Source organism: Gossypium raimondii, chromosome 8, assembly GCF_025698545.1.
Source record: "Gossypium raimondii isolate GPD5lz chromosome 8, ASM2569854v1, whole genome shotgun sequence".
Lineage (NCBI taxonomy): Eukaryota > Viridiplantae > Streptophyta > Magnoliopsida > Malvales > Malvaceae > Gossypium > Gossypium raimondii.
The window spans coordinates 5735318-5879496 of record NC_068572.1 but is presented as its reverse complement, the minus strand read 5'-3'; the positions used below and the strand labels follow the sequence as shown (position 1 = coordinate 5879496).

General features: G+C 32.9%; 10 protein-coding genes, 2 long non-coding RNA genes, 1 other non-coding gene and 2 pseudogenes across 16 annotated transcripts in view; 10 read left to right on the top strand and 5 right to left on the bottom strand.

Moving 5' to 3' along the window:
• The window catches only part of LOC105790512 (flowering time control protein FPA), a 7793-nt gene extending 7086 nt beyond the window's left edge, over window positions 1–707 (top strand). Inside the window, exon 4 of the mRNA XM_012618151.2 lies at window positions 1–707. This exon is cut by the window's left edge and continues 812 nt beyond it. Within this exon, the coding sequence (XP_012473605.1) occupies window positions 1–398 (398 nt within the window). The 3' untranslated portion in view covers window positions 399–707.
• A 711-nt stretch (window positions 708–1418) lies between these two features.
• Window positions 1419–8895, bottom strand: LOC105790513 (uncharacterized). Its single transcript, XM_012618152.2, has 7 exons — window positions 8399–8895; window positions 7145–7244; window positions 6247–6309; window positions 4928–5045; window positions 4550–4632; window positions 4091–4152; window positions 1419–2184 (listed from the first exon to the last, which is right to left on the bottom strand). Exons 1-7 carry the CDS (start codon window positions 8638–8640, stop codon window positions 2073–2075), a joined length of 780 nt encoding a protein of 259 aa, XP_012473606.1. The 5' UTR covers window positions 8641–8895; the 3' UTR covers window positions 1419–2072.
• Window positions 8896–41978: 33083 nt separating this feature from the next.
• Window positions 41979–45629, top strand: LOC105790511 (60S ribosomal protein L5). The gene is made up of 9 exons (XM_012618150.2): window positions 41979–42158; window positions 43026–43095; window positions 43184–43275; window positions 43556–43682; window positions 43773–43852; window positions 43957–44073; window positions 44700–44834; window positions 44965–45134; window positions 45284–45629. The coding sequence occupies exons 1-9, from the start codon at window positions 42156–42158 to the stop codon at window positions 45393–45395; spliced, it is 906 nt and encodes a 301-aa protein (XP_012473604.1). The 5' UTR covers window positions 41979–42155; the 3' UTR covers window positions 45396–45629.
• A 485-nt stretch (window positions 45630–46114) lies between these two features.
• Window positions 46115–50040, top strand: LOC105793090 (mediator of RNA polymerase II transcription subunit 19a-like; annotated as a pseudogene).
• Window positions 50041–52023: 1983 nt separating this feature from the next.
• Window positions 52024–55224, top strand: LOC105790510 (rhodanese-like domain-containing protein 4A, chloroplastic). 2 transcript variants are annotated; one of them, XM_012618149.2, is made up of 5 exons: window positions 52024–52740; window positions 52830–52932; window positions 53689–53892; window positions 54219–54282; window positions 54833–55224. In XM_012618149.2, the coding sequence occupies exons 1-4, from the start codon at window positions 52025–52027 to the stop codon at window positions 54264–54266; spliced, it is 1071 nt and encodes a 356-aa protein (XP_012473603.2). In that variant the 5' UTR covers window position 52024; the 3' UTR covers window positions 54267–54282; window positions 54833–55224. The 2 variants fall into 2 exon arrangements, with proteins under 2 accessions (XP_012473603.2, XP_012473601.1); XM_012618147.2 differs by having other exon boundaries at window positions 52026–52740; window positions 53689–53925.
• A 588-nt stretch (window positions 55225–55812) lies between these two features.
• On the top strand, window positions 55813–63677 carry LOC105790506 (linoleate 9S-lipoxygenase 5). Of its 2 annotated transcripts, none has more exons than XM_052635361.1 (9): window positions 55813–56249; window positions 60244–60569; window positions 60673–60916; window positions 61019–61519; window positions 61624–61709; window positions 61795–61869; window positions 61977–62269; window positions 62359–62622; window positions 62718–63677. In XM_052635361.1, exons 1-9 carry the CDS (start codon window positions 56075–56077, stop codon window positions 63607–63609), a joined length of 2856 nt encoding a protein of 951 aa, XP_052491321.1. In that variant the 5' UTR covers window positions 55813–56074; the 3' UTR covers window positions 63610–63677. The 2 variants fall into 2 exon arrangements, with proteins under 2 accessions (XP_052491321.1, XP_052491320.1); XM_052635360.1 differs by having other exon boundaries at window positions 61016–61519.
• Window positions 63678–67043: 3366 nt separating this feature from the next.
• Window positions 67044–86970, top strand: LOC128043129 (linoleate 9S-lipoxygenase A-like; annotated as a pseudogene).
• Window positions 69229–73754, top strand: LOC128043130 (linoleate 9S-lipoxygenase 5-like). Its single transcript, XM_052635364.1, has 11 exons — window positions 69229–69494; window positions 69724–70040; window positions 70151–70394; window positions 70491–70991; window positions 71144–71235; window positions 71330–71413; window positions 71645–71686; window positions 71895–71933; window positions 72019–72293; window positions 72383–72646; window positions 72742–73754. The coding sequence occupies exons 1-11, from the start codon at window positions 69323–69325 to the stop codon at window positions 73625–73627; spliced, it is 2916 nt and encodes a 971-aa protein (XP_052491324.1). The 5' UTR covers window positions 69229–69322; the 3' UTR covers window positions 73628–73754.
• LOC105790507 (probable sodium/metabolite cotransporter BASS3, chloroplastic) lies at window positions 79795–96257 on the top strand. 2 transcript variants are annotated; one of them, XM_052635363.1, is made up of 5 exons: window positions 79795–80274; window positions 94804–94899; window positions 95011–95317; window positions 95412–95659; window positions 95777–96257. In XM_052635363.1, exons 1-5 carry the CDS (start codon window positions 79925–79927, stop codon window positions 96021–96023), a joined length of 1248 nt encoding a protein of 415 aa, XP_052491323.1. In that variant the 5' UTR covers window positions 79795–79924; the 3' UTR covers window positions 96024–96257. The 2 variants fall into 2 exon arrangements, with proteins under 2 accessions (XP_052491323.1, XP_012473597.1); XM_012618143.2 differs by lacking the exon at window positions 79795–80274 and adding an exon at window positions 92962–93436.
• A 6251-nt stretch (window positions 96258–102508) lies between these two features.
• On the bottom strand, window positions 102509–103769 carry LOC128042985 (uncharacterized). The gene is made up of 2 exons (XM_052634761.1): window positions 103383–103769; window positions 102509–102622 (listed from the first exon to the last, which is right to left on the bottom strand). The coding sequence occupies exons 1-2, from the start codon at window positions 103767–103769 to the stop codon at window positions 102509–102511; spliced, it is 501 nt and encodes a 166-aa protein (XP_052490721.1).
• Window positions 103770–114326: 10557 nt separating this feature from the next.
• Window positions 114327–119225, top strand: LOC105790509 (linoleate 9S-lipoxygenase 5). Its single transcript, XM_052635362.1, has 12 exons — window positions 114327–114734; window positions 114973–115298; window positions 115410–115653; window positions 115755–116255; window positions 116411–116502; window positions 116598–116681; window positions 116916–116960; window positions 117167–117211; window positions 117409–117459; window positions 117543–117817; window positions 117901–118164; window positions 118260–119225. The coding sequence occupies exons 4-12, from the start codon at window positions 115817–115819 to the stop codon at window positions 119152–119154; spliced, it is 2190 nt and encodes a 729-aa protein (XP_052491322.1). The 5' UTR covers window positions 114327–114734; window positions 114973–115298; window positions 115410–115653; window positions 115755–115816; the 3' UTR covers window positions 119155–119225.
• A 4585-nt stretch (window positions 119226–123810) lies between these two features.
• On the bottom strand, window positions 123811–126148 carry LOC128043131 (uncharacterized). The gene is made up of 3 exons (XR_008198913.1): window positions 126078–126148; window positions 125524–125608; window positions 123811–124018 (listed from the first exon to the last, which is right to left on the bottom strand). It is a non-coding gene; the product is annotated as an uncharacterized LOC128043131 (long non-coding RNA).
• Window positions 126149–128508: 2360 nt separating this feature from the next.
• On the top strand, window positions 128509–131727 carry LOC105790508 (probable sodium/metabolite cotransporter BASS3, chloroplastic). The gene is made up of 5 exons (XM_012618145.2): window positions 128509–128991; window positions 130286–130369; window positions 130481–130787; window positions 130882–131129; window positions 131247–131727. The coding sequence occupies exons 1-5, from the start codon at window positions 128642–128644 to the stop codon at window positions 131491–131493; spliced, it is 1236 nt and encodes a 411-aa protein (XP_012473599.1). The 5' UTR covers window positions 128509–128641; the 3' UTR covers window positions 131494–131727.
• Window positions 131728–135567: 3840 nt separating this feature from the next.
• Window positions 135568–135640, bottom strand: TRNAK-UUU (transfer RNA lysine (anticodon UUU)). Its single transcript has one exon. It is a non-coding gene; the product is annotated as a tRNA-Lys (tRNA).
• A 7305-nt stretch (window positions 135641–142945) lies between these two features.
• LOC128042944 (uncharacterized) overlaps window positions 142946–144179 on the bottom strand; it is a 1993-nt gene continuing 759 nt past the window's right edge. The window contains exons 2-3 of the long non-coding RNA XR_008198562.1: window positions 143804–143890; window positions 142946–143012 (exon numbers count right to left, since the gene is read on the bottom strand). This is a non-coding gene — a long non-coding RNA (uncharacterized LOC128042944). The remainder of the gene's footprint in view (window positions 143013–143803; window positions 143891–144179) is intronic.

Sequence of the window (144179 nt, the reverse complement as noted above, 5' to 3'; positions counted from 1 at the left end):
CCCTTCAACCGGAACAATTAGCACAACTAGCATCATCTCTTATTGGGCAACAAGGACAGGTTGGGAATGCTCCAAATGCATCAATGGGGGAGAGTTTTCGACATGCAAACACAATGGACCACTCCGACATGATGAGACAATCACAGGGATACGGTTTACAGAATAACCAGCCTGTTCCGGAGCTTTCAACATCTCAGTATTCTCAACTGCAACAGTTACAACAGCAGCAGACATCAAATTCAGCTGCAGCAATCTCTCAAGCACCTCAAAGAAGTCAGCAACTGCAAGGTACCGGCCTACCGGAAGAAGGTGATGGCGATCCGCAGAAACGCTTGCAAGCAACATTACAATTGGCAGCAGCTCTTCTTCAACAAATTCAACAAGGGAAAGGGACTTGAACTGCTGTGGGATTCAACTTCGATACGTTGGGTAAAATTTATTACTTTTAACAACTAGCTTCATGAAATTTCACCTTGTTTTGTATTCTATGGTTCGATTCACAGTCTTCCGAAGGATTCAGCTGATCATCTCAGTTTTTAGCACTGTGCTTAAGGGATTTCATTCTCAGATACTTGAATTGCTATACGTTCTTAGAAATGTTAGTGATGAAGCCTACTTAAATATGTATTCCTGTTTTACTTGAGTAACAACTTGTAATCCTGCCATGTTGATAGCTACCTTCAATCCGCTAAATAACTGATTTTTTTTTTTTAATTATTACTTTTGAACAGGGGTATAATTGAGATAGTTATGCTCTCAAGTTATTCAAGTTTAGCTTAAAAAGAAAAATGAATTCAATTTAATCGTTATTGAGTTGAGCTCGAACAGCTTGAGCTCATTCATCCGAGTTAGAATCTCTTTGCACTTCACTAACATGTAGGCCTAATTATTGTTTGCTTTCCGTTAAAATCTTTTATTTATAATTAAAATTAAAAAAAAAAACCTCACTTTGAGCTTATGCCGAAGCATAGAAATTGAGCTTGATTAAATGAGTTTAATAGGGTCCGGTTAAAAAATTCGATTTCGATTAGAAATATTGAACTTCACAGGCAGGCATTTGTTTATATCAAAAATGGAAATAAATTTCAAAATAGACTGAAACCCGAAAAAAGAGAGAAACTATTACATATGGAATTTACAATAATTATATCACCCTCCATCCAGTGCTAAAGTCCAAATTTCACATTGGGTCAGCCCAATTCTCAAATTTCCTGGGTCTATTAGTCTGTTAAGAGTATATTTTATTTTATTTACTCAAAAAAAAATAGATAAATTAGTATAAATCAAGTAATTGATCTTATTAAAAGTTCTATCCATTTTTACTATTAATGACTAGCCCCTAGACATTGACATAATGTCCACGTACACATAACACATCATATGAAACTATCTAGTTATTTCGTCAACAACGCATTAAATAAATAAAAATTAACATAGCAATTCATGCCAGTCTTGTATTCAAATTTTTATTACATCGAAACTTGAGAATACTTGGTAGGGAAGGAATGTTACATTTTGGTAATTCCTCTAAACATTTCTGTGATATCAACCATTCCAAACTTTCCAGCTACACAAGGTTTACAAGGTTTAACGTATTGTGTATTTGGTACATTGGATGTATGTTCGGATATGCATGCGAAACACAAATCTTTTAAATGTATGAAAAAAAATTCTTAATAAAGAATTGAGTTTACCTGCGTCGACACATAACAGGTGTCCGGCACTCAACTCTAAGCCTGGGTGAGTGACTAATATAAGCAATGATGATAGTACAGAAAGGGATTTCGTTCTACACACCTACATATATATTCACAAGCTACGCTGACTAACAATAGTTCCTAAAATTAATCAAAAGTTGAAGCAAAGTTATAAATCATGGGGTGAAAAATGGAACTTTTGCATTCTAATCTATCAGAAATAACACACATGGAAAACCATTTTAATTTTGATAAAATGATAAGGGGGCCAGATTATTCTTTTCTTTTTTCTTTCTTTTTTACCTTGTCTTTCGGATTTTACTTGAGTATTCCGAGCCCTGAGACAAATGGTCAGAAATCAGTAAGAGCCCCGAATCATGATTTCATCTGATGCGATGCATGACCGAGGATGTTGTTGGCTAGTTCTTCATTCACCTTAACCGGAAGCGGAGGCATCTGTTTCATTACCTCTGGCAGATCATTCAAACTGGTAAAAAATGAAAAAAAATCGTTGAATTACTGCAGATAATATATATAAGACAATAAATAATGCATTCATGAGGGATGGAACTTTCTCATCATTCCCCTCTATCAAAACAGGAAGCTACACAACACGATCATCTCTGTCCGACTTTCCACTAAATATAGGGAGATTGAGAGAGGAAGAGATGAAGATCCATGGTCCTTACTCACAAGGTTCATCATCCTTGTTCCAAAAACTAATCATCTATGCAGCTCCAGAGCCAGTCGGGGGTAAATCAAAATAGAAATAAAGGATCAGGCTTAGCTGGGGGTCAGCCCCCATGCGTTTGCATAATTTATATAATTCAGTCAAAACCTAAACCATGAAGAGGATGTGTATGAATTCTATAACAATATATATACACACAGCAGGAAATGTCTTAACCTTTTCACTTCCTCGACCCTTACGACTTACAACCTTAGCTTAATGAATTCTGTACAAACCAAATGTCAAATGAAACTAGTGCCAATTTCTTTAACAAAATAGCTTGCAACAATAATAGGTGAACGCATCAACATGGAGGACAAAATGTGTTGAGGGGAGGTCAGTCTTGGACCCTCAAATAGTTGAGGTATTGCTCGGAAACAATACATCCACTGTTTGAGGGTCCAAGACTGACCCCCCCTCAGCAAAATGTTATTTCAAAATTGTTCTCTACCAGATGGCAGAACAGAGCCTATTTACATGCTCCAAGGAGCTTTGCTTACGCCATTTTCCACTCTAATTCAGCTATTGGGAGAAAAAACTGATCACCCAAATGGCTTCTGGTGGAGGTGCTCATGGGCCGGGCTTGGAGCCTGGAAAATTTTCAAATCTCTTACCCAAGCTCATTCGGGCTGCACCCAGACAAGCCCGAATAACTCATTTTGCTATATTTTAGATTAAGATTCATATTTATAAATAAATTTAAATAAAAATATCCGTATTATCATTAAAGTTTTAAATAAAAACACCTTGTCCTAGCCCAACTAAGGACGACCAAACCTATCGGTCGGACGTGTAGCCCTGCCCTTGGATGGGTCTAGCTATTGCTCATGCAATTTGATTTTGAATCCCGCAAGTTGTTCCAAGTTCTTGACTTTGGGTAGACAATAAACCCAATATATTAATGACAATGACATAGGCATCTAGACATCAAGGTAGGAAGGCTAAAAATTTGACTTGCTGCTCAATTTTGGTTTCAGAATCTTTACATAATGATAAATATGAATTATCTTTGTACATCAGTGGCTGTTAACTTTGCTCGGCAAAAACATAACAAACTTAAGTGTGGCTTGATAATTAGACCAACAAGCCAAACCTATCTTGCATCAGCATCAGGTGATATATAACTTTTAACATCTCACATGGTGAAAAATAGCTAGTCCTTTAATGATAGGTAAAACTTTATGAATGTTTAGTAGCATGCACAGGAAAGTAAAATAGCTACCAAAAAGAAGCTGAGAAGCCAAAACAACCAACCATACTCTCAACAGAAAATTTTACGGCTATTGCCTCAGATTGACAAGTACTAGGATCATTTTCTCATTTTCATTACTAAGAAATTAGTTTTAGTTTGCTATTAGAACATGAGAAATGCCCTCCCCTATAATACCATAAAAACAGTGCTTCCAGCCTAGACTGCTTTTTCATGTTCATCATTTCCTATGAAGGAAACTAAATAAATTAATAGAATGGTACTGTTGACAAGAAAAAGAGTCCATGATTGCCATAAAAATACCATTTCACATCACATGGAAATGAATGTTTATAGACTTGCACTCGTGCAATAAAAATGCAATTACGATGAAGTCCTATTAGCATAAAACAAATATTAAAGAAATCTCTAATTTGGACAAAACAGAAAAATCAAATCATAGAGGTAACATACTCATTCATGATTGTGAGGATATTGTCCCGGGCTTTGCATAAGAGATTTATATTATCATGTACCTGGATGGAAAATAAATGGTAATAATATCAATCAATAAAGTAGCCATTAGCTATTAGGGGATTAAGTACATGAAGTTGATTTCCCCCCCTTTCATTCCATTATTTTACCCTGTTGCCACTTTCAATCAAAATCAACAATGACCACATATAAGCAAGGGATTAAAAAAAATATTAAGTTTTAGAGGAATATAATATAAAGATTTCAACTCCAACGAAATATGATTTATTTGTCAAGATAAAAACCAACAGAGAGAGAGGGAGATCTCAACCACATAAAATGAAATGAAGCAACAGCAGCACTAATGAATGCAAAATTAGAACATATTTGCTCAGAAGAATAGCAGGTCTCTGTAGCACATAATTATGGAGAAAATTCTATTGAAACTACATGCATCACCTGGAAAGCTGCAAAATTTGCAGAAATCTGATTAAACATTTGAGCGTTTTGTTCAAACAGTTCTCCCGTCACACCACCAATGGCTGAAAAGACAATTCAAATTCTTAATTTTTTTAGAAAAAAGTGTAAAGAAAGCAAATTGATTGTACACTTTTCTGTTGGTAAATTTTAAACTCAATGTAATGTTTATGCTCTACGTGCCCAGTGACTCTTGTCAGCTCCAAAGAATTACCGTGCATCCTAATTAATAATTTTTAAAATAAAAACATGGCTATTTTATTTCCGCTGATTGAGCATTTCAGCTCAAAGTTTCTGCCCAGCTGTAATTTTTATATTGGAAAACAGTGAGGTCCTCTCTAATATATGTTTTAACCAAACCTTCACATAGGATGCCATCATCGTTGTCCATAGGGATCATTGGTAGAGCATATGAAGGACCATTAGGTCTAGTTGTTAAATGAGGTGTAGGCTTCGCCGAAGTGTCCGTACCCTTCTCCTGTGAAACAATGTCGCTATCAAACTTGAGGTTACAAAAACAAAAGTAGCCTACTAAGAAAAGAACTGAGATGCAAATAGATGAATGCATAAACAAGAGGACTGACTAGAGGTGTAAATGAGACACGGGTGTTCGCAAGCTATTCAAATTTGACTAAAAAAAAAAACTCAAATTCAATTTGGTGATTATTGAGCCAAACTCAAGCTCAAGCAGCTTGAGCTATACAATAGTCTATTTGAACAGCTCACAATGCTAATCCAACTATGAATGAACTTAATCGAGCTTGAGCTTGAGTAGCTCAATTATGTCACAAGCCAAGCTCGAGCTTAGAAATTGATGTTCAATCGACCCCGAGCTGAGTATCAATCCCCGAATTTCAAGTCGAGCTTGAGCTTGCCACTTTTTGGGTTCAGCTCGGCTCAATTACACACGTAGGGCTGAGGAAACTTTTAATGGGAAGGAGTAGCAGTTCCACTCCCATCACCAACTGAGCTTAACAATGATAAGCTAGAGCATTGACAAAAACTCCTAATACCATAAAGAAATTTCTTTGAAAAAAAAACAAAAGAAAGAATTAGTGTGGAATATCATGCAAAAGATCTATCTGGGTTGAACACGCTATGGAGTAGACCTTCTCTGCACAAGTTTCAACTTTCAACCATATCTAGTTATGCCCAAGATTTTAAGCTTTATTTATCAGATAGTCAATTAAACATGCACCTAAGGCACAGTGGAAATTACATAATTGTGTTACATATACCAGCTACTTATGTAACCTTAATTTGTTATCTGGTTGCCTCCTGCTTGAATCATTTCAGGCACACCTTTATTTCAAGAACTTCAATATGCATGTGTAATGAAGGATGATGAGTGTATAACAATCACAGGAGTAGTGAGTGATATATATATTTGAAGCAACTGTCATGTCAAGAAAGCCCAAACGGGCTTTAGAATTCATAGAGAAACAGATTCAGAAACTAAAAACTAAGTGACCATAGGAAACAGATTTAGAATTCATAGAGAGAATAAGAAACTACAAAAGTTACCAAACGGGCTAGGTAATTTCATTCAGGAAACGATCACAGGGAAAGAACTTTCTTCCGAAGACATACTTTAAGGAACAATTGTGAAATATAAAGCAGTGTATAAGTACATTGAACATATAAATTGTACTAGCATGAAGATTCTGAAAAAAAAATACCCTTCGGTCTTTATTTTTCCTTGCTGAATGATCCTCCTTCCTTCGTTTGCCATTTTCCTTTTTCTGCAAGCATATTCAACTAGGTGATTTTTTGGCACACAAATACAATGCATATATATATATATGCATATTTACTACAAATACAAACAAAATGATTATGACACATTCTATAGACATTATGCCATACAAAATTACAGAATAGAACAATTTTTTTAAAGAGGAATGCTAGCAGCCAAACTAGCTATAGACCTTTTTTCCAATGAGCTATAGAACTTTTCCAGATGACAAACGAATTAGAAAAATAAGGCATCCATCAAGAAGTAGCAGGAGAAAAACATAAGAATTAGTTGAAAACCTATCTCATACAGTAGTTTTCAGAAGGCAGATAATCAGCTAAACAAGGAATCAAGAAAAGTCAGTCATAAACACAATCAGTAGCTAATTGTTTTATCCATGAATAATGATCCACGATTATTATCATGCCATTGAAGAATGTTAGACATCTTTCTTTCTGCTATAATACACTGAACTTTAATTAGAATCTTATAGCTCTAGATAAGTAGAATTTTTAATATGATATGAAACATAATCTAAAATTCATTTCTTAAAAAAGCCTAGGACATTAAAGCTGGAATTGAGCTTAATGTCATTGCAATTTAATGCATTTTAGAAATATAAATTAGGCATCAATAAGCTTATAGTAAGTCCCACCTCATTATTAGTAGTCCTGTCTCTACCCTATGGTAAGGACTACATGTCAAAAATACCAGATTTTGGGTTCTCCCTCCAATAAAATCAGCACAAATACATCCCTTTACACGAGCTCTAAAGAGAAACTCTTGACATTCACATTAAATGAAACATTTGATTTAAAATAATCAAGTTGTAACCAACTTACAGTCATCCATCTACAACGCAGTGCCACCTCCCGAACTGTTTTGTCTTTCAACTGCATTGCGATCTTAGCATAGCGAACTATGGTTGAATCGGAGGTATACCTGCAAACAGAGATATTGATCAAGCCTTCAGTAATCAAAATCAAGTGAAGAAATATACAAGGAAAACAATATGGGACCCAAAAAATAAACAGGGAAAAAAGCAAATATGCCCAAAACTCAACCAAGAGAAAACACATTAGTAATTTTTGGCAGAGTAAATTACCAAAACAAGTAACATATATAACAGAAGCTATTATATAAGCCAGCATCACAATTAAGCATACTTTAGATTTCTGACGGGACAGTTATATGAGGAGTTTAGATGGACGACCACCAGATCAACTATAGACTAAATAAGAAACAGGCCACTTTAACTGGAACCAGCACGCTAATAGTTATGCCTTGGAAATATTACTCGTTCTAGAATATCACAACAACATAAATGCAAGTAACAAGTGAAATAGCTTTTATTGAACTAAACATCAAGATGGTGAAAAAGAAGCCACACCACAAATTTATGTGGTCACAATGCCACGAATTATTGGATAGTGTTAGACAGCAAGCTCCTCGTAATGAATTGGAACTGGCAAACGATAGTATTCTAATTCATAGCAACTCAAGCAACACTATTGTACTCACCAACCATCTTTCAACCCAAGACTGAAGAATATTATGGAACAATATTTTATTGGTTTGTCTCAAACCACATCACTTAAACGGAGAGTCCATGATACTGTATCTAGCATAAAGTTTGACCAAGGAAGAAAAACAAGGTAATATGGAAGCATGTTTTACCAAAACGAAGACATGTCCAATTAGGAGTTAGCCAAATGTCTTTTGTGCAAAGAACTCCTTGGTTTTAAAGTACGAAACAATGCAAGTTCATCAAGGGGAAAAAAGGAATAAAGGAAGAACAAAAGTATCTCTTCAATTCCCTCAAGCCTACAAAATCATAATTGAGCAACAAACAATAGTCGCTAAAACTGAAAAGCTCGCACATCAAAAAAGACAAGTACATCTTTGAATCATGTATAAAATTTGAAAATTAATAATAAATGTGTAAATGATATTTCCAGTTCCCAATGATTTTTTTAAGCTTATTAAATTAAAGAGTGAGTAACAAGTTCCACACAAGTAAAAGCAAACGAAAGGAACAAAACGATAAAAGAGGTACAAAATGAAGTGTTAAAGACGGAGAGGGAACTTAAGCTTACTTGACGAGCAAATCTTCGAGCATCGTTTGTTCTTCAGGAGTCCAGTCGAGGGAGATGCCAGGGTTGTGCCTCAACGCGGACTGCGTGTCAGCCGAGACGGCGGCGGCGGCGGTCGATGTATTGCCCCCACTATTGTTCGAATTGACGGCAACACCATTGGCAGTTGGAGGAGGAGAAGGCGTTACGTTCTGGTTCGACGAACCTTCCTGATGATTCCCCGTCGGATTCGCACTCGCAGCCATTAATCATATATAACAAAAAGCTAAAATCCTTTCTGGTTCTCTCGAATTCTAACGATGTGAGCTAATGAATTGGAAATTTATCTATTATTTGGAATAATTGTGATGTTAAATGTCTGCTGGGACAATTGTAATTAATCAGAGAACAAAAGGGAGAAGGAAAGCGTGGCTTCTTGCAAAGGGATAGAAATGGAGGAGAGTTGTTCTTCAATTGCCAACCTAAAAATGCGAATCTTTTTTTTTTTCACTTTTTTCCCGAGAAAGTGACAGATTTTTCTCTTTTTAGCATGCTTTAAGATGCTCTTTTTTTTTTTCCCCTTTTTAATTCTTTGAAATTTAATCCGCTTGCCCTTTTATTACCGAGCTGTAATAATAAATTGCAAGAAATAAAGAGATATATATTTACGTAGCCCTCCCCTCACAAAATATCTGAAGTAACTTTTTCATTTTTATATTTCTGATAGATTTTTTATTCTTTTTTATTTATGCATTAGAGACAAAGAAAATATTATACGGACAAATGGGTGCCAATAATTATGAGGTTTGGTTGAAATCATCTCTCCCACTAAACTTGTCCCATTTTAATTGTTAGAATTAAACTTTAAAGAAATTATATAATTAGTCACTCAATTATTAGTGTATTTTTATTTTAATCATCTAATTATAAAAATTTTCCATTTAACTACTAATATTTTCGATGTTTCTATTTTAATCATGCTCCATTAAATCAAATGATATATGACCTTTTAAATTGGTATAATCCCATTTGGTTCTCAATTCTAACACATTTTATAAATTTAATTCTAATTCTAAATAATTCAACAAATTAAACCTTCCATTTTACAAATCTTATCAATTTAATCCTTAATCATATCTTCCTAAATCAATTTTAAATGTTGTCATTTCCTTTCCCTAAATCAATTTTCCTAAACTCAGAAAACAAGCTATCCTCCATTTTCAATTCTCGCATGCAAACTGCTACTTAAATTATTAAAAATATGTTTTTCATTTAGATCAAACACCAGCAACCACCAAATACAAACCCATTTAACGCAACTACCACTAGTTATTACTATAACTGATTATGGGTGAGTTTGGATATGCGGTGCGTTTATCTGCTGTTAGTGTAAAAATAGCGGTGGCGGTGAGATTAGATACTGTAGTGATACTGTAGCGTGAGACAAAAAGTAAGCTAAACGCACTGCACCACACCCAATCGTCCATCTAAACTCACCCTATGTCATATTGACCCGTTCAAAAAGTAAGATTTTAAGTAAAATTATAACTTCGAGGAATGGGTTTGAAAAAAAAAATTAAATAGATTGGGTCTTTGAGTAATAATTTTTTTGTCTGAGCTTGACCCAACTCAAATTTAACTAAAAAAAAGTTCTCTGTTTTTTTTTTCTTTTGTTTTGCTATTATATTATTATATTTTGTTATTGTTGTTTGGATATTGTATAACTTTTATTTTATTGTTAATTTTGCTATTATTTTAGAGGTATTTGCTTGCTAAGTTGCAATTATTTTAATGTTATTTTAAGTGTAATTTTTTGTATATTTTAATTTATTGATAAATATTTATTTTAATATTTTAATATATTTGATGTATTGTTTTTTTAAAATTTTGTTTTATATAAAAAATATAGATGGATCAAATTGAGCTCGAATTTAATATTTTTATCTAGACTAGATTTGGACAATGTTTTAAGTGAAATATCTTTAGAAGAAAACAAAAAAAATCAAATTCCTATACCTTCTTTTCAAGTCCTTCAATAACCAAGTTGATGTTCCCAAGCCTTAATTCCATTTCATAAGACTAAATTTAAGTCCAATATTCATATCATCCCATTCTTTTCTATTAGCTTCCTACAGTCAGTTTTAACCATTGTTATGTGAAAATTATCCTTGAATTTATTTTGTCATCATCTTGTTGCCTATAATAGATTTTGACTAATAGATGTATTTGAAGAGCAAATTGATAAAACTATGGAGTACTAAATTTATTGAATTATTTAAAATTAGGATTAAAATTATAGAATATTTAAGTGTTGAAAACTAAATATGTTATTATACCAATGTAAAAGGGTCATGTCATTTTTTTCATTGATAATTCAACGAAGGATGACCGAACAAAAGTGATTGAAGACGTTAATGACAAAATTGAAATTTTCGTAATTAAGTGACTAATTATGTAATTTATTCTAAATTTTAACTTTGTTTTTTTTAGTTTTAATATTCAATGATGTAAGAACAATTCAATAGAATAGTTTTTTAAAAAATTCGTGAAATTTAATTAATTAAAATATTTAAAATAAGTTATGTTAAAGTTAAAAAGTTTAACTCCATAGTTTTAAATTGTGACATTTTATGACAATAAAGGAGTATAATTCATCATACTTGTTAGTTAAAAAACAAATAGTTTTTAAGCAAGGGTTGTAGTTGTAAACTAAAGGGTAAATACACTTTTAGAATCTAAATTTGGCTTTAATGTTTAAATTAGTACTTAATTTTTTTTCCAAACAAATATTCAATTTTATAATTATTTTAAATATTTTATGATATAAAGTAAAACTTTTATATTTAAATTAGATGTTATTGTAAGTATGATAAGCATTAATGACATGAATACACAGATATCTTTTGTAATTTCGAGGATAAAGAGAAATAGTCAAACCTTGTTGTTTTTAATGTTGCAATAAATTGTTATTGTCACAAAGTATCATTGATCCAAGTTTTGATGACAGTAATACCTACTTGTTGGTGTGGATGTTACTTTATATTCTTTTATTGGTATTATAGGTTGAAAATGGTATCTTAACGAGGACAAGTCATTACTTTAACTTATTTGTCAAAAAGGAGTGATAATGTTGTGTTTTCTAGTGTTGATGGTTTCTTATATTATGGGTTTAGTTTATGTTAGTAATTATTATACGTTTGAGAAAATTATTACTAAAAAGTTAATCGCTATTAGTGATGATGATGACCAGATAGAAGAGGTTGTCATTGTTACTTTAAAAGAGTTGAAAACCTCAATTGTTTTGCAATAAAACTTTGACGATATTAATTGCTTGATGAGATGGTTGAAGTTAATTTCGTTGGCAAATAATAACCAGAGGTTGTTTCTCATGTTAGAGAGTCTACTAAAGACATCGATGTAGTAATAGAACAAGAATAACATAATGTTAATGTTGAAGTTGAAGAAACAATCACAATTGCGAAATAGGCAAAAGTTATTGCACCTCCAGCTGTAATAAAAAAAGCAACAAGTGAATCTATTATAAACCCTATCAAACCATACTAGTGAGTTCGATGATGTTGTACCATTAACGACTATTGCTTCTAGAATGATCGAGAAAATAATGAACATGACAATAATGTTTGAACATCTTAAGTCTTAGTTGAAGTTCCTCAATAATTAGCTCAACTTGTTTAATAGAGAGAGGATTAAAGTTCTTTGATACAAAATTAATTTAAAGGTTGCTAATAAATAAAATTTTTCTCCCTTTGTTATTTTACAAAAGGGGGGAGAAATGTTGAGTAAGTGGGAGTTAGTGGATGGAAGCCTATCGTTATGTCTTGTGAAAAAATAGAACGGCAATATATTGCAAAGAAAATAAAGAAAAATAGAATACTAAGAATTTTACGTGGACGTCCTTTCGGGAAAAACCACAGGTAGAGAAGAAAAAAATTCACTATGTCGAATTCGAATGATACAAGAGGTGCCTATTTATAGGTTTAAAACCTTATTTTAATCAAAATCAAATAGAAGTAGTGTAATAAGTTAAAAAAACTTATTCTAATCAACATCAAATAGAGGAAGTAAACTTCGACCTTCGCACTCGTAGATTCCCCTATCTTGCCACTTGTAATTATTTTAGTAAAAATTTGGGTCACACAACTTCTAACATGTCTTAACAATTTTCTATTTGGTTTCTTGTAATTGTTTTGAATAGACTTATTCTTGCTTTCTTAAAATGCATGGTAATTTTGTGGATGTATTGTGACAGAAGTAATATGTTTCGATTCAACATGTCCAGTTTCCTATACTTTTAATTTGTATTGGGAGTGTAACACCCTAACCCGTATCCGTCACCAGATTAGGGTTACGAGGCATTACCGAACAAGACACAATTCAGCACAATCATTTATCTCATTTCATACACCAAAGAATAACGATACATTTATAACATTATCAAACTTGAATATCCTCAATTTACTTATTTTAAATTCAAATATATAAAATGACAATTACAATTCAAATCAATCATACCTTACTAAACATGTATCACAAATAAACACATTTCAAAATTCAAACTAATTCAATTTAAACATACATCAAAGCTCAATCGAACATATTCTATAATTAACAAATTCAACCAAACTTGTATACATCGAGTCATGTTAAATTATATAATACTTTTAATATTTGATTTCCTAAATCCATCATATTAATGACATTTTCATAATTAAATCATATTCAAGCATATATCTTCACTTTTCATATATATAAAATATGTCAAGACATAATTTCACTATCTAAATATCAAACATTGCATTTCATAACTTCAGATATGTACATAATGAAACCAATATGTATACAACTTAATATCCAATCACATTTACAACATTAGTAACATTATATTATGGTCGTACATACCTTTGATGTCATTATATTATACACATATGACCATTTCAATGAAATCATTCAATCATAAACTATATACACTCAATACAAATCAACTTATCCTTTAATCGACTAATCCAATAAATTTATAAAAGCTAAATTCAAACTTGTATTACTCACTTAACTATCATTACCCAATTTGTATGTCTTATTCATAAATTTTAAACCTACCTTAAAATCATTTATATATATCATTTAAAAGACCAAAACATGCATATTTATCTATTACAAGTTTATGCATATGAATACACCATTTTAGCCATATCAAAAAAATCCATACAATTCATATCATTTTACAAATATAAAATCGAATATTAAGTCCACTTGCATGAGCAAATCATACCTTTATTAAATACTCCACATTTCTAATTTATTTCATAACAAATTGACATCCATAAATAACCTCATAAATTGTACAAGATTTAGCCATTAAATCATAAGTCAAAATATGCCATTTCCGAGTTCACTTAATTACTAAATTACATAACAATACCTTAACAAAGCATATCAAACAAGATTCACATATATTTACTTATAAATAAACCATAGCTGAAACACTACGACTAAAACCAAACATATCACACATATCATATATATATATAACACATAACCAAGATTAATTAAGCTTGAATATCATTTACCTCATTACCAAGCACATGACTAAAACACCATAATATATACATATATACCATGGCCAATTCAGATATTAACATATTATACCAAACTCACTTCACTTATATGCTTTAACTAAGCTCACCTATGCCAATTATTTACCACCTTCTTAACAAAACATATCAAACATAATTCACATAAATAAATATGCCATAGTGAAATACCAAAATCAACATATCTATCACTTGATCAAAAGTATAAAACCATGCTTAACAAAATAAATAAGCCATTTTTTTTGCATGGCTCATATTTACATACCCAAAAATCAAACATATTAATTAGACTATACATGCCATAAGTTTAAATTCAGACTTAGTAAAATACCGAAAATAGTCGATAGTGTGATAGACTTCTCTGACGATTCCCGTGCTCTTAACCAACTTCCAAATCTATAAAATTGAAAGCGATTACACACAGTAAGCTATTAAAGCTTAGTAAGCCATAAGCAAATAAACATTTAATTATTTACATAAATTAAGCTAGACAATTAGTAATAAATCATTATAATTTCACATATAATTCAATTTATCAACTTATATATCAAAACTTATATAATTTGTAATAACTTCCCTCTTTACCGAATAATCAATTGAACATTAATATAATCAATCATCACTTTCCTCAATGCACATATACATCAAAGGCCGAATACATATATATTCAAATATGCAATCACATAATTCATATTTCACATAACTTCATATCATCAATTCAAGTATACAACTTACCTTATTTTCAAATAGGTAATCAACTATCACATACCTGGTCACTTAGCCTGATTTATACATTCGTACACAACTTATCTTTGCCCGTTGAACCATTCGGAATTAAAAAGGATACTTAGATAGTCGAAAGACTCGTACAATGCCAACGTCCCAGACGTGGTCTTACATGTAATCACATATTGATGCCACTGTCCCAGACAGGGTCTTACACGAATCAAATACGATGCCAATGTCCCAGACAATACATGTCAAAAATTGTCAACCATAAATAACATTAAATTGACATAACTTCTTGAAACGTTAGTTGCAACTTACGTTGCAACAAGGTCTGACGATAATTGATTGCACTAAAAATATTCTCATTTGTGATATTTACGTAACATTACAACAAAACAACACACTCCCTGTAACAGCCTGATTTTGACCCTAATCGGAACAGTGGTTTTGGAACCACAAATTCGAGTCTAAAAAATATTTTAATATTATTTTCTGTGTTAATTATGTGTGAATTTACATATGTGAAAGTTTCGTGAATTAATTTTATTGTTTGTGTGCTTAATTTGAAAGAAAAGGCTTAATCGCGTAAAATGAAAATTTGATGATTAATTAAGAAAGTGCCTAATTGTTGTTGTCTTTATAAGTTGAGGCCTTATGTTGTAAGTGGATGGCATAATGATGATATGGGATTTATATATATATAAATAAAAGGTAAAATAATAATAATATAATAATATATGTTTTTTTTAAATTATTTGGATTAGACATGGAAATAAAACACAATTGTCCATATTGGGCTAGACCCAATAATTAAATCCTAAAAACAAGAAAACGGCCTTACATTAGTTTAGCCCAAAAACAAACAAAATTAAAAAATCAAAAATCAAAACTCCAAATTAAGCGGTCAATAGCTGCATTAATCATGTTGTCTTTTCCTCTGTCCAAGGCCACCGAAAAGTAAAAGCAAATCCTTCAAATCTTTTGTTTCTCGATTACTTTTACTAACCGACATTTCTTCTTTCATCTCAAACGTCTTTCACCCTTTCTAAAACTTATCTCCTTTCCTTTGTTCAAATAAACCAATGAGTTGGGTCCCGCTCTTCATAGAATACTCTTAAAGTCTCTCCTTCCGTATTGTTCCTCTCCTTCGTAAGCGTTTCTTTTGCTAATCTATGTGCTTCGATATTTCCAGTTCTTGGTATGAAGAAGAACACGATATTTTGAAAAAACCTTGTAAAGCTTGAATATCATTGATGATTGCTCCTATTTACGAATCATCACGATTCTCCTTTGACATTTTGATATAACCGCTTTTGAATCTCCAAGAATGTCTAAAGTAAGAAATCCCAATTAAATCCCTAACATTATTGCTTAGTACCCTGCATATGCCTCTGCTGCGAATGGTGAAGCAACATTTTCATGGAGGAACGACTTTGCAACCACGATTCTTCCTTCCTCCCTTAACAACTAGGCTCGACGCAGATCTGTTATTCGAAGTCAAAAGTCGCATCGAAGAAGATGGCCTTGTTCGCTTTTGTAGCCTCGACTAGACCTTATAATGGTTACTAAGGTGAGTTCCGTTCTTTAATACCATCTAGCTCTAAAATATAACTTTTGATTTTCTTGGATAAGTCCCAACTGGTAATCGATTTTACCTTCATAAAGAAATTTATTTCTACTTGTCCAGATTATCCATAGCCCACAGCAGAAACTTCGACATTTGTTCATTTGTTCCTTCACCGAAAACCTGTGTAAGCCACTCCATAGATCTAAATGACTATTATTAAGTATCCATAAAAATTCAACCGACTCCATACTTCTTCCACAATAGGGCACCTTTGAAAGACATGTTCGCTATCTTGACTTCCCGTCCGCACTTGGACATCGATCTTCGTCATTATTCTTCTTAGCTTTAAGTTGGAGAAAGTTGGAATGTAATTCCATGCGATTTTCCACACTGTTATCTTGATTTTTGAAGGCAAATTTAGATTCCATAGTTTCCTAAAAAAAAATTTTATATGGGTCTGTAAATAAGCATTAGGATTTGTAGTAGACTCTTGTAATAGTTTATAGGCGCTTCTTACTGAGAAGATTCCGGTTGCCTCCCCTTTCCATACCTGAAAGTTTGCTTGGCTTGATTTTGAAAGCGGAATCTGCATTATCTTCTTCGCAATATCCATACTAAAGGTATTGACAATCAAATCTCTGTTCCATGTTTTACTTCCTTCGTTGATTAAGTCGACACTAATCTTATTCCATCATTTCTTTGTTGTTCGTAAATTGTCTTCATAACTCCCGGTATCCAATGGTCATTCCATATCGAAATACTATTCCATGTTCCAACTCTCCAACATAAGCCGTCCAACAAAAGCTTTTTTGATGCCCAAATACTCCTCCAGGTGAGTGAAGGTAGGTTACCCAAAGAAGCATTTAAGAAATTTATTTTTGGGAAATATTTGGCTTTTAAAACTCGGGCTAACAAAGAACTCAGATAGTTGAAAAGACGCCAACCCTGTTTGGCTAATAATGCCACGTTAAACTTATTAAAACTTCTAAAACCTAAACCACCCGACTCTTTTTGTAAACAAATGTCTTTCCATACGCACCAATGTATCCCTTTTTTCCTTTTATTTTTTTGCCACCAATACTTTGCAATAATTCCCTCTAACTCATTGCATAAAGACTTGGGAAGTAAAAAACAAGACATTGCGTATGTTGGTATGGATTGTAAAACTGCTTTGATAAAAATCTCCTTACCTCCTTGTGAAAGATACTTGATGCTCCAATTTTCAATTCGTTGTTTGAACTTGTCTTTCAAAATCTGGAACGCCTCCTTTTTCCTTCTCCCCACCAAATTAGGTAACCCTAGATATCTTTCCATATCATCAGACCTTCGCACTCCAAGAACTCGAGTAATTGTTCGTCTTTCCTCTTCTTAGGAATTGCTGCTGAAGAAAATCGTGGATTTTGAAAAGTTTACTTTTTATCCTGAGCAAACTTCATAATTATGCAGAATCTGTTTTAAATAAATTGAACTCCTCTCTGTAGCTTCCCCGAACAACAAACAATCATCTGCAAAAAGTAAATGTGAAACCGGTGGCCCACTTCTGCTTGCCTTAACTCCTCTTACCCTATTCTCCATCATACCCAGCTTCATAAGACTAGAAAGACCTTCTCCACAAAATAAAAATAAAAACGAACTCAATGAGTCCCCCTGTCGGAGTCCTCTAGTTGGATAGAGAGATTCTCCAATGTGATTGTTAATAACCACTGAATAAGAAACTGAAGTAACGCATCTTAACAGTATAGTCACCCACTCTGAGTCAAAACACATTTTCTTCATTACCTCCTCTACAAAACTCCATTCTACCCTATCGTATGCCTTGCTCATATCCAGTTTGACCGCCATAAATCCTTTCTTCCCTGCTCACTTCTGTTTTAGCGTATGGAGAAGTTCATAGGCCAGCAACACATTATCCGAAATCAATCTTCCCGGCACAAAAGCACTTTGTGCAGGGTTAATGCATTTGTCCAGGACTTTCCTAAGTCGATTCGCAATAACTTTAGCCATTAATTTGTATATAACATTGCACAAACTAATGGGTCTGAAATGAGAAATATCCACCGGATTTGAGATTTTTGGGATTAAAACGATATTTGTTTTGTTGATTTGATCTATTCCCATTCGTCCATTCAGATGATTGAGACAAAAAGTAGTTACTTCTTCTCCAATAATTGCCCAACATTTCTGGTAAAATACTGCTAGAAATCCGTCTTCCCCGGGTGCCTTAGTGGGCCCTAATTCTGACAAGGCCTGTTGAATTTCTTCCTTCGTATAACTCTCTTTAAGCATCAAATTATCTTCTCCCGATATGCATTGAGAAACTCCCGATAAAACATGCTCATAATTAGCCCTTCTGCCTGCGGTGAAAAGTTGTTGGAAATACATTCTGGCGATCATTGCCATTTCTTTTAATTCGTTCGTTTCTCTTCCATTTTCATCCTGCATTTTACGAATCAAGTTCCTTTGTCTCTTTTGTGTTGCTTGTTTATGAAAGAATGTTGTGTTTTTATCCCCTAATTTTAGCCAGCTAACCCTTGCTCTTTGTTCCCAATACCGTTCATCTTTTTCTATCTCCAAATTCAATTGGATTTTTGTATCGATCAGATCTACCAAATTTTCGTCATCTCTTTCGTTTTCAAGTAATATGGCCAATTTTGAGTGTAACGACTTTTTCCTTCCTTCTCTTGAACTTCGAATTTGTCTAGACCAGCGCTCCAGCCCTCTTTTCATACTATTTAGCTTGTATAAGAAATCACCCTCAGATTGTTCCCAGATGGTTTTGACCTCAGCAAAAAATGACTCCTCTAATACCCACCATTCTTCAAACTTGAAATTTTTTTGTGTTCTCTCTCCACTTTCCTTTTTGGTGTTAACCAGTAAAGGACAATGATCAGAAAACGTGTGCGAGATATGCTGAATCTGGAATTCAGGAAAAATTTGTAACCATTCTTCTGTTGCCACTGCTCTATCTAACCGTTCTTGAATATTAGTTTCAGGTAAATTCCCCCGTTCCCATGTGAACTAGTTTCCAACATTCCTCCAATGTCTTTCGAAAAACTTCCATTCTTCCTTCTTCACGTGGTATACCTCCTTTTTTTCGAAGCTGTACAGAATTTCATTGAAATCACCACATACCATCCACGGCAGCTCCCCAATCGTACCTAAGTGCCGTAATAAATTCCATGCCTCAATTCTTTCTTGTGGATATGGAGACCCATAAAAACCTGTAAACCGCCATTTATGCCCTTCGTCTTCTTCATCAATGATCACATCAATATGCCTTTTTGAGTAGCTTTGAAGCTGAACCTTTTTATCATTTCGCCATGCCAAACACAATCCACCTCTAGTACCTTCTGAACTAACATCAATACCATTAAAAAACCCATAGCTTCTTCTCCATCTGTCTGCTGTTAATTTTTGTCTCCATAAAAAAGATAATTTGGGGATTATATAACTTCAGCATATACCGAAGTCTACGAACTGTCCGTGGACTCCCCAATCTACGGATATTCTAACTTAGGATTTTCATTGTGCTCGGTCGGCTTGCCATTTGGCAGCCGCTGATGATTGATGATTAACCGCCACTACTCTCCTGCTCCTTTCTGCCAAAGCGTTAATCTCCTCTTTGGCCAAAACGTCCTCCATTTCCCTTCTATTTCTCTTTTTTCCCTCCTCACCAACGATCACTTCATCTTCAAGATCATGTTCCATTAAGCTATTCTCCATATTTCCCCTCCAGTTCCTACTACCTTCTCCTGTATGATGTCTCCTCCCTACTAGATTTATTCCCAGTACTGGATCTAAGGTAATCCTACTATTATTCTCTATCGGCCTACTTGACATATTCCCCTAATTTTGCTTTTCCCCATTATTTTGCCTCTCTTGTCCCTCACATTCTTCTCTCAACCATACACTAGTCATCATCTGAGTTCGATGAGACTGCGCTCGTATTGACAAGTCCCACCCCATCTCTGTAGTTTTCGCTCCTACCTCCATCCTTATTTCGCAAAAATAATCACTATGGCCTAACCGACCACAATAGAAACAAAACAGTGATAATCTCTCGTATTTGAATTGAACATATGAGCATTTTCCATAACACATTATTTATTTTTTTCGTTTTAAAGAGCGCCGTATATCAATTTTGACTCTCATTCTCATAAAATTTCTGCTTCCCAGGCTTGAACCATCATACTCCATGAATTCTCCTATAAAATTCCCCAATTGAATTTCCAGATTTTCCGAGGTAAAACCGGTTGGGACATCATATACTTGGACCCACAAAGGTGTGTAGATTAAAGAGATCCTCAACGGATTCTCCCCCCTTTTCAACTTATGAAGGATTAATAAGTGATTATTAAAAGTCCAAGGTGAGCATTTTATAACCCTTTCAAGATCCATTAAATGAAAAAATTGGAATAAATACCTTTTTTCCCCCAGATCTGTAATTTGAACTCCCCGTACTGGATGCCACAAGTTCGCCATTGTACTTCTCATTGCTGGAAAGTGGACTATACTTGCTGTTAAAAAACATCCCACCAGTTGCAAAATCTTCGTATCTCCTTTCGTTCCCCCATCAGTTTGAATCTGAAGTATTTCATCTTCTTCCTCCTCCAACGTTAATCCTGCTAGATCTGGCTCCATGTTACCTCAAAATCGTAATAGAGAAATAAAAGAATAACTTGAAAATTGGAGGGTGTCTTCACTTTAATCAAACAGCAAAAACAAAAAAAGAAAAACCTAAAACTGCTAGAGGGAGCAGACAGAGACGTGCTAACCTAGCAGACCATTGATACTTTTTTTATTATAATAATATATGTTATAATAAAACAAAACATTAAAAGCCACCACCATTAAGATATGGGTTTTGAAGTATTCAAAGCAACGATCTCAAAAACGTAAAAATTATCAAAAACCGAACAAAAACCAACATTGAATTAAGCTTCAAAATGGCCGAATGTTTCAAGCTTTCAAACCTTGTTTTTCTTTTCTACATTCGGTGAAGAAAGATGAAAATAAAATGGTGGCTTTTAATGTTTTGTTTTATTATAACATATATTATTATATTATTATTATTTTAACTTTTATATATATATATATAAATCCCATATCATCATTATGCCATCCACTAACTATTATTATTGGCTAAATTACAACATAACGCCTCCAACTTATAAAGACAACAACAATTAGGCACTTTCTTAATTAACCATCAAATTTTCATTTTACGCGATTAAGCTCATTTTTTCAAATTAAGCACACAAACAATAAAATTAATTCACGAAACTTTCACATATGTAAATTCACACATAATTAACACAAAAAATAATATTAAAATATTTTTAGACTTGAATTTGTGGTTCCAAAACCACTGTTCCGATTATGGTCAAAATCGGGCTGTTACAGGGAGTGTGTTGTTTTGTTGTAATGTTACGTAAATATCACAAATGAGAATATTGTTAGTGCAATCAATTATCGTCAGACCTTGTTGCAACGTAAGTTGCAACTAACGTTTCAATAAGTTATGTCAATTTAATGTTATTTATGGTTGACAATTTTTGACATGTATTATATTATGTAAATTTTAATAAAAATAAGATAATATATTTGTTAAAGAAAGTTATAATATATCAGGTTCAAGGCACTAAGGAGTTTTCTTTATTCCTTATTTAAGGAGTTTTGAAATCAAAGGTTTGTTTGGTTTTCTTACTTGGTGTGAGAATTTGTTTCAAGTAGAGATGTTCATGAGTTGTATTATCCGTCTAAATCCAAAGACTTATATTCGAAATATGAGAGAATTTGAAATAAATATTAAGCTCAAATTTGAGCTTGAACAAAATTTTGAACCAATTTTTTTATTTAGGCCAGGTTGTGGACAAACTTTTCGGCTCAACATGATTTGATATTTATTTATTATATTATAAATATAATATATAATCTATATACCCATATATAAACTTTATTTATGAGTGTTATTTTTTGTTTCCCTTATATAAAAATGGTAAAATTTTAATTTAAGTCCCTATGTTACCCATACCTATATATAATGGGTCTTTTGTCCCTCTCTTTTTTCTTATATTTTTGCATTATTTAGAAGTATGATAAATTTTAATTTTTGCCTTATGTTACCCTCAATTTTAAAATTATTTATGTAATACCCAATTTTGGCCCGGGCTTGTAAAAAAATTTAAAAGTCCAAAAACAATTCAGTTTTTTTTTTACAAACCCAATAGCAGGCCTAATACCCAAACTCGAATAACCTAACACCAAACCCAAATCCTAGCCCAACTCGAACTGGCCCATTTGCTTGAAGCATCCAAAAACCCCTAGGGGTTTCTGGTACAATTTGCGCTGCAGTCAAGCCAGGCTCCTCTCTGCGCACGCATCGGCCTCCCCCGCGTGCGTCTCGCCTCCAACTGGCTCCTGTAACAAACAACAGCAGCAGAAACAACCACGCAACAAGAAAGATATAGAAAAATAATAGGAATATACGGGGGAATAACGAAAAAGATATAGATTTGATTTTGATTGTTTTTCTCTCTTATTTTCGGCTATATAAGGTCGATTTAAATTTGTAAATGGTGGAAAGAAATGAATTCGAAAGAAAAATTTTGAGAGAAGGTTTTTTTTTTCTCTCTTTTCCTTTTGTTTTTCTCTGAATGTTCTTTTCTGTTTTTATTTTTATTTTATTAATCGTAAAAAAGGAAAAGAGAAAAGGGGGGAGGAAGAGTTAAAAGATAGAAATTACCTGGTGTTATTGAGTCTACCGGCTTCGTCGCGATCGGGGTTCTGGCGAGATTCAAAAGGCCTTAGAATGGCCTGATTTCTGAGCAGTGTTTTGGGAGGCGGCTTTTTTTTAAAGTTTGTTTTAAAACTGATAAGTGGTTGCTGATTTAGGGTTTCAAAATGGGTTATATATGGTGTAAGAAACGACGTCGTTTAGGGCCCGCCTGCTGGCCTCAAACGACGCCACAGGCCATGGACCGATGACCACCACCGGTCCTAGATCCGCGTGTGTTATAGCACATGGGGAATTTGCGCAAATGGTCCCCTGCATTTATGACGCATTCAAATTAATCCTTTAACGGCTTTTTAAATTTTGCCTGATATTTTATTTTTGTCTCATTTCGATCCATACCAAAACGCAGCGTTTTGAGGGAAGGGAATATATCCCATTTGGCCCTCATGTTATTCACGCATTATGCACTTTCCCTTCATTTTGTTTTTTTCGTTTTTTCCCTTTAATTCTGTTTTGAGTTCAATTTAATCCCTATTAATCTAATGTGCTTGATCTTCTTTAAATTTTATTCCCTTATTTTTAATGTATTTAATTTTAAAATTAATATTATTTTAATGATTAAGCTTAATATTATTTTAAATTTATTATTAACATTGTTTAAATTTATTGTATTGCCATTTTAATTTTATATGTATTATTTTTCTAAGCTTTTTATACATGTTACTATATATACTATTATATGAAGTTTTTCATTCCGTATATATTATTTCTTTAAATTAATATACGATATTATTTTATGTATTTTGATTTTCTTCTTAGATAATATTTATTTTAAAATTTATTTAGATACTATTATTTTACGTAGTATTTATTTTTAACTATATTTTTTTCAAATTCTCATATGTATATATTTTTCTTTTAAATTTATTTTAACACATGGTTTACCGATTGTAATTTCCTTTCTTTCATGCTATTCGTTTTTAGTTATTTTAAAACTTGTACAATTTCATGTGTGTTAATTTGCTTGGTGCCTTGATCGACTTTTAATTCATTAACCTGTGTATGTTGGCATAGTATATGATGTGAGACTATTGCTATATATATGTAATTTGTTCTTTTGTATTTACATTGTTATTTATATTATTGCTATGTATTATTATGCCATGCATACAATTACACTCGTATTTCTCGCTATCGTATCGTGAGCCAAATTCAAATGTATGTGATCATTTTTATCCCTATATGTCAAGCTAATTAACAAATTACGTTTTGAGTCTGCTTTATAACGCGTTTCGAAGTTTCGAGAAATCGTACCCTAACTTACGGGGTCTCGGTTTTCTTGTTAACTCGAAATGACCTTTTTTATTTTCAAGAACATATGTTTTTAATAAAATTAAGAGCAAACTTCATGTCGTCTTCGGAACTTCGAGGGATCGTACTCTAACTTACGGGATTTTGATTTTCTCGTCGAACTAAAACGGCTAAACATTTCTTATTTTTCAAAATCGCTAAATTTCAATAAAGTTTTTGAAGGTTAGCTTATTCTTGGGAATTCAAATGTTGCATCCTAACTTACGGGGTACAACATTTTATTGTCTCGAGGCGAGAAAGCCTTTTACACTCGTTCAATTTTATCCAAACATTTTTTTCCTTAAAAAATATACAGTATTAATAAAGGGGGAGTTATTTTTTTAAATCTTGGATTTTTAACATTCGACTATAAGATATTAATTAATCAATTAGGTACCAATTTTGGGCGCACGAGGTGCTAACCTTCCCGTGCACGTGAATCGACTCAAATCATTTTTCTGAAACTCGTAGACCAAAAGCGTTTTCAAGGTGATCCGATCACACCTCAATAAAATATCGATGGCGATTCTATTTTCGTTTTTCAAAGTCGACTCTCGTTTTTAAAAACAAATAAAAAAAGGTTTCGACAGCTTGGCGACTCCATTGGGGAATGGTCAGAGAGTCGAGCCATAAATTGATTAATTTTTATCTTTTGGTCGAGAAGTCAAAATTTGTTTTAAAATCACGATTCCTCCTTATGCATTATTTTCATGATTTTGATCATAATATGTTTGTTTGGTTGGTCCAAATATGTTAATGTGTATTTGCATTTTGGCATTGTATAGGTTTGTCAATTTTACCCCTCTAAGTGGGAGTGAGAAACTAGTCCTTCGTGAGGTTTTCACCTCCGTGCAGGATAGTAGATCGCTTTTAGGTTACATCCGTACCTATGTCTTCATGAGATTTTCATCTCTGTGCAGCCATAGGGAAATGTATTCCCCTGAACTGAACTCGATCCATATGAGCCTATAATGGCTGAGGATCGAGGAATCTGCTGGTTCGGGTACCTTTTCCTTAGAAGCCGAACCTCATATAGTGAACCTTAGGAACTTGCTTTAGGTAGAACTACACCAAACCCTTAGTAGCTACCCGAATAGGTATTTGATTATGTTCTGTTTGTTTTTATACCTGATACTGATTGGTTGTGTTTTGTTGTGTTTGCATGGCATTTTGATTACATTGTATTTTCATCATAAAAATAGGTGTTGATTCAAGTTTGATTACTAAATTAGAGGGCTTGTCATGGAAAACGAATTTCTTGATAAAGTGGAAGATAATATGGCTGCCCGAATATATTTCAAAAAACATAACAAAAAAAGTGTGATAAAGGAGTACCTGACGTTACTTGGTGGCCCGATGATTCAAGCAGATTATTCAAGAGCCACTAACATTCCAACTTCCTTAAAGGAGCTGATGAGAATTGCGAGGATGGGCAAATGATGGATCGTGACCAGGATCAAGAAAAAGGAGCTAGCAGTGGCATCCATTGGAAATTTGCGAGATTTATTTTAAACATACGAATAAAGAAAGAGATCGATGTTTCTTGGAGTATAAGGGTGAGGCCGTACATGCATCCGTTTTGTGTAAGGAAGTTTGTTTTCTAGTAAAGTCTTCTAAATGGTATTGAATCAAAATCAACGTCTCTTTATGCATTCGTTTCATGCATTTGCATTACATGACATCATATGCATTAAAATACATTGAAAGAGCCTAATTGAGTAAAATTATTTCAATTAATTTAGAAAACCAACACCCTTATGGTACCCAAGCAAAGACTAAAGGAATGGACCAAAGGTTGGAGAGACTAGAGCAGATGCAAATACAAATGCTAGAGCAACTGACCAAATTTCAATAGGATATGAAAGACCAGATGATAGAGTTTCAAAGAAATATGATAAACCAGTTAACCTAGTTATTGGCTAGAGAGTTAGAAAAAGGGAAAGACACAGTGGGGCACTTTGGGGTTGATAATGAGGATCTTGCCTATCCCTAGATTTTACCCCGATAAGTGTCCAGGTTTAGCCAGATGCACGTCCACAAGGGGCACTCTTTACTATCAGCCCCAACAATATCAGACTGGTACATCGACGTCGACGAATTACTCGACAGGCCCAGGTTCTAATCTAAGAGGCAATCTTCTAACCAATCCTGTTGCCCTTTATGATCCAGCAGAAACAAAACATGCGAGAATAGAGCACCCAGATACTGTAAAAGCCCCAAGGAAGAAGGGGAATAAGATGGATAATGTAAGTAGGTACAACAGGGGCTACTCAAAACCAATCACTGTGGGGTAGCCAAAGACAAAAACCACCAGCCATCAGGGCCCTTTAAAGCAAAAACCTTACATGAGGACAAATATAGGAAGGCTTCAGTTCACGCCTATACCGATGTCATATAGAGAGCTATATCAGGGCTTATTTGATGCACATGTGGTATCTCCTTTCTACTTGAAACCCATGCAGCCCCCATTTCCTAAAGGATACGATGCAAACACCTAGTGCAAATATCATGCAGGAATCATGGGGCATTCAATAGAAAACTGCACCACTTTCAAAAAGTTAGTTGAAAGGCTCATCAATAGGGGTATCATCAAGTTCGATGACTCATCTAATCTGCTACCCAATCATGTTGATAATGGGGTAAACGTGAGGGCAAGAAGGGAATTAGTTATTTCTGATTCAGGAGGAAACCATGGAAAGACAATGAACCACTGTGAGTTCCATCACGAGAAGAGGCACGAGACCCAAGAGGGCGTGGAATTCAGGACCTTGGTTCAGGGCAGGATGGACGACAAAGAGATGGAGTTCTGTGAGGAAATTAAAGAAGAGAAAAATATACATACAATGTTAGGAAATGTTCACATCAATGCCAAATATGAAGACACACTTGAAAAGGGACCTTGTTAGATATCCACCCTTATAAACTTGGGAGTGTTCTAAATAATCGGATTGTAGAAGAAATCTCTGTAGCATCTAGAGCTTACTTAGAGTAATGTTCAGAACACACTTGTTGCTTTTAGCCTAGAGGCAATAAGAATTCCTTTATGAAATAGGCTCATGTCTGAACGTCGTTATTCTAATAAAATACATTTTTGCATTTATTTTTGAGCCAATATTCTTTCATTCTTTTCGACTAATTTTTCTTTTATTCTTTTGGATTTTCTTCCATTTCATTCTTTTATTCATTTATAATCATATTGTACAAATAATTATTCATAAATTCATACATTCTTTTGTATATTCTTTGGTACTTACTATAGGTCCCCAGATATCAATAACATGAGTGACGCTACTACAGACTCAGAATTTCCTTTTGAGCGAGGCATGTGTTTAGAGGGATCTCATGACTTTAAAAATGACATAAATTGTAGCCTATCTCCGGACTTGTTGAGGATGGTAGAGCAGGAAGAAAATTTTACCTCCTGAGGAGACAATAGAGATTGTGACCTTAAGGAAACGTGCATAACCAGAGAAACAAAACAAGACCTTGTTGAGTTACCTTAAGAGTTCAAAGATGTCTTCACATGGGCATACCAGGATATGCCCAGGTTAAGCACTCGCATTGTAATCTGAACGAAAGCACAATATCAGAAATTTACAGTATGTCCAAGATTAACATCATGAATGATGCAGTGAAAATTCTTTGTCGGGGCAATGCCTTCTCTTTGACTTATCATAGCTTTGCCCATTGAAGTCGAGTTGCCATCTCTTTGCATTTTTGTTGTATCTTATCCTAATTGAAGAAAAAGATCCAAAGATTTTCTTCATAGTTAAATTTCGCTCCAAAAGTGTAATACCCCGAAAATTACTACAGTAAGAAAGTAAGATAATATTTCTCATATAGTAAAATAAGGAAATAAAGTGATAAAAAGGGTAATTTTGAGTTATTTCAGCATTAAGAAGTAAATTATGACATACTAATTCAAGAAAGGATTAAATCGTAAAAGTGATAAAAGTTTTGTTGCCCAAGGGTAAATACTCAAAATTTGAGAGGTTAAAGTGCAAATAAGAAAAAGTTGAAAGACTAATAGTGCAAATATTTTAAGGTTGGAATAATCTAGAAACTAAGGAAAATGGATGAATTAGGACCAAATTGAATAGGTGAAGAATTATGAGGGACTAAATCGTAATTTTACCAAATTAAGTAATGACTCAATGATGGAATTTTAAAAGATCATAAAGGGCAAAATAGTCATTTAGAAGAGAGAGAAATCTAGAAGACAATGATGATGTTGGAGATATTTTAGATTAATTAAATAAATAAATATTAGTTTATTAATATTTTAATTTGATTTTTAAATGATATTTTATTATTTTATTATTTAGTATATATAATTGGAAAAAAAGATGAAAAGGAACCAACCCACCATCTTTTCCTTGCAATTCACGTTAGAAGAGAAGAGAAGAAAGAAAGTTTTGCTTTCTTTACAATTTGGTCCTTCCACCAAAAAATTCACCATTTTCAATTAGAAATCAAAAGAATTTCCATAGCCATCAAGAGAGAAAGATAACAAGGAGACTATGGGGAGCTAGAATATCAAGTTGGATTCAAGAAATTGAAGCTGGAGGAGAGAGAAAATCAAGTTAAAGGTTGAAATCAATAGGACAAGGTAAGAACATTGAGATTTCAATATATTTTTAAGTTTGATATTATTGAAATAGCATGGAAAAGATGTTATAGTAGAGCTTTCTTATATAAATTCATATGTTCTTGATATATTAGTGAATAGAAATAAGTGAAAGTGATGGGAAATATTATAGAGAAAGGAATAAGGAAGTTATAAACTTAGTAATTAACATTTTGCAATAAAACAGTTTTGGACAGCAGCACTAGGTTAAATTTAAAAAAATCACCATAAATTGTGGAAATAAAATTAGAGGATGAAAAAAATATGGAATTAAAGCTTACTGAGTCTAGTTTCTCATAGAAGAAATGATGTAACTAATGGAATTGTAAATCATGAGACAAGGTCAGAATGATTTTGGGTTCCCCTGTTCTGACTTTGGAAAATCATCAAAAATTGTAAAAAAATAATTATGGGTTATAATTTATATTTTTAAAATTTTTAAAGAGTCTATTTTCAATAGAAACAAATGGGGATATCATCATAATTCTGTACAAGTAGATAATTAAGTTTTAGTGAAGAAGGGTCAGAACTATCGACAATGAGTAATGTAGGTGACTTTAAAGAATAAATTGTATTTATTGGCTAAACCAAAAGTTCTGAAAATTTTATGGTAATAATATATGTGAGTCTAGTTTCAGGGAAAATTAGTGGATCCTAATTTTGAATTCTGTATCTCAAGATAAAAAATAATTTAGTGGTTATGACTAAAATAGACAGCTTTTGAATAAAATTACAAGTAAATAGTAAAATCATAGATAATGGTACTTATAAGCATATTATATAAATTAAGGATGTGGAATGGAGAGGAGGAAGAGGAAAATATATATATGAATATTCAGCTAGCATGGATAATTTGCACGCTTTTAGGCTCGGGGACTAAATTGAATAAAAGTAAAACTTTAAGGGTAAATTTGTAAAATGTCAAAAAGTGACCAAATTGCATGAAATTAATTGTTTTATTATTTAAATTATTAAATTGAATGAAATATTAATTTAGATCAAAATTGGGTGGAAATTTGAGAAAAATAGAAAATTTCCAAAATGTCCCTGAATTTTGGTATTTCTGCAATTTAGCCTGGTAAGTTCGTATGAACTATATTCTGTATAATTTTAATTGAAGTGAATGCTATTTGGTAATGAATATTATATATATGTGTGTGTGTTTTATTATTGGAATTGAATTATTATTGGTAATATGTATAATTATTTGATGCATTGAAATGATTATCGGAAGCTCGATTGAGTTGGAAGCTTGTTAGAGATATATCACATTATCCATTGCTTCTATCGATAATTTTGGATGATTTGATTCTGGTTATAATGGCATGTACAAGTGAAATTGGTTAACGTTAGCTCATTAATATTTTGATTTTGATTGGTTATAAATATGAATGCTTGATGAAAAGAAAAGTCTGAAAATTAATTAGTAAACTCTGGTAATGCTCTATAACCCTATTCTGGCGATAGATACGGGTTAGGGGTGTTACAAGAAGGCTCTGTGAGGAAAACCTAATACCAAAGAAGATCTTTTGCATACAAGATGAAAGTGGAAGATCTTATTTAGAAAAATATTGATTTTGATCGAAAGGGATAACAAGGACTTGCCTAATCCTATGAGTTTCAAAAAAGAAAAAAAATCAAAAAATCAAAATCCAAAAAAGAAAATGAAAAAAATAAAAAAGAAAGAAAGAAAAAGAACAGAAAAAGGAGAGGCCAAGGCGAAAACCCGCAAAGAGCGCTTTGTGACCAAAGGTGGATTTGAGTTGAAAACCCAAAAAGGGCGACTCAAATTTTGAGCAAAATGGGGCATGGACGTCAATATCACCGAAGGCTTCTAATGGGCATCGCCCAATTTTTGAGGTTATCAATTCCTTCATCAAACGGGTAGAGGTTGTTTCATACGCCAATGCCATCATGTGCCGATATAAAATTTCAGAGAATATGATATCGAAAAACGCGTTGAACTTGAATGATAGCACGATAGCTGAGGTCTATAATCAATTCAAAATTAGACACCGTGATTCATCACTGTATCGCCCAGAAATGGATATCAAGAAGATTACGAAAAATGACTGAGACTTACAAGGATTGGCATGAGAAATTACCATTTGCCCTTCTTGCTTGTCGAACATCTATCAAGACTTCCACCGGGGCAGCATCTTTATTTTTGGTTTGTGGGATGGAGGTAATTTTACCCATTGAAATAGAAATCCCTTCTCTCCGATTATTATTTGAGCTAAATATGGATGAAGCAGAATAGTTGAACCTAATAAAAGGAAAAAGGCTAAGTGATATTCATCAGGGTCAGATGTACCAGAAACAAATGATGTGAGCCTATAACAAACAAGTTCGTCCCAAAGAATTCCATGAGGGAGGCCTAGTATTGAAAAAGATCCTTCTTATACAAAATGATTTCAGAGGAGAATAGATGCCAAATTTGGAGGATCCTTACGTCGTAAAGAAGGCCTTTTCCAAGGGAGCTTTAATCTTGAGTAAGATAGATGGTAAAAACTTGTCAAACCTTGTACACTCAGATTCAGTCAAGAAGCACCTAAAAGGAGAAAAGATCAAGGTGAAAATCTGCAAAGGGCGCTTTGAGTCCAAAAAAAAAGGAAAAAAGAAAAGAAGACCAAGGTGAAAACCTGTAAAGGGCGCCTTGAGTCCAAAAAAATAAATAAAGAAAAAAAGAAAAAGAAAATGAAGAGGCCAAGGTGAAAACTCGTAAAGGGTGCTTTGAGACCAAAGGGGATTTGAGTTGAAAACACGAAAAGGGCGACTCAAATATTTATCAGAATAGGGCATAAGATGGTCAGGGCAGATCAAATATTGATCAGAATGGGGCATGCAGTGGTCCTGCTATACTTGAATCTGCAGATCTTTTAAACACATGTCAAACTCAGAATGATCTTCAGAAAGTTTGTACAGAGAAGTTCAAGCTGCGATATCTGGGGCACCTAGTCTTCATACTATTTATATTGAATTTTTTTGGAATATTTCATTCTTTTCCAAGATATGTGTTCCCAACTAATTTCTTTGTTATCTTTCTTTACTATATTTGATAATTTCGGAGCCATGCTCTAAATTAATTCTATTCTTACCCATTGTTATGATCTCTTGCAAGCATGTTGCATTGGAATAATGATTAATGGACTAATAAAACTTTCACAAGAGAAGTTTTGCATATTGCTCTAAAAGTTTCTAAATAATATGGGAATCTGAAACAGGACTATTGTTTAGAACGCACCAAGCTTAAAGGTTGGAAATCTAATAAGGAAGAGTCTAAATTAAGACTTTCTCTTTAGATTTTGTTGTCAAAAATATTGATTGAACAAAATGGCAAGATGTCAGGTTGGTGACAAAGTTTAAATGAACAAGCAAGCAATGATCACCAAGCAATAAGAAGAGGTTGCCTTGGAGAAGAAAATTCTTCATTTGTGCATAAGCATTTGGTATAACACCCTGAGAATGGTGTAAAAGACCAAAGAGTTTCACATTCTGTATCCTTGAATTGTGATAGCAGAGGATTGAGAAAATGCCAGATCTTTTTACCCTTGGGTTACAAAGGGAGAAATATGGTACAAATTTTGCATCCCAGTGGATCGAACTTTGAGGTTTACAGTGGGGGCAATCTAATCAAGTGTTTTTTGGAGATGCCAGCCGAGTAAGAAAGCGTTGTAGCACGTCAGTGATAAAACCTTAATAAACTTTGAGCAACAACAACCTAAGCGATAAATAAAGATCATTCTCGAAAAATGACATTTTGCATTCATACAAACATCATTCATACGCGTCTAGTTAGGAGCATTTGATTCATTTTGATCATGACATCCTAATCACTAGGCATAATTAGGTTCATAAAATGAATTATACAGGTCATGTTCCAAAAAGAATAGATCGGTGAAACCACAATGCCTTATCTCCCTGAGCAGCAGTGGAGTAGGTTGAAGATAGCAGATCTTGTCTTCCTGTATTGGCAGCGAAGTAGATCGAAGTTAGCAGATCTTGTCTTCCTGTATTGGCAACGAAGTAGATCGAAGATAACAAATCTTGTCTTCCTGTATTGGCAGCGAAGTAGATTGAAGTCACAAGCCTTGTCTCCTTGAGCAGCAGTGGAGTAGATTGAAAATAGCAGATCTTGTCTTCCTGTATTAGCAGTGAAGTAGATCGAAGACCCCAGGCTTATCTCTCTAGGCAGCAGTGGAGTAGGTTGGAAATAACAGATCTTGTATTCCTGTATTGGCAGTGAAGTAGATCGAAGATAGCAAGCCTTGCCTCCCTGAGTTTGCAGTGGAGTAGACTAAAAACATCAGATCTTGTCTTTTTGTACTAGCAGTAAAGTAGATCGAAACCACTAATCCTATTTCCCTGAGTAGTAGTGGAGTAGGTTGAAGATTTTAGGTCCTGTCTCCCTAAGCAGTAGTGGAGCAGATCAAATACAATGAATCTTATCTTCTCAAGGTAGTAGGGAAGCAGGTTTAAGCCACCAGTCCTGTCTCCCTGAGCAGCTGTGGAGTAGGTTGAAGATTGTAGATCCTGTCTCCCTAAGCAGTAGTGGAGTAGATCAAAGATGGTGAATCTCATCTTCCCAAGGTAGTAGGGAAGCATATTTAAGCCACCATTCATGTCTCCTTGAGCAGCAGTGGAGTAGGTTGAAGATTGTAGATCCTGTCTCCCTAAGCAGTAGTGGAGCAGATCAAGACGGTGAATCTTATCTTCCCAAGGTAGTAGGGAAGCAGATTTAAGCCACCAATCCTATCTCCTTGAGCAACAGTGGAGTAGGTTGAAGAATGTAGATTCCGTCTCCCTAAACAATAATGGACCAGATTAAAGACGGTGAATCTTATCTTCCCAAGGTAGTAGGGAAGTAGATTTAAACCACAAATCCTATCTCCTTGAGCAGTAGTGGAGTAGGTTGAAGATTTTATATCATGTCTCCCTAAGCAGTAGTGGAGCAGATCGAAGGCAGCGGATCTCTTCTCCCTAGCGTTAAAATTAAAAAAAGCAAGTCTTATCCCCTGAAGTTGCAGTGGGGCAGACTAAAGATGGTGGATCTTATCTCTCTAAAGTTGTAGTAGAGCGGATCACATCAAGTCTTATTTCCCTAAAGTTGCAGTGGAGCAGACTAAAAATAGAAAATGTTGTTCGCTTGAAAGGTTACGAGTTACAAATCCTATCTCCCCGACATTGCAGTGGAGTGGATCGAAACACCGATTCCTATACCTCCGAAGATGCAGTAGGATGGAATGAGGCTACTTGAAGAAGAGGAACACTAAGGTCCAGTATGACCGGGAAAAATTGGTCATTTTTAGTTCTTTGCTGCATTCATGTTACACGATAACGAGCAAAGAAGGGCAGCTGTAATACCCAATTTTTGCCCGGGCCTGTAAAAAAATTAAAAGTCCAAAAGCAATTTAGTTTTTTTTTACAAACCCAATAGCAGGCCTAATACCCAGACCCGAATAACCCAACACCAGACCCAAACCCTAGCCCAACTCGAAGTGGCCCATTTGTTTGAAGCATCCAAAAACCCCTAGTAGAGCTTTGATATTTATTTATTATATTATAAGTGTAATAGCCCGATTTTAGGCCTAGTCGGAACAGTGGTTTCGGGACCACAAATCCGACGAGAAAAAAAAATATAATGGCCTGAATTTTTAGGGGTGTCGGAACGGTGATTCGAGATCACTAAATTTGAAAAATGGGTAGAAAATATTATTAATTTAGTAAGTATAAGTTAAATGTGAAGTTAGGAAAATTTTTGAAATAGTGAATAGTGCACTAGAAATAAATATTAAAATAATTAGAATCGAAATGAGGTATCAAGACCTCGGGGATTTTAAACCGAGCCATAAATATTTTTATAAATATTTATGGAGTGTTAAAAAGTTAGTATTAAAGTTTCGTTAAGAAATTTTAAAGTTCCGATAATTAATTGAACAAAAAGGACTAAATTGTAACAAATGCAAAATTTTGGGAAATGATTAAATAGCTTAAATGATAAAAGGAAGAGGGCTTAAAAGGCAAATAGACCCAAGGTCTATTTGGCTGGACGGCAAAGGCATGAAATCAGCAAGAAAGTGAGAAGAATTAAGGGCAAAATTGGAATATTGCAAAATTTGCTTAATAAAGTTAGGACCAAAGAGGAATTATCTAGATTTCTCTTCATTTTTCTGAATTCTCATCAGCTAAAACACCATGGAAGGGCTTATTCAAGCTGGTTCTTCATATTTTTATTACAAGTAAGTTCAATTCTTGACTATTTCTTGAAATTTTTGTATTTTTATGACTTTTACAACTAGGCCCACTTGTTAAATTCATTAGTTTTTGATTTTATGAAAGAAGTTGAAAGTTGATATGAATATGTGCTGGAATTATATGATGATTTATCATGAAATTAGAGCTTTAAATTGTTCATATGCTGATTTTACTGAAAGAATTGAATAGAAAGTAAATGTTTGGGACCTAATAGTAAAAGAGTTTGAAGATAGAGTTATATGTGGAAATTCTGAATTTCAATAGTTGAGTAACAACTTATAATGTCTAGGTAAAGTAGTAATTGAGAAAATTAGATTAATTGAGGGGTTAATTGAGAAAGGACTGAATTGTATAAACTGTGAAATTTGGGGCAAAATGGAAATCAACATTTTGCACTAAAGCAGTTTTGGACAGCAACAGTAGTGTAACTTTGAAAAATCACCAAAAATTGTAGAGATTGAATTAGAGGATGAATAAAATATGAAACTAAAGCTTATTGAGTCTAGTTTCTTATAAAAGAAATGATGTGAGCAATGGAATTGTAAATCATGAGATATACTAGATTTTGTGAGACAAGGTCAGAATGAATTCGGGTTCCCCTGTTCTGACTTTGGAAAATCATTAAAAATCGTAAAAAAATGATTATGAGTTATAATTTATATGGTTAGAATCCTTAATGAGTCTATTTTTATAAGAAACAAACTAAAATATCATCTGAATTCTGTACAATGAGATAATTAATTTTTAGTGAAGAGTGGTCGGAACTGTCAGACAGCGAAACAGGGGAAACTTTAAAGAATAAACTGTACTATTTGGCTGAACCAAAAATTCTGAAAATTTTATGGTATGAAGATATGTGAGTCTAGTTTCAGGGAAAATTAACGGATCTTAATTTGGAGCTCTGTAGCTCCGGATAAAAATAATTTAGTAACTCTGACTCGGATAAACAGCTTTGAATATACATGTGAGTGAATAGTGAAATTATAGCTAATGTTGTTTAAGTGTGTTATACACATTAAGGATGTGGAATGGAGAGGAGGAGGAGGAGGAAAATTGGGAAATATATGAATGATTTGTGTATAATTGGTCATATGCTTGATTTTAATTGATAAACGATGAAATATGAATCATACTTATATTTGTGCATTATTGGTCATGGTTTAAACTCATGTGTGAAAATAAAGTTTCATAGTATGTGTGTATGGTATATTCAATATACGATGTGGCATGAAATAATGTCATGAATGGTTTATGAATTAACACATGTTGGTAAGCCTGATATATGAATAAATGATCAAATTGAGCGGAACGCCGGATTTGAGTACTTCTGATCAAGTGATAAAGTGATAAGTGGTAGCATTAGCTACACTTATCTGATCAAGTGAGAAAGTGATAAGTGGTAGCATTAGCTACACTTATCTGATCAAGTGAAAAAGTGATAAGTGCTACACTTATCTGATCAAGAGACAAAGTGATAAGTGTTAGCCTTAGCTACACTTATCTGATCAAGTGAGAAAGTGATAAGTGGTAGCCTTAGCTACTCTTATCTGATCAAGTGAGAAAGTGATAAGTGGTAGCCTTAGCTACTCTTATCTGATCAAGTGACAAAGTGATAAGTGGTAGCCTAGCTACACTTATCTGATCAGGGACAAGTGATAAGTGATCATACGTAAGACCATAGTTATACTATGGCAAAGTGAAAGTGAAGTACTCAATTTTCCGTAACCGTTCCCTAATTTGATTAAGGATGGTAAGTGACAAATGGGCCCAAAAGAATTAAAGTAAATGGATAAGTGGTAGTGTATTTATATCAGGACGATGTTGTTATTCAAGCTAAAATGATATTTTCATTGCAAAATTGAGAATTTCATAAATGTGTTATTGAATGGTATAATCAATAAACATTGAGTTAAATGGTAAATACGTATTAATGTTGAACTTGATGTCATTGAATTGTACGTGAATTAAATGGAAATTGCTAGTGATATGATCTAAATCGTAAGCATGAGAAATTGCGAATTGAAGGAAATGGAAATGAAGTATTGAATTGCATGAGTATGTATCGGGTCTCGTAAGCCCTAATTATTATGATTATAACATTTTGAGGATATATTGTGAAAAGTTATAGAAGCATGTTAATTATTTTGAAAGTTTTAATTTTAAATGAAATTTTATAACTCGGTTAAATACGTTTACAAGTGCATGTGTTTTGGTAATGCCTCGTACCCTATTCCAGTATTGAATACGGGTAAGGGTGTTACAATAAGTATAATATATAATCTATATACTGTATATAAACTTTATTTATGAGTGTTATTTTTGTTTCCTTATATAAAATGGTAAAATTTTAATTTAAATCCTATGTTACCCATACCTATATATAATGAGTCACTTTCTCCTCTTTTTTTCCTTATATTTTTGCATTATTTAGAAGTATGATAAATTTTTAATTATTTCCTTATGTTACCCTCAATTTTAAAATTATTTATGTAATACCCAATTTTGGCCCCTACTTGTAAAAAAAATTAAAAGTCTAAAAATAATTCAGTTTTTTTTACAAACCCAATAGCAGGCCTAATACCCAAACCCGAATAACCCAACACCAGACCCAAACCCTAGCCCAACTCGAACTGGCCCATTTGCTTGAAGCATCCAGAAACCCCTTTTCTGGAACAATTTGTGCCGCAATCAAGCCAGGCTCCTCTCCGCGCACGCATCGGCCTCCCCCGCATGCGTCTCGCCTCCAACTGGCTCCTGTAACAAACAACAGCAGCAGAAACAACCACGCAACAAGAAAGATATAGAAAAATAATAGGAAAATACGGGGGAATAACGGAAAAGATATAGATTTGATTTTGATTGTTCTTCTCTCTTATTTTCGGCTATATAAGGTCGATTTAAATTTGTAAATGGTGGAACAAAATGAATTCGAAAGAAAAATTTTGAGAGAAGGTTTTTTTTTCTCTCTTTTTCTTCTATTTTTCTCTGAGTGTTCTTTTCTATTTTTTTATTTTATTAATAGTAAAAAAGGAAGAGAGAAAGGGGGAGGAAGAAAAGTTAAAAGATAGAAATTACTTAGTGTTATTGAGTCTGCCGGCTCCGTCACGATCGGGGTTCTGGCGAGATTCGAAAGGCCTTAGAATGGCCTGATTTCTGAGCAACGTTTTCGGAGGCGGCATTTTTTTTAAAGTTTGTTTTAAAACTGATAAATGGTTGCTGATTTAGGGTTTCAAAATGGGTTATATACAGTGTAAGAAATGACGTCGTTTAGAGCCTGCTTTAGTGGCCTCAAAACAACGCCATTTGGTGGCCATGGACCCGATGACCCGACCCGCTGGTCCCAGATCCGCGTGTGTTATAGCACATGGGGAATTTGCGCAAATGGTCCCCTGCGTTTATGACGCATTCAAATTAATCCTTTCACGGCTTTTTAAATTTTGCCTGACATTTTATTTTTGTCTCATTTCGGTCCTTACCAAAACACAACGTTTTGAGGGAAGGGAATATATCCCATTTGGCCCTCATGTTATTCGCGCATTATGCACTTTCCCTTCATTTTTTTTTCGTTTTTTCCCTTTAATTCTATTTTGAGTTCAATTTAATCCCTATTAATCTAATGTGCTTGATTTCCTTTAAATTTTATTCCCTTATTTTTAATGTATTTAATTTTAAAATTAATATTATTTTAATGATTAAGCTTAATATTATTTTAAATTTATTATTAACATTGTTTAAATTTATTGTATTACCATTTTAATTTTATATGTATTATTTTTCTAAGCTTTTTATACATGTTACTATATAGACTATTATATGAAGTTTTTCATTCCGTATATATTATTTATTTAAATTAATATGCGTATATTATTTTATGTATTTTAATTTTCTTCTTATATAATATTTATTTTAAAATTTATTTAGATACTATTATTTTACGTAGTATTTATTTTTAACTATATTTTTTTCAAATTCTCATATGTATATATTATTTGTTTTAAATTTATTTTAACACATGGTTTACCGATTGTAATTTCCTTTCTTTCAAGCTATTTGTTTTAGTTATTTTAAAACTTGTACAATTTCATGTGTGTTAATTTGCTTGGTGCCTTGATCGACTTTTAATTCATTAACCTGTGTATGTTGGCATAGTATATGATGTGAGACTATTGCTATATATATATGTAATTTGTTCTTTTGTATTTACATTGTTATTTATATTATTGCTATGTATTATTATGCCATGCATACAATTACACTCGTATTTCTCGCTATCGTATCGTGAGCCAAATTCAAATGTATGTGATCATTTTTGTCCTTATATGTCAAGCTAATTAACGAATTACGTTTTGAGTCGGCTTTATAACGCGTTTCGAAGTTTCGAGAAATCGTACCCTAACTTACGGGGTCTCGATTTTCTTGTTAACTCGAAATGACCTTTTTTATTTTCAAGAACATATGTTTTTAATAAAATTAAGAGCAAACTTCATGTCGCCTTTGGAACTTCGAGGGATCGTACTCTAACTTACAGGATTTTGATTTTCTCGTCGAACTAAAACGGCTAAACATTTCTTATTTTTCAAAATCGATAAATTTCAATAAAGTTTTTGAAGTTAGCTTATTCTTGGAAATTCAAATGTTGCATCCTAACTTACGGGGTACGATATTTTGTTGCCTCGAGGCGAGAAAGCCTTTTACACTCGTTCAATTTTATCCAAACATTTTTTTCTTTAAAAAATATACAGTATTAATAAAAGGGGGAGTCATTTTTTTAAATCTTGGATTTTTATCATTCGGCTATAAGATATTAATTAATCAATTAGGTACCAATTTTGGGCGTTACGAGGGTGCTAACCCTTCCTCGTACGTAACTGACTCCCAAACTCATTTTTTTGGAACTCGTAGACCAAAAGCGTTTTCAAGGTGATCCGATCACACCTCAATAAAAGATTAGTGGTGACTCCATTTTCGTTTTCCAAAGTCGACTCTCGTTTTTAAAAACAAATAAAAAATGGTTTCGACAATTTAACAATGGTCAAATTTTTATTTTAGTCTTTGTACTACACTCAAATTTAAGATCTAATCTTCATACTTCAACTTTTTTATATAAGTAGGTACCTCAACTTTTGTAATGTCATTTGATTATCCCAGATACTTTATTTGATTAAAATATTAATGTAACTTTTAAGAGTTGTAAACACTATTAAAATCATTTGTTAAATTCAAGTCCATTCCAATGTTTTTTTGTTACATGGCTATAAGTGAGTATCTTTTTTAATTTCAAAATATCACACAAATGAATTGAATAAAAGATTTTAATAATGTTAATAATTAAATTTAAATTTTAAAACTGAAAAATAGAGAGAGTAATTTCCTGAAAATAAAAGTTCAAAGACTACATAGATATGAAGTATATTTTAATATTTTAATATTTGCTTTATAATTTAACCTAAAAGGATTCATTCTAATATGGTATATAAAAGGAAGCTCCATCTTCTTCATGCTAACACTTGGCGTACACTCACCATACTTTTGTTTTTTATAAAATGATTTATTTTTACTTTTGGTCCTTCTAATATGCTTAACTTTGAGTTTTAATCCTTTTATTTGAATTTCTAACATAATTTGGTTTCTATATATTTTAATGTTAATTAATTGATTTGAATAATTAATATATTTAACTTTTCAATTAAAATGTTACGTGAATAAGTATAAAATTTGAAAGTGGATTTTTAAATCCAAAAAGTAGAATCATTGAATTCTTGAAAATAAAAGTAGGAGGGCTAAATTAAAATATATGAAGTGTAGATACTTAGAGTCATGGTTGTTTGAATCGGACTGGTCAGTCAAACCAGGAACCAATTGAGGTATCGATCCAAAGAAAGACATCAGGTTGGTTGATTCATGAACCAATATAGACCAATTAAACCTGGTTAAAAAGAGATTGAATTGATTTTTTTAAAATATATATTCTGTTATTTTTATGATTTTTTAATTATTTCTTTATTCTAATCGTACAAACCAATGGCCTAACAAGTTTAGTCACCAATCCAGTTTTGAAAACTTTGCTTAGAGTATATTTTGATTTTCAAATTTTTACTCTATAAATTGATACAAACAAATAATCAATCCAACGTGTAGCATGAGTATCCTTCACCTTTAAAAAGATATTTTAGCAAATAACCAAATATAACACTTGCGTTAAGAGTCAAGTTGGTAATTTCTTTTATATCTTCCCCTCTCGACACCCAAGTATTATATATGCCCCCAAAATAAAGAGACTTGAACATTAGAAGAAAGCACCTATACCGAACAAAATTAAGTGAATACGCAAAATTGTGACCACTTTATTTCTATCTTTCCATATATAACCTAAAAAAAAAGAATTTTAGAGAGTTTCTGATTCCAAAAGTGCTAGACCATACTAATTCTAAATTATAAATCAATTACTTAAACCCGGAACCATCCCTAAAAGCTTAACCCATTTTCAAATATATTTTAAATTTATAATTTTAAATTTTATAAAAATATATAAATAATAAATTAATATGTTTTTATTAAAATTTTAATATAAAAAATTAAATATATTTTTTAATGTTACATTATAATATTACATATTTATTATAAATCTAATTTCTATGTGATATAAAATATAATAATAAATTACATAATTAAGAAATAGTCAGCCTCCAAATATCTGACGAGATTCCGGGTTTGGATAGCTAACTCGGCCTTCTAACAGGCCTAGAGTGCACCACCAACCCTAGAGAAATCAAGCATCTAAATGAAACCACTCGTCCGTCACCGTTGATTTTTTACTATAAAAGACTCCATTAGGGTTTAGTGATAGATCTTTATTCTCTTTACACTCTCTCAAAGCTCGGCTGCTAACCCCTGTGCTCAAAGCTATGGTAAATCTCAATCTCCTCACAATACTTTATTATCTTTATATATATTTCTAATTTACTCTTTTTTTTTTGTTAATTTAGCTTCTCTTAAAACTGTTTTGTACCCTTTTTAATGTCAGATTCCTGTTTGTTCTTCGTTTTTTATTTATTAAAATTCATGAAAACATGAAATACTGGATGCATTTTCTTTACGACGTTACAATTTTGTTCGAGAAAAGAATCAATAGAATGAGCTAATCTCTTGTTTTCCTGTAATATATTTAACTTCAGTCTAAGCAGTGTCTTCGAGGTGTTTTTTATTTTTTTGTCATTTTCCTTTTTTCGTGAATTCTTTAGTAGAATTGACCCGAATCGAAGCAAGCATCAAGAAATTAAAGCTGTTTATTATTATTTTTCATTGGAAAGATTTAGGAAATGTTAGGTTGTTTGTTTTGCAATTTCGTTTTTTACTTCCAGAAGAGAAATGAAAATAAACGTGTTTATAGAAGATAACATTGTTTATTGATTGTTAATATTATCTCTTAAAGCTGAAAAATTATGGTGGTAAGTATTGATGTAATGTAAAATATTTGTAATTGTGAAAAGCATGGGACTTGAGTACTTAACTTATGCTTATATTTCTTTGACTAGCTATCTTTCTTTTGATTACCTACGTTTGATCTATATTTGGACATAGAATTAGGAAATAAATCCGCCAAGATCCCCAAAAACATGGAAAAACTTGAAAAAAATGTTGAACATGCTCTCTATGACATTTATATTCGAGTCTAAATAATATAGTACTTAACAGTTTTATAGGTTTAATTGTGTTTGAAATGGTTATCATAGATGCTTCCTCATTTTGCTGAGTTGGTTTGTTTTGTCACCTAGCCTTTCGTGAAAGCTCAAAAGTCAAAGGCATACTTCAAAAGATATCAAGTTAAGTTCAAGAGAAGACGAGGTATGATACTGATGCCTGTACCTTAAATAGTAATATGCAGATCTGTCCTTGCTTTCTTTGATGTTTTAATACATTTTTAATCTTGTAGAGGGCAAGACTGACTACCGGGCTAGGAACCGTCTTATCAATCAGGATAAGAACAAGTACAATACCCCAAAATATCGTTTGGTTGCAAGATTTGTATCCTAATATTTGACTGACTGTCTTCCCCCCCACCCCCACTACCTCACTTTCATTTGGTTTATGATGTGGGTAGCAACTAGCAAGCAGCCATTTTTTATACCAACTTCTGTGAGTAATTTGTTCCGACAGCCTGATAATTTGTTTGAGGCTACCAAGATTTTCTATATGCAATTATATGTGCTAAACTATATTGATTATTCTTTCATTTTTTACATTATTCTTCGTATAAACATTTTTGGGCTGCTGGTTAACATTCCAACCTTAACACATTTATTAGACCAATAAGGATATAGTTGCACAAATTATACATGCTAGTATTTCTGGTGATATAGTTCTTGCAGCAGCTTATGCTCATGAACTTCCCCGCTATGGACTTGAAGTGGGCCTTACCAATTATGCTGCAGGTGTGTCATTTTCTTCTGTATGAATGTTCAAATGGTCTTTTTACTCCCTGGTTGAGGGTGGTATCTTACTTGATGATGCTTCAAACACAGCTTATTGTGTTGGACTCCTCTTGGCTCGCCGAACACTGAAGCAACTGGAGATGGATGCTGAGTATGAGGGAAATGTTGAGGTATGCATGTGCCATTGTTTTTAAGGTTTGAAGAATTATGGGTTGTTTACATCTTTCGTTTAGATGTATGATAAGTTTGTAAATCATGTGTCATTTGCTTGCAGGCAACTGGGGAGGACTTCACTGTTGAACCAGCAGAGACAAGGAGGCCATTCCGTGCGCTTCTTGATGTTGGTCTTATCAGAACTACTACTGGTAACCGTGTTTTTGGTGTTCTCAAGGTAAGTGGAACCCTTTCCTATTTATGGGTCCTGATTCAGGTTGTGCTCATTGGTTTTCTTTGTCCAAGTCTTATCAAAGTTGTGGATTCTTTTGATCATACCTAGACTAGGCAAATTTTCTAACTTGATACAAGAAAAATATAAAATACCTAAGCCATGTTTATGATACAAGAAAAATATACAAACATAACACAAATATATGAATTTCCCAGTGCATTGATATTTCTCATCTGTATACCTCAACATTTCTTTCAGTGCATGTACTATTGTTGAGGTTGAGGTGTTAATCTGGAAGTGAAAGAAATAGTTTGGCATGTATTTGGAACCCTAAACCCTAATAGTTTGGTATGCATTTGAAACCCTAAACCCTAAACCCTATTTGTTGAGGTTAAATTTCTGGAAGTGAAAGAGAAGAGTTTTGTGTGTATCGGAACAATTGTTTTGATATGGTAAAATTTTGTGCAATGAGTATTTAAGCTTTTCTGTTTATATTAGCAGCTAGGCCATGCTTTCATGCCATTTATTGCTGAACAAAATTATTCTTGAATATTATCTTTTAGCTCAACAATCTTCCACTTGCATTTTCTATTCATTCAGTTTTAATGTGTAGTCCTGTTTCATTTTAGGGTGCTCTGGATGGGGGAATTGATATTCCTCACAGTGACAAGAGGTTTGCTGGATTTAACAAGGACGGTAAGCAACTTGATCCTGAAGTTCACCGCAAATACATTTACGGTGGCCATGTTGCTGCATACATGAGGGTAAGGTTTAAAGTTTATGAAGTGGTGGTTAGAGGGGAGTGATGATGGTGTTGAAGTTCTCTCTCTTGTCTTAATTTGGAAACAGTTTCATATCTTGTTGTCTGCAAGTCTCACTTTGTCAAGTTGACAGAATTTAATGGAAGATGAGCCAGAGAAGTACCAGTCTCACTTCAGTGAGTACATTAAGAGAAGCATTGAGCCTGACACCATAGAGGGAATGTACAAGAAGGTTCATGCCGCCATTCGTGCAAGTCCAGAAGCAAAGAAATCCGAGAAGGCTCCTCCCAAGGAACACAAGAGGTATAAGCTTCTTTCTCTTTCTTCTTGCAATTTACTTTTTACGTAGTTCAGATAGCCTATTAAATCAGGCATGACTGACCCCAAACTAGTTAGTTATATAATCTCGAAAGAAAACTTGATTTTATTCCATACGTGGTTCTGCTTGATAGGTACAACCTGAAGAAGCTGTCTTACGAGGAAAGAAAGGCGAAGTTGATTGATAGGTTGAAGGCGTTGAATTCAGCTGCCGGAGTTGATAATGATTCTGATGCGGATGATTGATCAAGCCGCTGAAGTTGATGCTACGGTTGAGGAAAACACTGGGTGAATTCAGCATCGGAATTTTTGTTTTTGTTTTTTTTCTAAAATTTCATCCTTTTGCTGCTAGAATTTTAAAAAAAAGGACTGAAGGCTGTGCTTCTTTATTAGGTATATGAGGAACTGGCATTTTTGCCTGCTGCTTCCGTTATTTGATAGTTTAATTATATAAGTACTATTCTATTCGTGGCTTCTAAATCTTCACTCCCGGCAGATTCAAGATTAGAGCTGTTGAGACGGGTTAATCGTTTCCAGTAACTTATTCGAAGATAATCAGTAAAAACCTTGGATTCGAGTGATTTTTACCGATAGTAACAAATATCCTATTGAAGATATTAATCTAATAATATAAATGAAGGTTAAAGTATGTGTTTATATTAAAAATTGAATTACATTTTATCTTAAAAAAGTAAAAATTGGATTGTATTTTATTTCTTAAACAAAATTGTGAGCATATTCATAATTTTATTAAAATTTATTTGTTATTTGATTATTTTGCCTGTTATGTGGATAAAAATTTTAAAAATAAAATAAAATATTTAAAATATTAATTAATTTTTTAATTTAACGTATAAAAAAAAGAAGTAAATAGCAGCCTTCATAGAAATTTCGGCAAGCCAGCGTGACTTATTTAATTATTTGAAATTATTTTTATTCTAAAATAATTAAATAAGTGAATCCAAAGAAAATTGGAATTGGCAAAAGAGGAGGAATCACCCCACGCTCTTCGACAGCAAATAAAACACACCGACGGACCCCCAGAAAAGCTGCGGACCCGAAGCCTGAGCCGAGAGGTATAATTTACAAACAAAAAGTGGTCGTTAATCTTACTGCAAAACCCTGAAAAAGTACAGCTTTCGTTGCCTCCAACGTTCTTTGATCAACTGTTTCTAACCCTTCCATTCCAACCTTTTGGGCTCCCTTCATTTCATTCCTCAATTCTCAATCCTTTTCTCCTGCTTGAAATTTACTCCGTTTTGATTTTTGTTCGAATTGTTGTTGCACTCTTTTCCCTTTTTACTGGTACTGAGGCGTGAAGACTGCTGAACAGAAGAAGAGGAACGTGCTTTGCTTTCTCGTGATATGTAAAAGCATCTCAGCAACTTTGCTCCAAGTCCGTGGTAGTCTTGATTTCTTTCTACGTTTCTCGTGTTTCTCAGTTGATTTTTTTTTTTTATGTTTCTCATTCTCCTCTTATTTCTTCTTTGTTCATAGAATTAGTTATAGTTTAGCTTTATTTTTCTTGGAAATTTATGAAACGAAGAAGATTCCAGGGGTAAATTTATTCATAGAATTAGTTATAGTTCCACAACCATTTGGCCTTTTGTTTTGAACTGAACTGGTTATCATGTAAACGATCTGGCCTTTATCAGTTTTACTTCACAGTTGACATATTTAATTCACAACTGTGAATTGTGTCAATCATTAAATTATTGAAGTATGAGAAGAGCTTCAGAGGGGCTGGATCTCATTCTTGTTCATTCAAACGACAGTAGTTGTTTGGTAAGTAAAAGGTTTCCTAGTTTTGCCCAACCTGTGTCCAAAATCGGCCTTCTGAAGACATTCTTGGCCAACTCCACCTTGAAGCGGTCCGTTTGGAGATTCCTTTTACTTAGCAGGTCTATCCTACACAGCTACCCTTAGACATGCACAACACCCTTACACTGACCCATCTTTATCTTGCAATCTTTATACAAATTTACACATTTGAGAACGAAGATTTGGCTGCCTCTGTGCCCTCTTCCATGGATTTCCTTCCCCATCAGATCTGCATCAGTTGAAGATAATGATGGTTGGGAATGGCATATATGCTGTGGCAAAAGTTTTCAGCTTTTGGTACTAATGATACATTTGTTCCGAGTACAAATGAAATTAAGGAAGATGATGATAGAGGAATTAATTGCTACGTTAGAGAAATCTATTTGAGGTGAAATTTAGCTATAGAACCTAACAGTTGCAAGATGCTACTTTTGCACACATGTGAGAGAAGGGGAACAAATTAAAAAATAAATGTACTTACCAGACATGTATGCATTTGAATTCTAAAATGGTAGAATAGCATTGTTGTGCTATAGTATAGGCTTTTACGTTAATCAAGATCTCCTTAAATCTTGTTTACCTCTATGGTTATCTTTTACTTGATATTCATGGATGCTTCCCCTGACTTTGGCTACAAAATTACAGCTATGATGTTAAATGTTTCATGAATCATTAACTCATGGATTCGGAAGGCCAGAAATGTGGAAGAGGTACCATATCTTTAGCATGTGGTTTATAGTTTTACTCTGTTATTCACGTTGCATTTTTTGGTTGATGCTGGGTTTGCTATTAGGTTCTTACCTATTATTGTACTCTTCAGTCTTCACTGTCAGAGTTTGTGGACTATATGTTTTTTTTTTCCATAAGACAATAATGGTTAATGATATTTCCTTGATATCAGTCAGGATTATTATGATACGTCACCATCATTCCCTATTTTATATTGCATCCGTGTAAAATATCTGAAATTCATGCATGATGGTTATTTTGCTTGGTTATATTTTTTCATCAGTCATATATTGTATACATGTAGCACATGTTTCTTGTAAATATTTTTTTAACTCGAAAACTATCCTCAAGAGAATATCAAAGTATTTAATTAATAAAATTGTTGCATTTATATGACTTGCTTGTCAGTTATTAAATAATTACCTAATGTAAGCACGTGGCAATCCACTGTCTATTACTTGCTAACTAAGTTACTCAAATGATGCGAAAATCACCCATGATGTATGTTGCTTATAGTATTACTCACAGAAAAGTTTAGATTCCTTGACACTATTCTGGTTCAGTATAACATGAAAATTTTGGATTGATGATTTGAGGGTTAGTTGACTATAATTTCATGTAAAGTTAATTGGTATTGGATTTTATTATTATTATTTTTATTGTTAACTGACATGATAGTTTAGGGCCAAGGGAGCTTAGTGGTCTTGTTGATCTTGTAAGTCGGTATAACTTGCTGGTTCACCATGACTTCTTCTGCAAGAAACATCTTCCGATGTCCATCTTAGATACTCACTATCTTCATACTGTGGTGGGAGGTACTGAAATTAGAAAAGGAGAAGGAATGCTGTTGGGCCAACTTATTCAGAATACATCGTATAACAGAGAAACTAATGTCCGCTTGCAGCCATTTGACCTGGATATTCTTACGGATGCTTTCGACCTGAGAGAAACCACTCCTGTTGAATTGCCTGAGGTAAGAAATTTTCTTCTTTGTGATTAGCTTTATTTAAGTTTCCCATTGATTATTGAGTCAGTAAAAAATTCATGCTCATACATGTTCTCGTATTGACAAAAATTTTCTTTGTTAGTCATGACTTCATTTGAAGTTCTTAACCAGTTTGTTCTTTTGGTAGATTGAAAAAGGGGTTCCTACAATTTTTGGGAAATCAAAGGTTGAAGCCAAAGACAAAGAAAAAGAGAAGAAGCATAAAAAGCGCAAAGATAGAGATAAGGATAAGAATAAAGAGAATAAGAAGCTCAAGCACCGTCATAAAGATAAAGATAAGGAAACAAAGAAGGATAGAAGTAGGCATCATGATTCACTCAAAAAAGCACCATGAAAAAAAGGGTTGGAAGTTTGTTACCTTTTTTGAAGCTATTGCTTGATCAGGTCATTTGGCCTCAAGTATTGTGGAAGGATTGTTAAGCTCATGGATATAAAAGTCTATGATGCTGTGCAAGGACACAAAATCAGTCAGCTAATTTATCAGTTATTTGTTCAAGAATGACATTGTTTCTTTGAAGTTATGCATGAAGCATTTGCTTTCGACCTTTAAAAATAAAATTTTCTGTTGCCAGGAATAAAACTGGTATCTAATGTTTCCCTGCACAAGTTTGCCAACTGATTTGTCATCATGAATGTCAAGAAATAATCCATCTTTCTAAAATTAAGTTAATTTCAGAAAAGGAGGCATGATGGAGATGAAGATCTTAATGATGTCCACAAACACAAAAAAGAAGGTATTGCATATTATTCCGATTTGCTCTATTTTTGTTGCATTATGTGGATCATCTTTTAGTGGATCATCTTTTATACTTGTGATATTTTGGTATTAACATTATATACTTCATTCTTCTCTCTCACTCAGGCAAATCAAGGTACAATGAAGAAATAACTGTGATCACTCAATATTTTCGTGTAAATGGTGCGTTAGAACTAGACTGTTTACTGCATTAGGTTTTTAGTAAACGTTTTTAAAAATGTCTAAAAGTATAACTTCCAAGGTAATTCTATTTGAAGCAGAGAAACTGGCTTCCATTGAATATTTGTTTTCTACCTTTCAGTCAAACCTGTGTCATAAGGGAAGCAATATTCTGGATCTGCTAAATTAGTATTTTCGAGATGATACCAGACGACCTTGTGGCTGAAAAGGTTGTGGAATGGTGTTCTTTTGACTTCTCATAGGGTTTGTGCATAGTTAATAAATTGCATACTTCAAGTATTCACAATTTCTAGTTTTGGGGACTATGATTCCACAGAGTAGGAGAAAGACTGTTGTATTATCAAAACAAATGTTTTCTCTTAGTCTTGAATTGGTATGAACAGTGACTATTTTGAATTTTGATCCTCTTTTGACTATTCATTATGTGATCTGTTATGGGGTTGGGGTAGGGTTGAGAAGGGTGATTACATGGCTGTTAGGTCTCAAGGGTGTGTGTGTGCATACATATATTACGGGCCTAGAACTTTAGTCTGGTAATTTGTGCGGCCTTAGGCAATTCTTTTGCTTTAAATCCGCCTAAGTCAGCTTATCTCTCGAAAATTAAAATTCTTCAAGGGAAATTCTCTAAGGCACTAGAATGAAGCAAAAGCAAACTCAAAAGACAAATGAACTCGAATTGAACCAAATTGAGCTCTCTCAGATCTAATGATACAATTTAAATTACATTGACGGTTAAGACTTGTATATCTACAAGATTAGAGTCTTAAGAAATTTAAACTCCATACAATCTTATTTCTTTGGATTTACAATATTTACCATAATAACTCTAGTTTTACTGGAGTGCTCCATAAGGCCATCAAGGCTTCAAGTAGATGAGCTTCTTCATTTGTTTCACGAATCGGGGCAATCCAAGTTGGTTAAATGAGTCGGACATTCTAAGGATGTCCTTGTTGCATCCTTGGAATGACACTGATCCAACTCGTCTCGAAATTGCCACGACACCTCAATTGATTCCCAGCCATTCTCTTTGTTGGTAGTTTTGCCCTTCGAAACAAACCTTGAGCATTGTTGCTAACTTTGGTTTGTAAACCCTTCGACTTACCCACTTCAGAATTCTGAAAGGGCCTATGCGTCTTTGTTAAGCCAATGAGTCATAATGTAAAACCCTAGGAAAGTGTTTGAGATGTACCTTACTCGTAGCATTTAATCGATTTAATTGCCCAGTTTGCATCACTGTTTTTCTCACAAGGTTCGATTTACAACTCACCTCACTCATAGGTGGTAGCCCTATCGATAACTCAACATGCTTCACATTGGTTTGCCACACCTCTAGCATTTTCAAGCCTCTCTCATATGTGGTAGCCTCACCGATAAATCAACATGCTTCACATTGGTTTGCCACACCTCTGGCATTTTCAAGGGAGTCTTTGTAGCACTTCGATCTATTAAGTCAATGTTCTTTCTACAGTGAACATCTTTAGGTAGTTGGATTACTGTTGATACCTTGGTTCTATCTTTTTCATCACAACTCATTGGTATAACGTATTGTCATCGATGAGTATCCAAGATACATTTGCAATAGGCAAAAGGAACGCAAGTCAAGGTTTTTTTTTTCTCTTCATCAGGGTAATCTCAATAATTTTTTTTCTCCCTTCTCGTTTTATTAAAACCAAAACCAATGTGCAACCACGACAGGTATATAAAGCCTATTGGTGTCGGTAAAAAAAAAGTCGGGGCCAAAATTTTTTTAAACACAAGTGTCGGCATAAGGATGCCTGGCACCAAATTTTTTTTTGACAAATCCTCAGGTGCCAACATGGGGAAGGTCGACAACAAAAAAAATAAATTTTTTACCCAGGTCCTGGCCACGAGAAACACGGGACCAAATTTTTTTCTGGCACGGGTGCCGGCCACCACAGTGCCGACACAAAAAATTACCAATTACTTTTTTCAATTTTCATAGATAGTGCCAGGCTGCTAGCCAAGTGGACGTTGGCACTTAATAAAAAATATTTTTTAACCGAAAAATAATCGTATCTTTTAAAAGGTATACAAAAATATACATACGAGTGTCGACCATTGCAAAGTCGGCACCAAAAAAATTTATTTTGAAACCCCGATCCAATCAGCAGGTAATGATTACAGGTTGATTGAGTTGGGTGCTGGCACCGCTTGACACTGTAGCTTTTAGATTATTTCCGTCATAATTTTTCAGGTTGGGTAATTTTTATAAATATTTTTTTTGATTAATTGTTAAAAAAAGCCTTATTATAATAATGTTACCAAAATTATCAATTTCCATTTGGGCCTTGGAAAGAAATTAAGGCTCAAACACAGCAGATCTGTATTAAGCCTTCAATAGAATTTGGTGAAACCAAAACCATGCCAGCTAGATTCCCTGTCAGCCCAATCATTTCCACTCTTATCATCTTCTCCACTCTCGTGTTTTTTCCTCGACAGTCATTAATGGAGTCCTTTTCCATCATCCTTTCATCTTCTCCATCCTTCCAAAGTCACCCCAAAACCCTCAAATCAGTTTCTTCAAACTCTATGTCTCGACAACCCAAATCTCCCACCATTAAACTACCCTCTCACAACCCTCTCTCGATCCTTCAAAACTCTCCTATTTTACAAACTGTAGCCAAAACCCATGTTTCTTTTACCTTATTTAACCTCTTTACTTCTTTCCCTTGTCTTGCCGTCGCTGACACAGTTATATCCTCTCCCGAGCCTGGCAAAGTAAACCTTGAAGCAGTGTTGGTCTCGGTTGATGAATTTTTTAACAAGAATCCATTTTTTGTTGCTGGATGCACTTTCATTTGGCTTGTTGTTGTGCCTTTAACTAAACAGTACTTGACTAAATGTAAGTTCATACCCGCCATTGATGCATTTAGGAAACTCCGTGATGACCCAAGTGCACAGCTTTTGGATATTAGAGAGAACAAGACTCTGGCTTCTTTGGCCTCCCCAAATTTGAGTTTCCTCAACAAGGACACGGTTCAACTTCAGTTTACTGCTGAAAATGAAGATGGGTTCGTGAAGGAAGTCCTGGAGAAGTTTCCAAACCCTGCAAATACTGTTATTTGTGTTCTTGACAAGTAAGCCTTTGGGATTTACTTTAATTGCTTTGTTTGTTGTAGAATCATTTCATAACTGCATAGTTGTTTCCTCTTATTGTGTAAGGCAGTTTTGATGGGAATTCCTTGAAAGCAGCTGAGTTATTGTATAAGAAGGGGTTTAAGGAGGCTTATGCAATCAGGGATGGAGTCATGGGCAAGAAAGGATGGTTGGTAAGTCTGTTTTTTTCTTAGTAAATGGCTGAATCAAAGAGTTCATGGATTCTTTTTAGTAAAGCTCTGTTTTGAATACATTTTGTACTTCTGAGGATAGTAATTCAGTTTCATTTTTATGTTTCTAGTTTGGTTTCTTTTAAGCAATGTTCCTTCTTTCTAAATCATGTTTTTGAGTACATGTTTGTATTATTCTTGTATCTTTTTTGGTAGATTAAGCAATTGATCTAATTAGATTAGTATTGACCTTTGGCTAATAGAGAACTTGAAACAAAACATCACCTGAATATGAAGTTTTTTGTTTATAGACTGAAATACTTTGGACTTAAAATCTCATTCCTTTTATTGCTTTCTTTGTTTGCCTTCATTCTCATGTCTAAAATTGACCAATTGTTCATTAGAGTCGAGTACAAGTGTCAAGTATGAGTATGTGTTCAACACGAGAGTATATTCAGATATGTGATGGTACAAATACTTAGAAAAAATGAAGCCAGCAACATAGGTTCCTTTAGTTTATATCTCATTTATAGTTTAAATGGTAAAACATCTAAGTTTGATCATGTCTGTGTAAAAGTGGTATTAGGCTATCTGCTATTAGTATGTATATATATGTATATGTATATATGTTACCTGAACTCCTATTTTTTACTAAAATATCTGCGTTTACGTGTAACCCTATTTGGAAACTCACCTTTGAGTTCGGTTAACATGATAGAATATGGATTGCATGTGTTATGGTTTTTTGGTTTCATGCAGGCAATACAGGAGACCCTTTTGCCACCTTCTGTGCATATTACGAGTAAGAAGAAGAAGAAGATCAAAATTTCTAGAGGGTTTGGAGTAAACGGAGCAGTTGATCAAGTTGAGGATAAGAAAGAGGGTTCCTCTTCTACAACTGCTCCCATATTAGAAAGTCAAACCATGGATCATGAACTTACTGAATCTATGCCACATGCAAAAGTTGGTTCCCACTCCTCTTCTCCTTACCCTAATGTATGACTTCTCTCTTTTATATTATGTTGCTCCGAATCTTTATTTTTCTTTGCATATTCGAATACGAGTACGGGAAGAACTTTTAAAAATATGAACATATTCATGTCGGACACTCACCTATTCTCTCTTCTCCTTACCCTAGTGCGATATGACATTTTAACAATCCCTTGAATACATAGGAAAGAAATGAATATATTCATTTGAGGTCCAATTCGAAGACTAATTTACATGTTAAATCTTTTACATTAATACATGAATTAATTTTACTGAAACTCACCCTCTTTTCTATGTAGTACCCGGATTTGAAGCCACCATCTTCACCAACTCCATCAAAACCATGAGAATGATAAGCTGTCTGTGAGTATCTCTGCCAGTGGTCACATACACTCATCATTATCCATTGCTGAAGATCATTCCACTTTTGGAAAGCATACTTTTCATTTTTGTAATTACCCATATAATTTAAGTTCTATGTTTCTTAAAGAAACATTCTCAATTTTAGGTTATATTATGTCAAATAAATACAATTTGAGAATCAGAGTTAAACAAAATAGAGCCAAGGTACATTTCATATAAAATTCCATCCATGCAAGTTTTACATGTTTATTTCCATGATAGATAGATTAATAGATATAGGTGTAAATTATGTCACAGGTGAAAAAAATCAATGTAACAAAATATATTTATAAAAAGTTTATATTATAACCAAATGAAAAGACAAAAATAACTTCATATAAATGTTGTGGCTTTGTATATAGAAAAGGTATTTTTGTAATTTTTCAATTGAGCAGTTCAATTAGAGATGCAAATATTGAAAGCAATAAGATTCCCATATGTGACAATGAAGCTGTCCTGCATGTAATATCATATATTCCTTGGCTTTACTCTTGTGTCTTTGATTATGAAGGGTTCACAGCGAGGCAAAATATCAAATTCACTCAAGGACCTAATATCATTCATTCTCTGCAAAGCCAGAAAATCAACATCCTGATGATGTTGCTTCAACAAAATTATGCATACTGATGAACATGGGGGTCCTCTCACTATTTCACCTCTTCCTACCCGCAGAAGGAGTTAAAAAAACTATTATCTGAAAAATTTTGAGTTGACCGAGAGAATCTTGGCAAATGACTATCCCAATCTATATTACTTGAATTCGAGTACTGTAACTTAGCATGTGCACTGTTCAAGCTTAATGAATCTAATAAGAGCATGGAAGATACTGAACAAAAAGACATGTTGAAACAGTTCGTATGTGTTTGAAAGCTTATCAAGAGAATCTATGTACTTATCTACCAATGGAAGGCCCCACTCATTTATTTTTCGAGGTAAGAAAATGCTCAAATATCATTTTTATCTTCCTATTATGCTTAAATTTATATTTTAATTTTCAATATAATTAGTTAATAATTACTCTCTTAAAATTTTTGGAGTGATTTTAAACAAAATATTAATTATTTAGACTAACCAATAACACGACTTATTTTTCCTCTTTTTAATCATTATAAGATAATAGTAAAATAGCAAATTTGATTTCTACAATGATCCCATTTGATATTTAATCTTTATATAATTTGATCCTCTATTTTTATAATAGACCAAATAATTAATATCTGTTATTTTATTATTTTACAATCACAAGTAGTCGATCAATGGTTTTTTTTTCTTTATGAAATAAGTGTCAATGGTTGTTAAGGGCATTAATATACAATGATGTGAAGAAATTGACAATGGAAGCATCTATGCATGCTGCACAGAAGGAGACAGTAAAACGAAACAAGGATTTTAAACAGTGAGGAAAGCAAGCAGAAAACACGAGGGTGGGGGAATCTAATTTGAAGTAAAAAAGTGGCCAACAAGGAAACTCAATGGCTAGGCAATGTACTAGATTCAAAGCTTAACCTCCCAACTAAAGCCAAGAACATTCCTCACGCTAATTGGGCTGGTTAGCTCTTTCGACTCGGTCACGTCACCATAAAAAATGAACTTCTACTGCAAGCATTATATATTTGCGCTCTCCTTCGTCACCTCGGATTAAGTTCCATAGCTTTGCTAAAATATCTTGTATGCTATTTATCAAACAGGTGGTGATCTTTTTTTAAGGATTAAAAGGAAAAGCCTTGGGAACTGAAAAAGGAGGCAACAAATTATGGTAGACACCATGGGCTGTTGTGGATTACGACAAGCACATTGCCATCGCCATGACCCTCAAAAATACATTATCCGAGGAGAAATTGAGATCGATCGCAGTCCTTGGTTCTCTCTCTGTGCCTCTGGATCATCTGTTGTTTTTCGGCTTTACAGCCAAGACAACATGGATCCAAGTAAGTATATACAAGGCATTGTCATACTGTATCCAACCATGGCTATATATATATATATATTTAAAAATATTTTGATTTAATTTTTTATTTTTTTCTTTTATTAAAGAAAATAAGAGAATAAATTATATTAGGATCACCTAAAAAATATAGTTTTTAAGCACTAATAGAATCGTGTCATGTTGTTAAATTTTAAAGATAACAAAATATCATTATACACTCGTCTATATCTAATATATTCTCTACCTTAATTTAACTTTAATTAATTACTTAAAATAATTAATTTTTTAAATTATAAACAAACATCTTTTCTTCTTTTACAAATTTTTATCATTTTGTTTTTATTTTTTATTTTTGTGCAACTAATTTTTTTACAAAAATAGTAATTTTTTGTAACAGCCCAATTTTGGGTCTAGTCAGAATAGTGGTTTCGGGACCACAAATCCGACGAGAAAAAATGAAATGGCCTGAATTTTCAGGGGTGTCGGAACGGTGATTCGAGATCACTAAATCCGACAAATGAGCAGAAAATATTATTAATTTAGTGAGTATAAGTTAAATGTGAAGTTAAGAAAAATTTTGAAATAGTAAATAGTGCACTAGAAATAAATATTAAAATAATTAAAAAAAACGATGTATCGAGACCTCGGAGATTTTAAACCGAGCGATAAATATTTTTATAAATATTTATGGAGTGTTAAAAAGTTAGTATTAAAGTTTCGTTAAGAAATTTTAAAGTTCCGATAATTAATTGAATAAAAAGGACTAAGTTGTAACAAATGCAAAATTATAGAAAATGATTAAATAGCTTAAATGATAAAAGAAACAGGGCTTAAAAGGTAAATAGACCCAATTTCTATTTGGGCTGGACGGCAAAGGCATGAAACCAGCAAGAAAGTAAGGAGAATTAAGGGCAAAATTAGAATATTGCAAAATTACTTAATAAAACTAGGATCCAAGTGGAATTATCTAGATTTCTCTTTATTTTTCTGCATTCTCATCAGTAAAAACACCATAGAAGGGTTTCCTTAAGCTGGTTTTTCATATTTTTACTGCAAGTAAGTTCAATTCTTGATTATTTCTTGAAATTTTTGTGTTTTTGTGACTTTTACAACTAGGCCCACTTGTTGAATTCATTAGTTTTTGATTCTATGAAAGAAGTTGAAAGTTGCTATGAATATTTGCTGCAAGTATATGATGATTTAGCATGGAATTAGAGCTTTAAATTGTTTATATGCTGATTTTATTGAAAGAATTGAATAGAAAGTGAATGTTTGGGACCTAATAGTAAAACAAGTTAGGGTTTTATGAGGAAATTCTGAATTTTAATAATTATGAATAACTTATAATGTCTAGCTAAAGTACTAATTGAGAAAAATTAGCTTAATTGAGGGGTTAATTGAGCAAGGACTGAATTGTATGAACTGTGAAATTTGGGGCAAAATGGAAATCAACATTTTGCACTAAAACAGTTTTGGACAGCAGCAATAGTTTAAATTTGAAAAATCACCAAAAATTGTGAGAATCGAATTAGAGAATGAATAAAATATGAAATTAAAGCTTATTGAGTCTAGTTCCTCATAGAAGAAGCGGTGTAAGTAATGGAATTGTAAATTATGAGATATAATAAATTTTGTGAGACAATGTCAGAATGATTTTGGGTTCCCCTGTTCTGAATTTGGAAAATCATAAAAAATTAAATAAAAATAATTATGGGCTTAAATTTATATATTTAAAATTCTGAATGAGTCTATTTTCAATAGAAACAAACAGAAACATCATCCGAATCCCGTACGAGGAGATAATTAATTTTTAGTGAAGAAGGGTCGGAACTGTCTAGTAGTGAAACAAGGGAGACTTTAAATAATAAACTGTACTTATTGGCTAGGCCAAAAATTCTTAAAATTTTATGATAAGAAGATATGTAAGTCTAGTTTCAGATAAAATTAACGGATCTTAATTTGGAGTTTTGTAACTCAAGATATAAATAATTTAGTGACTCTGACTCGGATAGACAAATTTGAATTTACTTATAAGGAAATAGTGAAAATATAGTTAATGTTATTTAAGCGTGTTATATACATTAAGGATATGGAATGGAAAGGAGGAGGAGGAAAATTGGAAAATATATGAATGACTTGTGTATAAATCGGTCATATATTCAATCATAATCGATAAATGTTGAATTAGAAATGATGTAATGTTTTATTTCAAATAGTTACTATGAGATTGATGATGATATGATTTTAGCTAAATTAAAAGCTAAAGCGATGTTTTCATTGCAAAATTAAGAATTTCATAAATGTGTTAATGAATGGCATAATCGATAAACTTTGAGTTAAATGGTAAATACGTATTAGTATTGAACTTAATGATATTGAATTGTATGAGAAGTAAATGGAAATTTCTATTGCTAGTGATATGATTTGAATTAAAAGAATTATTGTGACATTGAAATGTATATTGGATTGAGAAATTGATTTGAATTGTGAACATGAGAAATTATGAATTGAATGAAATGGAAATGAAGCATTGAATTGTTAAGACTTGTGAATTGCATGAATATAAATCGGGTCTCGTAGGCCTTATTTATTATGAATATAATATTTAGAGGATATATTGTGAAGAATTATAAAAGCATGTTAAAAATTTGAAAGTTTTAATTTAGATGAAATTTTATAATACGGTTAAATACGTTTACAAGTGTATGTGTTCTAGTAATGCCTCGCACCCTATTCCGGCGACGGATACGGGTAAGGGGTGTTACATTTTTCTACAATTTTTTCGATGTTAACACATAATTTTGGTAATTAGTTTACCTTGAACCGCGAACCTTAAACTTGAATCTTGAACCTTAAACTTTGAATTTAGGGTTTGGAATTTAATGATCAATGTTTAAGGTTTGGGGTTCAAGGTTAGGGTTTAAGGGTTTGGGGTTACGGGTTACGAGTTTAGGGTCTAAGGCCCGAGTTTGAAATTTTAAGTTTTAGGTTTAGGGTAAAAAAAAACACTAATATTATGTGTCAATGACATAAAAAAATGTTGAAATGTTATTAAATAATTGGAAGGGGACCATGAATAATGTAATGGGAAGAGTTCATAAAATAAATTTTTTATGGATGAGTGTAAAATAATAATTTCATGTCTTTAAAATTTGATGATGTGATAAATTTTTATTAGTACATAAAAGCTTTAGTTTTTAGTATCATCCAAACGTAAGTTATTCCTTTTAATTGTATAAAAAAGCATAGAAAAAAAAATCTAAGCATTTATGTTATATGAAATGGTTGATCACTGAATTAACATCAAGATTTAAGTTTTGGGGATTTTGAGTGTGAGTAGAGGTGATCATGGGTTGGGCGGCCTGACCTGAACCAACGGCTCGTCCGAAATATGGGAGGATTCGAGTAAAAATATCGGCCAGAAATATGGGTTTGGGCAAAAAAAAACGAGGCCTGTTTAGAAAATAGGCCGGGCCTCAGGCAAAACTTTTTTGGCCCGGGCTCGAATATATAATAAATATATATTTTATTTTTAAAATACATTTTCTATTTTCCCATTTCCCATTAGACATTTAGTATTTATATAATAATTATATAAAATAAATATTTATTTTTTATTTTTTATTTTATAGTATTTTAAAAATACTTTTTTTAATTTTAAAAATACAATTTTGGTGTTTATTAAAAAATGGGCCGGGCTGGGCTTAGGAATTTTTTTTGGGCCGGGCCTAGACAAAATTTCAAGCCCATATTTCGGGTCGGGTCAGGCTCGGGCCTAGGATGCGGGCCAAAATTTTTTTCTAGACCTGGCCTGAACCCAACCCGACCCGGCCATGATCACCTTTAAGTGTGAGTCTCATCACACGTATTTATGGTAATTTATTTTGACTTAGGTTTAAATATATTTTGATTATCAATCCATTTTTTAAATTGCATATTGTAATAATTTGATTCTAGTTAGTAGTTATATGAATATATATATGTATATATTGCAGCCACGAGAAAAGGGGTTGAAAGTGAGAATGCATACGTAATGAAGGGGAAAGAGCTAGAAAGGAAAAAACATGAAGTCTTAAGCATGAAGGTGCCAATAAAAGTGATCAAATTCGAATTGAAGTTCGAGGTGACGCGAGATTTCGGGATTCCAGGGGCTTTTGTTGTTGAAAATAGAGATAAGAAGCATGAGTTTTTCCTAAAATCCGTCACATTACATTACATTAAGCATCCAGATCTCGAGGAACGAAAGTTTCATTTCTATTGCCGTTCTTGGGTTTACCCCATTACCAAGACCGGATTTAAACGGATTTTCTTCTCAGATCAAGTATGCTTACATATGTATAATTGAGATAACTTAGTTATTAAATTATATGTAGTTCAATGCATCTAATATTTGATTATGATTGAAAGTGTTGTATTTTTTACAGTTATATCTTCCGAAGGAAACACCAAAGGGTTTAGTAGAATTGAGAAAAAAAGAACTTCTGAAACTACAAGCCCCAAGACTAAAGGGTGAATGGAACCCATGGGATCGAATTTATGATTATGATGTCTATAACGATCTTCGAGATCCTGAAAAGGGTCGATCGTATGATAGACCTGTGTTGGGTGATTCCACTAAATTTCCATACCCACGTCGGTTGAAAACGAGCCACCTTAATTGCCAACACGGTAAATATAAATAGACCATTGAATATATAAATTTAAATTTGTCTAATTATTTATGTTTCATTGATTGCTTTCATTTGATATATTTGGTTGTATGTGAAGTAGACCATTCAAGGGAGTCTGGACCAGCAAGGTGCTTCCAGTTTTATGTTCCACCAGATGAGCGAATGAGCAATGAAAAGCTACAAGAACTGAAAAACAACTTTGTCGAGGCACTTATTCGATTTCTTGCGCCGGAATCAACGCCCCCACACTTGTGGGATCAAGAATGTCCCGACTTCGTCACCAAAGTTGCACATTTCTTTGTACCCAAGGCAGCGATATCGAAGAAAGATGTTAGATTCATTCGATCCATAATAGATTTCTGTAGAAAGCTAAAATTACCATCTTCTCATGGAGGTCCCAACAGGTCAGATCCAAGTGAGGAACAAGACATTTTTGAAGACATTATAGGCTTTTATGCAGACAAAGAAGTGGAAGAACTGGACGATTCGGACAAGCAGCGGCTGGAAAAATTGGTACCCAAGGAAATTCTTGATCAAGTTGTTGCCACTCTTGCTCTCAAAAGACAACATGTCAGTGCTCAATTGCCTTCAATTATAGCAGGTGGGAAACATGAACTTATAACTGCCATAGATGTTTTTCTATTTATCAAGAGCATGATATATGATCAAAGATACGTTGATTGAAACGATTTATGTTGTTTTAAGAGGAAAAATTCGCTGCTTTTGCGGAAGAGGAGTTTGGTCGTCAAATGCTTGCAGGAACAAATCCTGTTCGAATCCGGCGCTTGAAGGTGTCTCTTTCCTAGGTTTATAATATATAATTTTTTAGCCGTAAGAATTAATAGATTTGAATCTCTAACATTATAAACGTTGCAGGAGGAGGATATGGAAATTTTTCAGGAAAGGTACCCGGGTATTGAACTCAAAGATCTTGAAAGTCTTCTGAAAGAGGTATAAAAAAGAAAACTAGTTTGTTCAAGATCATTTTGCAGAGATATGTATTTCTTTTCCTTTCAAATTAACTACTTTATGAATGCATACATAACACTATATGGCAGCCAATGGAAGCCAATAGGGCATTCATCTTGGACCACAATTACTTTGAGCAATTTTTGAAAATGATAAACGGGAAAGGTGTTTGCGCTTACGCAACTCGAACGATACTAATAGCAGATGAATCATCCTATGAAACGATTATACCAGTAGCAATAGAACTAAGCTTGCCTGAAGACTCTGATGGTGGCCGCAGCAAGTTCCTTGTTGAAGCAAATTGTTCCCCAGTTTTATGGGAGTTAGCAAAATTTCACGTTGCATCCAACGATGCAGCTTACCACCAGTTAGTTAGCCATTGGTAAGTAGTAATCATTAAATTAACCCAATTAATTTCGTATCTGTTAAATTTATATGTTTGTTTTGATGTGCCAATGCATCCAAATCAAGGTTGCATACACATGCAGTAGTTGAGCCATTCATAATTGCGACGAGAAGACGGTTGAGCGTAATACATCCAATCCATAGGCTATTGGATCCTCATTTCAAAGACACACTGCATATAAATGCATTGGCTCGAGCCATCTTCCTTAATGCTGGAGGGATTCTGGAGACTCTTCTTTTTACTGGTGAATACTCCATGGAATTGTCTTCTTACTTGTATAAAGAATGGAGATTTGATAAGCAGGCCCTTCCTGAAGACCTTCTCGAAAGGTTGGTAATTCTTGAATCCATTAGAATTGAATGGATTCACTTCCTTTAAATGTTCCAAGTTGTACAACTAACGATGAGGACCATAACATTTTCAGAGGTATGGCGAAACCCAGAGTCAGAGATGAGGTTGTGTCGGGGCTAATGGAGCATGTCGAGAGAGACAAATCAAGCAACAAGGCGGCGACAGGTGCAGAACAGAAGAAGTTTGAGGTTGACGCTGAGGTGGAGCTCGTTTTAGAAGACTATCCCTATGCAAAAGATGGAATTGAGATATGGACCGCCATTGAAACATGGGTGACAGAATACTGCAATATTTTCTACCATAACGACAATGATGTGAAGGAAGATGAGGAAATCCAAGAATGGTGGAATGAAATCCAAACAGAAGGACATGCAGATCGAAAGGAGGGATGGTACGACATTAATACATTCGAAAGCCTCGTAAAAGCTCTGACAACTCTCATATGGATCACTTCAGGACTGCATGCAGCAGTGAACTTCGGACAGTATGGATACGGGGGTTGGCCACCAAATCGTCCCATGTTATTGAGAAAATTCCTCCCAAAAGAGGAAGAAATGGAAGGAAAGCATATCATGAAGTTCGTGGAGGAGATGTTGCCTGATAAGTTCCAAATGAAGTTGGCAATTGCGGTAATGGATCTTCTGTCACGACATACATCAGATGAGGTTTATTTGGGTCAAACATCACCCCAAAAAGAGCGGCCATTTATTGAGGATCATGAGTCTATAATTCAGAAAAAGTTCCAAGAATTCAGGGAAAACCTTGAAGCAATAGAGCGAAATATAAACGAAAGGAATAAAGAATATCTTTTAATGAATAGGTGGGGATATGCAAAGATTCCGTACAAGCTCTTGTACCCTGATACATCAAAATCCATGCGTCCAACATCTAAGGAGAAAGGGAAATATCATCCTGAGAAGACGGATATTAATGAAAGGGGAATCCCTAACAGTATTTCCATTTAATTTTCTCGGCTATTTTACCCATCTTATAATTTTTTTTAATATTTATAAAAATAATCATAATTCAAAAACATCCATCCAAATGACCTTAAACTTGGGTTATGAGAATCCACAATAGCTGACATCCCCTTGATATTTGATCCAATGATTGCCTATAACTTTAAAGTATTATTTATTTATTTATTTATTTTGAGACTTCAATAGTTGACATCAGATGCACCGTATCATACTAATATACATTATACCAGAATTTGAAAAAAAATTGAGTTTTGGCCAATAGATGACCAGCACCAACATTTAAAAAGAATATAATATGTTTTATAATCTTAATCCAAAACAAAAATCTTGGGTTTTATAATTTGTTTCAATTAATAAAAAATATATATTACAATTTGTTCATTTATAAATTTAATAGTAAAAAGACTTTAAATTTTTTCAAAAAAGTAATTAAGTCTCTTTTTTTTAACACTCAATTGGGTATTTGAACTTTCAAAATGCATAAAATATCTCAAACTTTTTCAAAAAAGCAATTAAGTCCTTACTTTTTTTTCACTCAATTGAGTACTTAAACTGCCAAAATTCATAAAAAATGCCCTCAAACTTTTTCAAAAAAAAAAAGAGCAATTAAGCCCTTGCTTTTTTTTTTCACTCAATTAGATACTTGAACTGTTAAAATGCATCAGAAAGGCCAGGGGCGGATCTAAGGGGCTGGTAGGAGCCCCGATCCCCGCTAAAATGGAAAATTTCCATTTAAGCTATTTATAATTTATAAAATTTTAAATTAGCAGTGGTAAAATTATTTTTGACCCCCCCAAAATGATAAAAATTTGATTTAATCCTCTAAAAATTATAAAAATATAAGCTATTAAAATGGTGAAATTTCATTTTACTGTCATAAAATTTATAATTTAATTCGAACCCCAAAAAATTTTAACTTTTCCCTACCCTTAAGTCATATTTTTGGATCCACCACTAAAAAGACCATTTGACCATTAAAATTATAGAAAAATTATAAAATGCTTCTTTAGGTACGATAATTTTGTAATTTTTTTACTAATTTTATATTTCTTTACATTTTATAATTTTCTTACAACTTTATATAATTTTCTAAATTTTTCTATATTTCTATATATTTTATAAAATTTTATGATTTTTATAATATTTTACAATTTTTTACGATTTTATATTTTTCTAATTTTAACAAGTTTTAAATATTTTAATAAAAAATTAATCATTTTTACAACTTTTATTTATTTTTAATTTTTATCCTTTTTTACCACTTGTCACGTCGTAATTGTGACACGTGGTGACTTTAACTGAAAAAATTAGGACGACTAACTTTAACAGCAAAAGGGCATTTTTTAATGGCGGATCCAAAAATACGACTTAAGGGGCAGGGGCAAAGTCAAAATTTTTTTGGGGGGCGAAATTAAATTATATATTTTTATGATAAAAAATGCAATTTCGTCATTTTAATAACCTATATCTTTATAATTTTTAGAGGATTAAATCAAAATTTTATTATTTTGGGAGGGGGCAAAGTGAAATTTTATCATTACTAATTTAAAATTTTATAAATTATAAAGGGTCTAAACGAAAAAAAATTATTTTAGGGGGGTTGGGGCCCCTGCCAGCCCCTAGATCCGCCCTTAGCTTTTTTTTTTTATACATTTTGGCAATTCAAGTAACCCAATTGAGTTTAAAAAAAAAGCAGGGGCTTAATTGCATTTTTTCTAAGTTTGAAAGTCTTTTTTTATGCATCCAATTGAGTGCAAAAAGAAAAGAGCTTAATTGCTTTTTTTGAAAAAGTTTAATTTCTAGTGTTAAAATTTAGCTAGATTTTTTCTGAATATTATCACTAAATAAATCGAAAACTTAAAATCAAATTTAAACTAGAAATTAAATTCAAACTAATTACAAAATTTTAACAATATCAAAAACCCTTTAATTTTTATCCAGCCACCTTTTTTAAGTCTTCAAACCTTTAATTTTTATCCAGCTAACTTTAAATCTTCAATCTTTCAATCAAGCCCTCCTCTTTACTTTTTGTTTCAATTTAGTCCCTTTTTTTTGTAAGAGTTTAAATTCAGCACACCAACTTCATTCCTGATAAGAAAAACCAAATTTAATAGCATTTTCTCCGATAATTAGCCAAAAATAAATATATTAAAAATACAAATTTATCTTGTTACCACCATAAATCTTTTTTACGATAAACCATGTTTTATGTTTTATCAATCTTTGCATTTTATTATTTTAAAAATATGTATGTATTTTTTATTAATCTCAAACTTTAAAACTGTGATGGTTCAGTAGTATTATTGGCATAATGATTTTTTTGACCTTCCAATTTTAAAAAAAATCATTTTAACCATTTATTTATTTATTTATTTATTTATCTTTTAGTCATTAAATTTACATTTTCTTGTCAAATCACTCCAAAATAGATGAAAAATAATATTTTTTCACTTTAATGACGTGATATACACATGGAATACCACATGGATGACATATTAATATTTAATTATTTTTAATTTTTAAAATTTACAAAATTTAAGAAATTGTTTTTAAAATTCAAAATCATTAAAAATATAAAATATATTTTTAAAATTAATTAAAAGTTTACATATCTTTCACGTGGCAATCCACATACATGTCATGTCAGCAAAGTTAATAATTTTTTAGAAAATTAATTTTGAAAGGAAGTGAATGGTGGAAATTAAAATAATTTAATTAAAGCGAATAAGTTTAATAGTGTGTAATTAAAGTGAAATTAGAGTGCAAATTAATAAAAATATCCATTTTTAGAAAATAATTTCTTAATTATTATACCTAATAAATTTCATTCAAGAAAAAATAATATTGTAATGATTATTTATGAGACAAAAGGAAGATAGTAGAAATGTGAAACGGTTGAAGGACTCCATTGCAAATATCACAAAATGACTTTGACTTCATCATGACCGTCCAATTTAAACTACACTATCAGGACACTCTAAAACTCCCAAATTACATATTACATACATAAACCAAATCCATCACCTCCTTTGATTTCGTTTTCGCCACCCTTCCATTACTAAAACCTCCCTGGCAGGCCACCACCTATCTCCGGCGCCGGCGTTAAGTAGTGAAGAAAACATCGATCCACCACAATGACGTCGATCACTCCCTTTCTTTCTCTTGCAGTCCCCACCAGGAAGCAGCTCTCAATCTGTTCGAAACAAGTGACGCCGTGTTGTTGTTATTCGAGAATTGGTTCGATTCCGTGTGGGAGGAAGGGTGGTGTCGACGTCGGCAGAAAAGGTAATGGACTAAGGTTGTTGGTATTCGTCTGTTCGACGACGCCGTACGTACGAGGAATTGGGTCGCAAAGGGTCTCGATTGGGAATAAGAGAGATGGTGGGGCAACGAAAGGTGATTTGTCTCGGGCTTTGTCCGCGATGCTTCCTTTCGTCGTCGCTGCTACTGCTGTTGCTTCTCTTGTTCAACCCTCCACTTTCACTTGGTAAACTTCTTTTTGTTTGTTTTTTTTGTTCTTTTTGGCTTTTTAATCAGTTTTTTAATGATTGTTTTCTTTAAACTTTCTGGGTTTTCGTTTTTTTTTTGTGTGCGTAAAATCCACTGTTTGGTTTTACTCAGTACTCTGAATGAATCCGTTGTTGGGAAATCTCTCTTATTTTTATATAATTGAGTCCTTTTGAAGAATTACAGTTTCAATACATGAAAGCATATTATTTTGGGATAAAGCAGCATTTAGCACATCAACTTACCAATATTTTACACTTTAATCCTTGAATTTTTTTGTCTAGACCCTCAATTTGGTAGATTTTCATAATTTAGCCCCTAAATTTGGATTCTGCAGACACTTTAAGGCTTGAAATTTTTTATATATTTTCTATAATTTCTTTTTTTTTTGTATTTTGTAGGCTTTTAAAATTTATCTATATAAATTTCGTATCACCCATCGCACCTTTAATGCAATTCAAATTTAGGGATTAAATTGAAAAAGTTGTCAAGTTGTGAAACTGAGGTGGATAAAAAATTTGTAAGGATAAAATTATCAAGTTTAGAACTAAATGGTACTTTATCTCTATTATTTGGGTCAATTCAACTTAATATTGAGCGAGAAAACTCAAAACTCAAAAAATTGACTCGAGTCAAAGTGTTTGGACATGTAAATTTAAAAATAGAATGAAGTCTATTTTTATTTAATATATAATTAATTTTAATTTTATGATATAAAACAAACATTTTATAGTGAAAATAATTTAGAAACTGTTGAAAATTGATTTTTTAAAAGTATTTATAAAAAGGATTTTGAATTTTGTCGATAATATTCAAAAATCATAAAATAAAACAAAGCTCATTTTGTTAAAATAAGTCTAAAATTAAAAAATAAAAATTAATACGAAAAGTCGAGAACCGAATTATGAATAGTTCAAAAATTTAAAAACCCGATTGATTTAAACCAATAACACTCCTAATCCAAATTAAATATTAAAGAATTATCAAGTTCAATAATTATAAAGGACTCAAAAAATTTCAGAGTCCTGTACAAGAATAATGGCCTAATTCAAGTCTTCAAGATAGTTTATATATATATATATAGGTTATTCATAACTATTTTTGCCCCACTTTTTGCGTTTTAAATATTCGTTCTTTTGACAGGTCTTTCTTATTATATTTTGTCAAGTTCTCATTATTTTTTCTTAAAGATAAGTTAAATGTGAAACAATTACTAAGTTCAATAATTAAAAATACCTAAAAAAATTTTAGAGTCTCAATATGAGAATAATTGTCTAATTCAAGTCTTCGAGATAGTTTATATATATATATATATATATGGGTTATTCATTACTATTTTGCCCCACTTTTTGACAGGTTTTTCTTATTATATTTTGTCAAGTTCTCATTATTATTTTTCTTTCAAAGTTGGCTTTCGCTTTGGAACCAGAAATGCTCAATAGTTTATTAGACAATGGACAAAGATTCTGGAATTAATAAATAAAAATATTAGGCAGGGTATCTAAGGAATTATGAGTGATTTTTATAATTTTTTAAGTTTAGTGCAACTTTTCTAAAAAAAAAACCGAAATTATTTATGCACACGTTAAGTTGCCAAGTGCCAAGATACTGCCTTTTTCATGGAGGTGTTTATGAACCACCACTGACTGTCTCTGTCACATACTTTAGTTCCAAACCCGTCAACTTAAGCCTTGAGGGAAGATTTTATTTGTAAGGATAAAGCGATAAAGAAAGCTTGGAAGGACCAGTAAAAAAAGTTCATTTCAATTTGAAAATGTAAAATACATATCTATTTTATTGTTAGTGAAGAACAAACAGTAAAACGAATCCAAGATTTTAAACAGTGAGGAAAGCAAGCAGAAAACACGAGGGTGAGGGAATCTAATTTGAGGTAAAAGAGTGGCGAACAAGGCTAGGCGAGGTATTAGATTCAAAGCTTAACCTCCCAACTAAACCCAAGAACATTCCACATACTAATGGGGCTAGCTGGCTACCTCCTTCGACTCCATCGCATCACCATGACAAATGATCTCCTACTGCAAGCACTATATATTTGCGCTCTCCTGCACCTAGCTTTGCTAAAATATCTTGTATGCTATTCATCAAACAGGTGGCGATCTTTTTTACATGATTAAAAGAAAAAAAATACGAAAGAAAAAGCCTTAGAGACTAAAAAAGGAGGCAACAAATTATGGTAGAAACCGCGGGTTGTTGTGGATTACTACAAGCATGTTGCCATCGCCATGACCCTCAAAAATACATTATCCAAGGAGAATTTGAGATCGATCGCAGTCCTTGGTTCTCCCTCTGTGCCTCTGGATTATCTGTTGCTGTTCGGCTTTACAGCCAAAACATGGATCCAAGTAAGTACATACAATGCATTGTCATACCGTATCCAAACATGGCTATATTATTTAAAAAAAAACTAAAATATTTTGATTTATTTTTTATTTTTTTCTTTTATTAAATCACATAATTTATTTTGATTTAGATCTAAATATATTCCGATTATCAAATTGTTTTTTTTATTTGCATATTGTAATAATTTGATTCTAGTTTATAGTTATACGAATATATATGTGTATATTGCAGCCACGAGAAAAGGGATTGAAAGTGAGAATGCATATATAATGGGGAAAGAGCTGGAAAGGAAAAAACATGAAGTCTTAAAGGTGCCCACGAAAGTGATTAAATTCAAATTGAAGTTCGAGGTGACGCAAGATTTCGGGATTCCAAGGGCTTTTGTTGTTGAAAACAGAGATAAGAAGCATGAGTTTTTCCTCAAATCCGTCACATTGCATTACATTAAGCATCCAAATCTGGAGGAACAGAAGTTTCATTTTTATTGCAGTTCTTGGGTTTACCCTATCACCAAAACCGGATTTAAACGGATTTTCTTCTCAGATCAAGTATGCTAACATACTTACAAATTTATAATTGAGATAACTTAGTAATTAAATTATATGTAGTTCAATGCATGAATATTTTATTCTGATTGGAAGTGTTGTACTTCTAACAGTTATATCTTCCGAAGAAAACGCCGGAGGGTTTAGTAGAATTGAGAAAAAAAGAACTTCAAAAATTGCAAGCCCCAAGACCGAAGGGTAAATGGAACCCATGGGATCGAATTTATGATTATGATGTCTATAACAATCTCGGAGATCCTGAAAATGGTCGACTGTATGATAGACCTGTGTTGGGTGGTTCCACTAAATTTCCATACCCACGTCGGTTGAAAACGGGCCATCCTAATTGCCAACACGGTACATATAAATAGAATATCAAAATTTAAATTTGTCTAATTATTTATTTTTCATTGAATTGCTTTCGTTTGATATATTTGGTTGTATGTGAAATAGACCATTCAAGAGAGTCAGGACCAGCAAGCTGCTTCCAGTTTTATGTTCCACCCGATGAGCGAATGAGCTACGAAAAACTACAAGAACTGAAAAACAACTTCGTCGAGGCTCTTATTCGATTTCTTGCGCCGGAATCAACGCTCCCACACTTGTGGGATCGAGAATGTCCCGACTTCGTCAACAGAGTTGCACATTTCTTTGTACCCAAGGCAGCGATATCGAAGAAAGATGTTAGATTCATTCGATCCATAATAGATTTCTGTAGAACGCTAAAATTACCATCTTCTCATGGAGGTCCCAGCAGGTCAGATCCAAGTGAGGAACAAGACATATTTGAAGACATTATAAGCTTTTATGCAGACAAAGAAGTGGAAGAACTGGATAATTCGGACAAGCAGCGGCTAGAAAAATTGGTACCCAAGGAAATTCTTAACCAAGTTGTTGCCACTCTTGCTCTCAAAAGACATGATGTCAGTGCTCAATTGCCTTCAATTATAGCAGGTGGGAAACATGAACTTATAGCTGCTATAGATGTTTTTTCTATTTATCACGAGGTTTGCAATCACAATAAACACAATATATGATTAAAGATACGTTAATTGAAACGATTTATGTTTATGATTAATGTTCTTTACTTTGTTTGTTGTTGTAAGAGGATAAATTCGCTTGGGCTGAGGACAAGGAGTTTGGTCGCCAAATGCTTGCAGGAGCAAATCCTGTTCGAATCCGGAAGTGGAAGTGGCAGGTGATGGTATCTCTTTCCTAGGTTTATAATATATAATATTTTAGCCTGAAGAATTAATAAATTGAAAACTCTAACATTATTATAAACGTTGCAGGAGGCGGATGTGTCACTTCTAAGGGAAATTATAGAGAAAATGTGGGAATATGATTCTGAGTCACCTAAACATGGTGTGCTAAAGGTATAAAAAAGAAAACAAGCTTGTTCAAGATCATTTTGCAGAGATATGTATCTCTTTTCCTTTCAAATTAACTACTTTATGAATACATACATAACACTATATGGCAGGCAATGGAAGCCAATAGGGCATTCATCTTGGATCACCATTACCTTGAGCAATCTCTTTCCTTAGTTTATAACATATAATGTTTGAGCTTACAGTCCAATATTTTAAACGTTGCTGGTTCTACAGGAAATGAAGTGGAACAAGCAGAATTGGGAAGCTTTGTTTAAGGTAAAAAAGAAAACAAGTTTATGTATTTCTTTTCCTTTCAAATTAACTACTTTATGAATACATACATAACACTATATAGCAGGCAATGGAAGCCAATAGGGCATTCATCTTGGATCACCATTACCTTGAGCAATCTCTTTCCTAGGTTTATAACATATAATGTTTAAGCTTACAATCCAATATTTTAAACGTTGCTGGCGTTCTACAGGAAAAGTTTAACCAGCCGCAATGGCAAGATTTTTATAAGGTAAAAAGGAAAAACAAGTTTATATGTATTTCTTTCCTTTTCAAATTAACTACTTTATGAATACATACACAACACTATATGGCAGGCACTGGTAAACGATAGGGTATTCATCTTGGATCATCAGTACCTTGAGAAATTTCTGACAATGATAAATGGGAAAGGTGTTTGTGCTTACGCAACTCGAACAATACTAATAGCACCGGACTCATTGCCCGTAACGCTTCAACCAGTAGGAATAGAACTAAGCTTGCCTGGTGACTCTCCTAGATTGGTGCTTCCACAAGATACTCTCCTATGGGAGTTTGCAAAATTTCACGTTGCATCCAACGATACAGCTTACCACCAGTTAGTTAGCCATTGGTAAGTAGTAATCATTAATTGCTTTAACCTTCATTAAACTAACCCTATTAATTGCTTTTGCTTTGCTTTTGCCATGCATCCAAATCAAGGTTGCAGACACATGCTGTTGTTGAGCCATTCATAATTGCCACAAGGAGACAGTTGAGCGTAATGCATCCAATCCATAGGCTATTGGATCCTCATTTCAAAGACACACTGCATATAAATGCATTGGCTCGAGCCATCTTCCTTAATGCTGGAGGGATTCTGGAGACTCTACTTTTTACTGGTGAATACTCCATGGAATTGTCTTCTCACTTGTATAAAGAATGGAGATTTGATAAGCAGGCTCTTCCTGAAGACCTTCTCGAAAGGTTGGTAATTCTTGAATCCATTAGAATTGAATGGATCCACTTCCTTTAAATGTTCCAAGTTGTACAACTAACGATGAGGACCATAACATTTTCAGAGGTATGGCGAAACCCGGAGTCAGAGATGAGGTTGTGTCGGGACCAATGGAGCATGTCGAGAGCGACAAATCAAGAAACAAGGCGGCGACAGGTGCAGAACAGAAGAAGTTTGAGGTTGACGCTGAGGTGGAGCTGGTTTTAGAAGACTATCCCTATGCAAAAGATGGAATTGAGATATGGACCGCCATTGAAACATGGGTGACAGAATACTGCAATGTTTTCTATCTTAACGACAATGATGTGAAGGAAGATGAGGAAATCCAAGAATGGTGGAATGAAATCAAAACGAGAGGACATAAAGATCGAACGGAGGGATGGTACGACATTAATACATTCGAAAGCCTCGTAAAAGCTCTGACAACTCTCATATGGATCACTTCAGGATTGCATGCAGCAGTGAACTTCGGACAGTATGGATACGGGGGTTGGCCACCAAATCGTCCCATGTTATTGAGAAAATTCCTCCCAAGAGACGGAGAACTGGGAGAAATGAGCTATATGGAGATCATGAAGTTCATGGAGGAGATGTTGCCTGATAAGTTCCAAATGAAGTTGGCAATTGCGGTAATGGATCTTCTGTCACGACATACATCAGATGAGGTTAATTTGGGTCAAACATCACCCCAAAAAGAGGATCACAAGTCTATAATTCAGAAAAAGTTTGAAGAATTCACGAAAAACCTTAAAGCAATAGAGCGAAATATAAAGGAGAGGAATAAAGAATATCTTTTAATGAATAGGTGGGGAGATGCAAAGATTCCGTACAAGCTCTTGTACCCGGATACATCAAAATCCATGCCTCCAACGTCTAAGGAGAAAAGGAAACATCATCCTGAGAAGGCGGATATTAATGAAATGGGAATCCCTAATAGTATTTCCATTTAATTTTATCAGCTATTTTACCTATCTTATCCAAAAAAAAAAAATTAATATTTATAAAAATAATCATAGTTCAAAAACATTCATCCAAATGACTTGAAATGAATAGTTAATTTGGGTTATGAGAATCCAATAGCCGGCATCCCCTTAATATTTGATCCAATAATTGTCTGATGATTGTGTCAGGCTTTAAAATACTAATTCTTTTTCATTTTGAGACTTCAATGGTTGACATTAGGGTATCGACACCGTATCATACTAGTATATATTTACACCAATATTTGAAAAAATTTTGAGTTTTGGCCAATACATGACCAGCACCAACATTTTAAAAAATATAATATGTTTTATAATCTTAATCCAAAACAAAAATATTGGGTTTTATAATCTGTTTCAATTAATAAAAAAATATATTACAATTTGTTCATTTGTAAATATAATATAGGCTTAAAGTTGTAAAAAATCTTTAATTTTTTCAAAAAAGTAATTAAGTCTCCCTTTTTTTACACTCAATTGGGTATTTGAACTTTCAAAATGCATAAAATATTTCAAACTTTTTCAAAAAAAACAATTAAGCCCTTACTTTTTTTTGCACTCAATTAGGTACTAAAACTGCCAAAATTCATAAAAAAAAATGCCCTCAAACTTTAAAAAAAAAAAGGCAGTTAGGCCCCTGCTTTTTTTTTCACTCAGTTAGATACTTGAGCTGCTAAAATGCATCAAAAAGGCCAGGGGCGGATCTAGGGGGCTAGTAGGGGCCCCGACCCCCCTAAAATGAAAAATTTTCCATTTAAGCTCTTTATAATTTATAAAATTTTAAATTAGTAATGGTAAAATTGTACTTTGACCCCCCAAAAATGATAAAATTTTGATTTAGTCCTCTAAAAATTATAAAGATATAAGCTATTAGAATGGTGAAATTGCATTTTTACTATCATAAAAATATATAATTTAATTTCGACCACTCAAAAAAAATTTTGACTTCGCCCCTACCCCTAAGTCATATTTTTGGATCCACCACTAAAAAAGACCATTTGATCGTTAAAGTTATAGAAAAATTATAAAATGCTTCTTTTGGTACAATAATTTTGTACTTTTTTTTACAAATTTTATATTTCTTTACATTTTTATAAATTTCTTGCAACTTTATATAATTTTCTAATTTTTATATATTTCTATATATTTTATAATATTTTATGATTTTATAAAATTTTACAATTTTTTATGATTTTTATATTTTTCTAATTTTTAACAAGTCTTAAATATTTGATATATTTTGTTATTAAAATTTAATAACTTTTATAACTTTTATTGATATTTAATTTTTATCTTTTTTTCCCACTTGTCACGTCGTGATTGTAACACGTGGTGACTTTAACTGAAAAAATTAGGGGCGACTAACTTTAACAGCCAGTGGTGGATCTAGAAATATGACTTAGGGGGCAGGGGCAAAGTAAGAATTTTTTGGGGGGGCTAAATTAAATTATATATTTTTATGATAAAAAATGCAATTTCGTCGTTTTAATAACCTATATCTTTATAATTCATACACTAGTAACTTTCTCTTTTATAAAATACGCTTGAATAACTTAAGAGGTGTTTGGTTCGTCGAATTTTATATTATGGCTCATAATATTATACTCGAATAAGATAACGGTATTTAGATTCTTAACATTTAGACCATCCCATAATTTTATATTCCTTAATAGTTTCAAGATGTTATAATAAAGAGTGTAATATCATGGAATTTAAAATTTTAGTCAAAATTCCTTTTATTTTCATACTACTTTATTGTATTGATCGTTAAGTATGTTTTATTTTTAAAAATGTTTATTGAATGTTTTAGGAAAATATTTTATTTTTATAAATTTTGAATTTTGATATTGTGCTAAGGCACGAACTTGAATTTATTTGATTTATTTTTATGAAAATATTTGATTAATATTACTTATTATTATTTTATATGGTTTTATTTTTTGAAAAAATATTCCATTTTTATCTTAAATAAAAAATTATAAATTTATAATAACTTACATTACTACAAAAAAACCAAATCGACACAAACATTAATAATTTATAATAACTTATATTATTATAAAGGTTGATGGCAAAAAAAAGGCTCAAAAATACAATTAGGACTATTTTGACAAAACATGCAAACGTTAGTGGTCAAATTTGTCATTAAGTTATGGTCGAAATCAAAAAAAAAAATCGTCTCAATCGGATAACCGAGCGAAAAGTTATGGCCTTTCAAAGTTTTGGCCTTTCAAAGTTTTTCAAGCTTAAAAACATAAATTGTTCATCCACGTCAGCAAATCGCATCCTCGTAGGCGCAATTTGTGTCCACGTAAGCAAATCGCGCTGACGTGGACGCGATTTCGCGGAAAATGACCCATCCCGGTAAATAATCAAAAAATCGGCCCATTTCGGTAAATTTTGAAAAAAAACGGCTTTTATTGGTAATTTTCCTTTAAAAACAAATCAAATTCTCTAAAATAAACAATTATAAGTTATATAAATAAATTATCATAATTAAGTTGCAAATTGAAGTTTAGTTCGATTGGCATGAGTTGTTACCAATATAAGAGGACGTGAGTTTGAGTGCGCTAAAGCGTATTATCATCTTATTTATGAGTTAGAGATAGACTATGAGTAGTTTTAGGACTTGTATTACGATAATTTTACTCCAGTTTAAGTGGATCTCTCTTTAAAACGAAATTTCTTTATAAAAAGAATAAGACTACAAGATATTTTAACTTATAGAAAACAAACAATTCTATAACAATGTTTATTTAATAAATTTTGCTTTTAGGTAATTGTTAAAAAGTAATCATTTCAAAATCCAAACTAATAGGGAAAGGAGAAAGAGAAGAAGAATTTGGTTGTGGATTTCGACGATCAATATCGCCTAAAATGATGGCAGCAGCGTAACTATCGTTTGGATTTGAGAGAAAATGGTGATGATGATGTTGAAAGGAAAAGACGAGAGAAGAATCAGAAGAAAGGAAAAAACAATGGAGAGAATTGTTCAAAATTTAAGAAAAAAAACTTGATAATTTAAATTATAGTCACATCAACATTAATTGGGTCACGTGTGATTTTTATAACATTTCTAACATCGAAAACAATTTAATAGTGGTGCTTATGGGTTAGGTCGGGTTAGATTCAGGTCGGATTTAAGTATAATATTAATGTACTTTATATTTGTCTAAGTCCGACAAAACCAGATATATGAGTTTAAAATTTTACCCAAATTCGCCCATATTTGCAAAAAAAAAAAAACTAAGCCCGCCCATATTATTTTTAATTTATTTTAAAATCTTTATATTATTTTAAAATATTTAATTATTTTATATATTTTTTATTAATTGATTTTTTTATATAGTCATCTTAACATTATTTTAATATTTACATTAGGGTAGTATTATATATTTAGTATATGTTTATTTTTTAATGTGTTCTAAACATAATATATAAAAATAATATAATATAAAGTACAATAAACTTAAAAATGGGTCGGGTTGGGCCCAAACCTTAAATGTTCAAGTCCGAGCCCTAATTTTTTTATCGAAACCCAATTTATAGGCCTAATTTTGTCCAAAAATAGGTCGGGTCGGGCCCAAACTTTACAAATAGCTCGGCCCATAAACAGGTTTACGTTTCAATGCCCAAAATATTATAAATTGATAATATTAATAATCAAATTGTAATAAATTAAAGTTTAAGAATCAAAATATAAATTTTACCAAACATAAGTGACTATTTTTAGAATTAACCCCAAACACATCGAAATGGATAATTCTAGAATATAAGAAAACACGACATAAGAACACGTGGTGGATTGATGTGACGTTAGTTGACATGCATGGACATGCAGAGCCTTAATAGACTCAAACCTTTCAAACAACATTCCAAACTCGAATCCAATCATTTTCTAACACGTGTCCACCAAATTCCAACCCTTCACTTATTATGTTCGACGAGTTTCCTCAGGTATCATATAATAGGATTATTTATTTCCGTATGCCCTTGAGTTCAAGCATATATTTCTTTTCCCCCTTACCTTTTTTGTTTTTAATTCATTTAGATCCTTCACTCCAATGACAATTCATACGTTCGTCTTGTGTGCCATGTCAAAAACATTTTATATTTTTATAAAATTTTAATACAGTGATAATTGATATATATATGGGTCAAATTAAATATATATATATTGGCTATTGATGGGCGTCAAAACCGCTAAATATAAATTCCTATGACAAATATAACAGTAAATTGAAATATAGAGCAGTAGAGTCGAATCCACAGGGACTAGTTATCTAATTTCATCTTTTCTTGTGACCAGATTCGCTGTCGTGATCACAGTCGTGCCCACGACCTGTACGTAGCAATGCTGAAAAAAATAAAATAAGGGGGTTAAATTGATAAAGATAATAAAATAAGGAAATATGAAGTGTAATAAAATAAAATAAAAACAAAATCAAAATTTCAAAAATAAATTTAAGCAAATAAAGTAAATTGGTAATTAAAATATTTTTAAGCTTAGCATTAGTCTCGGTGGACTCCAATCTTTAATCAATCCTTAAAATAGATTTTCTCTTCCAAGTGATAAGCTGGTTATAGCAATCGAGGATCCCTCAAACTGCCAACTCTTCCTCTCGTAATTGATCCCGGTATCACTTGCAAATCGACCCTTGTCGAATTTCCAACCACGTGGCATAATAGAGTATGACGCAGGAAGGAAAAAAATATAAAAAATTTATTAAATGCCAAAAAGCCAAAGTGTGTGTTTAGTTGGTTGTAGCCATTAGATATTTATACACATTTCTAGTGTTAAAATTTAGCTACATTTTTTCTAAATATTATAACTAAATAAATCAAAAACTTAAAAATACGAATTTATCTTGCTACCAGCTAGAGGTGCTCATGGGTCGGGTCGGGCCGGGTTCGGACCAGGCCCAGAAAAAATTTTTGCCCGCATCCTAGGCTCGGGCCTGGCCTGAAATATGGGCCTGAAATTTTGTCCAGGCCTAGCCCGGGAAAAAATTCCTAAGCTCGAGCTCGGCCTAGCCCATCTTTTTAATAAACACCAAAAATTTATTTTAAAAATTTTAAAAATAAAAAATATTTTAAAAATTTTAAAAATAAATATATATTTATTATATATTCGGGTCGGGCCTCGGGCACCACTTTCTAAGCAGACCTCATTTTTTTATCCAAACTCATATTTCGGGCCTATATTTTTACCCGAACTCTCCCATATTTCGGGCAGGTTGTCGTGTCGAGCTGGGTCGGCCGGCCCATGAGCGGCTCTACTACCAGCCATAAATCTTTTTTACAATAAACAATGTTTTATGTTTTATTAATCTTCGCATTTTTATTATTTTAAGAATATATATATATATGTAAATTTTTTTTATTAATCTCAAACTTTAAAACTGTGATGGTTAAGTAATATTATTGGCATAATGATTTTTTACCTCCAACTTTAAAAAAATCATTTTAACCATTCATTTATTTTTCATTTTTAGCCCTTAAATTTGTATTTTCTTGTCAAATCACTCCAAAATAGATGGAAAATAACATTTTTCCACTTTGATGACGTCGCATACACATAGAATATCACATGGATCACATATCAACATTTAATTATTTTTTAATTTTAAAATTTACAAAATTTAAGAAATTATTTTTAAAAATTCAAAGTCATTAAAAAGTATAACTTTTTTTTGAAATTAATTAAATGTTGATATATCTTTCACGTGGCAATCCACGATATGTAATGTGAGCAAAGTTAATAAACTTTTTAGAAAATTAGATTTGAAAGGAAGTGAATAGTGGAAATTAAAATAATTTAATTAAAGCGAATAAGTTTAATAATGTGTAATTAAAGGAAATTAGAGTGCAAATTAATAAAATATCCATTTTAGAAAATAATTTCTTAATTATTATACCCAATAAATTTCATTTAAGAAAAAATAATACTGCTTATTTGTCAAACCATAATGATTATTTATGAGACAAAAGAAAAAGAATTGGGAAGATAGTAGAAATGTGTAACGGTTGAAGGACTCCGTTGCAAATATCGTAAAATGACTTTGACTTCATCATGACCGTCCAATTTAAACTATACTATCGGGACACTCTAAAATTCCCAAACTACATATTACATACAAAAAACCAAATCCATCACCTCCTTTGATTTCGTTTTCGCCACCCTTCCATTACTAAAACCTCCCCGGCAGGCCACCACCTATCTCCGGCGCCGGCGTTAAGTAGTGAAGAAAACATCGATCCACGACAATGACGTCGATCACTCCCTTTCTTTCTCTCGCAGTCCCCACCAGGAAGCAGCTCTCAATCTGTTCGAAACAAGTGACGCCGTGTTGTTGTTCGAGAATTGGTTCGATTCTGTGCGGGAGGAAGGGTGGTGTCGACGTCGGCAGAAAAGGTAATGGACGAAGGTTGTTGGTATTCGCCTGTTCGACGACGCCGTACATACGAGGAATTGGATCTCAAAGGGTCTCGATTGGGAATAAGACAGATGGTGGGGCAAGCAAAGGTGATTTGTCTCAGGCTTTGTCGGCGATGCTTCCTTTCGTCGTCGCTGCTACTGCTGTTGCTTCTCTTGTTCAACCCTCCACTTTCACTTGGTAAACTTCTGTTTGTTTGTTTGTTTTTTTTTTATCTTTTTGGCTTTTTAATCAGTTTTGTAATGATTGTTTTCTTTAAACTTTCTGGGTTTTCGTTTTTTTGTGTGTAAAATCCACTGTTTTGTTTTACTTTGTACTCTGAATCTGAATCTGAATCCGTTGTTGGGAAATCTCTCTTACTTTTATATAATTGAGTCCTTTTGAAGAACTACAGTTTCAATACATGAAAACATATTATTTTGGGATAAAGCAGCATTTAGCACATCAACTTGCCAATATTTTACACTTTAATCCTTGATTTTTTGTCTAGTCCCTTAATTTGGTTGATTTTCATAATTTAGTCCCTAAATTTGGATTCTGCAGACACTCTAAGACTTGAAAATTTTATATATTTTTATAATTTCTTAATAGTTTTTGTATTTTGTAGACTTTCAAAATTCTATATAAATTTGGTATCACAGCCTTTAATGCAATTCAAATTTAGGGATTAAATTGAAAAGTTGTCAAGTTTTGAAACTGAGTGGATAAAAATTTTGTAAGGATAAAATTATCAAGTTTAGAACTAAATGGTATTTTATCTCTATTATTTGGGTCAATTCAACTTAATGTTGAGCAAGGAAAATTCAAAAATAAAAATCGACTTGAATCAAGTGTTTATTTAAAAACAGTAATTTTATAATATAAAAAAACATTTTATAGTGAAAATAATTTAAAAACAGTTGAAAATTGATTTTTTAAGTATTTATAAAAGGATTTTGAATTTTGTGAAATAATATTCAAAAACCATAAAATAAAATAAAGCTTATTTTGTTAAAATAAGCCTAAAATTTTAAAATAAAAATTAATACAAAAATCAAGAACCGAATTATGAACAGTTCAAAAATTTAAAACGATTGAATTAAACCGATATAGCTCCTAATCCAAATTAAATGTGAAACAATTATTAAATTCAATAATTATAAATACCCAAAAAAAAATTTATTGATGCACATTAAGTTGCCAAGTGCCAAGAATGTAATTTTTATTGATGCAATACTGCCTTTTTCATGGAGGTGTTTAATTGAACCACCACTGACTGTGTCTTTCACATTCTCTAGTTCCAAACCCGTCAACTTAAGCCTTAAGGGAAGATTTTATTTGTAAGGATAAAGCGATAAAGAAAGCTTGGAAGGACCAGTAAAAAAAAGTTCATTTAAATTTTAAAATGTAAAATACATATCTATTTTATTGTTAGTGAAGATCAAACAGTAAAACGAAACCAAGATTTTAAACAGTGAGGAAAGCAAGCAGAAAACACGAGGGTGGGGGAATCTAATTTGGGGTCAAAGCTTAACCTCCCAACTAAACCCAAGAACATTCCACATACTAATGGGGCTAGCTCGCTAGCTCCTTCAACTCGATCGCGTCACCATGAAAAATGATCTCCTACTGCAAGCATTATATATTTGCGCTCTCCTGCACCTCGGATTAGGTTCCATAGCTTTGCTAAAATATCTTGTATGCTATTCATCAAACAGGTGGCGATCTTTTTTACAGGATTAAAAGAAAAAAAATACGAAAGAAAAAGCCTTAGAAACTGAAAAAGGAGGCAACAAATTATGGTAGAAACCGCGGGTTGTTGTGGATTACTACAAGCATGTTGCCATCGCCATGACCCTCAAAAATATATTATCCAAGGAGAATTTGAGATCGATCGCAGTCCTTGGTTCTCCCTCTGTGCCTCTGGATTATCTGTTGCTGTTCGGCTTTACAGCCAAAAGATGGATCCAAGTAAGTATATACAATGCATTGTCATACCGTATCCAAACATGGCTATATTACTTTAAAAAAAAAAACTAAAATATTTTGATTTAATTTTTATTTTTTATTTTATTAAATCACATAATTTATTTTGATTTAGCTCTAAATATATTTCGATTATCAAATTATTTTTTTATTTGCATAGTGTAATAATTTGATTCTAGTTTATAGTTATACGAATATATATGTGTATATTGCAGCCACGAGAAAAGGGATTGAAAGTGAGAATGCATATGTGATGAAAGGGAAAGAGCCGGAAAGGAAAAAACATGAAGTCTTCAAGGTGCCCATGAAAGTGATTAAATTCAAATTGAAGTTCGAGGTGACGCGAGATTTCGGGATTCCAGGGGCTTTTGTTGTTGAAAATAGAGATAAGAAGCATGAGTTTTTCCTCAAATCCGTCATATTGCATTACATTAAGCATCCAGATATTCTCGAGGAACGAAAGTTTCATTTTTATTGCGGTTCTTGGGTTTACCCCATCACCAAAACCGGATTTAAACGGATTTTCTTCTCAGATCAAGTATGCTAACGTACTTACATATTTATAATTGAGATAACTTAGTAATTAAATTATATGTACTTCAATGCATGTAATATTTTATTCTGATTGGAAGTGTTGTACTTCTAACAGTTATATCTTCCGAAGAAAACGCTAGAGGGTTTAATAGAATTGAGAAAAAAAGAACTTCAGAAACTGCAAGCCCCAAGACTGAAGGGTGAATGGAACCCATGGGATCAAATTTATGATTATGATGTCTATAACAATCTTGGAGATCCTGAAAATGGTCGACTGTATGTTAGACCTGTGTTGGGTGGTTCCACTAAATTTCCATACCCACGTCGGTTGAAAACGGGCCATCCTAATTGCCAACACGGTACATATAAATAGAATATCTAAATTTAAATTTGTCTAAGTATTTATTTTTCATTGAATTGCTTTCATTTGATATATTTGGTTGTATGTGAAATAGACCATTCAAGGGAGTCAGGACCAGCAAGCTGCTTCCAGTTTTATGTTCCACCCGATGAGCGACGAAAAACTACAAGAACTGAAAAACAACTTCGTCGAGGCTCTTATTCGATTTCTTGCGCAACGCTCCCACCCTTGTGGAATCGAGAATGTCCCGACTTCGTCACCAGAGTTGCACATTTCCTTGTACCCAAGGCAGCGATATCGAAGAAAGATGTTAGATTCATTCGATCCATAATAGATTTCTGTAGAAAGCTAAAATTACCATCTTCTCATGGAGGTCCCAGCAGGTCAGATCCAAGTGAGGAACAAGACATTTTTGAAGACATTATAGGCTTTTATGCAGACAAAGAAGTGGAAGAACTGAATAATTCGGACAAGCAGCGGCTAGAAAAATTGGTACCCAAGGAAATTCTTAACCAAGTTGTTGCCACTCTTGCTCTCAAAGGACAACATGTCGGTGCTCAATTCCCTTCAATTATAGCAGGTGGGAAACATGAACTTATAGCTGCTATAGATGTTTTTTCTATTTATCACGAGGTTTGCAATCACAATAAACACAATATATGAATAAAGATACGTTAATTGAAACGATTTATGTTTATGATTAATGTTCTTTACTTTGTTTGTTGTTGTAAGAGGATAAATTCGCTTGGGCTGAGGACAAGGAGTTTGGTCGCCAAATGCTTGCAGGAACAAATCCTGTTCGAATCCGGAAGTGCAAGTGGCAGGTGATGGTATCTCTTTCCTAGGTTTATAATATATAATATTTGAGCCTTAAGAATTAATAGATTGGAAACTCTAACATTATTATAAACGTTGCAGGGGGAGGGCTTACTTCCATTGGAAATTTGGTGTAAAATGTCGGGTTATGCTGAGTTATCTAAAGATGGTGTGCCAGAGGTATAAAAAAGAAAACTAGATTGTTCAAGATCAATTTGCAGGAGGAGGATCTCTCACTTCTACATTATTATAAAAAAGAAAACTAGATTGTTCAAGATCAATTGGAAACTCTTAACATTATTATAAACGTTGCAGGAGGAGGATCTCTCACTTCTACAGGAAATTTGGTATAAAATTTTGTATTATGATTGTAAGTCACCTGAAGATGGTGTGCTAAAGGTATAAAAAAGAAAACTAGTTTGTTCAAGATCATTTTGCAGAGATATGTATCTCTTTTCCTTTCAAATTAACCACTTTAAGAATACATACATAACACTATATGGCAGGCAATGGAAGCCAATAGGGCATTCATCTTGGATCACCATTACCTTGAGCAATCTCTTTCCTAGGTTTATAATATATAATGTTTGAGCTTACAATCCAATATTTTAAACGTTGCTGGTTCTACAGGAAATGAAGTCGAACCCGCAGAAATGGGGAGATTTGTTTAAGGTGAAAAAGAAAACAAGTTTATGTATTTCTTTTCCTTCCAAATTAACTACTTTATGAATACATACATAACACTATATGGCAGGCAATGGAAGCCAATAGGGCATTCATCTTGGATCACCATTACCTTGAGCAATCTCTTTCCTAGGTTTATAACATATACTGTTTGAGCTTACAATCCAATATTTTAAACGTTGCTGGTTCTACAGGAAATGAAATCGAACCCGCAGAAATGGGGAGATTTGTTTAAGGTGAAAAAGAAAACAAGTTTATGTATTTCTTTTCCTTTCAAATTAACTACTTTAAGAATACATACATAACACTATATGGCAGGCAATGGAAGCCAATAGGGCATTCATCTTGGATCACCATTACCTTGAGCAATCTCTTTCCTAGGTTTATAACATACAATGTTTGAGCTTACAATCCAATATTTTAAAAGTTGCTGGTTCTACAGGAAATGAAATCGAACCCGCAGAAATGGGGAGATTTGTTTAAGGTGAAAAAGAAAACAAGTTTATGTATTTCTTTTCCTTTCAAATTAACTACTTTAAGAATACATACATAACACTATATGGCAGGCAATGGAAGCCAATAGGGCATTCATCTTGGATCACCATTACCTTGAGCAATCTCTTTCTTAGGTTTATAACATATAATGTTTGAGCTTCCAATCCAATATTTTAAACGTTGCTTGTTCTACAGGAAATGAAGTCGAACCCGCAGAAATTGGAAGATTTGTTTAAGGTGAAAAAGAAAACAAGTTTATGTATTTCTTTTCCTTTCAAATTAACTACTTTATGAATACATACACAACACTATATGGCAGGCACTGGTAAACGATAGGGTATTCATCTTGGATCATCATTACCTTGAGCAATTTCTGACAATGATAAATGGGAAAGGTGTTTGTGCTTACGCAACTCGAACAATACTAATAGCACCGGACTCATCGTTCGAAATGCTTCAACCAGTAGCAATAGAACTAAGCTTGTCTGGTGGCTCTACTAGATTGGTGGTTCCACAAGAGACTCCACTATGGGAGTTTGCAAAATTTCACGTTGCATCCAACGATACAGCTTACCACCAGTTAGTTAGCCATTGGTAAGTAGTAATCATTAATTGCTTTAACCTTCATTAAACTAACCCTATTAATTGCTTTTGTTTTGCTTTTGCCATGCATCCAAATCAAGGTTGCAGACACATGCTGTAGTTGAGCCATTCATAATTGCGACAAGAAGACGGTTGAGCGTAATGCATCCGATCCATAGGCTATTGGATCCTCATTTCAAAGACACACTGCATATAAATGCATTGGCTCGAGCCATCTTCCTTAATGCTGGAGGGATTCTGGAGACTCTTCTTTTTACTGGTGAATACTCCATGGAATTGTCTTCTCACTTGTATAAAGAATGGAGATTTGATAAGCAGGCTCTTCCTGAAGACCTTCTCGAAAGGTTGGTATTTCTTGAATCCATTAGAATCGAATGGATTCACTTCCTTTAAATGCTCCAAGTTGTACAACTAACGATGAGGACCATAACATTTTCAGAGGTATGGCGAAACCCCGAGTCAGAGATGAGGTTGTGTCGGGGCCAATGGAGCATGTCGAGAGAGACAAATCAAGCAACAAGGCGGCGACAGGTGCAGAACAGGAGATGTTTGAGGTTGACGCTGAGGTGGAGCTGGTTTTAGAAGACTATCCATATGCAAAAGATGGAATTGAGATATGGACCGCCATTGAAACATGGGTGACAAAATACTGCAATATTTTCTACCATAACAACAATGATGTGATGGAAGATGAGGAAATACAAGAATGGTGGAATGAAATCAAAACGAGAGGACATAAAGATCGAAAGGAGGGGTGGTACGACATTAATACATTCGAAAGCCTCGTAAAAGCTCTGACAACTCTCATATGGATCTCTTCAGGATTGCATGCAGCAGTGAACTTCGGACAGTATGGATACGGGGGTTGGCCACCAAATCGTCCCATGTTATTGAGAAAATTCCTCCCAACAGACGAAGTACTGGAAAAAATGAGTGATAAGGATATCATGAAGTTCTTGGAGGAGATGTTACCTGATAAGTTCCAAATGAAGCTGGCAATTGCGGTAATGGATCTTCTGTCACGACATACATCAGATGAGGTTCATTTGGGTCAAACATCACCCCAAAAAGAGTGGCCATTGATTGAGGATCAGGATATAATTCAGAAAAAGTTTAAAGAATTCAGGGAAAACCTTAAAGCAATAGAGCGAAATATAAAGGAGAGGAATAAAGAATATCTTTTAATGAATAGGTGGGGAAATGCAAAGATTCCGTACAAGCTCTTGTACCCTGATACATCAAAATCTATGCCTCCAACGTCTAAGGAGAAAGGGAAACATCATCCTGAGAAGGCGGATATTAATGAAAGGGGAATCCCTAACAGTATTTCCATTTAATTTTTTCAGCTATTTTACCTATCTTATCCAAAAAAAAAAATTTAATATTTATAAAAATAATCATAGTTCAAAAACATTCATCTAAATGACCTGAAATGAATAGTTAATTTGGGTTATGGGAATCTAATAGCCGACATTCCCTTATATTTGATCTAATAATTGCCTGATAATTGTGTCAGGCTTTAAAATATTGATTTTTTTTATTTTGAGAATTCAATGGCTGACATTAGGGTATCGACACCGTATCATACTAGTATATATTTATACCAATATTAAAAAAAATTGGGTTTTGGCCAATAGATGACCAACACTAACATTTAAAAAATATAATATGTTTTATAATCTTAATCCAAAATAAAAATATTGGGTTTTATAATCATTTCAATTAATAAAAATATATATATATTACAATTTGTTCATTTTAAATATAATATAGGCTTAAATAAGTTGTAAAAAATTAATTTTAATTTAAAAAAATTAATATTTTTACACTCAATTGGGTATTTTAACTTTTAAAATGCATAAAATATCTCAAACTTTTTCAAAGAAAGCAATTAAGCCATTGCTTTTTTTTTGCACTCAATTGGGTACTTCAATTGCTAAAATTCATAAAAAAAAATGCCTTCAAACTTTTTCAAAAACAAACAATTAAGCCCCTGCTTTTTTTTTTCCACTCAATTAGATACTTGAACTGCTAAAATGCATCAAAAAGGCCAGGGGTGAATCTAGGGGGCTGGTAGGGGCCTCAACCCCCTTAAAATGGAAAATTTTCTATTTAAGCTCTTTATAATTTATAAAATTTTAAATTAGTAATGGTAAAATTGTACTTTGACCCCCAAAAATGATAAAAAATTTAATTTAGTCCTCTAAAAATTGTAAAGTTATAAGGTATTAAAATGGTAAAATTGTATTTTTACTATCATAAATATATAATTTAATTTCGACCACCCAAAAAAAAGTTTGACTTCGCCCCTACCCCCTAAGTCATATTTTTGGATCCACCACTAAAAGTGACCCTTTGACCGTTAAAGTTATAGAAAAATTATAAAATGTTTTTTTTGGTACGATAAATTTTGTATTTTTTTTTACGAATTTTATATTTCTTTACATTTTTTTATTTAGTTCTTACAACTTTATATAATTTTCTAAATTTTTTATATATTTCTATATATTTTATAATTTTTAATAAAATTTTATAATTTTTTTACGATTTTTATATTTTTCTAATTTTTAACAAGTTTTAAATATTTTATATATTTTTTTAAAATTTAATAACTTTTACAACTTTTATTAATTTTTAATTTTGATCTTTTTCCCACTTGTCGTGATTGTGACACGTGGTGACTTTAACTGAAAAAATTAGGGGCGACTAACTTTAATAGCCAAAGAGAGTTTTTCAGTGGCGGATCCAGAAATACGACTTAGGGTTTAGGGGCAAAGTCAAACTTTTTTTGGCTGGGCGAAATTAAATTATATATTTTTATGATAAAAAATACAATTTCGTCGTTTTAATAACCTAGATCTTTATAATTTTTAGAGGATTAAATCAAATTTTTATCACTTTGGGAGGGGGCAAAGTGAAATTTTACCATTACTAATTTAAAATTTTATAAATTATAAAGGGTCTAAACGGAAAAAAATTATTTTAGGGGGTCGGGGCCCCTGCCAGCCCCTAGATCCGCCCGTAGCCTTTTTTATGCATTTTGGCAGTTCAAGTACCCTAATTGAGACGCATAAAGTTTTTGAACTGTGTTGTGGTGTTAAAGAATTATATTCCTAGTATACTAAATATTAACTCATAAATAAATCATACACTAGTAACTTTCTCTTTGATAAAATATGCTTGAATAACTTAAGGGGTGCTTGGTTTGTCGAATTTTATATTATGGCTCATAATATTACACTCCAGAATAAGATAACTGTATTTAGATTCTTAACATTTCGACCATCCCATAATTTTATATTCCTTAATAGTTTCAAGATGTTATAATAAAGAATGTAATATCGTGGAATTTAAAATTTTATATTCAAAAATTCGTTTTATTTTCATACTACTTTATTGTATTCATCGTTAAGTATATTTTATTTTTAAAAATGTTTATTGAATGTTTTAGGAAAATAATTTATTTTTATAAATTTTGAATTTTGATATTATGCTAAGGCGCGAACTTGAATTTATTTGATTGATTTTTATGAAAATAATTGATTAATATTACTTATTGTTTTTTATATGGTTTTATTTTTTGAAAAAATATTCCATTTTTATCTTAAATAAAAATATTATAAATTTATAATAACTTACATTACTACAAAAAACCAAATCGACACAAACATTAATAATTTATAATAACTTATATTATTATAAAGGTTGATGGCAAAAAAAGCTCAAAAATACAATTAGAATTATTTTGACAAAACATGCAAATGTTAGTGGTCAAATTTACCATTAAGCCTTTAAAAAAAGACTCAAACTATTAAAAAATTCAGTTTTCTTAAACTTGTTCAGAACGTGAAGTCGTATTAAGTAGAACATAGAACTCGAAGATTTATATTATAAAATTTAGTTTTACTTTTCTTTTCATATTAAAAACAAATCAAATTCTCTGAAATAAACAACGATAAATTATATAAATAAACTATCATAATTAAGTTGCAAATTGAGGTTTAGTTCGATTGGCATGAGTTGTTACCAATATATGAGGACATGAGTTTAAGTGCGCTGAAGCGTATTATCATCTTATTTATGAGTTAGAGATGGACTATGAGTAGTTTTAGAACTTGTGTTACGATAATTTCACTCCAATTTAAGTGGATATCTCTACACTTTATGAAAAAAATAAGACTACAATGTGTTTTAACTTATAGAAAACAAAAAATTCTATAACAATGTTTATTTAATAAATTTTGCTTTTAGGTAATTGTTAAAAAATAATAATTTCGAAATCCAAAGTAATAGGGAAAGGAGAAAGAGAAGAAGAATTTGGTTGTGAATTTCGACGAGAGAAGAATCAGAAGAAAGGAAAAAAAAATGGAGAGAATTGTTCAAAATTTAAGAAAAAACCTCTTTAAATTATAGTCACATCAGCATTAATTGGGTCACGTGTGATTTTCAAAACATTTCTAACACCGAAATGATTCAATAGAGGTGTTTATCAGTTGGGTCGGGTTAAATTTGAGTCTGATCTAATTATAATATTAATATACTTTATATTTGTCCAAGTCTGACAAAACCCGAAATATGAGTTTAAAATTTTACCCAAATTGGCCTAAATTTGCAAATATATATATATATATATATATATATATATATTCCCGCCCATATTATTTTTAATTTATTTTAAAATATTTATATTATTTTAATATTTAATAATTTTATTTTTTTTATTAATCAAAATTTTTTATATAGTTATCTTAACATTATTTTAATATTTCCATTAGAGTAGTATTATATATTAAGTATATGTTTATTTTTTTAATGTGTTCTAAATTATATAATATATAAAAATAATATAATATAAAGTGTAGCAAACTTAATAATGAGTCAAGTAGGGCCCAAACCTTAAATGTTCAAGTCCGGGCCCTAATTTTTTATCAAAGCCTAATTTCTAAGCCTCATTTTGTCTCAAAATGGGTCGGATCTGGCCCAAACCATACCCATAAACAGGCTTACGTTTCAATGACCAAAATATTATAAATTGATAATATTAATAATCAAATTGTAATAAATTAAATTGTAATAATCAAAATATAAATTTTACCAAACAGTGACTATTTTTAGAATTAACCCCAAACACATCGAAATGGATAATTCTAGAATATAAGGAAACATGACATAAGACACGTGGTGGATTGATATGATGTTAGTTGACATGCATGGACATGCAGAGCCTTGATAGACTCAAACCTTTCAAACAACATTCCATACTCAAATTCAATCATTTTCTAACACCTGTCCACCAAATTCCCACCCTCCACTTATTATGTTCGACAAGTTTCCTCAGGTATCATATAATAGGATTATTTATTTCCATATGCCCTTGAGTTCAAGCATATATTTCTTTTCCCCTTACCTTTTTGTGTTTAATTCATTTAGATCCTTTACTCTAATGACAATTCATACGTTCGTCTTGTGTGCCATGTCAAAAACATTTTATATTTTTATAAAACTTTAATATGGTGATAATTGATATATATATATATATATATCAAACTAAATATATATTGGCTATTGATGGGCGTCGAAACCACCAAATATCAATTCCTACGATAAATATAACAACAAATTGAAATATAGAGCAGTAGAGTCGAATCCACAGGAACTGGTTATCTAATTTCATCTTTTCTTGTGATCAGATTCGTTGTCGCGATCACAGTCATGCCCATGACCTTTACGTAGCAATGCTGAAAAAAATAAAATGAGGGGTTTAAATTGATAAAGATAATAAAATAAGGAAATACGAAGTGTAATAAAATAAAATAAAATCAAAATCAAAATTTCAAAAATAAATTTAAACAAATAAAGTAAATTGGTAAATAAAATAATTTTAAGCTTAGCGTTAGTCTCGGTATACTCCAATCTTGAATTACTCCTTAAAATAAATTTTCCATTCAAGCGATAAGCTGGTTATAGCAATCGAGGATCCCTTCAACCGCCAACTCTTCCTCTCGTAATCGATACCGATATCACTTACAAATCGACCCTTGTCGAATTTCCAACCACGTGTCAGGATAGAGTCTGACGCAAGAAGGAAAAAAATAAAGAATTTATTAAATGCCAAAAGCCAAAGTGTGTGTTTAGTTGGCTGTAGCCACTAAATATTTATACATATTTCTAGTGTTAAAATTTAGCTAGATTTTTTCTACATATTATCACTAAATAAATCAAAAAGTTAAAAATCAAGTTTAAACTAGAAATTAAATTCAACTAATTACAAAATTTTAACAATATCAAAAACCCTTCAATCTTTATCCAGCCACTTTTTTTAAATCTTCAACCCTTTAATTTTTATCCAGCTAACTTTAAATCTTTAATCTTTCAATCAAGCCCTCCTCTTTACTTTTTGTTCCAATTTAGTCCTCTTTTTGTAAGAGTTTAAATTTAGCACACCAACTTCATTCCTGATAAAAAAACCCAAATTTAATAGTATTTTATTCGATAATTAGCCAAAATAAATATATTAAAATGAATTTATCTTGCTACCAGCCATAATTTTTTTTACGATAAACCATGTTTTATGTTTTATTAATCTTCCCATTTTATTATTTTAAAAATATATATGTATTTTTTATTAATCTCAAACTTTAAAACTGTGATGGTTTAGTAATATTATTGGCATAATGATTTTTTATACCTCCAACTTTAAAAAATTATTTTAACCATTCATTTATTTTTTATCTTTTGAGCCCTTAAATTTGTATTTTCTTGTCAAATCACTCCAAAATGGATGAAAATAACATTTTTCCATTTTGATGACGTGATATACACATGAAACACCACATGGATGACATATTAACATTTTATTATTTTTTAATTTTTAAAATTTACAAAATTTAAGAAATAGTTTTTAAAAATTCAAAATCATTAAAAAGTATAAAAATATATTTTTTAAAATTAATTAAATGTTGACATATTTTCACGTGGCAATCCATGCATGTCATGTCAGCAAAGTTAATTAACTTTTAGAAAATTAGTTTTGAAAGGAAGTGAATGGTGGAAATTAAAATAATTTAATTAAAGCGAATAAGTTTAATAATTTGTAATTAAAGGGAAATTAGAGATGTATAAAGGGTAAGAGTATGCAAATTAATAAAATTATCCATTTTAGAAAATAATTTCTTAATTATTGTACCCAATAAATTTCATTCAAGAAAAAATAATATTACTTATTTGTCAAACCATAATGATTATTTATGAGATAAAAGAAAAATAATTGGGAAGATAGTAGAAATGTGTAACTGTTGAAGGACTCCATTGCAAATATCACAAAATGACTTTGACTTCATCATGACCGTCCAATTTAAACTACACTATCAGGACACTCTAAAATTCCCAAACTACATATTCCATAAAAAAACCAAATCCATCACCTCCTTTGATTTCGTTTTCGCCACCCTTCCATTTCTAAAACCTCCCCGGCGGGCCACCACATATCTCCGGCGCCGGCGTTAAATAGTGAAGAAGACATCAATCCACCACAATGACGTCGATCACTCCTTTTCTTTCTCTCGCAGTCCCCACATGGAAGCAGCTCTCAATCTGTTCGAAACAAGTGACGCCGTGTTGTTATTCGAGAATTGGTTCGATTCCGTGTAGGAGGAAGGGTGGTGTCGACGTCGGCAGAAAAGGTAATGGACGAAGGTTGTTGGTATTCGCCTGTTCGACGACGCCGTACGTACGAGGAATTGGGTCGCAAAGGGTCTCGATTGGAAATAAGACAGATGGTGGGGCAACGAAAGGTGATTTGTCTCGGGCTTTGTCAGCGATGCTTCCTTTCGTCGTCGCTGCCACTGCTGTTGCTTCTCTTGTTCAACCCTCCACTTTCACTTGGTAAACTTCTTATTGTTTTTTTTTTCTTTTTGGATTTTAATCAGTTTTTTAATGATTGTTTTCTTTAAACTTTCTGGGTTTTCGTTTTGTGTGTGTGTGTGTGCACTGTAAATTCCACTGTTTTGTTTTACTCTGTACTCTGAATCTGAATCCGTTGTTGGGAAATCTCTCTTATTTTTATATAATTGAGTCCTTTTGAAGAACTGCAGTTTCAATACATGAAAGCATATTATTTTGGGATAAAGCAGCATTTACCACATCAACTTGCCAATATTTTACACTTTAATCCTTGATTTTTTTGTCTAGTCCCTTAATTTGGTTGATTTTCATAATTTAGTCCCTAAATTTGGATTCTCCAGACACTCTAAGACTTGAAAATTATATATATTTTTATAATTTCTTAATATTTTTTTGTATTTTGTAGACTTTTAAAATTCTATATAAATTTTGGTATCACCCATCACATCTTTAATGGAATTCAAATTTAGGGATTAAATTGAAAATTTTAAAATATTATAAAGTTTAGAACTAAATGATATTTTATCTCTATTATTTGGGTCAATGCGGCTTAAATTTGACCATGGTTTCGTAATGAGATGAATATTTTCAAGTTAGTCATAATAGGCAATTGTTCTCAGTTTTGATTTTTTTTTTTGCTCAAACTTAATGTTGAGTAAGAAAATTTAAAAATCAAAACCGACTAGAATCGAAGTGTTTGGATTGTTAATAGAATGTAAATTTAAAATAGAATGAAGTTTATTTTTATTTAATATATAATTAATTTTAATTTTATGATATAAAACAAAAATTTTATAGTGAAAATAATTTAAAATTGTTGAAAAATAATTTTTTAAAAGTATTTATAAAAGGATTTTGAAATTTTGTCAAATAATCTTCAACAATTATAAAATAAAGCAAAGCTCATTTTGTTAAAATAAGTCTAAAATTTCAAAATAAAAATTAATACAAAAAGTCGAGAATCGAATTATGAACAGTTCAAAAATTTCAAACCCAGCTGAATCAAACTGATATCACTCCTGATCTAAGTTAGTTCTTCTTAAAGATAAGTTAAATGTGAAACAATTACTAAGTTCAATAATTAAAAAAGACCCAAAAAAAATTTAGAGTCCCAATATGAGAATAATTGTCTAATTCAAGTCTTCGAGATAGTTTATATATATATATCTTGGTTATTCATTACTATTTTTGCCCCACTTTTTGACAGGTTTTTTTTTTTTTATATTTTTGTCAAGTTCTCATTATTTTTTTCTTTCAAAGTTGGCTTTCGCTTTGGAACCAGAAATGCTTAATAGTTTATTAGACAATGGACAAAGATTCTGGAATTAATAAATAAAACTATTATGCAGGGTATCTAAGGAATTATATGCTCCTGCTCTTGGTGGGATTATGTTGTCAATTGGAATTAAGCTTTCCTTGGATGATTTTGCACTTGCAGTCAAAAGGTATAACTGTATGTATATATATATGTGTATTATATATAGTTTCTAATTTTGCTGCTATCACTTCATTTGAGACGTTTTTCTCAAGTTTTTTATGTTTTTGTTTCACTACAGACCATTACCACTATCTGTTGGACTTATCGTACAGTATATGCTCAAACCGGGTCTCGGGGTTCTAATTGCAAAGGCTTTCGGCATGTCTCCAATGTTTTATGCCGGTTTTATACTCACATCGTGTGTTGCAGGGGCTCAGTTGTCTAGCTATGCTAGCTTTTTAAGCAAAGGAGATGTTGCAGTGAGTATTCTTCTCACTAGCTTTACTACCATTGCATCGGTGCTCCTCACACCCCTTTTAACTGGCCTCCTCATTGGATCCGTTGTTCCAGTTGATGCAGTAATGATGTCGAAGTCAATTTTACAGGTAATGTGTAGATTAAACCGATGTGCGTTCTGGAGTTAGCATTCTTGTTTTATGGTGCAAAAATGTAAAATGTTAGCTCGGTTGTTCGTGTTAGGTGGTTCTTGTTCCGGTCGCACTTGGGCTTGTGCTTAATACGTATGCAAAACCGATAGTTACTATCCTCCGACCTGTGATGCCTTTTGTTGCTATGATCTGCACATCCTTGTGCATCGGTAGTCCTCTTGCACTGAATCAGAGTCAAATTCTATCAAAAGATGGCCTCCAATTGGTTCTTCCGGTTTTGGCGTTTCACGCTGTGGCATTCGCTATCGGATATTGGATCTTGAAGATTCCTGCTTTCAGGTAATTCAAACCTCCTATATTACATCCTATGTATTTAGAAGTTCCCCGAAAATTGCTTTAACCACGTCCAACACATAACCGGTTACCGATATGGGGATACCACATTGTTATGCGCAGGCAAAGAGAAGAAGTTTGCCGAACAGTATCGTTATGCGGTGGAATGCAAAGCTCGACAATGGCAGGGCTTCTGGCAATCCAGTTCCTAGGAGGTTGCAGTCAAGCAGTTCCAGCGGCATGCTCTGTCATAGCAATGGCTATTATGGGTCTTTCACTTGCCTCTTTCTGGGGCAGTGGTTACCGTCTTAGAGACTTACCGTCTTTACTTTCCCCACAAACCGGCCCTGCTGTTCAGGAGGCTCAATGAATCGAAGACCCGAAACATGTTCCTGGAACTCAGAACTGAATCAAAGCTAAAGTTCCGGCACAAGACGGTCTGAAATAGGAAAAGGAATGTTGTACAGTTCATAGAAGGTAAAAGAACAACTGTTCCTAGAACATATAACAGCTAGAAAAGCAGTACCTATAACTTGAAAGTTTCTAATCTTTGTATGTATGCATGTATAGGTAAGGTATATAAATCACAAAATGTAGTTTCTCACTGTGAATGTGCATTCTTTTGTTCGTTCTCTCTTCCTTTCTCCCAAATTTTCACCTTGTGAGTTTCGGGTATAATCAAGTCAAGTCAAATTTGAATGTCACTAAACTCGAGCTCAAATTAAAATTTTGACTAAAATATCACTATTTTTTAAGTAAATTATATTATTTTGACGGTATTTTTATTTTTTATTTTTATAAAAATGAAAAGAATAAACAACCTAATAAAATTTAAACCTACTTTACTACTTCAATTAAAGTCTTATTTAACTTTTATAAATATATTTGCTTAGTAAATATATTTTATAAATATCTATTCCATATTAAACATTTTAAAATTGTTGTTATAAATCAACTTAATTAAATAATTATTAAAATATTAGTATTTTACAAAAATAAACTATATTATTTTAAATATATTTTTCTAACATTTTCCATCTTTTAAATTAAAAATATATAGGAAACACGATATTTTACATATAAAACTTAAGGTATAGAAGTAGAAGGCAATCTATTTTTTTGTTAAAGTTCGCAACAAGTCCTTGTGCTATATCATAAAGTTCATTTTAATCTCTCTATTATTGTAAAGAACATTTTAGTACTTGTATGTTTGAAAAGCTGACATTTTAATCACTGCACGTTAACTTTGTTATTAATGGAATGGCATGGCAGACATGGCATTAAATTCAATTAAAAAGTTAAATAACAATTTTGAAGAATGAGCAAAGGTAAGAATTTGATTTTGCTATTACCTCAAATTGTTTTTGACTTTTTTTTGTTCTTTTTGTACATTTTTGTTGTGTTTTGTCCACGTTAGCCATAATTAAGCCACGTGATTTTATTTGTTTTCAATACAAGTAAACTTTTTAATTTGATTTACCATTAAAACGTGTCATTCCATTAATGACGAACTTAACATATAAAGATTGAAATGTCAACTTTTCAAACATACAAAGACTTGACTAAATTGAACTTTTTGATATGGTACATAGACTTGTAGTAACTTTAACCCTATTTTTTTAAAGAAATAAATCAACCATTTATCAAATTTGTTTTATTTGATGGTATTGGGATTTATCATAACATAAACAAGGAAGAAAATAAGGAACACTACTGAACCTAAAAAAAACCAACCACCGTTCTGCCGTCTGTGGGAATCGAACCCGCAACCACATGGTTAAAAGCCATGTTGAGGGTTTGCTTTAGGACGCCAATGAGGTGCAGTTGAGGGTGTCAACCTCACTGCCATGGTGTTTGGATCAGCAGATCAGTCCACTAGGAAGTCATTTCCACCACACTGGAGGGCTGATTTTCTACTGGAGATTTCAGCAACAATAGAAATTAAAGGTGCTGTTGGTATTTTTAAGAGACAAAAATACCATTACTTTTATTTATTATTTTACCATTTTATCCTTGAAAGTTAAATTAATTTTTTATGTCTCATGTTACTATATTTTTTTAATTAAAAATCATCTGTTTAGATACATCAAAATTTGATCCAAGTATAATGTTACTATTTGTGAAAAAATATTTATCATTGTTATAAAAAATATTTAACTATAAAAATAAAAATAACTATCATTTTATCTAATAAATAATTTAAATTAATTATATAAATCATTAAAATATTGAAAGATACATTTTAATATTTTATTAAATGAATTTATAAATTCACATATTTTAATAATTCTAAAAGAGTAAAATAATTTAAAAAACTTCTGTTATATATCAATTCTAATCTGATGTCCTTAATAGTCATTTTTTATTCTCACCTCACCGCTACAGTTGCGTTTGAATCCAAACACACACTCCACCATTGTTTCTAATCTCACCTGTAGCGACCTAAAAAATTTTGGCATGGGCGCCAGTCGAAGTGATTATTGAAAATTTGAAAACAGAGTTTCAATTTATTTAAAAAGGGAGTCGCCACCGATCTTTTTTCTAGGTGTGATCGGACACCTAATAAATTCTCTTTTTAGAATAAAAATTTATTTATTTTTTAAAATTTTCTAAAAAAAGAGGTAATTTTAGGTCTACATGAAAATCCAGAGAAAATTAGAGTTCGGGAAGTCGGTTACGTGCGAGGAAGGTATTAGCACCCTCGCGACGCCCAAAATTGGTATCTCGTTAAACGCGCATTGTCTTAATTTTCAAAAATACAAGTTCAATTTAGGGTCTGTTTGATTGAAGGAATTGATTTTCCGGAAAATCATTTCCAACTTTTCCAGCGTTTGATTGGCGGAAAACATTTTCCATTTGAAAAATGAAGTCCAAAACAAGGGAAAATGGGTTACATTTTAGGGAAAACGTCTTACCCTTTCAATTTCCGTAGGACATTTTCCGTGCTCTCCTCTCTATCGCCTCCTTCATTCCTTCCTTCATTTCCGATAGAAAATTGCTTCTGTTTATCGATTTTCCAGTAACTTGTTTTTTTAATTATTCAATACTTGTTTTTTTAACACAATTACAAATAATTTATTTGATATTAATTTTTTTCAATTTATAACGATTAATATTGTAGCTTAATAATTGAGTATTATTATAAATAAATCATTGCAATATATGTAAAAAAATTTAAAATATAAAAATTTATTAATATATAACAATATATGTAAAACAATTTTTTGAAAAATATTTTCGTGAAATCACAAACAAATAGAAAATATTTTACACAGATTCAATCAAACACCAGAAAATATTTTCTAGTAAATCATTTTACAGAAAATAAAACATTTTCCCGAAATCATTTTACGAAAAATATTTTACTGGCAATCAAACAGACCCTTGATAGTTAATCGCGATTCGATCAAAATACGAGAAATTTTTTTAACACGAAAATTTTTGAAACAATTATTTTTTTAAAACGAAAATTTATGAAACACGAGATTTTTTTTGAAAACACGAAAATTTTCAAAACACCGAAATTTTTGAAAACACGAGGATTTTTGAAACAAGAGAATTTTTTGAAAACACGAAAAATTTTGAAAACCCGAAAATTTTTAAAACGGGAATTTTTTTGAAACACCGAAATTTTTGAAAACACGAAAATTTTTGAAATACGAAAATTTAGAAACACGAAAATTTTTAAAACACGACAATTTTTGAAACACGAGAATTTTTTTTTAAAACATGAAAATTTTAGAAACACGAAAATTCTTAAAACACAAATTTTTTGAATATTTTTTATTTTTAAAAGGGCGTATCGATTTTAACGCAAACCGGTGATATTCACCCAATATAGCGATGAAATCAACGATTTTATATTAAATCGATTCGTTGCCTTATTTATTAAAATTATTTAAAATAAAATAAAATTAAAATTGAATTAAACTAAAAATATAAATACAAAAATATAAAAATGCATAAAAATACTAATAATATTAAAACGAAATAACATAAAAATACGAGCTTTAAATTAAAAGAAAAATAAATGAAATTACCGAAAAGATCCCAAAACACGAGCTTCGTCGAACAGGTTACACGAATTGAACCTCTTTTTTCTTTTTTTTTCTCTTTTTCTTCTTTTTCTCTTTTTTTTTCTGCTGGGCTGCCTGTTGGATTTGGGCTTGCTGGGCCGCACTGCTGGGCCTGAGGGGCTGCTGGAACGGGCCTGGCCTGCTGCTGCGCTGCTGGGCTGTGCTGGAATGGCCTGCTGCTTGGGCTTGGGTTGCTGGGCCTGAATAGGCCTGCTGCTATTTTTTTTGCTGTTTTTTTTCTTTTTTCAAAAAAAATCAATGGGCATGCTGATTGTGGCCTGCTGCAGTGCGGGTCGGGTCGCCGGATCGGGTCGGGTCGATTTGACCCGACTGTCAATTATTTTTTTCTTTTCTTTTTCTTTTCTCTTTTTCTTTTTTCTTTTTTCTTTTTTTCTTTCTTTCTTTCTTATTCTTCTTCCTTCTTCTTTCTTTCTTCTTCTCCGTTCGACCTCCTTCACGCCGCCGCTGCACCGCCTTCGCTCCTTCCCTCTCTTCCTTTCTTTCCTCTTCCTCTTTTTTTTTGTTGCTGAAATATTTTTTTGAAACTTTCTTTTTCTTTTTTTTTATTTTTGTGGGTGTTCCTTTTTTAGGAGTAAAACACACCTTTTATAGTTGATTTTGCTTCCTTTTGCGGTGGTAGGTGGCTAGGGAGAGGAGGCCATGCCTTAGGCGGTGGCCGAAAAATCGGGGATTAGGTGCGCAAATCACGCTTGGCTGGCAGGAGGACCAAACTACAAATGCAATAAAAATTTTGGGGCCAAAACATAATTTTGAGAAAGTTTATGCGTCAAAATGTAATTTTGAGAAAGTTTAGGGGTTAAAATGTAATTTAAAAAATTTTAGGGGTTGAAATGTAGTTTTAAGAAAGTTTAGGGGTCAAAATGCAATTTTAGAAAATTTCAGGGGTCAAAATGCAAAAAATTATTTTTTTATATTTTTTTAAAACACGAAATTAATCCCGGATAAAATTCAGTGATTACAGCTGCCCCTCTTTGCTCATCGCTGTGAAACAGGGATAGAGCAAAGACTAAAAAGCACTGAATTTTGTTCGACCATCCAAAATTTTCTTTTTATTCGAAAAGCAGAAATCGAGAATAGCTCGGCGTGCGACTCAAAGCTCAACTCACCTTTCGAAATATGAGTTGATTTTTGAAAACAGAAATTTAAAAGAAATACCTCAGCGTGCGACCCGAGGCTCAACTCACCTCTCGCAATATGAGTTGATTTTTTGAAAAACAGAAATTTAAAAATACCTCAGCGTGCGACCCGAGGCTCAACTCACCTCTCGCAATATGAGTTGATTTTTCAAAAAACAAAAATTTAAAATACCTCAGCGTGCAACCCGAGGCTCAACTCACCTATCGCAATATGAGTTGATTTTTTGAAAAACAGAAATTTAAAAATACCTCAGCGTGTGACTCGAGGCTCAACTCACCTCTCGCAATATGAGTTGATTTTTTGAAAAACAGAAATTTAAAATACCTCAGCGTGTGACCCGAGGCTCAACTCACCTCTCGCAATATGAGTTGATTTTTGAAAAATAGAAATTTAAAATACCTCAGCGTGCGACCCGAGGCTCAACTCACCTCTCGCAATATGAGTTGATTTTTGAAAACAGAAATTTAAAAGAAATACCTCAGCGTGCGACCCGAGGCTCAACTCACCTCTCGCAATATGAGTTGATTTTTTGAAAAACAGAAATTTAAAAATACCTTAGCGTGCGACTCGAGGCTCAACTCACCTCTCGCAATATGAGTTGATTTTTGAAAAAACAGAAATTTAAAATACCTCAGCGTGCGACTCGAGGCTCAACTCACCTCTGTATTATGAGTTAATTTTTTGAAAAACAGAAATTTAAAAATACCTCAGCGTGCGACCCGAGGCTCAACTCACCTCTGTATTATGAGTTGATTTAAAAAAAAAGACATAAATTAAAAATACCTCAGCGTGACCCGAGGTTCAACTCACCTCTGTATTATGAGTTGAAAAAAAGACATAAATTAAAAATACCTCAGCGTGACCCGAGGCTCAACTCACCTCTGTATTATGAGTTGATTTAAAAAAAAAAGACATAAATTAAAAATACCTCAGCGTGACCCGAGGCTCAACTCACCTCTGTATTATGAGTTGATTTTTTTTTAAAAAAAAGACATAAATTAAAAATACCTCAGCGTGACCTGAGACTCAACTCACCTCTGGATTATGAGTTGATTTAAAAAAAAAGATAAATTAAAAATACCTCAGCGTGACCCGAGGCTCAACTCACCTCTGTATTATGAGTTGATTTTTTAAAAAAAAACATAAATTAAAAATACCTCAGCGTGACCCGAGGCTCAACTCACCTCTGGATTATGAGTTGATTTTAAAAAAAAAGATAAATTAAAAATACCTCAGCGTGACCCGAGGCTCAACTCACCTCTGTATTATGAGTTGATTTTTTAAAAAAAGACATAAATTAAAAATACCTCAGCGTGACCCGAGGCTCAACTCACCTCTGTATTATGAGTTGATTTTTAAAAAAAACAGAAAGTAAAAAATATTTCTTGAAAGAAACAGGGTTTAAAAAACATCTGGTAAAGCTAAAAGCCTTCTTCTTATTGATTTTGTGCAGCTTTCTCCCAGTATTCCTTGCTCTACTGGTATACATGTATATGTCATTTATGATGTTATTATGATATGCACATGTTTGTCCTAAATGCTTTTGTGTCTACATGATCATGCAATGCACCCTGGGCTGTTTGTCACGTGCCCCACTTTTGATTTTCGTGAGGGTCCGCATTCATTTCCTCAATTCTTGACTTTTCTCTCCAATTTTGTACTCATCCTCAAGTTCTGTGAGTAATCCACATTTTCGTATATCACCTTCCTGCCCCCTTGTTGAACTTTGTTCTTGCTTCAGGGTCATTGTATTTATCAAATTCTCATCCAGGTAATGTTCAACATTCCTTTTGTTTAGAGTATGTCATCATACTATTTATCATTTAAATGAATCAAACACGAGATGCATGAAAAACGGCAAAGTAGGCATGAAAGAAAGACCTCACATTCATTTTTTCAAAAGCAACAAACAAAGAAAATTGACAAGGAAAAATTCAAATAAAAAAACATCATAAAGAAAGGAAAGGGAATTCAATGGCCACAAATGTTCTAGATATCCAATGCATGAACTTTGTACGTTTCTTCATCCTGGATCTTTTCGAGCACGGCTTCTTATGTAGAAGATTTTGAGCTTCTGAGAATGCTTCAAATATTGTGACTTTGTCATTCAACTCCCCGTTCAAGTCATCTTTCTCCTTTAAGTTCGAGCTCGTTTTATTAGGACGCCCTTTCGGGTTTTCATCCTAATCTTTTTTGTTTATCAAGACGCCCTTTTCGGGTTTTCATCTTGATTTTTCTTTCTTTTTTTCTTTTTTCCTTTTTTTTGTTTTGTCTTTTTTTTGTTTTTTCTGTTTTTTTTCTATTTTTTTTGTTTTTTAAGCATAATATTTCTTCACAGCATCTGAGTTCACTGGATTAGGTAATTCTTTCCCATCCATCTTAGTGAGAATCAGAGCCCCTCCTGAGAATGCCTTTTTTACAACGTATGGCCCTTCCAAATTTGGCGACCATTTCCCTCAAAAGTCTTTTTGTATTAGGAGGATCTTTTTTAGTACCAGTTCCCCTTCGCGGAATTCTCTTGGCCGTACTCTTTTATCATGGGCTGTGATCATTCTCTTCTGGTACATCTGTCTATGACAAATTGCCTTCAAGCGTTTCCCTTCAATAAGGTTTAGCTGATCATATCGAGCTCGAACCCACTTTGATTCTTTTAACTTTGTCTCCATCAAGACGCGCAGGGATGAGATCTCTACTTTGATGGGCAGAACGGCCTCCATCCCGTAGACCAGAGAAAAAGAAGTTGCCCCTGTAGACGTCCGTACAGAGGTGCGATATGCGTACAAAGCGAATGGTAGCTTCTCGTGCCAGTATTTATATATCTCAGCCATCTTCCCGAGAATCCTCTTAATGTTCTTATTAGCCGCTTCTACTGCTCCGTTCATCTTTGGGTGATAGGGTGAAGAATTATGATGCTTTATCTGAAATTGCTCACATACTTCTTTCGTCATCTTGTTGTTCAAATTTAAAGCATTATCTGAAATGATTCTTTCAGGCAGACCATATCGACATATGATCTCTTTTTTTAAGAACCTACAGACTGCAACATTTGTCACATTAGCAAATGAAGTGGCTTCTACCCATTTTGTGAAGTAGTCTATAACCACAAAGATGAATCGATTCCCATTGGAAGCTTTCGGGGAAATTTGCCCTATAACATCCATGCCCACATGGAAAAAGGCCACGGGGAAGTCATGACATGAAGGGGCGAAGGAGCTGCATGAATTTTATCTCCGTAAATTTGACACTTGTGGCACTTTCGTACGTATCCAATGCAATCTCTTTCCATTGTCAGCCAAAAATAACCAAGTCTCATAATCTGCCTGGCCATAGTGAAACCACTGGCATGCGTCCCACAAATTCTTTCGTGAACTTCTTCAAGTATCTTTCTAGCTTCAACAGCATCCACGTATCTTAGGAGCACTTGATCTTTTCCTATTTTGTATGGGATATCCCCGTCAAGAACAAATCCGATCGCCATTCTCCTGAGAGTTCTTTTGTCATTCTCGTTTGCTTGCTCGGGGTACCTTTGATTCTTAATGTACTCTAGGATATCATGGAACCATGGTCGTCCATCTGACTCCTCCTCAATGCTAAAACAGTGTGCGAGAGTCTCATATATGCTCATTTGGATAGGCATTATTTCAGTTTCTTTGTTTGCTTTGAACATTGAAGCCAGGGTGGCCAGAGCATCAGCCAATTGGTTCTCTTCTCGTGGAAAGTAGTTAAAAGTCACTTCTTTAAATCCAATTCTTTGACCAATTCTACAACGAGATCGCGATATTTGACTAATTTCAAATCCCTCACCTCCCAATCTCTACGGATTTGGTAAATGACTAATGCTGGGTCCCCGTGTACTTATAAGATTTCAATTTTCCTCTCGATAGCTGCACGAATTCCCATGATGCAAGCTTCATACTCTACTATATTATTGGTATAGAAGAAATTCAATCTAGCAATGAGCGAGTAATGATCTCCTTCTGGGGACACTAAGACTGCTCCGATCCCATGCCCCAATGCATTCGATGCACCATCAAAGCTCATATTCCATGATTTCTCTTTTGATGACTCACCCTCTTTTTCTGAAATGCACATCAAGTCTTCATTTGGGAAATCAAATCTCAAAGGCTCGTGTTCTTCCGCTGTTCGACTTGCTAAGAAGTCAGCTATCGCGCTTCCCTTTATCTACTTTTGGCTCATATACACAATGTCAAACTCAGACAATAAGATCTGCCATTGTGCCATTCTCCCTGAGAGTGTGGGTGATTCCATCAAGTACTTTAATAGATCTAGCTTTGAAATTAACCACGTTGTATGATACAACATGTATTGTCTGAGCCTTCGAACTACCCAGACCAATGCACAACAGAATTTTTCAATTGACGGGTACTTTGCCTCATATTCTGTGAACTTTTTGCGGAGGTAATAAATTGCTTTTTCTCTTTTCCTGACTCATCATGTTGCCCCAGTACGCAACCCATTGAGTTTTCAAATACGGTCAGATACAATATTAAGGGTTTTCCAGGGATCTGTAGTACCAGCAACGGAGGATTAGACAGATATTATTTTATCTTGTCAAATGCCATTTGGCACTCCTCATTCCATTCTCCCGGATTATGTTTTCGGAGGAGTCAAAAAATTGGATCACACTGATTGGTAAGTTGGGCAATGAATCCAGCAATGTAATTCAACCTTCCTAAAAATCCTCTGACTTCCTTTTGTGTGCGCGGGGGAGGCAGTTCTTGTATAGCTTTTATCTTGTCTGGATCAACTTCAATACCTCTCTCACTGACAATGAAACCTAGTAGTTTTCTCGAGGTAGCCCCAAACGTACATTTGGCCGGGTTTAGCTTCAACTGGAACTTTCTTAGCCTTTTGAACAGCTTCTTGAGATTTCCAACATGCTCTTTTTCTTCCCGAGATTTGGCAATCATATCATCGACGTAAACTTTTATTTCTTTGTGCATCATATCATGGAACAACGTCACCATGGCTCTCTGATATGTTGCCCCAACATTCTTTAATCCGAACGGCATTACTTTGTAGCAGAAGGTCACCCATATTGTCACGAATGTGGTTTTCTCCATATCTTCGGGAGCTATCTTTATCTAATTATAACCTTTCCGTCTTTCTTCGGTACCGGGACTATGTTAGCCACCCACTCTGGATATTTGGAGACTTGTAGAAAGCCAGCGTCAAATTGTTTATGGACTTCTTCTTTTATCTTCAACAGCATTTCAGGTCTCATCCTTCTTAGCTTCTGTTGAACAGGTTTGCATTCCGGTTTTAGTGGGAGCTTATGGACCACAATATCTGTGTTCAACCCTGACATATCCTGATAAGACCAGGCAAACACATCCTTGTACTCATGGAGCAAAGCGATCAAGTCTTGCTTGGTATTTTCTACAATAGAAGTCTCAATCTTCACTTCTTGTTTCTTTTCTTCACTCCCCAAGTTCACTACTTCAACAGATTCTTGATGGGGTAAGATCTATTTCTCTTCTTGTTCTACCATTCTCAGTAAGTTAGGAGACGAGACACAATCTTCAACATTTTTGTCAGCTTCAAATTCTCCTAAACAAACAGTATTCTCGAAATCGATTTCAGGACTCGTAACAGGATTGTTCATGCCATGGATATCTGAGCACCTGAAAGGTGAATGAGAAAGAAAACTATGGAGGAGCATCAAAGTATTGGAATAAACACACACAATGTTATGGAATGAGATACATGGAGAGAAAGGATATGAAGCGATGGGGGTAATCATGAAACTGATAGAAATGAAAAGATCATGACAAAATGCATCTTCATTAATGTTCATTGAAATGATAAAGAGCAAACATAAGCTCTTACAAAAGGAATCCCATTATTTAGGGGCACACAAAATAAATGGAGAAGTAACATTGGGCATTACTCTAGAGAGGACTTAAAAACTACAAAAAGGTCCACAGCAGTCCAATTGTTCAAAACATATCACGGAAGACAGGGGTGTATCATTGAAACATCCTCAATTGTATCACTTTCGTTGAGCTCAACATCCATAGTTCTAGCTCTTAAATGCGTTCTATAAGAATGACGTGATTCCAGACTTGTAGTGTCACAACTGTGGATTATGCGGTTCTAGCCTTAGTGAATGGTTAGGGTGATATGTACATGCAATGCATGAATGAATGAATGAATGAATGACAAGTGAATGGTTAGGGTTTAGGGTTTTAAGGTTTTAGGGTTTAGGGTTTAGGGTTTAGGGTTTAGGGTTTAGGGTTGATTTCAAGATAGCCCCATATTTTGGCGTTTCATTAATCAAAAGAGCCCATTACAAAACATTTTTTCATCTTGGACTTAACAGTTACACAAATTCCTTGGCCACATCGCCTTGTTTCTTCACGCGTTCTAGGAACTCCGACATGTTTGATCTTTGGCTTGGAGGGAATTGACAACTGAGGATTGCACTATTTTCATAGTCGCCTTACGAATTTCATTAATCAAATTACTGATGTGCATATCCTTTTCTTGGAGGGCTCCTTCGTAGGCACGAATGTCTCTGTTATACTAATCGTTCTTCTCTTTTAGGGCACTTAGGAGATCATCCAAATGTTGCTGATGAGCTTGCAACGCATTTTCTAAATCTCGTATCTTTCCTTTCAGCTCTTGATGCTCAGACTGACTAGTCATTAATTTTGCAGTTACGGTTTCAAACTCAGTATTTTTTTCCTCAACCCTATCATTGCCCGTGCAGTTCTTTCCTCCTCCTTCTTTACTTTTGCTTTCCAGAACTCCATCCCACCTTTGATATTACTTAGTTCCTCCTTCCATTCTGCTGATGATTTCTCCAATCCACTATTTCTTATAGTGCCTCTTAATTTTTTGTTTTCCAAATGAAGGTCCCTTAAATCCTTTCTCGTAACTTCAACTTATTTTTGGACCTTTTCGGTTCTGGATTTTTCAATTTAGACATCAATCTTCAGCTGGTAGTTTTCCTCCTGGAGAGAACTAATATCTCACAATAGTTTGGCTTTTTCACGTTCAAATTCATGTCTGCAATTTCTAGCTCGGATGGGATTTCCTCTGAGAACGGATTCTAGCAAGCTTCATCAGTCGGTTAGGTTATTTGACTCTTTACTCGTCGTTGCCTCCATATGCCATAATCTACAGTGATAGTATCAGCATAGAGAGCCAACTCCATTAGGTAGATTTTCATCCAAGAATTTGCGGTATCTCGCACCCTTTTCATGTAACCCTCACCCGTAAAAGCAAACTCCAATTGTGCCAATCCATCAGTAACTGGTACAAACTGTCCCGAAGTGAATTGTCTCTGAACCATCAACGGAGCATATCCAACTCCTCCCCATAATCCTAACAAAGGCACCCAGTCTTGGTTCTCACACTTGTATAACAAGACAGAGGGACGAATCCAATGTGCTCTCCAAGTTATATATTCAGCACGGAGGTTCTGAAAAATCGAGACCCAATGTTGTTCAGTGACATCCCTTGGCCAATCTTTTTCAAGGTGTGCTTCCAACGGAGCGAATGTTTTTGAAAATATGTGGAATGGCGTGTGCTCTACCTTCCAAAAGTGGCTAAAGATCCAAACATTCAGTAACTGAGCGCATCCGATAAAACGCCCTTCCCCTTTCTTCCTACAAGCATTTAAGGATCTAAAAGTCTCGGCCAATATGGTTGGGACGGGGTTGACTCCTTGCATTAACTTTTCAAAAAAACCCACTACCGCGACTTCAATATGCCCGAGAACCTTTGGGAATTTGACTAGTCCGTAAATAGCCAAGGCAAATATATCTTTCTTTCTCTAAGTATCTGGATGATTTTGAACTAACTCTCGAAGAGAAAACCATGGAACACAACTGACTTCATTCTTCTTCTTTATTTGTTTTTCAGCCCATGTATCAGTCATCCCCGTCAACTTCATTAACTTCTTCTTGAAGGTCATTGGTTTAGGCTCCTTCACATATATCTTATTGAATTGTACGTTGTCGATGCGAAGCAGGGCAACATACTCTTCTATAGTCGGAGTCATATCTTATTGATTGAAAGTAAAACACTAATAGGCAGGGTCCCAGAATCGAACCATGGCTTGGATCAACTGCTCGTTCACATTGATTGCTACCAAGTGAGCTATATCCCCGTATTTTTCAGTAAAGATGCCTCTAGTATCTGAGTCTCACTGCTTCCAAATCCCAATCAAGTCTTCAAGATCATTCTGACGCACATTCAAGGTTACACGCTCGGGAAGATCAGAGGTGTATCCTTCCTTCAAACTGTCCCCTTTCGCTTTTTGAGTCCTCAAAGACCAATCTCAGAATACAGTATTTTTCTCGGTTACTCGTGTAATTGACTCCTCCATTAGAAACCCGTTTTTGGCAACCAATCTCTAATCAACACATTCCTAATGAGATGCCTACGATGCATGATGACAAAAAGAATAAAAAAATGAATAACCTCAGTTAGTAATCACAACAGATATAAACAGAAGAAAAAAGAAAAATAAGAACTATGGAAAGTTTAACGAATTAAGCTATTAAATCATGCAATTTGGAGGAACAAACCCACATTTTTTTTGCCCCAACAAGCTTTACAAAAACCTACCCCACATACCATCAGACAATCTATCCGACCAAATTTATTAAACAGACTCAATTCATTTGCAAATAAGTGTAAATGTAAAAGAAATAGAAGGTCAGAGGCATTTCTCTCGTGTACTTATTTTGGTAACTATCAAACGGACAGAGGTTCAGCATAGCTCTAATTTGGTGGCTCGTATGGTTTACTATATGTGGTTTCGGTTCTAGACAGGTACTCGAATTGTCCATACTGTCACCTACTAAGGTTAGTACGGAGCCTCGGTTATCACCCGTCATGGGCTTGCGAGTTCAATTCGAGGGATTACATTTACTTATGCCTATGCAGAGGGACAAGTTAACTCACGAAAGCATAAGTCATATGTAACCCGGAAGTAATTACTAGCCTGTGTGGAGGGACGAGTTAACTCACGAAGGCGTAGCGTTTACTTCCACTTAAACGGACGGAGCCCGGGTAGAGAGCTCATGTTATGCAAGAATGCAAGTGCACGGTGTGTGGGGAGAAACTCACAAACCTTTTATTTTTTATTTACTAAAACAAAAAACGTAAAACTTAGAGCTGACAAAAACAGAAAAATAAAACACGTTAGAAAAATATTAATTTAAAAACCGAATGCAAATGCATGACTTTTCAAAAGAAAATTCAAGGATCACGATTAAAAATTAATTTGAACAAGAAAATTTAAAAATTTTGACAACACGCGTTTAACATCAGACTCGACTCTCACAAACGTCCCCAGCAGAGTCACCAGCTGTAGCGACCTAAAAATTGGGCACGGGCGCTGGTCGAAGTAATTATTGAAAACTTGAAAATTGAATCTCGATTTTATTTAAAAAGGGAGAATCGAACCACCGATCTTTTTTCTAGGTGTGATCGGACACCTAATAAATTCTCTTTTTAGAAGAAAAATTTATTTATTTTTTAATTTTTTTCTAAAAAAAGAGGTAATTTTAGGTCTACGTGAAAATCCAGAGAAAATTAGAGTTCGAGAGTCGGTTACGTGCGAGGAAGGTATTAGCACCCTCGCGACGCCCAAAATTGGTATCTCGTTAAACACGCATTATCTTAATTTTCAAAAATACAAGTTCAATTTAATAGTTAATCGCGATTCAATCAAAATACGAGAATTTTTTTTAACACGAAGATTTTTGAAACAATTATTTTTTTAAAACGAAAATTTATGAAACACGAGATTTTTTTTGAAAACACGAAAATTTTCAAAACACCAAAATTTTTGAAAACACGAGGATTTTTGAAACAAGAGAATTTTTTGAAAACACGAAAAATTTTGAAAACCTGAAAATTTTTAAAACGGGAATTTTTTTGAAACACCGAAATTTTTGAAAACACGAAGATTTTTGAAACACGCAAAACTTTGAAAACACGAAAATTTTTGAAATACGAAAATTTAGAAACATGAAAATTTTTAAAACACGACAATTTTTGAAACACGAGAATTTTTTTTTAGAAACACGAAAATTCTTAAAACACAAATTTTTTGAATATTTTCGATTTTTAAAAGGGCGTATCGATTTTAACGCAAACCAGTGATATTCACCCAACATAGCAATGAAATGAACAATTTTATATTAAATCGATTCGTTGCCTTATTTATTAAAATTATTTAAAATAAAATAAAATTAAAATTGAATTAAACTAAAAATATAAATACAAAAAATATAAAAATGCATAAAATACTAATAATATTAAAACGAAATAACATAAAAATACGAGCTTTAAATTAAAAGAAAAATAAATGAAATTACCGAAAAGATCCCGAAACACGAGCTTCGTCGAACGGGTTACACGAATTGAACCTCTTTTTTCTTTTTTTTTCTCTTTTTCTTCTTTTTCTCTTTTTTTTCTGCTGGGCTGCCTGTTGGATTTGGGCTTGATGGGCCGCGCTGCTGGGCCTGAGGGGCTGCTGGAACGGGCCTGGCCGGCTGCTGCGCTGCTGGGCTGTGCTGGAATGGCCTACTGCTTGGGCCTGGGTTGCTGGGCCCGAATAGGCCTGCTGCTATTTTTTTGCTGTTTTTTTTCTTTTTTCAAAAAAAATCAATGGGCCTGCTGATTGTGGCCTGCTGCAGTGCGGGTAGGGTCGCCGGAGCGGGTCGGGTCAGCTTGACCCGACTGTCAAATTTTTTTTTCCTTTTTCCTTTTTCTTTTCTCTTTTTCTCTTTTTCTCTTTTTCTTTCTTTCTTTCTTCTTCTTCTTCCTTCTTCTTTCTTTTTTCTTCTCCGTTCGGCCTCCTTCACGCCGCCGCTGCACCGCCGTCGCTCCTTCCCTCTCTTCCTTTCTTTCCTCTTCCTCTTTCTTTTTGTTGCTGAAATATTTTTTTGAAAATTTCTTTTTCTTTTTTTTTTATTTTTGTGGGTGTTCCTTTTCTAGGAGTAAAACACACCTTTTATAGTTGATTTTTGCTTCCTTTTTGCAGGTGGTAGGTGGCTAGGGGAGAGGGAGGCCATGCCTTAGGCCGGTGGCCGAAAAATCGGGGATTAGGTGCGCAAATCGCGCTTGGCTGGCAGAAGGACCAAACTACAAATGCAGTAAAATTTTGGGGGGCAAAACATAATTTTGAGAAAGTTTATGGGTCAAAATATAATTTAGATAAAGTTTAGGGGCCAAAATGTATTTTAAAAAATTTAGGGGTTGAAATGTAGTTTTGGGAAAGTTTAAGGGTCAAAATGTAATTTTGGAAAATTTCAGGGGTCAAAATGCAAAAAAATTAATTTTTTATATATATTTTTTTAAAACACGAAATTAATCCCGGACAAAATTCAATGATTACATCACCGCTACAGTATCTAATCTCACCGTTACAGAAACTAATCTCACCGCCACCGTAACTAATCTCACCGCCACCGCTATTTTTAACCTCACCGGAGGTAAATACACCGCCCATCCAAACTAGCCCTCAGCCATTTATCAAATTTGTTTTATTTGATGGTATTGGGTTTTATCATAACATAAAAAAAATAAAAGAAGAAAAAAAGGAACACTACTGAACCTAAAAAAAACCAACCATCGTTTCACCGTTTGTAGGAATCGAACTCACGACCACATGGTTAAAAGCCATGCGCTCTACCAGCTGAGCTAAGATGACATACATTTCACGGTTGAAAGTTTTATAAAGTCGACATCGACCTCGGCACTTATGTATGCCAACCTAGAGTAGAGTAAAATTTCCAAATCAAACTCAACTTTTGCCCTCTCTTTGGAGGGAATTACGACGTTAGGGTCAAATACTCCCCTGTTGAAGCTGTAACAGTGTTTCATCACCTCTGGCTTCTAGGGGATACATTATATTATAGCATTCATACATTTATATTAAGATATTATTTTTGGATTATTATTCTATACATTGTGGGTGGAATACAAAAATTTGGTTTGGATTGATGTCATTTATTTTTAAGGTATAATAAGATAATAATTAAATAATTAAAATATATATATATTTAACATCATATTAGATCCGCTTGTGGAGTATAAAATAATTATCCGTTATTTTGATATAGTAATATTTTATATGGAATTTTGTCATTTATCACCAATACAATGGAAAAAAATTTATGTTGATTTAAAATCTTCAATTTCTGAATATTTTTTTCCATTTTCGTGGTTCTTATTTTCCGTATCGCCCATTTGTATTTGTTATGTTAGTGTTATAATAATTTGTTATTTTATAATATTCAGTTTATAATGATAAATAATTAATTAATAGAATAATAAAAAATTATATTTTTACTATAGCGGATTATGGAGCATATATATATATAAGAGCTTTAACTGGGTTGTTGAAACTGATCCATTAAGTTTAAATTTTGTGATTTTACAAATCATTATTTCTCTGAATTATTATATCTTCCTCCCTATTTTCTACTCAACGGAGAAAACCCTATTTTAATTTAGTGGATATACAAATAATGTATCAATTTGAAGTGATTTAAAGAAATCCTATATTTGTATAAGAAAATGTACTAAAATAAATCAAGACGTATTTTTAGAATTTGAAATTTGAAATACTTTTTAAAGTATGGTACAATGTAACGTGTACAACCCAATATGTAGTTGGTTTGATAAATCCTTAAAATAAGCATAAAGTGCTAACGATTAATACAATGCTTGTTACACAATTTTGAGATAGAACTCGCATTGATTTTAAATCTTTAATTGATACATCCTCCTGAGTTTAAACCTTAATCAAACTGCTACATTATTTTTATGTTAAATTCTATTATTAATTCAGGTACTTTAGAAAAATTGTAAATTTAGTCCATATATTTTAATTTGATCAATCTTAGTTCTTACTTTTGATTTGATCAATTTTAGTTTTGTGTTTTCAAATTTTAAAATTTTAGTCCTGGACCAAACAATAGTATTTAATTATTTGGTTAAATTCAATTACTAATCATGTACCAGCAAATAATCGTGGTTATTCATTACTATATTTACCCCACTTTTGACAGGTTTTTATTATTATATTTTGGTCAAGTTCTCATTATTCTTTTCTTTCAAAGTTGGCTTAATAAATAAAAGTATTAGGCAGGGTATCTAAGGAATTATGAGTGATTTTTATAATTTTTTAAGGTTAGAGTAACTTTTCTAAAAAAAAACCGAAATTATTTATACACAGGTTAAGCTGCCAACTGCCAAGTGTCAAGAATGTAATTTTTATTGATGCAGTACTGCCTTTTTCATGGAGGTGTTTATGACGTTACAATTGAACCACCACTGACGTTACGAGGGTGGGGGAATCTAATCTGAGGTAAAAGAGTGGCGAACAAGGCTGGGCAATGTATTAGATTCAAAGCTTAACCTCCCAACTAAACCCAAGAACATTCCACACACTAATGGGGCTAGCTGGCTAGCTCCTTCGATTCCATCGCCTCACCATGAAAAATGATCTCCTGCTGCAAGCATTATATATTTGCGCTCTCCTGCACCTTGGATTAGGTTCCATAGCTTTGCTAAAATATCTTGTATGCTATTCATCAAACAGGTGGCGATCTTTTTTTACAGGATTAAAAGAAAAAAATACGAAAGGAAAAGCCTTAGAAACTGAAAAAGGAGGCAACAAATTATGGTAGAAACCGCGGGTTGTTGTGGATTACTACAAGCATGTTGCCATCGCCATGACCCTCAAAAATACATTATCCAAGGAGAATTTGAGATCGATCGCAGTCCTTGGTTCTCCCTCTGTGCCTCTGGATTATCTGTTGTTGTTAGGCTTTATAGCCAAGACAACACGGATCCAAGTAAGTAAATACAATGCATTGTCATACCTTATCCAAACAATATGGCTCTATTATTTAAAAAAAAAAACTAAAATATTTTGATTTATTTTTTATTTTTTTCTTTTATTAAATCACATAATTTATTTTGATTTAGGTCTAAATATATTTTCATTATCAATCTGTGTTTTTTTTTTTTTTGCATATTGTAATAATTTGATTCTAGTTTATAGTTATACGAATATATATGTATATATTGCAGTCACAAGAAAAGGGATTGAAAGTGAGAATGCATATGTAATGAAGGGGAAAGAGCTGGAAAGGAAAAAACACGAAGTCTTAAACATGAAGGTGCCCACGAAAGTGATCAAATTCAAATTGAAGTTCGAGGTGACGCAAGATTTCGGGATTCCAGGGGCTTTTGTTGTTGAAAACAGAGATAAGAAGCATGAGTTTTTCCTCAAATCCGTCACATTGCATTACATTAAGCATCCAAATCTCGAGGAATGAAAGTTTCATTTTTATTGCGGTTCTTGGGTTTACCCCATTACCAAGACCGAATTTAAACGGATTTTCTTCTTAGATCAAGTATGCTAACATACTTACATATTTATAATTGAGATAACTCAGTGATTAAATTATATGTAGTCCAATGCATGTAATATTTGATTCTAATTGGAAGTGTTGTATTTCCAATAGTTATATCTTCCGAAGAAAACACCACAGGGTTTAGTAGAATTGAGAAAAAAAGAACTTCAAAAACTACAAGCCCCAAGACCGAAGGGTGAATGGAACCCATGTGATAGAATTTATGATTATGATGTCTATAATAATCTTGGAGATCCTGAAAATGGTCGACTGTATGATAGACCTGTGTTGGGTGGTTCCACTAAATTTCCATACCCACGTCGGTTGAAAACGGGCCATCCTAATTGCCAACACGGTACAAATAAATAGAATATCTAAATTTAAATTTGTCTAATTAATTACTTATTTTTTCATTGAATTGCTTTCATTTGATATATTTGGTTGTATGTGAAATAGACCATTCAAGGGAGTCAGGACCAGCAAGCTGCTTCCAGTTTTATGTTCCACCCGATGAGCGAATGAGCGACGAAAAACTACAAGAACTGAAAGACAACTTCGTCGAGGCTCTTATTCGATTTCTTGGGCCGGAATCAACGCTCCCACACTTGTGGGATCGAGAATGTCCCGACTTCATCACCAGAGTTGCACATTTCTTTGTACCCAAGGCAGCTATATCGAAGAAAGATGTTAGATTCATTCGATCCATAATAGATTTCTGTAGAAAGCTAAAATTACCATCTTCTCATGGAGGTCCCAGCAGGTCAGATCCAAGTGAGGAACAAGACATTTTTGAAGACATTATAGGCTTTTATGCAGACAAAGAAGTGGAAGAACTGGATAATTCGGACAAGCAGAGGCTAGAAAAATTGGTACCCAAGGAAATTCTTAACCAAGTTGTTGCCACTCTTGCTCTCAAAAGACGACATGTCAGTGCTCAATTGCCTTCAATTATAGCAGGTGAGAAACATGAACTTATAGCTGCTATAGATGTTTTTTTTTCTATTTATCACGAGGTTTGCAATCACAATAAACACAATATATGATTAAAGATACGTTGATTGAAACGATTTATGTTTATGATTAATGTTCTTTACTTTGTTTTTTGTTGTAAGAGGAAAAATTCGCTTGGGCTGAGGACAAGGAGTTTGGTCGCCAAATGCTTGCAGGAACAAATCCTGTTCGAATCCGGAAGTGCAAGTGGCAGGTGATGGTATCTCTTTCCTAGGTTTATAATATATAATATTTGAGCCTTAAGAATTAATAAATTGGAAACTCTTAACATTATTATAAATGTTGCAGGATGAGGAAGTCTCACTTCTTGGGAAAATTTTCAGGAAAATGCAGGATTCTCCTTCTGACTCATCTAAAGATGGTGAGCCAGAGGTATAAAAAAGAAAACTAGATTGTTCAAGATCATTTTGCAGAGATATGTATCTCTTTTCCTTTCAAATTAACAACTTTATGAATACATACATAACACTATATGGCAGGAAATGGAAGCCAATAGGGCATTCATCTTGGATCGCCATTACCTTGAGCAATCTCTTTCCTAGGTTTATAACATATAATGTTTGAGCTTACATTAATCCAATATTTTAAACGTTGCTGGTTCTACAGGAAATGAAGTCGAACCCGCAAGAATGGGAAGATTTGTTTAAGCCGGTAAAAAAGAAAACAAGTTTATGTTTTTCATTTCCTTTCAAATTAACTACTTTATGAATACATACATAACAATATATGGCAGGCAATGGAAGCCAATAGGGCATTCATCTTGGATCACCATTACCTTGAGCAATCTATTTCCTAGGTTTATAACATATAATGTTCGAGCTTACAATCCAATATTTTAAACGTTGCTGGTTCTACAGGAAATGAAGTCGAACCCACAGAAACGGAAAGAATATTTGCTTAAGGTAAAAAAGAAAACAAGTTTATGTATTTCTTTTCCTTTCAAATTAACTACTTTATGAATACGTACATAACACTATATGGCAGGAAATGGAAGCCAATAGGGCATTCATCTTGGATCGCCATTACCTTGAGCAATCTCTTTCCTAGGTTATAACATATAATGTTTGAGCTTAGAATCCAATATTTTAAACGTTTGCAGGTTCAACAGGAAAAGCAGTATAACCAGCCGCAATGGCGAGATTTTTTTAAGGTAAAAAGGAAAAACAAGCTTATGTATTTCTTTTCCTTTCAAATTAATTACTTTATGAATACATACACAACACTATATGGCAGGCACTGGTAAACGATAGGGTATTCATCTTGGATCATCATTACCTTGAGCGATTTCTGACAATGATAAATGGGAAAGGTGTTTGTGCTTACGCAACTCGAACAATACTAATAGCTTCGACATCATCGTCCGCAACGCTTCAACCAATAGGAATAGAACTAAGCTTGACTGGTGACTCTACTAGATTGTTGGTTCCACAAGATACTCCCCTATGGGAGTTTGCAAAATTTCACGTTGCATCCAACGATACAGCTTACCACCAGTTAGTTAGCCATTGGTAAGTAGTAATCATTAATTGCTTTCGCTATATAATCAAGTAACCTTCATTAAACCAACCTTATTAATTGCATCCAAATCAAGGTTGCATACACATGCTGTAGTTGAGCCATTCATAATTGCCACAAGGAGACAGTTGAGCGTAATGCATCCAATCCATAGGCTATTGGATCCTCATTTCAAAGACACACTGCATATAAATGCATTGGCTCGAGCCATCTTCCTTAATGCTGGAGGGATTCTGGAGACTCTTCTTTTTACTGGTGAATACTCCATGGAATTGTCTTCTGACTTGTATAGAGAATGGAGATTTGATAAGCAGGCTCTTCCTGAAGACCTTCTCGAAAGGTTGGTAATTCTTGAATCCATTAGAATTGAATGGATTCACTTCCTTTAAATGTTCCAAGTTGTACAACTAACGATGAGGACCATAACATTTTCAGAGGTATGGCGAAACCCAGAGTTAGAGATGAGGTTGTGTCGGGGCCAATGGAGCATGTAGAGAGTGACAAATCAAGCAACAAGGCGGCGAAAGGTGCAGAACAGGAGATGTTTGAGGTTGACGCTGAGGTGGAGCTGGTTTTAGAAGACTATCCCTACGTAAAAGATGGAATTGAGATATGGACAGCCATTGAAACATGGGTGACAGAATACTGCAATGTTTTCTACCATAACGACAATGATGTGAAGGAAGATGAGGAAATCCAAGAATGGTGGAATGAAATCAAAACGAGAGGACATGAAGATCGAAAGGAGGGATGGTACGACATTAATACATTCGAAAGCCTCGTAAAAGCTCTGACAACTCTCATATGGATCACTTCAGGATTGCATGCAGCAGTGAACTTCGGACAGTACGGATACGGGGGTTGGCCACCAAATCGTCCCATGTTATTGAGAAAATTCCTCCCAAGAGACGAAGAAATAAAGGAAGATAAGGATATCTTCAAGTTCGTGGAGGAGATGTTGCCTGATAAGTTCCAAATGAAGTTGGCAATTGCGGTAATGGATCTTCTGTCACGGCATACATCAGATGAGGTTTATTTGGGTCAAACATCACCCCAAAAAGAGCGGCCATTGATTGAGGATCACGAGTCTATAATTCAGAAAAAGTTTAAAGAATTCAGGGGAAACCTTGAAGCAATAGAGCGAAATATAAAGGAGAGGAATAAAGAATATCTTTTAATGAATAGATGGGGAAATGCAAAGATTCCGTACAAGCTCTTGTACCCTGATACATCAAAATCCATCCCTCTAACGGCTAAGGAGAAAGGGAAACATCATCCTGAGAAGGCGGATATTAATGAAAGTGGAATCTCTAACAGTATTTCCATTTAATGTTTTCGGCTATTTTACCCATCTTATCTAATTTTTTTTTAACATTTATAAAAATAATCATAGTTCAAAAACATTCATCTAAATGACCTAAAATAAATAGTTAATTTGGGTTATGGGAATCCAATATTCGACATTCCCTTAATATTTGATCCAATGATTGTCATATTGTGTCAGCCTTTAAAATATTGATTTTTTTATTTTGGGAATTCAATGGCTCACTGCAAGGTATCAACACCATATCATATTAGTATACATTTATACTAGTATTTGAAAAAAAATTTCAGTTTTGGCCAATAGATGACCAGCACCGACATTTAAAAAAATATAATATGTTTTATAATCTTAATCCAAAACAAAAATCTAGGGTTTTATAATCTGTTTCAATTAATAAAAAATATATATTACAATTCTTTTCAAAAAAAGTAGTTAAGTCTACTTTTTTTTTTTACATTCAATTGGGTATTTGAACTTTCAAAATGCATTAATTATCTCAAACTTTTTCAAAAAAAGCAATTAAGCCCTTGTTTTTTTTTTTTTGCACTCAATTGGGTACTTAAACTGCCAAAATTCATAAAAAAAATGCCCTCAAACTTTTTCAAAAACAAGCAATTAATCCCCTGCTTTTTTTTTCACTCAATTAGAGACAGGAACTGCTAAAATGCATCAAAAGACCATAGGCGGATCTAGGGGGATGGTAGGGCCCCCCCCCAAATGGAAAATTTTCCATTTAAGCTTTTTATAGTTTATAAAATTTTAAATTAGTAATGGTAAAATTGTACTTTGACCCCCCAAAAATGATAAAAATTTGATTTAGTCCTCTAAAAACTATAAAGATATAAGCTATTAGAATAGTGAAATTGCATTTTTACTATCATAAAAATATATAATTTAATTCCGACCCCCCAAAAAAAATTTTGACTTCACCCCTACCCCCTAAGTCATATTTTTGGATCCACCACTAAAAATGACCCTTTGACCTTTAAAGTTATAGAAAAATTATAAAATGCTTCTTTTTGTACGATAATTTTTGTAATTTTTTTTACGGATTTTATATTTTTTTACATTTTTTATAATTTTCTAAATTTTTTTATATATTTCTATATATTCTATAATATTTTATGATTTTTATAAAATTTTACAACTTTTTTACGATTTTTATATTTTTCTAATTTTTAACAAGTTTTAAATCTTTTATATATTTTGTTATTAAAATTTAATAACTTTTACAACTTTTATTGATTTTTAATTTTTATCTTTTTTTCCACTTGTCACGTCGTGATTGTGACACGTGGTGACTTTAACTAAAAAAATTAGGGTGACTAACTTTAACAGCCAAAGAGCCTTTTTCAGTGGCGGATCCAGAAATAAGACTTAGGGGGCAGGGGCAAAGTCAAAATTTTTTTGGGGGGACGAAATTGAATTATATATTTTTATGATAAAAAATACAGTTTTGTCATTTTAATAACCTATATCTTTATAATTTTTAGAGGATTAAATCAATTTTTTATCATTTTAGGGGGGCAAGGTGAAAATTTACCGTTACTAATTTAAAATTTTATAAATTATAAAGGGCCTAAACGGAAAAAAAATATTTTAGGGGGTCGGGGCCCCTGCCAGCCCCTAGATCCGCCCCTAGCCTTTTTTATGCATTTTGGCAGTTCAAGTACCCTAATTGAGTGAAAAAAAAAAGTAGGGGCTTAATTGCATTTTTTTAAAAGTTTGAAAGTCTTTTTTATGCATTTTGACAGTTTAAATACCCAATTGAGTGCAAAATAAAATAGGGGCTTAATTGCTTTTTTTGAAAAAGTTTGAGGGCCTTTTTGATGCATTTTAAAAGCTCAAGTACCCAAATGAGTATAAAAAAAAAGAGTAAAGGCTTAATTACTTTTTTTGAAAAAGTTTAAGAGCTTTTTACACTATTAAACTTATAATATATAGCTGAAAGGGAAGTGTATTGTCTCATTGAGGAATGCTAGGTTAGTATACTGTCAATGAAGGTTTTATATTCTTCAAGTAAAATTAGGTTATTATAACTGTATTAAAATAAATATATATAAAAATGAGACACATAAAGTTTTTGACTGTGTTTGTGGTGTTAAAGAAATATATTCCTAGTATACTAAATATTAACTCATAAATAAATCATACACTAGTAACTTTCTCTTTTATAAAATACGCTTGAATAACTTAAGGGTGTTTGGTTTGTTAAATTTTATATTATGGCTCATAATATTATACTCGACTAAGATTACAGTATTAACATTTCGACCATCCCATAATTTTATATTCCTTGATAGTTTCAAGATGTTATAATAAAGAGTGTAATATCGTGGAATTTAAAATTTTAGTCAAAATTCCTTTTATTTTCATACTACTTTATTGTATTATATTTAAAAATGTTTATCGAATGTTTTAGGAAAATAATTTATTTTTATTAATTTTGAATTTTGATATTGTGCTAAGGCACGAACTTGAATTTATTTTATTGATTTTTATGAAAATATTTGATTAATATTACTTATTATTATTTTATATGGTTTCATTTTTTGAAAAAAATTCCATTTTATCTTAAATAAAAATTTATAAATTTATAATAACTTACATCACTACAAAAAACCAAATCGACACAAACATTAATAATTTATAATAACTTATATTACTACAAAGGTTGATGGCAAAAAAAGGCTCAAAAATACAATTAGGATTATTTTGACAAAACATGCAAACGTTAGTGGTCAAATTTGTCATTAAACCTTTAAAAAAAGACTCAAACTATTAAGAAATTCAATTTTCTTAAACTTGTTGAGAACGTGAAGTCGTATTAAGTAGAACATAAAACTCGAAGATTTATATTATAAAATTTAGTTTTACTTTTCTTTTCATATTAAAAACAAATCAAGTTCTCTAAAATAAACAATTATAAATTATATAAATAAACTATCATAATTAAGTTGCAAATTGAGGTTTAGTTCGATTGGCATGAGTTGTTACCAATATAGGAGGACATGAGTTTGAGTGCACTGAAGCGTATTATCATCTTATTTATGAGTTAGAGATGAACGATGTGTAGTTTTAAGACTTGTATTACTAAAATTTTACTCCAGATTAAGTGGATCTCTCTCCAAAACGAATTTTCTTTATGAAAAAAATAAGACTACAATATGTTTTAACTTATAGAAAACAAAAAATTCTACAACAATGTTTATTTAATAAATATTGCTTTTAGGTAATTGTTAAAAAATAATAATTTTAAAATCCAAACTAATAGGAAAAGGAGAAAGAGAAGAAGAATTTGGTTGTGGATTTCGAGAATCAATATCGCCTGAAATGATAGCAACAGCGCAACTATCGTTTGGATTTGAGAGAAATGGTGATGACGATGTTGAAAGGAAGAGACGAGAGAAGAAAGGAAAAAACAATAGAGATAAATTGTTCAAAATTTAAGAAAAAAACCTTTTTAAATTATAGTCACATCAGCATTAATTAGGTCACCTGTGATTTTCATAACATTTCTAACATCGGAAACGATTTAATAGAGATGCTTATGGGTTGGGTCGGTCGGGTTAAATTCGGGGTCGGATCTAAGTATAATATCAATGTACTTTATATTTGTCCAAGTCCGACAAAACCCGAAATATGAGTTTAAAATTTTACCCAAATTCGCCCATATTTGCAAAAAAAAATATATGTCCGCCCATATTATTTTTAATTTATTTTAAAATATTTATATTATTTTAATATTTAATAATTTTATATATTTTTTATTAATCGAATTTTTTTATGTAGTCATCTTAACTTTATTTTAATATTTACATTAGGGTAGTATTATATATTTAGTATAGGTTTGTTTTTTTTAATCTGTTTTAAAATACATAATATAAAAATAATATAATATAAAGTGTAATAAACTTAATAATGGGTCAGGTCGGGCCAAAACCTTAAATGTTCAAGTTAGGGCCCTAATTTTTTTATCAAAGCCCAATTTCTAGGCCTCATTTTGTCCCAAAATGGGTCGGGTCAGGCCCAAACCTTACCCATAAACAGGCTTAAGTTTCAATGACCAAAATATTATAAATTGATAATATTAATTATCAAATTGTAATAAATTAAATTTTAATAATCAAAATATAAATTTTACCAAATATAAGTGACTATTTTTAGAATTAACCCCAAACACATCGAAATAGATAATTCTAAAATATAAGGAAACACGACATAAGAACACGTGGTGGATTGATATGATGTTAGTTGACATGCATGGACATGCAGAGCCTTGATAGACTCAAACCTTTCAAACAACATTCCAAACTTGAATTCAATCATTTTATAACACGTGTCCACCAAATTCTCACCCTCCACTTATTATGTTCGACAAGTTTCCTCAAGAATCATATAATAGGATTATTTATTTCCGTATGCCCTTGATGTAACACCTCTTACCCGTAATCAACGTTGAAATAAGGCGAGAAGTGTTATCAAATGATCTAAAAAAATTTTTTCAAAAATTTTGACATAGTTTCTTGTCATAAATATTCAATTCCTCCTGCAAATTTTCAAAACATAATCTCAAGTAACATCGATATTTCAACCAAACACAATCATATGTTCTGACATGATTAATTCATTCATAACATCCTAAACTATATGAACAAAAGATTTAAGGAAATAATTCATCAATTATAGATACCAACATTTTAAACCAAACTATATTTTATACATATATATAAGTTTATACTACATTACATTAAGTCATCTATACATGCCATTTTTCAAAAGTATTGATTGCAAAATACCCAAAAGTTGATGATGATAGTGAGGATGATGATGATATGACTCCGTCCAATTCCCGAGTTGATTAAAATCACTATAAAACAAAGGAAAAATAAAGAGGAGTAAGCTTACAGCTTAGTAAGTATGTATGTAATCGATAAATAAATTTCTAAGATAATATCATATATTATATAATATCTATCACACACAAATCTATCATTTAGTCAACTTCCAGCAAACTGTTTTTCTGCGTCACAGTCGGTAAATTATTTTTATCCGGAGCTACGGACATCCAAATTAAGATCCGTAAATTTTCCATGAAACTAGACTCATATACCTTTTTACCATAAAAGTTTCAGAATTTTTTGTTTAGCCAATTAGTACAGTTTATTCTCTAAATGTTCCCCTGTTTCACTGTTTAACACTTCTGACCTCTCTTCACTAAAATTTATTTAACTCTTTGTACAAAATTCAAACAATATTCTTGTTTCTTTCTCTTAAAAATAGACTCATTAAGGAATTCAATAATATAAATTTCAAGCCCTAATTATTTTTTACAATTTTTGTGATTTTTCAAAGTTGAAACAGGGGATTTTGAAATCAATTCAACCCTGTCTCAATAAAGTTTAAATATCTCCAAATATAAAACTCCTTTGCTTACTTTGTTTCTTCCATATGAAAATAGACTCATTCAGCTTCAATTTCATATATTATTAAAACTCTAACTCAATTTCTATAGTTTTTGGTGATTTTTCAAACTAACATCACTGTCAATGTCCAAATCTGTTCTATTCCAACATTCCTTATTCGCATAGCACTATAACCATTTATTTTATAACACAACGCAAATTTCATCACGTCAATCACTTTTCACAACTTATTACATTCCGATCATATGCTCATATTTCATCATCATGACGGTATATATAAAATAATATTCGGAGCTTTTCACATAGTACTACTCATATTATTTTTATCATTCGATACACGTAGTAGCCTTCACATAGTACTGCACACGTGATCAGTTTTACAGTTCACGTAGTAGCCTTCACATAGTACTACACACGTGATCAATTTTTACGGCTCACGTAGTAGCCTTCACACAGTACTACACACGTGATCAAAGCTTCTTGGTACACATAGTAGCCTTCACTTAGTACTACACATGTAACCGTAGTTTATCGAGACACGTAGTAACATTCACACAGTACTACACACGTGATCAAAGCTTCTTGGTACACATAGTAGCCTTCACTTAGTACTACACATGTAACCGTAGTTTATCGAGACACGTAGTAACATTCACACAGTACTACACACGTGCTCAAAGCTTCTTGGTACACATAGTAGCCTTCACTTAGTACTACTCATGTGACCATTACTTATCGATGCACGTAGTAGCCTTCACACAGTACTACACACGTGTTCATCGATACCTCATTCAAATCTTTACCATTATGACATTTCCACAAAGATTCTTACTTTCCAAATATATTTACAATTCATTCAAAACACATTATAATATCAACCCTTTCACGTATATTGTCACAAAATATAACGAAAATAATTATAACAATATATTAATTACATACAACTTACCTCGATACAAAATGTAAAGATTTTGCAATTTAATCCTCAATCTTCTCTTTTCCCCGATTAAGGTTGATTTCTCGTCTTTCTTGATCTATAACAGCAAATTGAGCTTGTTTAATATTCACATTTATTAAAACAAGCTTCGACTCAACTTTTATAAAATTACGATTTTGCCCCTAAACTTTTGCATAATTACATTTTTGTCCCCAAGCTCGAAAATTATATTTCACACCTTATCTTATGTTTTACAACATTCTGAACACTTATCCCTTCTATGGCAACATCAAATTCTCACTCTAACATACACTTATGAACAATAAATATTTTTTTACCGATTATGTCGATTTACTCGTTTTTGCTTAAAATCACTTAGCAAAAGTTGTTTAACATAATTTCTAGCTTCATATTCCACCATAAAACAGCAAAATAAACACATTTCACCTATGGGTATTTTTCCAAATATGAACCCTAACATGAATTATTGATAAAATAAGCTAAACCGAGCTACGAGGATTCCAAAAATGCGAAGAACATTAAAAACGGGGCTAGGATGCACTTACTATGAGCTTGAGAAAGTGAAGAAACCCTAGCTATGGTGACTCTTCAAATTTGACAGCAACTTATGGAGAAGATGATGATTTTTGTCATCTTTTTCCCATTTTATTCTTTTTATTACCAAATAACTAAAATGCCCCCACTAAAAAAATCTATTTCACCCATTTCTTATGTCTATTTTTGTCCATCAATTGACTAATGGTCTAATTACCACATAAGGACCCCCAACTTATAATCTCATAACAATTAGACACTTCTAACATGTAGAACTCAACTTTGGCACTTTTTACAATTTAGTCCTTTTGACTAAATTGAGTGCCCAAACATCGAAATTTTCGAATGAAATTTTTACGAATTTTTTCTGTAAAATTGTAGACCATAAAAATATAATAATAATCATATTTTTCCCTCATCAGATTTGTGGTCCCGAAACCACTGTTCCGACTAGGCCCAGAATCGGGCTGTTACACTTGAGATCAAGCATATATTTCTTTTCCCCTTTACCTTTTTGTGTTTAATTCATTTAGATCCTTTACTCTAATGACAATTCATACGTTCATCTTGTGTGCCATGTCAAAAACATTTTATATTTTTATAAAGCTTTAATATGGACCAAACTAAATATATATTGGTTATTGATGGGCATCAAAACCACCAAATATAAATTCCTACGATAAATATAACAGTAAATTGAAATATAGAGTAATAGAGTCAAATCCACAGGGACGGGTTATCTAATTTCATCTTTTCTTGTGACCAGATTCGTTGTCGCGATCACAGTCGTGCCCACGACCTTTACGTAGCAATGCTGAAAAAAATAAAATGGGGGGTTTAAATTAATAAAGATAATAAAATAAGGAAATACGAAGTGTAATAAAATAAAATAAAAACAAAATCAAAATTTCAAAAATAAATTTAAGCAAATAAAGTAAATTGGTAAATAAAATATTTTTAAGCTCAGCATTAGTCTCAGTATACTCCAATCTTGAATTACTCCTTAAAATAGATTTTCACTTTCAAGCGATAAGCTGGTTATAGCAATCGAGGATCCCTCCAACAGTCAACTCTTCCTCTCGTAATTGATCCCGATATCACCTACAAATCGAGCCTTAATTAATTTCCAACCACGTGGCAAAATAAAGTCTGACGCATGAAGGAAAAAAATAAAGAATTTATTAAATGTCAAAAGCCAAAGTGTGTGTTTAATTGGCTGTAGCCACTAAGTATTTATACACATTTCTAGTGTTAAAATTTAGCTAGATTTTTTTCTAAATATTACCACTAAATAAATCAAAAACTTAAAAATCAAATTTAAACTAGAAATTAAATTCAACTAATTACAAAATTTTAACAATATCAAAAACCCTTCAATCTTTATCCAGCCACTTTTTTTAAATCTTCAACCCTTTAATTTTTATCCAGCTAACTTTAAATCTTTAATCTTTCAATCAAGCCCTCCACTTTACTTTTTGTTCCAATTTAGCCCCCTTTTTTTGAAAGAGTTTAAATTCAGCAAACCAACTTCATTCCTGATAAGAAAAACCCAAATTTAATAGCATTTTATCCGATAATTAGCCAAAAATAAATATATTAAAAATATGAATTTATCTTGCTACCAGCCATAAATCTTTTTTACGATAAACCATGTTTTATGTTTTATTAATCTTCCCATTTTATTATTTTAAATATATATATATGTATTTTTTTATTAATCTCAAACTTTAAAACTATGATGGTTAAGTAATATTATTGGCATAATGATTTTCTTAACCCTCCAACTTAAAAAAAATCATTTTAACCATTCATTTATTTTTATTTTTTAGCCCTTAAATTTGCATCTTCTTGTCTAATCACTCTAAAATGGATAAAATAACATTTTTCCACTTTGATGACGTGACATACATGGAATGCCACATGGATGACATATCAGCATTTAATTTTTGTAATTTTAAAAATTTACAAAATTTAAGAAATTGTTTTTAAAAATTCAAAATCATTTAAAAAGTATAAAAATATTTTTTAAAATTAATTAAATGTTGACATATCTTTCATGTGGCAATCCACGATATGTCATGTCAAGAAAGTTAATAAACTTTTAGAAAATTAAAGGAAGTAAATGGTGGAAATCAAAATAATTTAATTAAAGCGAATAATTTTAATAATGTGTAATTAAAGGGAAATTAGAGTGCAAATTAATAAAATATCCATTTTAGAAAATAATTTCTTAATTATTATACCCAATAAATTTCATTCAAGAAAAAATAATATTGCTTATTTATGAGACAAAAGAAAAAAAATTGGGAAGATAGTAGAAATGTGTAACGGTTGAAGGACTCCATTGCAAATATCACAAAATGACTTTGACTTCATCATGACCGTCCAATTTAAACTACACTATCAGGACACTCTAAAATTCCTAAACTACATATTATATTACATACAAAAACCAAATCCATCACCTCCTTTGATTTCGTTTTCGCCACCCTTCCATTACTAGAACCTCCCCGGCAGGCCACCACCTATCTCCGGCGCCGGCGTTAATTAGTGAAGAAAACATCGATCCACCACAATGATGTCGATCACTCCCTTTCTTTCTCTTGCAGTCCCCACCGGGAAGCAGCTCTCAATCTGTTCGAAACAAGTGACGCCGTGTTGTTATTCGAGAATTGGTTCGATTCGGTGTAGGAGGAAGGGTGGTGTCGACGTCGGCAGAAAAGGTAATGGACGAAGGTTGTTGGTATTCGCCTGTTCGACGACGCCGTACGTACGAGGAATTGGGTCGCAAAGGGTCTCGATTGGGAATAAGACAGATGGTGGGGCAACGAAAGGTGATTTGTCTCAGGCTTTGTCAGCGATGCTTCCTTTCGTCGTCGCTGCTACTGCTGTTGCTTCTCTTGTTCAACCCTCCACTTTCACTTGGTAAACTTCTTATTGTTTTTGTTTTTCTTTTTGGCTTTTTAATCAGTTTAGTAATGATTGTTTTCTTTAAACTTTCTGGGTTTTCGTTGTGTGTGTGTGTGTGTGGAAATCTCTCTTATTTTTATATAAGTACTTTTGAAGAACTACAGTTTCAATACATGAATGCATATTATTTTGGGATAAAGCAGCATTTAGCACATCAACTTGGCAATATTTTACACTTTAATCCTTGATTTTTTTGTCTAGTCCCTTAATTTGGTAGATTTTATAATTTAGTCCCTAAATTTGGATTCTGCAGACACTCTAAGACTTGAAAATTTTATAATTTCTTAATATTTTTTTGTATTTTGTAGACTTTTAAAATTCTATATAAATTTTGTACCACCCATCACACCTTTAATGCAATTCAAATTTAGGGATTAAATTGAAAAAGTTAAAATATTAGTTTAGAACTAAATGATATTTTATCTCTATTATTTGGGTCAATGTGGCCTAAATTTGACCGTTGTTTCGTAATGAGATGAATATTTTTCAAGTTAGTCATGGTAGGTAATTGTTCTCACAATGAGTTTTAATTTTTTTTCAAACTTAATGTTGAGCAAGAAAAATTCAAAATTAAAACCGACTCGAACCCAAGTGTTTGGACTGTTAATAGAATGTAAATTTAAAAATGGAATGAAGTTTATTTTTTATTTAATATATAATTAATTTTTAATTTTATGATATAAAAATAAAAATTTTATAGTGAAAATAATTTAAAATTTGTTGAAAAATAATTTTTTAAAAGTATTTATAAAAAGGATTTTGAAATTTTGTCAAATAATCTTCAAAACCATAAAATAAAGCAAAGCTCATTTTGTTAAAATAAGTCTAAAATTTTAAAATAAAAATTAATACAAAAAGTCGAGAATCGAATTATGAACAGTTCAAAAATTTAAACCCTAATTGAATCAAACTGATATCACTCTGATCTAAGTTAGTTCTTCTTAAATATAAGTTAAATGTGAAACAATTACTAAGTTCAATAATTAAAAAAGACCCAAAAAAAATTTAGAGTCCCAACATGAGAATAGTTGTCTAATTCAAGTCTTCGAGATAGTTTATATATATATATCTTGGTTATTCATTACTATTTTTGCCCCACTTTTTGACAGGTTTTTCTTATTATATTTTTGTCAAGTTCTCATTATTTTTTTCTTTCAAAGTTGGCTTTCGCTTTGGAACCAGAAATGCTCAATAGTTTATTAGACAATGGACAAAGATTCTGGAATTAATAAATAAAACTATTATGCAGGGTATATGCTCCTGCTCTTGGTGGGATTATGTTGTCAATTGGAATTAAGCTTTCCTTGGATGATTTTGCACTTGCAGTCAAAAGGTATAACTGTATGTATATATATATGTGTATTATATATAGTTTCTAATTTTGCTGCTATCACTTCATTTGAGACGTTTTTCTCAAGTTTTTTATGTTTTTGTTTCATTACAGACCATTACCACTATCTGTTGGACTTATCGTACAGTATATGCTCAAACCGGGTCTCGGGGTTCTAATTGCAAAGGCGTTCGGCATGTCTCCAATGTTTTATGCCGGTTTTATATTCACATCGTGTGTTGCAGGGGCTCAGTTGTCTAGCTATGCTAGCTTTTTAAGCAAAGGAGATGTTGCAGTGAGTATTCTTCTCACTAGCTTTACCACCATTGCATCGGTGCTCCTCACACCCCTTTTAACTGGCCTCCTCATTGGATCCGTTGTTCCAGTTGATGCAGTAATGATGTCGAAGTCAATTTTACAGGTAATGTGTAGATTAAAGCGATGTGCATTCTGGCGTTAGCATTCTTGTTTTATGGTGCAAAAATGTAAAATTTTAGCTCGGTTGTTCGTGTTAGGTGGTTCTTGTTCCGGTCGCTCTTGGACTTGTGCTTAATACGTATGCAAAACCGATAGTTACTATCCTCCGACCTGTGATGCCTTTTGTTGCTATGATCTGCACATCCTTGTGCATCGGTAGTCCTCTTGCACTGAATCAGAGTCAAATTCTATCAAAAGATGGCCTCCAATTGGTTCTTCCGGTTTTGGCGTTTCACGCTGTGGCATTCGCTATCGGATATTGGATCTTGAAGATTCCTGCTTTCTGGTAATTCAAACCTCCTATATTACATCCTATGTATTTAGAAGTTCCCCGAAAATTGCTTTAACCACGTCCAACACATAACCGGTTACCGATATGGGGATACCACATTGTTATGCGCAGGCAAAGAGAAGAAGTTTGCCGAACAGTATCGTTATGCGGTGGAATGCAAAGCTCGACAATGGCAGGGCTTCTGGCAATCCAGTTCCTAGGAGGTTGCAGTCAAGCAGTTCCAGCGGCATGCTCTGTCATAGCAATGGCTATTATGGGTCTTTCACTTGCCTCTTTCCGGGGCAGTGGTTACCGTCTTAGAGACTTACCATCTTTACTTGCACCACAAACGGGCCCTGCTGTTCAGGAGGCTCAATGAATGGAAGACCCGAACCATGTTCCTGGAACTCAGAACTGAATCAAAGCTAAAGTTCCGGCACAAGACGGTCTGAAATAGGAAAAGGAATGTTGTACAGTTCATAGAAGGTAAAAGAACAACTGTTCCTAGAACATATAACAGCTAGAAAAGCAGTACCTATAACTTGAAAGTTTCTAATCTTTGTATGTATGCATGTATAGGTAAGGTATATAAATCACAAAATGTAGTTTCTCACTGTGAACGTGCATTCTTTTGTTCGTTCTCTCTTCCTTTCTCCCAAATTTTCACATTGTGAGCTTCTGGTATAATCAAGTCAAGCCAAGTTTAAATGCTACTAAGCTCGAGCTCAAATTAAAATTTTGACTAAAATATCACTATTTTTTAAGTAAATTATATTATTTTAACGATAAAAAAATAAAAAGAATAAACAACATAATAAAATTTAAACCTACTTTACTATTTCAGTTAAAGTCTTATTTAACTTTTATAAATATATTTGCTTAATAAATATATTTTATAAATATCTATTCCATATTAAACATTTTTAAATTGTTGTTATAAATCAACTTAATTAAATAATTATTAAAATATTAGTTGTAATATCCGAAAATTACTACAATAAGAAAGTAAGATAATATCCTTTATATAGTAAAATAAGGAAATAAAGTGATAAAAGGGCAATATTGAGTTATGTCAATATTGGGAAGTATATTATGACATATTAATTTAAGGAAGGATTAAATTGCAAAAGTGAGAAAAGTTTTGTTGCCCAAGAGTAAATACTCAAAATTTAAGGAGTTAAAGTGTAAATATAAAAAAATTGAAGGACCAATAGTGTAAATATTTTAAGGGTGGATTAATCTAGAAACTAAGGAAAATGGATGAACTAGGACCGAATTGAAAAGGTGAAGAATTTTGAGGGACCAAATTGCAATTTTATCAAATTAAGTGATGACTCAAGGATGACATTTCAAAATATTATAAAGGGCAAAATGGTCAAATAGAGAGAGAATTCTAGAAGGTAATGATGATGTTTGTGATATTTTTAATTAATAAATTTGATAAATATTATTTAATTAATATTTTATTAAGATTTTTAGAATTATTTTATTATTAAATGATTAATATAAAAGGGAAGAAAGATGATAAAAAAATCATCATCTTTCCATGCAACCAACGTTAGAAGAGAAGAGAAGAAAGAAAGTTTTGCTTTCTTTATAATTTGGTCCTTTCACCAAAAATTCACAATTTTCACCTAGAAATCAAAAGAATTTTCATAGCTTCCAAGAGAGAAAATTGATAAGGAGACTATGGGGAGCTAGAATATCAAGTTAGATTCAAGAAATAGAGGCTGGAGGAGAGAGAAAATCAAGTTAAAGATTGAAATCAATAGAGCAAGGTAAGAACATCAAGATTTCAATATATTTTTGAGTTTGATATTATTGAAAAAGTATGAAATTGATGTTAATGTAGGGTTTTATTATATAAGGTTCTATGTTCTTGATATGCTAGTGAAGAAAAATAAGATAAAGTGATGGGAAATACTATAGAGAAAGGGAATAAGGGTGTTATAAATTTAGTAATCAACATTTTCCACTAAAACAGTTTTGGACAGCAACCGTAGGTTAAATTTGAAAAATCACCATAAATCATGGAAATTGAATTAGAGGATAAAAAATTATGGAATTAAATATTATTGAGTCTAGTTTCTCATAGAATAAACGGTGTAATCAATGGAATTGTAAATTATGAGATATAATACTTTTTTTGAGACAAGGTCAGAATGAATTCGGGTTCCCCTGTTCTGACTTTGGCAAATAAATAAAAACTGAAAAAAAATGATTATGAGTTATAATTTATATGCTTAGAATCCTTAATAAGTCTACTTTCAAAAGGAACAAATGAGAACATCATCCGAATCCTGTACAAGGAGATAATTAATTTTTAGTGAAGAATGGTCAAAACTGTCAGACAGCAGAATAGGGATGACTTTAAAGAATAAACTGTACTTAGTAGATAAACCAAAAATTCTGAAAATTTTATGGTAAGAATATATGTGAGTCTAGTTTTAGAGAAAATTTACGGATCTCAATTCTAAGTTCTGTAGCTTAATATATAATTAATTTAGTGACTGACTCAAGTGAACAGTTTGTTATGAGTAAACAAGTAAATAGTGGTAATATATATATCAAGGATGTGAAATGGAGTGGAGGAGGAGGAAAACAATATATGTGAATATTCAGCTAATATAAGTTTATTTTAAAATAGCTAATTTACATGTTTTAGGTTCAGGGACTAAATTGAATAAAAGTAAAATTTTAAGGGTAATTTTGTAAAAATGACCAAATTGCATGAAATGAATTGTTTTATCATTCAAATTAGTAAATTGAATGAAATATTAATTTAGATCAAGATTTGGGTGGCAATTCGAGAAAAAGGGAAAATTACCAAAGTGTCCCTGAATTTTGATATTTCTGCAATTTAGCCAGGTAAGTTCGTGTAACTTGAATTATATTATTAGATGATTGAAATATATATATTGGATTGAGAAATTGATTTGAATTGTGAACATGAGAAATTTTGAATTGAATGAAATGGAAATGAAGCTTTGAATTACATGAGTAAATATCGGGTCTCGTAGGCCCTATTTGTTATGAATATAATATTCCGAGGATATGTTGTAAAGAATTATAAAAACACGTTAATAATTTAAAAGTTTTAATTAGGATGAAACTTTGTATCCCGGTTTAATACGTATGCAAATGTATGTCTTCTAGTAATACCTCGTACCCTATTCCAGCGTCGAATACGGGTAAGGGGTGTTACAATGTGACATCGCTAGATTCGGTCATAATATTTAGACCGGGTTTGGGGTGTTACATTAGTATTTTGCAAAAATAAATTATATTATTTTAAGTATATTTTTCTAACATTTTCCATCTTTTAAATTAAAAAATTTAGGAAACACGATATTTTACATATGAAACTTAAGGTATAGAAGTAGAAGGTAATCTATTTTTTGTTAAAGTTCGCAACAAGTCCTTGTGCTATATCATAAAGTTCATTTTAATCCTCTATTATTGAAAAGAACATTTTAATCCTTGTATGTTTGAAAAGTTGACATTTTAATCCTTTGTTATTAATGGAATGGCATGGTTGACATGGCATTAAATTAAATTAAAGTTAAATAACAATTTTGAAGAATGAGCAAAGGTAAGAAACTGATTTTGCTATTACCTCAAATTGTTTTTGAATTTTTTTTTGTTCTTTTTGTACATTTTTGTTGTGTTTTGTCCACATTAGCCATAATTAAGCCACGTGATTTCATATAACATATAAAGATTGAAATGTCAACTTTTCAAACATACAAAGACTTCTAAAATAATAGAAGGACTAAATTGAACTTTTTGATATGGTATAGAGGTGCTCATGGGCCGGGCCGGGCCAGGTTTGGGTCGGGTCCTAAAATTTTTTGGCCCGGGTCCTAGGCTCGGGCCCGGCTCGGCCCAAAATATGGGCCTAGAGTTTTGCCCAGGCTCGGCCCGAGAAAAAATTCATAAGCCCGGGCCCGGCCCTGCCCGTTTTTTAAATAAATACCAAAAATTTATTTTAAAAATTAAATCAAAAATAAAAAAATTTTATTTTAAAAATATTTAAAAATTAAAAAAATTTAAAAGTATTTTAAAAATATTTTAAAATTAAAAAATTTTAAAAAAGTATTTTAAAATTAAAAAAATAGAAAAATTTATTGTATTCGGGCCGAGCCCGGGCCAAAAAAGTGGTGCTCGAGGCCCGGCCCGTTTTTTAATCGGGCCTCATTTTTTTGTCCAAGCCCATATTTCGGGCCTATATTTTTACCCAAACCCTCCCATATTTCGAGCTGACCGTCGGGCCGGGCCGGGCCGCCCAGCCCATGAGCACCTCTAATATGGTACATAAACTTGTAGTAACTTTAACCCTATTTTTTTAAAGAAATAAATCAACCATTTATCAAATTTGTTTTATTTGATGGTATTGGGTTTTATCATAACATAAACAAAGAAGAAAAGAAGGAACACTAACCAACCACCGTTCCGCCGTCTGTGGGAATCGAACCCACGACCACATGGTTAAAAGCCATGCGCTCTACCGACTGAGCTAAGACGGCATAAATTTTATGGTTGAAAGTTTTATACCTCGGCACTTATGTATGCCAACCTAGAGTAGAGTAAAATTTCCAAACCAAACTCAACTTTTGCCCTCTCTTTGGAGGGAATTACGACGTTAGGGTCAAATACTCCCCTATTGAAGCTGTAACTGTGTTTCATCACCTCTGGCTTCTAGGGGATACATTTATATTAAGATATTATTTTTGGATTATTATTCTATACATTGTGGGTGGAATACCAAAATTTCGTTTGGATTGATGTCATTTATTTTCAAGATATAATAATTAAATAATTAAATAATTAAAATATATATATTTAACATCATATTAGATCCACTTGTGGAGTATAAAATAATTATTCGTTATTTTTATATAGTTATATTTTTATATGGAATTTTGTCATTTATCACCAATACAGCAGGAAAATAAAATTATGTTGATTTAAAATCTTCAATTTTTGAATATCGTTTTTTTCATTTCCGGGTTCTTATTTTCCCCATCGCCCATTTGTATTTGTTATGTTAGTATTATAATAACTTGTTACTTTTATAATATTCAATTTATAATGATAAATAAATAATTAATAGAATAATAATTTTTTATATTTATACTATAGTGGATCATGAGCATATATATATATATATATAAGAGCTTTAATTGGGTTGTTGAAACTAATCCATTATGTTTAAATTTTGTGATTTTACTGAATCATTATTTCTCTAAATTATTATATCTCCTTCCCTGTTTTCTACTCAACGGAGAAAACCCTTTTTAATTTAGTGGATATACAAATAATGTATCAATTTGAATTGATTTAAAGAAATCCTATATTTGTATAAAAAATGTACGAAAATAAATCAAGACATATTTTAGATTTGAAATTGAAATACTTTTTAAAGTATGGTACAATTATGACAAGAATTGAAACATTTTTTTATATAACGTAACGTGTACAACCCAATATCTAGTTGGTTTGATAAATCCTTAAAACAAACGCAAAGTGCTAACGATTAATACAATGCTTGTTACACAATTTTGAGATAGAACTGCATTGATTTTAAATCTTTAATTGATACATCATCCTAAGTTTAAACCTTAAACAAACTGCTACATTATTTTTATGTTAAATTCTAATATTAATTCATGTACTTTAGAAAAATTGTAAATTTAATCCATATATTTTAATTTGATCAATCTTAGTTCTTACTTTTCGGTTTGATCAATTTTAGTCTTGAGTTTTTCAAATTTTAAAATTTTAGTCCTGGACCAAACAATAGTATTTAATTATTTGGTTAAATTTAATTACTAATCATGTACCATATGCGTAGTTGCAAATTAGTCCATATCTTCCAATTAGATCATTAGACATAAATATGAAAATAACAAACTGACAAGGCATTACACATGATAATATGGCTACCAATCAGATTGGAAATAGAAAAACTTGAACTTAATAAATTTGGTAGTTACCGTTTGATGAGGACTGAAGCTTTAGAATTTGAAAAGTATAAAGTACACACTACAACAGAACAGGTTTTTAGCGGCGTTTTTTTAGGTCTTTAGCGGCGCTTTTTAACGCCACTAACTCCATTTTCGGCGCTTCTAGAAGCGCCACAAAAAATGCCGCTAATGACAACGTCGCTAACTTTTGTGGCGCTTACATAAAAAAACGCCGCTAAAGATCATGTTCTTTAGCGGCGCTTAGAAAAAAACGCCACTAAAGATCATGTTCTTTAGCAGCGCTTTGAAAAAAAACGCCCCTAAAAATCATGTTCTTTAGCGGCGCTTAAAAAAAACGCCCCTAAAGATCATGTTCTTTAGCGACGCATAGAAACAAACGCCGCTAAAGATCATGTTCTTTAGCGGCGCTTGTTCAAAAACGCCGCTAAAAGTAGTGTTCTTTAGCGGCGCTTATTTCACAAACGCCACTGTTTTGATATGACTTTTAGCGGCGCTTTTTTAAAAAACGCCACTAATTTTGGGATTTTTTTAAAATAGAATTTTTTATTTTTTTCAGCCATCCTGCAAAAAAAAATCAAAAGCAACCAAATCTAAACTAACCAAAAACAATAAATTTATATAATATTTCAAATTAAATGACTAAAATAATATTAATTGATAAATAAAAGTGAATTCATACTTTTATTTACAAAAGCGTTAAAAGTATTTATGCAACATACACTATGATGGCGGAAGTTGCGACTGCTTAAACATCGTCATCATAATCTGAAGCTGCTGTTGAAGTTCGTCATACTTTTTGCTCTGCTCTGCTTCTCTCGATGCCGCATCTTTTTGAAGTCGTAGCTGTAGTTCTTCATATTTCTTTTGAACCTCTGCTTCTATTGCTGCTTCTCTCGTTGTTTCTCTCGCTGCGGCCTCTGCTTGTCTTGCTGTAGCCTCTGCTTCCCTCGCTGTCGCCTCTGCTTTAAGTTGTTGCTGAAGTTCTTCATATTTCCTTTGAACCTCAAATGTGGTCGCTTGCATCTGAGCCATCTGGTCTTTTAACCTCTGAACTTCAGCTTGAGATTGACTCCCCGAAGCCATGTATTGGTGCGAGCTGGATCCAAAATATTGGGTTGGGCTGATAAAAGATCCTTGAAATCGAACCCGACCATACTTTTCAGGACCCAAAACTTCAGTAATAATCCGGTTATCAATGTCTTCAAGATGAACCGAACTATCACTAGAAGCAATCGCCGTGCCTTCTTTTTCCTTTAGTTTTCCTAATAAATAAATCACATAGTTAGGAGCATAATATATAGTAAAAAAACAAATGCAATATAACAATAGTCGCATTACATGCAATGAATTAAACCATTAGAAAATAAACACTATAAATAACTAAATCAAGTGAAATCGTATTAAGTAAACGTACCATAATTTCACCAGCTTCAGGAGTCAAAGCAGATCCATATTTCTTCTTATGTGTAATTTCAAAAAGTTGTAGGCGTCCAACTTTTTGACCGGACGACCGTTCCTACAATATAGTAGTAAAAATATTATTTAATAGAAAGTTATACATATTTGAGAATATTAAAAAATTAAAAATACCTTCGCTTAAGCTACACATGCAAAACTTCTCGACCTTACTTGTGTGAGTGAATTTTGTTGTCACGTTGCTTTTTCCAACTCGTTCACGATCCTACGTTATAAAATTTTTAGTACGTAAATAGTAAATACTATAAACCAAAATAATTACAATAGTTTGGAAGTATCGTACCTCGCCTTTACGAGAATGCCAAAATCTAACCGCATCTTCCCATTGGTACCTCAACATACCCGTCGGAACATTTTGCAATTTCTCATCGAGGGTGGTTTTTGTCTTATAATAATTTTTCTTCAAAGTACTTTTATTGTCTCTCCATCTTTTTCCCAATGCCTTCTTTACATAAGTATCGGAGACCTCTAAAGCAAACCTCGCCTACAAAAAACACAAGTTAATAAAGTAAATATAAATGAAACTATTTCCCAAGCATTATAGATGACATTAACATTTTGTTACCTTAATATTATCGAGGGCTTGGTTTTTGTTGCTATCGGGTATTTGACGCCATGACTCGTAGTTGATAGGCAACATATTCGGATTTCGTGCTAAAATGCCCATGTATCCTGCTAAAAGTCGAGCTTCGATCCAACAGTGACCAAAAGCTGTTTTTGCATACCTTGACACGCTCATTGGATCTAACTCGTATAACTCTCTAAGCATCGTACGACCTCGACCTCTTCGCGTCCCACCATTTTCAGCTACAAATGGTATATTATAATATAAGAATTTGAAAAATAAATCAATTATAAGTCAACACGCATGGAATTAATGTAAGTTACTTTGAACTTCCGTAGGATCGTCGTGTGTAATCGGAACATTCGAAGATCCAATTCTTGTCATTGTTCAAGACTATTTGTTTCATCGAGTTTGGATTATTTTGAACAATGCTTTCCTTATAATTTTTCTTCTAGGCATTTTATCGCAATACACATAAAATGTAATTAAACTTAATAACTAATTACAACAATAACAGACATATAAAATAGTTGAGTTATATAATAAGACCAAGATTTAATACTAATGTAAGTTACATACAATTAAACAATCGTAAAACCTTACTACATCATTATTCGTAAATATCTTCATCCGTATCCTGACGAACCCATTGAAATTGTGCACTAGTACTAGGGATATTATCGTTTAAGTCTTGTTCTGGAAATGGCAAAGTTTCTGATCTGTCGTCGATGTTATCTCTACTTCCACTGCCCATGTCAAACAAGTCTCTAGGGATATTACGGAGTACAACGTACCAACCCTCATCAGATGGATCTTTTGAGTAAAAAACTTGTTTGACTTGACTTGAGAATACATACGGCTCATCTATCAGTTGTTGTCCTGTATGAATCAATCGGTCAAAGTTCACCATTGTAAAACCAAATTGATCTTGCTTGATTCCACGAGCTGTATTAACATCGGCCCAATTAGCTCGAAATAAGACAACTTTCCATTTGCCGTAGTAATCCAACTCAATTATGTCAGTAAGCTGTCCGAAATATTCCACATTTCCCTCGACGGGATTATTGTCCCTAGCGCTAGCATAACTTGTAATTGCAGAATTAACAACTATTCACAATTTTGTGTTCTCCTCAACCTCTCACGATATTTTGTATGAAATCTGAAACCATTGATGAGGAACGCACTATATCTTTTAACCACTCGATTTGGACCTTGGGAGAGCCATTTAACTTTGTCATTTACGCTCTTCCCATTCCAAACCTATTGAATGGAAAGTAAACTAAGTAATTAAAAATGTTATGAGAAAGCATTATAATTTGTAAGCTAAAGCTCCAACCACATACCGTTTGGCTTAACCATTCATAAAAAGATTCTGAAAACAACTTATTGATATCTCGATGTTGTGTTCTTCGGGAGCGCGCACGAGATCTCAATATTTGTTTGTACTCACTATGTTAAAAAAATGTAAGATATTTGTTAGAAGATAAACAATTTTTAGTTTGCTAAATATTTATAAAATTTGTAGAACTTACTTCCGTAAAGGTTCCAATGATTCGTGGTGAAACAGAACATATCGATGTGCTTGTACCCACGATAAATTATCTAATTCCGTAATTTCAACTTTGCCGATTGGTTGTCCAAAACTTTGGAACAAATAAGTATCGGCTAAGTCATAGTCCGTGAGTCCAGCATTCCTATTTGGTCTGTTCAACCTTGTTTCCACATCTTCCAAATATCTCGAGCAGAAGGTCATACATTCCTCTGCCAAGTAGCCTTCAGCAATCGATCCTTCTGGATATCGCTTGTTGCGGCAGTAAGACTTTAATTTGGATAGGAACCTAAACATAATATACAACATTATCAAAAGTTGTAACTAAAGGCATTGAGGTGAATAATTAAAAATTTTAAAAATAATTCCCCAAAACCTTTCTATGGGATACATCCATCGATAGGAAACGGGTCCACCAAGAATTGCTTCGTACGGGAGATGAATTATCAAGTGAACCATAATGGTGAAGAAGGAAGGTGGGAAGATTTTCTCCATGTTGCATAAAGTCAAAGTGGCTCGATCCTGTACTTTCTGAAGTTCTTGAACATCCAAAACTTTGCCACAAATGGCTTTCATTATGTTGGATAGTTCAATGATACAAGACGTCACCTTCTTGGACATACAACATCGTAGAGCAACTGGCATTAAATCTTGCATCAAGATGTGATAGTCATGTGATTTTAGCGAATATAACATTCGATATTTAACACTAACACATCGAGATATATTTGACGTATACGCATCCGGAACCTTTATATCCTTCAACACCATGCAAAACAGTTCTTTCTCTGTCTTGGACATTGAGAAATAGAAGCCGGCAACCGATATTTCCCATTCGGAAGTGGCTTGGGATGAAGATCAGGCCGAATTCCCATTTGGACTAAATCAAGTCGACTCTGAAGATTGTCTTTTGATTTTCCGTCAACGTTCAAAATTGTACTCACAATGTTCTCGCAGACATTTTTCTCAATGTGCATAACATTAAGATTGTGTCGTAGAAGGTGATGCTCCCAATAAGGTAACTCAAAAAAAATACTTCTTTTTTTCCACAAGTCCGCCTCATTAGGATCGTCCTCTTCGTCGGAGCTTTCATCGGCTTGATCATTTGATCTTCTGTTTCTCTGCGTGTTTGGCGGTTGGTTCATCTTCCCATAAATGAAATTCATATCTTCCAACATGAAGCAGATTTCAGAGCCACTAGTCTGGGAAGGAGCTTCTCTGAACTCTTCAGTGCCATCAAATACAGAACTCTAAAATCTAAATCTATGATTTTCCGGTAACCACCGATGATGCCCCATGTAAGAGAACTTCTTCCCATTGTACAACCATTGCGAGCATGTTTGTGCAGCACAACAAGGACACGCATAACGTGTAACACCCCTTACCCGAGACCGTTTCCGGAGTCGAGCACGAGGCATTACTTAGCTTATCTTACCAATTCGGAGCATAAAAACTAGGTTTGAAAATTTATTTCACTATTTACAGCAAATCTGTCCAATCGCGCAGCAGTTACTAAATTAATTATAACTTGAGCTACAGAACTCGAAATTTAATTCCGTAAATTTTCCCTGAAACTAGACTCATATATCTACTCACCATAAAATTTTTAGAATTTTTGGTTCAGCCAATTAGTACAGTTTATTAGTTAAAGTCTCCCCTGTTTCACCATTCGACTATTCTGACCTCTTGTTACTAAAAATAACTTTTCTCGTTATAGGATTTTCATATGCTATTCCCACTTGTTCCTACAGAAAATAGACTCATTAAGGAATCTAAGCATGTAAATTTCAACTCATAACCATTTTTGTACAATTTGTAATTATTTTCTAAACTCAGAACAGGGGACTCCAAAAACTGTTCTGACCCTGTCTCACGAAAATTCACATATCTTAAAATATAAATTTCCTTTTCTACACCGTTATTTTTCTATGAAAATAGACTCAACAACCTTCAATTCCATATATCATTCACCCTCTAATTCATTTTATACTATCTTGGGTGATTTTTCAAATTCACGTCACTGTGCTGCCTGAATTCTGTTTCTTTGCAAAATTTTATCCTTTCATGATTTCCATGCATAATTTATCACCTAATCTTTCATAACAACAAACACCTTCATCCTTAACCATTTTAATGACCATACATCATCAAATACTTACACATCACTCATTAGCAAAATCATCATTACAAACATACAAAAAACTAAATCCCTATACATGCCATAACTCAAACGTGTTTCGATATAAAATACCGAAGCGGTTGTAGTTGATAGTGTGGACGATCTCCGACTTCTTTAGGATCCTTGAAGTAGCTTTGCAATACTATAAGAGAAAGAGAAATAAAAGAAGTAAGCATAAAGCTTAGTAAGTTTACTAGCAAATAAATAACAATATTTAACTTAAATAATTAAACTCAATGTCTATATCTCTAGTTTACTCTTTAGTTAATCTCATACTAGTTCTCTTACTTGTTTACTTAGAATACTTGTGTGCATAACTTACTCAATCCTTGCTGCATCGTTGAACATCAATTGATAGTATAATAAGTTCTTAAGTCTTACAACTTACCGAGCTTGCCATTTATGCTTTAAACCGAACTTTCATGAACATGATTCATTTACAAGCCCGTTGAGCTACATTGGAATAATAAGGATACTCGGGTCTCTTCGATAATAACATGCCAAAGCCATGTCCTGGACATGGTCTTACATGGGATGTTCTCATGTTAGTGCCCATGCCATGTCCTGACATGGTCTTATAGGGACCTCTCATCTCGATGCCAACGCCATGTCCTGGACATGGTCTTACATGGGACCTCTCGTCTCGGTGCCCATGCCATGTCCTGCACATGGTCTTCTGAGGACCTCTTATGATTAAGGATGCCAATGCCATGTCCTGGACATGGTCTTACATGGGATCTCTTTACCCAAATGTCATGACATTCAGTATCCAATACCATCCTTATGTATCAACGGACTTTTAAATTTTAATTCTCTATCATTTCATGCTTAGATCATCATCAAATAAATCCATAAAATAAATTCATAGTTGCTGGAAAATAACAGCATTGATAATAAATATGGAAATATTGCATTTATTTACCGTAAACTTACCTCGGTACCAATTATAGCCAAATTCACCAACTTAGTCTTCAACTTTATTCTTCCCTTTGTCTAACCTCGAGTTTCGTACTTCTTGATCTAAAATAGTAAATTTAACTTATTTAATACTCACATTCAACAAAACAGCCCTTGACTCTAACTTTTCAAAATTACAATTTTGCCCTAAACTTTTACATAATTACATTTTTGCCCCAAGGCTCGGAAATTAAACTTCATCTCTTATTCTTATGTTTTATAACATTATGAACATTTTCCTTCTATGGCAACATCAAATTCCCACTCTAACATGTACTTATGAACATTAGGTATTTTCTGGATTATGTCATTTTACTCGTTTTCACTTAAAATCGCTTAGCAAAAGTTGTTT

Excerpts from the sequence above, each read along its gene's own strand:
- LOC105790513 (XM_012618152.2), bottom strand. The coding sequence starts at position 8,640 with ATGGCTGCGAGTGCGAATCCGACGGGGAATCATCAGGAAGGTTCGTCG. Across the intron at positions 7,245-8,398 it reads CTCGAAGATTTGCTCGTCAA|GTATACCTCCGATTCAACCA; the intron begins GTAAGCTTAAGT and ends CTCTGTTTGCAG. Across the intron at positions 4,153-4,549 it reads CAAATTTTGCAGCTTTCCAG|GTACATGATAATATAAATCT; the intron begins GTGATGCATGTA and ends TTTTCCATCCAG.
- LOC105790511 (XM_012618150.2), top strand. Across the intron at positions 43,096-43,183 it reads TAAGTTCAAGAGAAGACGAG|AGGGCAAGACTGACTACCGG; the intron begins GTATGATACTGA and ends TTAATCTTGTAG. Across the intron at positions 43,853-43,956 it reads AGTATGAGGGAAATGTTGAG|GCAACTGGGGAGGACTTCAC; the intron begins GTATGCATGTGC and ends ATTTGCTTGCAG.
- LOC105790510 (XM_012618149.2), top strand. The coding sequence starts at position 52,025 with ATGCCAGCTAGATTCCCTGTCAGCCCAATCATTTCCACTCTTATCATC. Across the intron at positions 52,741-52,829 it reads GTTATTTGTGTTCTTGACAA|TTTTGATGGGAATTCCTTGA; the intron begins GTAAGCCTTTGG and ends TGTGTAAGGCAG. Across the intron at positions 52,933-53,688 it reads TGGGCAAGAAAGGATGGTTG|GCAATACAGGAGACCCTTTT; the intron begins GTAAGTCTGTTT and ends GGTTTCATGCAG.
- LOC105790506 (XM_052635360.1), top strand. The coding sequence starts at position 56,075 with ATGGTAGACACCATGGGCTGTTGTGGATTACGACAAGCACATTGCCAT. Across the intron at positions 61,710-61,794 it reads TTCGAATCCGGCGCTTGAAG|GAGGAGGATATGGAAATTTT; the intron begins GTGTCTCTTTCC and ends TAAACGTTGCAG. Across the intron at positions 61,870-61,976 it reads TTGAAAGTCTTCTGAAAGAG|CCAATGGAAGCCAATAGGGC; the intron begins GTATAAAAAAGA and ends ACTATATGGCAG.
- LOC128043130 (XM_052635364.1), top strand. The coding sequence starts at position 69,323 with ATGGTAGAAACCGCGGGTTGTTGTGGATTACTACAAGCATGTTGCCAT. Across the intron at positions 70,041-70,150 it reads GGATTTTCTTCTCAGATCAA|TTATATCTTCCGAAGAAAAC; the intron begins GTATGCTAACAT and ends TACTTCTAACAG. Across the intron at positions 72,294-72,382 it reads CACCAGTTAGTTAGCCATTG|GTTGCAGACACATGCTGTTG; the intron begins GTAAGTAGTAAT and ends ATCCAAATCAAG.
- LOC105790507 (XM_052635363.1), top strand. The coding sequence starts at position 79,925 with ATGACGTCGATCACTCCCTTTCTTTCTCTCGCAGTCCCCACCAGGAAG. Across the intron at positions 94,900-95,010 it reads TTTGCACTTGCAGTCAAAAG|ACCATTACCACTATCTGTTG; the intron begins GTATAACTGTAT and ends GTTTCACTACAG. Across the intron at positions 95,660-95,776 it reads TTGAAGATTCCTGCTTTCAG|GCAAAGAGAAGAAGTTTGCC; the intron begins GTAATTCAAACC and ends TGTTATGCGCAG.
- LOC128042985 (XM_052634761.1), bottom strand. The coding sequence starts at position 103,769 with ATGAACGGAGCAGTAGAAGCGGCTAATAAGAACATTAAGAGGATTCTC. Across the intron at positions 102,623-103,382 it reads AATTCCGCGAAGGGGAACTG|CAAGAACAAAGTTCAACAAG; the intron begins GTACTAAAAAAG and ends ATGACCCTGAAG.
- LOC105790509 (XM_052635362.1), top strand. The coding sequence starts at position 115,817 with ATGAGCGACGAAAAACTACAAGAACTGAAAGACAACTTCGTCGAGGCT. Across the intron at positions 116,503-116,597 it reads TCCGGAAGTGCAAGTGGCAG|GATGAGGAAGTCTCACTTCT; the intron begins GTGATGGTATCT and ends TAAATGTTGCAG. Across the intron at positions 116,682-116,915 it reads CTAAAGATGGTGAGCCAGAG|GAAATGAAGTCGAACCCGCA; the intron begins GTATAAAAAAGA and ends CTGGTTCTACAG.
- LOC105790508 (XM_012618145.2), top strand. The coding sequence starts at position 128,642 with ATGATGTCGATCACTCCCTTTCTTTCTCTTGCAGTCCCCACCGGGAAG. Across the intron at positions 130,788-130,881 it reads TGTCGAAGTCAATTTTACAG|GTGGTTCTTGTTCCGGTCGC; the intron begins GTAATGTGTAGA and ends TGTTCGTGTTAG. Across the intron at positions 131,130-131,246 it reads TTGAAGATTCCTGCTTTCTG|GCAAAGAGAAGAAGTTTGCC; the intron begins GTAATTCAAACC and ends TGTTATGCGCAG.